The sequence below is a fragment of the Piliocolobus tephrosceles genome, chromosome 10, assembly GCF_002776525.5.
Source record: "Piliocolobus tephrosceles isolate RC106 chromosome 10, ASM277652v3, whole genome shotgun sequence".
Lineage (NCBI taxonomy): Eukaryota > Metazoa > Chordata > Mammalia > Primates > Cercopithecidae > Piliocolobus > Piliocolobus tephrosceles.
The window spans coordinates 51,252,007-51,394,601 of NC_045443.1; the positions used below are offsets into that span (position 1 = coordinate 51,252,007).

At 50.1% G+C, this 142,595-nt stretch overlaps 1 protein-coding gene and 1 long non-coding RNA gene across 9 annotated transcripts; one reads left to right on the forward strand and one right to left on the reverse strand.

The window, feature by feature from the left end:
* Window positions 1-10,788: 10,788 nt before the first annotated feature.
* Window positions 10,789-31,583, forward strand: LOC111541913. Its single transcript, XR_002731399.1, has 3 exons — window positions 10,789-10,922; window positions 14,362-14,561; window positions 31,353-31,583. It is a non-coding gene; the product is annotated as an uncharacterized LOC111541913 (long non-coding RNA).
* Window positions 31,584-65,550: 33,967 nt separating this feature from the next.
* SMUG1 (single-strand-selective monofunctional uracil-DNA glycosylase 1) lies at window positions 65,551-117,848 on the reverse strand. Of its 8 annotated transcripts, none has more exons than XM_023210905.2 (8): window positions 117,758-117,842; window positions 115,909-116,168; window positions 112,736-113,039; window positions 111,581-111,700; window positions 96,339-96,408; window positions 94,535-94,639; window positions 89,207-89,295; window positions 65,551-66,666 (listed from the first exon to the last, which is right to left on the reverse strand). In XM_023210905.2, the coding sequence occupies exons 3-8, from the start codon at window positions 113,018-113,020 to the stop codon at window positions 66,589-66,591; spliced, it is 747 nt and encodes a 248-aa protein (XP_023066673.1). In that variant the 5' UTR covers window positions 113,021-113,039; window positions 115,909-116,168; window positions 117,758-117,842; the 3' UTR covers window positions 65,551-66,588. The 8 variants fall into 8 exon arrangements, with proteins under 8 accessions (XP_023066673.1, XP_023066677.1, XP_023066669.1 ...); XM_023210909.1 differs by lacking the exon at window positions 65,551-66,666 and adding an exon at window positions 79,208-81,864; XM_023210901.1 differs by lacking the exons at window positions 65,551-66,666; window positions 89,207-89,295; window positions 94,535-94,639; window positions 96,339-96,408 and having other exon boundaries at window positions 109,437-111,700; window positions 115,916-116,168.
* Between the last annotated feature and the right edge of the window lie 24,747 nt (window positions 117,849-142,595).

The following is a 142,595-nucleotide window of genomic DNA, read 5'->3' on the forward strand; positions in this document are numbered from 1 at the left end:
GAGGAAATTTTTTTTTATTCAAGAGAGCCTCTTTCTCTCCTCATCTGAAGCTGGAGGTCGGGAATTTAGAGGCAAAAACTTCCCTTACCCCGTTGTTGTCCCTCCTGAGACCTTCAGCCCCTTCTCTGGGCCCTGGCCAGCTCTAGAAAATGGATTAAGGTGAGTTGATATGTAATGTGGTACAGAAACAGGGAGAGACCTTCTAATATCACAGAGATCACAGATGATTCCAGTGGGATTATGGGGCATGGTGTATGATGAGGCTTGTGCCAAAAAGTGGCCACAAACAGGAAGGGTCCATCTTCTTATGATGGTTGGTGATTCTCCCTGCCATGGAGAGCAAGCTTGGATTCTGGGGTTTGGAGGGAGCAACTCCAAAAATATCCAGCTGAAACACACAGAGTCAGAGTCAGCATGGTGCTGGGAAGAGTACTGGTTCAGGGATCAGAACACTTGGGTTCTGATCTCTGTCTGAGCCTCAGTTTCCTCCACAATGAAGTGGTTTGATTAGGTTATCACTAAGATCCTTCCAGCTCTGAGACTCTAAGCAAAAACCGAAGGATGCTGGGGGGCAGGGAGAAGGAACACTCTTTGTAGCAAATCAGATGATGGACTATGTGTCTCTGTGAACCAAACCAGGCACAGAAAACTCTCCATCTTCATTCCAGAGTTGGTGGGGGTGGGGGAGCAGGGGGTGTTAGCTGTGGTGTCTCCTTATTTGACAACTCAACCTTTTCCACAGAGCCCCTGCAGACACACCATGGGGAGCTGTTTCCCTTAAGGACCCTGCCCCTGAGGGAAGAGAGGCAGAAACAAGATGGGGCAGGAAGTTGGAAAGGGTGTCTGCATGATGCCAATAGCAAGGTGAAAACAGAGAAATCAGTCCACTATCTGCTTAGTTTCAAATAGAATAAAGGGATCCAATTTTGTAGCTTTCATCTGATGTAATGGATAATGAGATGCAGGATCAGCCTTTTGCAGTGATTCAGTTTAAAGCCCCTGGGAAGGATCTGTTTCCCCCTCCCCAATTATCCTGCCACAGAAATGCCTTAAGTTCCACCATTAAAGCACATGGTGTTAAGTACAGTCCTCTGCAGATCACATCCTTTAAAATACAAAAGCACCACTGGGATACTTCATCAAACAAGGAAAGAACCAGAAAGGTAGTGCTAAGGGGGGATGCTCAGGGAGATGAGGGGCCCTGAAGATTAATCTCTAGATACTTCTCAGTTTCACATTGCCTGACCCTTGTGGGAAAGCTAGATTCTGCCTGAGGAAGTGGAAACTCAAGGACTCCCCTAGAAACCAGATGCCTGCAATTAAATTTCTAGTCTTGGGAAATGGGTGGACTCTAAGTGGTGAGGGTAGTTATCACACTGAAAAATCACAGAGGCTGCCAGTAAAACTTAAATCAGGGGGATGGAAATTCTGATAATATACGTGCATTTGGGTCAGCCACTATAGAAACCAGTGTAGAAATACCTCACTGGGCCCCCTGTATGTCCAGAGGATATAAAACTATTCCAGAGGGGGAAAAATCTATACCATTTCTATGATTATCTACTGTATATCTAACCCATAAGGCATGATTTGAAAGTATTAAAACCTAGCAGATAGGGAAACACACAGCCAGGGTTCAAATCTAGTTATGTGACCTTGGGCAGGTGACTTAACATTTCTGAGAATAGATTTCCTCATCAAATTCAGTATAAAGCAACTGGCATGTAGTAATCTTCTACAAATGGCAACTATTATAGTTATGAGTACCGAGGGAGCTTCAGGACACCATTCATGAATTGGCACTAAGCCATGGAATGAATGGTCACCATGGTCAGAGCAAATCAGAGGTCCAGACCTTGATAAATTCATGAATAATCTTTTCCTTTTTTTCTTTCTTTCTTTCTTTTTTTTTTTTTTTTTTTTTTTTTTTTTGAGTTAGAGTCTTTTTCTGTCGCCCAGGCTGGAGTGCAGTGGCACAATCTTGGCTCACTGCAAGCTCCACCTTCCAGGTTCACACCATTCTCCTGCCTCAGCCTCCCAAGTACCTGGGACTACAGGCACCTGCCACTATGCCCGGTGAATTTTTTGTATTTTTAGTAGAGACACGGTTTCACGGTGTTAGCCAGGATGGTCTCATATCCTCAGTTCGTGATCTGCCCGCCTCGGCCTTCCAGAGTGCTGTGATGACAGGTGTGAGCCACTGCACCTGGCGCATAATCTTTTTCTTACCTGGGTGAATCTTGTTTCTTCCCAACTTAGTTTTTCAGGATCTGCCAATAAAAGAAGCAGAAAGAGTCTTGTACCCCTCCACGTAGCCTGGAAATTTTAGGTTTGGGCCAAGGTTGGCCTTACCCACAGACAGGATGGGTGGCTGACTTCATGACATTATTTAAGAAAAATCATAAACTACCCTCACGCAAATTTGTATTATGCCACCTGCTATACGGGTCTAAAATTCCATTATTATAGATATTTCCCTCCATCTGGGCAATGGCTTCTAAAGATCCCTACCAAAAACACACAGTTACCTGGGAGAATGTGCATGTCAACACATTAGTGAAAGTTTCCTAACCTGCAATCTAGCTTCTTCTTCAATAAAGAAGAATGGTCTGGAACTCAGGACAAGTAAGTTTTGATAGGACTGGGGTACTTAAAGGGCCAGAGCACAAGCATCTTTCTTTCAGGAGGCCTACAGTAGAATTTATGGGCAGCGGAAAGACACCAAATGGGCATGGGACCTACTAAGAATGTCAGCTGGGCCATCTGTGATTTAGGGAGCTGAGACATGGAATCAGTTCTAACTTTCAGTTCACTTTTATATTGACTCTACCTGGCTCTTGTACCTTCCAGCGCAGACTTGCTTCCTCCCAAGAGCAATGATGTACTTGGGCAAGAGGTAGAGAGGCAATACTAGTGTCTGGGTAGTCTGAGCAGCAACATCCAGGATCTCAGTGACTGAGACCAAGCAGCTCTGTCTCTGACCAACACTATCATGACAGCAGCTAAAGGTCTCCAGTTTGGGTTGGGGTCAAGGAAATGAGTAACTAAGAGTATGCTCTGCAGATCACTGGGACTCTAGAGGGTCTTTTAGTTGGCCCAAAAGTCCACCCAGAATCCATCATCCAAACACACATGACTGGTTTGTGTTTTGTTTTTTGTTTTGTTTTGTTTTTGAGATAGAGTCTTGCTCTGTCACCTAGGCTAGAGTGCAGTGGCGCGACCTCGGCTCACTGCAACCTCCACCTCCCAGGTTCAAGCAATTCTCCTACCTCAGCCTCCCAAGTAGCTGGGATTACAGGCACCCACAATCACACCCAGCTAATTTTTGTATTTTTAGTAGAGACAGGGTTTCACCATCTTGGCCAGGCTGGTCTCAAACTCCTGACCTCATGATCCACCTGCCTCGGCCTCCCAAAGTGCTGGGATTACAGGCGTGAGCCACCACACCCGGCCTCGTTTGTGTTTTAATTGTAATCTCTAGGAGGTAAAAATATATATTTGAAAGTGCAAAGAAATGAATATTTGAAAAAGTATAACTATTGTCATGGTTATTTACTAAGGAAAAATGTGTGTGTGAATATTGAATATGTATGTATGTGTGTACAGACTCACACACACAAACACACACACACGTATTCTTCCCTCGCTCCCTCCTTTCCTTCCTTCCTTTCCATTGCCAAAAGAGGCCAGTAAGATATGCAAGAACTGGCATCTCTGCAATCTGACCGGAACAGTCTGAAGGCCACCAGAGTGGGTGTTACATCTGCAGGACTGGCCGCTTTCCTACCAGTGTTTTTCAACTCAGATGTTTTGGCATCATGGCAGCACACATCCTCTCTCTAATCCGGTCTGCACCTAAACCCTGTGTAGGCAGTTTCTGCCGCAAAAAGAGCAGCCCAAGAAGTGAGGACTTGGTTCCTCCTACATTACCCTAAATTATATCAGGGAAATAATATTAATACCAACAACAACTACAACCAAGTTGTAGGACCTCAACTACTCCCCTCCCCAAACTTTCCTCCTCTGAATTATGAGGAAACTTCCTTAAGAAGGTTGGAAGAACTGGGAATGAGAGAGGAGAATTGGGAATTGGGGAGAATGTGTTAAGCAGGTGTAAAACATAGGAAGGGGCTCCATCTCTGAGAGGGGGCTTTGTGGATGGGAGGAGGAGAAGGAACTGAAGGGCGGTAATTAGCTTATTATTGTTTCCCCTGGGTGTTGTGAGAATTCCTTAGGAGACACTTGTAAAAAAGCAGAGGGAAGACAGTAAATACACATCTAATGATATGCTAAATAAATTATTATTGTTATTATTATGACTATAATAGCAATTGTAACTTGCTTCCTGCTCGAATTTCCACTAAAGATGGGAATTGACCCCCTCACTGCCAGGCCTCCACAGCTGTCAATAACCCCCAGCCTCCGCCTTCCCAGGAATCAGTCCCCAGGAGTAATTGGGCAATATAGACTAGGCTTCAGTTAACAGCCACTTTCCTGGTTTCTGCAGAAGGAGAACCAAACGGGAGCTCAACATAAGCACACGAGGCCTCTGCCAGGTACCTGCTCTAGCAAAGAAAAGAAGAAAAGGAACCTTGCCGAGAATCGTGGGGATTATACTTCGGGAATAACTTATTGATTTCCAAGCAAGAGAACTCAGGGAGGGCAAAACCTGAGGCAGGCAATTAGGGAGGGGGTGGGTCACAGAAATGAAGGGGAAATATACAAATCAGGGATATTCAGTCTAGAGATCATAGGTTTCTAGAACTCCTGCAACTGTCAAGGGCATTTCCAGAATTTTGCTAGGAAGCGAGCCAATTGCTTTTGTCAGCTTCTCAAAGGGGTCTGGGACCCAGAAACAGCTAAGAGTCATTCCAGCCCAGGTAAAAGGGACCCAGGACTCTTTGGGCTTAATAATAGTGGCCAGTGTCTATTGGTTTCCTGCCTTTTGGCTGAGGACAAACCAATAGACACTGGCCACTATTGTAATCTGCTGTTTACAGCAACTGTCAGCAACCCCCCCACCCCCACCTCCCTACTTCTAGCCAGAGCCCCGGCACCTGCCCTGAACCCTTCTTAGGCAAATATATGTAAATGTAGGACCCTCAGTTCTCCCTCCCTGCATTTCTTTAGGGAAAGCAACAACCATCCCAGTAAGCCACAGGTATTCATGGGGAGGAAGGAGAGGGCTAGTTGTCTGAGAGGGAAACTGCCAAAGGCTGCAGACTAGGAAATGAGCTCCTTTCTGGACCTCAGTCCTTCACCTAGTCACCTAGTCACAGGGTGGATTGCCTCTAAGGATTCTTACGGGAAAAGGAACCAAATTTGGGAGGGTCCTCCTTGCTTTAAGCCTTGATGGGAGAGGGGGAGGCCAACCCTTCTCTGCAGACCGGGATCCTCACTAGACAGAGGAGCTCCAAACCTGTCTATCTCATCCCATGCACTGACGGTGCCTGGCCTGCCTCCAAACTCCCGAAAGGAACTGTTTTATAGGGGACCAAAAAGGGGACACTGATGATAATAATAATAATGATGATGAAACAATATGATTAGGGGCATTACTGGATCAGAAAATTCATGATCTTTTTATAGTTAAATTGTTAAAATTTTTTAACTATTAAATTAAAAATTTAAGCCTGATCTGTTTGGTAGCCCTGTAGCAGGGCTGAGGCACAGAGAGAAAGCTTTCCTTCAGCCAGAGTGTCAGTCTCGCACTGATTTATTTTTGTTTTATTTGTGGATTTCTCAGTGGAGCCAGTTGTGGTTCCTCTTTGCACCCCTCGGGTTGACAGGCAATTCCTTCCTAGCCCAGGTCTCAGCTCTGGTTTAGTTTTCATAATTTGGGGTTCCAGGGAGCCAGGAGACTGGGGATAGAAAGCAGAAGTGCACTGGGGAGGTGGGTCTGCCTTGGCTTACCCCCAAATTTCCGGACTTCAGGTGCCTTGCTCCAGTCCCTGCCCCATCCTAGGCTCAGGATGCTCTACCACCCTACTAACCACTGACCCGGTCAAAGCCCAAGCTGCTGCAAGCCACCATGTTATCTCCCAGCCTGGCTAGGGTGCCTGCTAGCCAGCAGTGGCTATGGTGGTGTGCAGAGTGAGGGTGAGGTTTTGTATTGATTGCCATTCCGTTTACCTCAACAAGTATGTTTGGGCAACCATTCTGTGCCAGGCAGCAGACAGAGTCCCTGCACTGCAGGAATTCCTAGTCCTGTGGGCAGGGGTGTGTGGACGGTGGCACATGGTGGTTACCCTGGTCCAAGGGTCTACACTCCCTTCCTAGCATCCTAGAGATCCTGGAGGCCAGGTTGGCCACTGAGACTGCGTTCAGGACAACTCCTTCACACATTCAATGAAGTTATCTGTAACTCTCTGGCTTAAAAAAATAAATAAATAAATAAAAACTGGCAGTGGTGGGAGGTATTTCCCCACTGGGTTGGTTAGTAGCAGGGGAAGAATTGTGGAGCCCTGGCCCAGTGGCGCCTGGAAGGAGACTGACGTAACAGTGGTGTAGCTGTGAGTGGGAGAAGTGAAATCTAGTGGGGTAAGTCCATGTTCCCTGCTCCTTAAGTCAAATTCTCCCTGAAAAGACCCAGGGCAGCACTGTTAGGAAGCTGAAGGAGTCCCTCTGTGCCCAGAGGGAATTAGGCCACTCAGGCCTCAGAGAAGGAGGGCGGGTGGTGAGGACAACCTCCCCAAGCCCCCATCAGAGCAGGTCCAATTCTTGCAAATTCACTCCTCAGTCCACCAGGTTCTGGTCCCATCCTACATCCCCACCAGGGCACAGGAGGCCCAGATAAAAACAAGCTTTATTTGGCCAAATCAACTCACTTTCCTGGATTACCTCACTTATCAGAAAGTGAAAGTACACCCCACGCTCCCCACCCTGTCCCTGCCTAAACCTCTTTATCTCTGAAGCCCACTCTTTGAGACCTAAAAATTAGGGTTCAACAGAAACGCGCTAGGACTGCAGGAGGGACACGACAGTCCCTATCTTTCAGCGCACTAAAAGCCAAACTGAAGGCTGCTTCCTTGGTGGAGTGTCTCAGGGTGAGGTGGCAGGACTGTTCGCTGCTTCCCGTTTTACAAGCTCCTTGTCCACCTTCTGCGCCAGCCCCTCACAAAACCGGTTCTCACCTTCTGGTGGGTACTGGTGTTTACCCCTTTCCTCCCGCTATCTGTTCAAACGGAGCCCACCCACCCTCCATTCACTTCCCTCCTTGAGGGTCCCTGAGCTCTATTTACCCTTTTGTAACTCCATCCCTCCATAAGTACGCAACTCTGCTAGCTGGTTTCCTAGAGGGCAGATACAGCGTTTCCAGTTGGCCCTCTGCAGATATCTGTGAATAAGTCTTTCCCAGCTCCTACATATAAATATGTCTGTTCTGAGACAGACGGGCCTAAGTCCTAACGTACACACATCACAAGATAATTACACCTTATATACATACAGATCTCTCTATAGAGTTATATTTGAAAGTGTCTATAACTCTAGAGAGAGATTGCAGCATGCACATATAGGACTATAATTATTTATGTCTATTTTTATAACTATGTAGTTATAAACAGATATGCCTATATATAGCGATAATAATATAGAAACGTCTCCATAGCCATATATGGCTCTAAGTGAATGCTCTAACTACTCTATTTCACAATCAATAAGTATATATCTCTTGATACATAATTCTGACAATATACATTTTTATCTATATAGCTGTTCAGAGATATAAATCTGTCAGGATATCAAATGTACATAAAGCCGGATGGCTGTAAGAGAGTCGTATATTTTCCCATATATAAATCTGCTGTTATAACTACTGTATATGCACAAATACAATGGAAATAATTATATTTCCCTCAAACATAAATCTGTAAATACAACCACAGCACATTTAGGTACGGTTAGACATAGAGCAATATTTCCTAGACATCAGTCTGTCAATAGAGCCACCAGTGCCTCCAAACAGAGAGTTATAGAGGGAGTTATAAATAAACTCTCCAGATGTGAACGGATCAGTAGAACTAGATGTAAACATGACTCCAAGCCGTTCTTTCTTCTTCTTCTTTATAAGATATTCCTGAAACAAGCCCAGTCATGTAACAGGGTGCAGAGGTATCTGGGTACTGGTATTTTTCCCCCCAAGGAGGGTCGGAGGTCGCTGGACTTTGGGAAACAGAACAGGAGTGGGTGGGGGACAGTGCCCGCTCCTAACGCAGCCCAGAAGCCCCTTCCGTCAGTCTCCTGGTGGCTGAGAGCTTGGGCAAGTGGAGAGGCCTAAGGGAGAAAATGAAAAAGCAGAGTCTGGCTTGAGTCGTTTGGCCCTTCTCCGGCCTAAAACACTCTCAGGGAAGCCCCGAGCTGGCGTCGGAGCGGAGAGAGCCCACCCGGCGCAGAGGCTGGGGGAAAGGGGCTGCAGGTCGGGCTGCGGAGGCCGAGCGGAGTCGCCAGCCCGCGCCTGACCGCCCCGCGCCCCATCGCCCGGGGCCGGTGCCTTGCCGGCGGCCTGGAACACAAAACCTGGGCCCTAGCCCTGCGCTCAGCGCTTTCGCCCGTCTTATTTTATTGCTGTTTTGTCCGATTAGATATCGGAGCGTCCTCCACCCGTTGTTGTTCTCAAATGCGAAGGCACCCAGGGCTTTCAGTACCAGGGCTGGCTTTAAGTAAGTGACTCAGTGGATAGTGTATTTCTCTTTTCAGACCAAATGGGTCACCGGCTACTGAAAAAGAATCCAGATCTCTGAAAGGGTTTGTGACAAATCTTTTAGAAGTTCTCACGCTCACTTGTTACGATGATTTTCTTTTTTCTCTTTTAAAAAAGTTGGCTAATTTGTGTTTCTATATTCCTCTTTAATTTTATTTTTATTGGGGGTACAATTGTTTTGAAAGGAGGGATTTCGTTAGACCCGAAACTGTGGGGCGGCTCCCTCTCTAGCAAACTTACTATCTCTACGCCTGTGACTGCCATCTCCCCCAAGTAAACAAACTAATTAAATGACCGGAAAACTGTACCTGGAGAGAATGAGGTGGATGTTGCAGGATCCGGGACCGAAGTCTTTGCTTCCTTCATGAAAAATCGGCTAGTCTCCAAGCTCGCGAAGGAAAATTCAAGGCGCCTCAACTCCTCCTTTTAAATTTTTAAATAAAGAGCCTAGAAAGGGACCTGGGCCTGCCGGAGCCCCAGCCTGGCTCACCCCAATCCCCGGTGGCCATAAGTGTTTTTCTGCTTCCGTCCGGGGCCCCGTCCTCCCGGGCATCTCTGCGCTCCTGCCGGATCAAGGCTGTGGTCATCGCCTCATTCATCTCTGCCCCTTGGCCTGACCCTGCACATTTGGCCTCCTCCTTAAAACAGGGGCTCCTAGAGAGTCCCAAAAGCCATTAACCATCCCCATATGTGGGATCCCTTCCCTGATCGCACAAAGCAGAAGCTTGAGAAAAAAAAGCAATAAAGACTGGTCTCCCGGCTCTCCTTCCCCTCTTCTGTCCCTTGTCTGGGAAAGGGGTTCCCAACCCCAGCCCCCCAAGAGCATATTGAGAAGCTTTCTTCCTCCCTTCCTTTCCTATCTCCACCTCAGATGCTGTGATCCTGACTCCTTCCTGTCTCCACCTCAAAATATTTCCTCTTGCATTTTATTGTTATCCTGTTATGGCGGGACTGTTAACTACTGTTTTATTATTATTATTCATTATTTATTGTTATTATGATTGTTGTTAGAGATTTGTTCACCACGTTCAGGGGACAGCAGCCTGGCCCAGGGGGAAGCCTGCCTCTCTCTCTCTCTGTCTCTCTCTCTCTCACACACACACACACAAACAGTACACACACTCACGCATATATGCTCACAAATGCCTGCTGTGTTCAGGCCTCTGCACAGCAATCCAAAGAGGCAGGCATCCTACCCCAGCACGCAAACAACATACTGCCCACGCACGCCAGTATTCAGGCAGACCACCACCCCCAGACCAATGCCAAAACCCACACGCACCGAGCTTGCAAGGAAAGGAAAATACGTAAAGAATCCCTTCTCTCCCACAACCTGGAGGGGCGAGTCAGGCCTCTGTCTCTTCCCCCTAGTCGCTTTCGCTTTCTCTTTTTTTTTTTTTTTTTTCCCTCCTTGTTTACAGCTTCAGAGAGCTCAAGGCCCATAAATCTTGAGGGGCCTACAGAGCGCAGAGCACATTTGTATGCATCGTTAGGACTCGCTAATACCTAAGCCCATTAAGGAGCGTGTATGCGCGTGGTTTCCGGTGTGTATTAACTTATAGTTAAATTCTGGAGGAAAGAGCATTGTGAATTAACATATACCAAATCCATCATGGGCTTTTGTCATATCAGTCAGTCATGGGTTTGGGGGAGCAACGTGCCTGGATCGGGGTGTACCCACCCTCCAAACTTTGTGGAGCAAGCCTGCGGGTCTTGGGAAACAGGAAGGTATTCCTATCCAGCCCCAGTCATTCGGGTCCCCCAGGCCTAGCGGCTGCACACCTGCGAGATGGCGGAGGGACTGCAGACCCGGGTGCGGGAGGCCAGCGCCGGCGAAGGGAGGCAGGCGAGGGAGGCCCCTCCAGCGTCCTGCTGGGGTTGAGTTGGGGCGCCTCGGCCCGTGGCCGCTGGGTCGTCTGGTTTCCGCTTTCCCAAAGAAATGAGAGGAGAGGCAAGTGGAGTCGCTGAACTTTAATTAAACCGCAGAGAAGACAGTGAGGGGAGAGGAAAAAAAAAAAAAAAACACGATCGGAGAAGGAGGAGGAGGCGGCCGAGAGATCGAGGAAAGGAAGTCCCGGCGGCTCGGGGGAACTTGGAGATCTCTCCAAGGGGCTGAAAGCTGGAAGTTGTATGAAGGTGTTCCTTTCCCCCACCCCAGCTACTCCGCCCCAGTCGAAAAGGCTAATTCTAGACCTCTTATTTTTAAAAAAAGAAAGAAAAGGTAAAGAAAAAGAAAATCTAATTATGTGGAATGTTTCAGCCAGGTGTTCCTGGTTCCAATGACTCAGACCCTATTGAAGCCCCGAGGATCTGTATAATTGGGCCTGCATAGACAGAGATGAAGGATGCCAGTTCTAAAAGGAGGAAGGGGAGAGGAAAGTCCATCTCTTGGGGTCTTGTAGAAAATGCCAAAGACCAAACAAGCTAAATTATTGTGTCCGTGTAGATCTATTTGCTTATTTACATACAGCAGGCTGTGGGGGTTGGGAGTGAGGGGAGGCCGGGAAAAAAACGACCAGGATGGAGCAGGCTGGCAGGAGAGAAAATGCGCCCCCCGCCCTTTGCGGGAACAGCCAAGGGGCCTCCTCAGCTCGCAGCTCAGGCGGCCGCGCGGCGGGCCGGTCCGGGACCGGGGGCCGGGGCCGGGCTGGGGGAGGGGAAGCGGGGGCGGGAGGGGAGGCGGAGGCGGGCCCTCCCCGGGCGCTGTGAACTTTAGCTGGGCCGCCGCCTGTCAGCCCCAGAAAGCGTTAAAGGTGCAGCAGCCCGCGCCAGCCTCCGCAGCCGCCTTTGTACGCGTGATTTATGACTTCAATCTTGGTTCACCGAGAGTTCACACGGCTTTCGCTGCTGTTGAAGGTTAAAAGATGGTCTTCGCTTGACAAGTGGGACTATTGAAAATTCCTTCTTCTTCTTCTTCTTCTTTTTTTTTTTTTTTTTTTTTTTACGGAAAGAACAGACACTCAGGACAGAAAAAATTGGGGGGGGGGGGCGGGGGACAGGGGTTGCAGGTGGGCCAAAATGGTAGGTCAGGAAGGTTTGTCTTCCTATATTTAGGATATTTTGTTGCTAGGATTTGAGTGCGTGTTGGGGAGAGGGTAGAGACTAGGAGGGAGCTAGGGAAGAGATGTAAAGATCTCTCATATTTAGAGGCCAAAGGAGTGGGAAAAAAAACAAAACTCGTCCTTTCACAGTTAATTATCTGGGTAACTTGGGTCACACCCCCTAACTGATCCTCCTCTAGAGACCGGAAATGGGCCAGGTAAGGGAGAGAGTTTGGGTAAAGGGTGAGGTTTGTGTGCTTCTCACTGGGTATACTTGGTTGATCCACCTTACCTGGGTAACCACTTTTTTTTTTTTGGAAATGGGGTCCAGTTCTGTTGCCCAGGCCGGAGTGTCGTGGCACTGTCATAGTTCACTGAAGCCTCAAACTCCTGGGCTCAAGTAGTCCTCGCACCTTAACCTCCTAAGTATATGAGACTGCAGGCATGTGCCACACCGCCAGGCTGGGTAACTGCTTTTCAATGTGCTCCTGCACCCACAGATTTGGATTAGGGTATTTTTAGGCCCCAGTCTTTCAACTCTCTTCATTCTGTAGGTTTAGCCTGCCATTTACATTTGATGCACATGAAGAGGCTAACGGGAAGGAAATCTGTAGAATTGGAAGTCCTTTCTAATCCCAAATCCCTTGGTCCAGGAGCCAGTCTCTCTTCTTTCTAGCATTTTGAAAAAGGTCATGCCACAGCAGACATGGTGGTCAAAGATCTCCTAAAGACCAGGATATAAGGCCCCTTTGTGGTCTAAGGCTCTGAGTACTTGGAGAAACAAAACTCACTCCTTCTTTGTAGATTCAGAGAGAGAGAGAGAGAGAGAGAAAGGAGATACCTTGAAGCTGAGGGTCTGCTTGGCTCTTTGAGTTTTGTTTTGTTTTGTTTTTTTTTTTTAAGATACATGTTTTAAACATTTTCTGGAGTGGGAATTTGGGATTGTGTGCACTGGGAAGGGGAACAGCAGAGAGCTAGGTCTGGAGTTGGGTGTGCCTCCCTTGCCCTAAATAGGCCCCATCTCCATTATCAATGCTAGGTAAATATTTTCCTAAGAGATAGAGCCAGCCCCTCAAATCCAGATCTGGGAACCAAAGGCATCCACGCTAGAAGGGGCACTCCGTGCTTCTCTTTCCACATAGAGTTAGGGAGGTGTTTTCCCACAATGTGAGGACTTAGATAAGAGAGGGAGAAGAGCCAGAAAGATGTCCACATCTTGCCGGGACACCTAGCACCAGGCCCTCCTACAGGGGACCTCGTATGTAAATAGCAGAATGGGGAGCACAGAACAGAGAGACCCCAGAAATCCAGAGTCCAGGCTCTGAGGTCACTTTGGCAGGAATGGTCCTCTGGCCTTAGGAAGAACAGACGGGCAATATGGCACAGTTTAGAACTCAGGGAGTGGTAACTGTTAGGAGGAATTAGCCAAGGAAGCTAATGAATCTCTTCCAGGTTCTGGTTGCGAAGCAGAGGAATGAACTTAACAGCCTCTGGAAGTAATGTCTGTACTGAAGTCACCTTCCCACCCTTTCTGTGTTCCTCCCTGGGAAATAATTCCAGTGGGCTTGTGCTTATCTGCAAGTCTGGAGTAATTATGAATTATTAATTCATCATTAAGACTTGATTGTGACCGTTGCTTTCCAGTGGACCCATTTATCTACTTTGTAAGGCAGAGGGCAGCCTCTATTAGCCCTTGGCTTCTGTAACAGGCAAACTGAGGCCAGCCCCTCTTGAAGGCAGTCCTTGAACTCTGCCCTATGTGGGATGGTTGCCTCATTACCAGTCAAGTCATGTTGCACCTCAGAGTATTTGTGCAATACAGCCACCTCCCACTAACTTCAGATTTCAAAGTGCTTTGTAGGCTCCTGGAGAGATAGAGTAGGGGATTAGGAGTGAGACTCCAGTAGGGGAAGAAACTTGGCCAAGCTGTGTGTGGAGATAGGAATTAAGGCCAGGTGGGAGGACTCCCAGGCACAGTAGCTAAGCAATCTGGGATCAGGAATGGGCATTTTACCTTCCTTACCCTAAGGAGATGCTAGCCTCCCTCAACTCTCTGGGGACCCTGGAACACTCATCTGGCCCCTTTTCCTGACCTCTCTTTCCCCCACCAGCCTCTCAATTGAGAGGCACAGGTTTCAAGACACATCATCCCCTCGGATGGTTAGGGGTGGGAAAGTGGGATCTGCCAGTTGTTTCACATCTGTGAGAGGCCTGGAGAGGGAGAAAATTGCTCCTTTCCCATGAGGTAATTCCCATCTAAATCCCTGCTATAAGCTCACCTCCCCCAGCACTGAAACAATTCTCTTCATCCTTTTTTTCCCTCTTCTTCCCTCTGAAACTACAGGCAGGGAGATTGAGGGCAGGAAAGGCAGCTCCCAACAGCTGTACCTAGAGAAAGAGACAGAAGGAGGAAATGAGGGGAGAGTGGCTTAAACCTGTTACTTCCCATAAGTTTTATCTCCATTCTTCAAACCCAGGTCAACACCTTGAAACCAGGGCCATGGGAAGCCCTCTCTCCTTGTTCCCCTAACTCTCTCTCACAGAAAAGGAGCCCTGCGTCCCTCCCTGAGGCCAGGGCTGTTTTAAAAACTGCTCTAAGAACACTACCACTTTCTACAGGTCACCTGAAGTCCCAACCCCCATGTATCTCTCAGTGCCTGTCTGGTCCAGAGGGAGCCAGTGACTCTGCCAGCACATCACCATTTTGTGCCCCACCAGGGGGTGGTCCATGGAGTCATCTCAGCTTTCAGCCCAGACCTCGCTCACTCTTTCCCCAAGCCACGCCAACATTCCTTGGTCTCTCCCAAGCCAGGAGGCAGGTAAGAAGTCCAGCCAGGGGATTCCCTGGAACTGGCTAATATAGTTTACTCTACTGTTTGATGGTAAATAAAGAGAACTTGGGAAAAAAGGGAAGGAGCAACTGCGCCTGGTGTCCTCCTCAGCCACCCCTCCCCTGGACATTGGCTTTCTCCATGAAACAGTGCACTGTTGTTCTTGGACAACCATTCCCCGCCATCTTCGTTGAAGGGTTTGAGTTTCACCCTCCGCTCACCCCCATTAATCACCCCAGCAGCTAAACATCACCCAGCCCCCTCTGGCCCTTTTTCTTCTTCTTGCCCTTAGTATTCATGTGGGAGCATTCCTTACTGCTGCACGCTCACAAAGACCCCCTCCTCTGACACGAGGTCCCTCCCACTCCCCAACCACCCAGTCCATGATGGGTACTACTCACTGTTCTGGATGTTCCAACTGCTGGCACCCACTCCTGGACCCCGTTCCCCCACTCCGCAGCTGTCTCCATAGCCACTGCCCCCTTCCCATGCACGTGTCAGCTTACCACACCCTCTTTCAGGTAACTCCTTTTAGCCCCACAGACTCTCTTCAGTCTTTCCCAGCCACCATTCTGCCCTCCATGGCCTATGCATGTGTAAACCCTGCCTGCTTCCCTATACTTCTCCTCACTTCTCTCTTCTTTCCCTCCCCAAGACATTTCGTAGGCATTTCAGATGCTAGACCTGAAGCCCTTCCCTTCCGGCCTTGAGAAACTGAGAGGTGGTGTACCACAGTGGTCAAAAGCATGGGTTTGTGATTCAAGTCCCTGATCTGACACTTGCTAGTTGTACAAACTTGGGCAAATTACTTAACCTCTCTGAGCCATCCATAAAATAGACATACCCACTGACCTTATAGAGTTGTTCTGTAGATCAGATTAAATTTTATTTGCATAGATCTAAGCATTCAGCAGGGGCTTGATAAATGGTAGTTATTGTGTTACAAGCTTCTTGTGAAGAAAGAAAGAGATGTTCTTCAGATTCCAATATAAGTGAAGGAATTGCCTCCTCCAGCACCAGAGAGGGAGGGATAAAAATTACACGGTCTTACAGATAAGCAGGGCCCATTCACCGGGCAGTGATACTCTTCTATTAGCTCTAGAGGGTACCAACTTTCGCTGCACATGGGAACCCCCTGGCGAGTTTTTTTGATTGTTTGATTTTGTTTTTGAGATGGCATCTTGCTCTGTCGCCCAGGCTGGAGTACAGTGGCACATCTCAGCTCACTGCAACCTCTGTCTCCTGGGTTCAAGCAATTATCCCTGCCTCAGCCTCCCAAGTAGCTGGGATTACAGGTGCCTGCTGCCATGCCTGGCTCATTTTTGTATTTTAAATAGAGACAGGGTTTCACCATGTTGGCCAGGCTGGTTTCGAACTCCTGACCTCAGGTGATCCGCCTGCCTCAGCCTCCCAACGTGCTGGGATTACAGGTGTGAGCCACCATGCCCAGCCACAAGTTTTTAAAAATACTGATGCCTGGGTCCCACCTCCAGAGATTCCAATTTGGTTGACCTGTAGTAGGGCCTGGGCATCTGGATTTTTTAAACTCCGCAGGTTGCTAATGTGTAGCCAGAGGTTGAGATGCAGACCCTAGGAAATGATACAAGAGATAAGGGGAGGGCTGACACTTCTGCCAGAGCAAGGGAGGAGAGGAATACTCAGCTGAGAGCTGCTTCTCAACCTGGGACATCCCCTCACCAGTGGCACTGCTTCAGTCAGGGAGGTTTTCACTTAGAATTAGCTTCTTTTGAGATCCCAGAATTTCAGAGACTCTCACCCTTTTCATTTCCTATAGCTATTAGAATTTAGAAAGGGGCCACCCCAAGAGGAGACAGAGGAATCGACAAATTGACCTCTAAGAGGCTCATCTCTTATCAGAAAAGCATATGGTCCCCAGACCACCAGTGATAGAAGCAGAGGCAGATACCTCCAGTAGTGGGAAAATTTGTAGTTACATAGTAAATGGAGTTTCTACCTGGTTGCTACAATAATAGGCCAAGCAATTAGGATACACGTTTCCAGGATCTTTTCCTATATTTCCAAAAAGATAAATCACCCCTAGGAACAGAATCTGCATATTGTAATTAACTGATAAATATTTCATGCCTGGTTCAAACTTTCTCTTCTTCTATTTAATGGCCACAAACTTGAGCACAGAGGAAACAGGAGTGAGGAGAGTGGGGGTTGGCTGTAGCGGGGGGTTCTACCTTGGCTTCAGGGAGGGAGAAACTGTCTTAGTTAATTATTTACTGTCTTCCTGTTCTTTTAAGAAAACACTGCTCACCTGGAGAAAATCAGGTCCCAGGTGGTAAAGGGTGTGACTTGGGCTTGTTGGCCTCAGCCCTGACCTCCTCCAGGAGAGGCCAGTTTTTGGTGACCCTGGGGGTGCTGGGAGCCACAGGCTTTGGAGTCAGGGGCCCAGTGTTTGAACAAACACAAGCTCTGTTCTGTCACTTATTAACTGGATGGCTTTAGGTAATTTACCTAATTTATGTGAAACTCAGTTTCTTCATCTGTAAAACAGACATATTTTTTACCTTGTAGGGTGGCCTTTGCTCAGTTGGTTCTCAATGCATGATAACTATTATTATCAACAGTAACAATCAGTAATTAATAGCCAATTGGATTGTACCCCTTCCCTTCCTCAACCCTGTCCCAGTGTGTAGGGCGCCTAAACTACTGAATGCTTACTGTGAGTATGGTGAATGCCTTAGCTCAATTAATCAACATAATTCTTTGAAGGGAATATCTTATTATCCCTACTTATCTGTGTTTTGTAAATGAGGGAACAGGGTGTGTAGAAGTTAAATACCTTGCCAGGAGTTGCACAACTAAGTGGTTAAGGGCACAGGCTCTGCAGTCTGACTGTGTAGTTTCAAATTTGGGCTCTGCCATTTAATAATAGACTCTCCTTGACTTACGATGAGGCTGTGTCCCGATAAAGCTGTAGTAAGTTGAAAATATTGTAAGGTGGATATGCATTTCATACACCTAACCCACCAAATATCATAGCTCAGCCTTGCCTACCTTAAAGTGCTCAGAACACTTTCATCAGCCCACAGTTGGGCAAGATCATCTAGCACAAAGCCTATTTTATAATAAAGTGTTGAATATCTTATGTATTCAACATGAGATATTTATTCATCTCACGTATTCAACATGAGATTCAACATGTTATAATATACTGTACTGAAAGTGAAAAACAGAGTGGTTGTATGAGTATTAGAAGCACAGTATCTAATGAATGCATATCACGTCGGCACCATCATAAAGCTGAGAAATTGTAAGTCAAACTGTCATAAGTCGAGGACTGTCTGTAATCACTGCAAGATGGACCATAAATGACTTAACCTCGCTAAGCCTCAGTTTCTTCATCTGTAAATTAGGGATATGAATGGTACCTACCGGAAAGGTAGTTGTGAGAATTAAGTGAGAAATGCGTGCATAGCACCTGTCTCAGTCCTGGCATGTGGTAAGTGCCTAGTAAATGTGAGTTGTCAGTACCATCACCATACTCCCCAGCAACTCAGGGCCATGGCGTCTCCTGCCCTTTGGTGGTGTTTGGGAGGTGAGTGAGTGTGAGGGTTCTCCAAAGGTCACAGAGCTGCTCTTTTAACTCCCCCTGACAGACACACACACTTCAGTATCTAGGACTTGGGAAAAAGGACACTAAGCAGATTATGACTCCATTTCGGGAATTAAATCAAAACTCAAGACTAACTCAATTTGGCTTCTGACGAGAGGGAAAGGTTAGAAGGGAGTGAGGAGGCGGCTGGGTGTGCGTTCAGAATTGCAATTGGTTCTGGATCCCACCTCCCAGCCCCTCCACAGGTCCAGGCCCAAGGAGTATCCCATGGGGGTGGAGAAGTGAAGGAGCCTTAGAACCCTGTGTTATCTGAATGTGGGTGAGGTGGGGAGAACATGGGCAAGGAGTTTGGAAATTATCCAGAAACATTTCCCAAAGGGAGGTCTTCCTGCATACCACCTCAGCCTGGCCCTGGATTGCAGGGGAACCCCAGAACAGATGGGGTCTGGGGGCTTAGACAGGCAGGTGACCTCAGTAGAGGGGAGAAAAAGTCCTGCTGGAGACAGTCGCCTCCTTGGAGAAGTACCTGGGCTGGTGTTCTGTTTAAAGACGTCTAAACAGTACTGGTGTGCTAAAAACATTATGTATATGTGTATAAATATATATTCTGTGTGTGAGTAGCCACTCAGGTCTTACTCGGCTTCGCACATTTAGCCCAGATTATTCCAAGCATTGTAAACTAAAAGTGAAATTCGATTTCTACTTAAGAGAGAGCGTCATTTTCCTCAGTAGTATCTCCCATGCCCCCAACACTCCACCTGGCTTTAAAGGCCATTATACAGAAGGGAGAACTGAGCCTCCAGGAGATGGGTGGCTTGTTCAGAATCACAGAAGCAGCGTGGATCCAAGGAGGGTTCTGTTCCCAAACAGAAACCAGTGTCTTGGGAGAGAGAGAGCAGAGGAAGCCCCCACCTCTGCCCTAACCTGAGGCTTTGAGCCTCCCGCAAAGCCGAGTGAGTTGAGAGCGCCCGGCCCGGAAGGCAGATGCTGCGGAGGGAGGGACTCCCAGGCTCGCCAAACAGCGGGGCCTCGGGCGAGAGCGTCGCCAGCGCGTCCTCATTCTGCGATTACTGTCAGGGGACCATCCATCAGTGCCGCCCGGGACGCTGGGCCAGACTGCCCGCCGCCCGCCCGGGTCTCTCCAGATCGCATTAGCGTGGGGCGAGGGCGCAGTGCGGCACCGGCTGCTGAGGGAGAGGCGTGGCGGGGAGGGGGGCAGCGGTGGGGATGAGGACATCGCGGTGGGGCCACTGTAGGGGCAGGGGAGAGGCTGCTTTAGGACCGTCCTCCTTTTCTTCCAATCTCCCGCATCTGGGATCTAAGGTGGATGAAAGGGGCACTAGAATGGGCGGCTTTTGGGGGCCAGGGAGTGCAGAACACAGAAGGCATCAGGGAAGGGTAGTGATGTGGGGAGTTACCAGAAGCAGAGGAAGAAATACCTGTAAAAGGGAAAGCCAGAGAAATTGGGGAGGGGAGAGACTGAAAACGGGGGTGCAGAGATTGGGGGTTAGTGGAAGAAAAGGACTTAAAGGGAAAGGAAAAGAGAAGCTGTAAAGGGAAAGAGAATTGGAAAGGAATTGATGAGAGAGCAGGGAAATAGGAAACTGCAAATCGTCAGGGGCCGACAAAACCTTAGAGACAATCTACTGCAGCCCCTCATTCTACAAATGAAGAAATGGAGGCCCAGAGAGGGGAATCCCTTATCCAAAGACCCACTCCAGCTGCTGGCTGGGCGGGCTCTTGACGCCAGGCTCATTCATTCAACCCACCTGTTTTGAGCATCTGCTGTGTCCTGGGCACTGGGCTGCCCAGATGACTCGGGATCAGCTCCTGCCCTCCAGAAGCTAATCTTTCCTCAGGGGGTTGGAGGGGCTGAGCCTCCAGGAAGCTCCCTCACCCCCAGCCAGAAGGAACTCCCTGAGCCCCACCTCTCCTGGCCACTGAACCCTCCTTGCCCTCTGCTGTTCCGCTTATCTCCTCATGCAGGGTGGCAGTTCCCTGGAAGATTGTCCCTCTCCACTTTCCAGGGGACTCCCCAGGCGTGGAGACGGGTACTTGATAGTTTGGTCAACTTGTGCTATCTCCCACAGCCAACAGGGAAGGCCTAGAAGCAAAGCCCATATTCCTTGCTGGGTTTCTCCTCTGGGCATGGACAAATCCCACAGGTTGCACTGAGATCCAGTCGAGCTGTGGTAAGTAGGACTGAGGTTGGACATGAAGAAGTACTTCCAGGTCCCACAGTCTGGGACCATTTTCTTGCTGGGGCTTTAAAGTAACTGTCCTTCTGGGAGCACAGTGTTGGCACCATCTTCCAGGGAAGGACTTGTCCTTCTCAGTCTCCAGTTGGCCTTGTGGGAGGCATTGTGCTGGGAATGTTTGGGTTCCAGATACCTGGTCTCTGTCCATGGGGTTTCTGCTCTAGACATGGGTGAACTGATATCTCCCTGGTGTCCTCGCAGTCATTGCCAGCTCTGCAACATCGTGGAATCCCTGAGTCCTTCACAACTCCCAGATCATCTCATCCTTCCTCCCTGCTCTGGGAAGACCATGTCTGAGTAGTTCCAACTAACCTCTCACCTTAAACCCAGTCCCTGACAACCAGAAGTACCTCCTTAGTCTAGACTTGACCTTCCTTGCTGCCATGCTCCATCAGCAATGACCAGGGCTGAAGCAGCACATTTTTTCTACAAACACCCTTCTCTCCCAGTGATGCTCACCCAATCCTCGGTGGTCAGGCAGGGAGTGGGGACAGCCTCCTGCCAAGAGCTCTGGAAGGCAGCTCTGCCTCCTCTGTCTGAAGTAAGCTCCTGTATACTCTGAGATGGTGGTGTTCATTTTAAAGAAGGGACCATCTTTCCTACACAACCCAGCTTACATTTGGAGGGAGACAAATGTGAGTTTCCAATCCCAGAATCTTAGCCACTGTACCAATCTCCATGGATGCATGGGATTCAGGAAAGGAGAGAAATGAGCAGAGTGAGGACATGAATAGATTCCATTTCCTACCCCTTGTTCCAGCCCAATTCCCAGGAAAAGGCCCACAGAGGGCAAGAGAGGTGGACACTCCTAAAATTCCAGACTAAAGACCAACAGACAGATTTCAGCATTATTCCTTCTTGTAGGCAAAGTGGTACCTAAGGATCTAACCAAATGAAAAATCCTGGGAAATAGGCTATTTCTGCACCCCCTGACCCTTCATGTAGAGCAAGATATCGGCTTCAGCCCAGGAGCAATGCTAGAAGTTGAGAGGTTTGGAGTAGACTGTGAAGCAGTTCCTCCAAGGGCATGCCAGATAAGGGGGTTGGAGCACCCAGCCCAGAACAGCATCCAAGGAAGGAGGCCTTGGTGGTAACTCTCTGTGTCTCTGTATTAACTTCACATGCATTGTCTTGTGTGATCCTCAGTGCCAAGTTCAGCACCAGGCACAGAATACATGCTTGCTATACAAATGGATAAGTGAAGAGCCATGGGAGGAAGGTCAGGATCCTCAATTATAGATGAAGAAACAGACTCACAGGAAGGTTAAATAACTTGCTCAAGGTCACATATCTCATCAGAGACAGAGCCAAGTTTCAGTGGAGAGCCACTTTAGTGGTAGAGGGTGGTAGGGAGGAGGGAGGCAGGAAGGGAGGGAATGAACCATCAGACACCACACCAGGGGGAGAGGAGAGCTGTCATCTCTTTCCTTTTAAGAAAAGAGATTACTTCCTGGGAAAGATGGCATTTAAGACCATATGGTTTTAAAAATAACCCATTGGAGGTTGATTTGTAGCATATGCGCAGTTCTGCCAAAAACACGGAGAGGTCAATGAGTACATGGGGCCATTGGGGACCAGAAAAGAAAGACAACACTGAGAATCTGGACACCTAAGCCCCAGAATTTTGCTAGTCTTAGATGCTGAGTGACATCAGGCCAGCCACACCCCTCTCTGAGCCTCCAGAGAATGGAGATGCCAGATGAGGAGGAGGGTACACATGGGCAAGAAGAGGCAGGTCATTGCCTCCAGGGTAGCAATTGGAGGCATCAAGTTCCCGCTTCCCTAGACCTATTCTCTGTTGTTATTATTGTTGTTGCTTTCATCTGATTTTAATTGTTTTATGTTTTTTAAATAGGAAATACATGTACATGGTTCAAAACTCAAAAGGCACCAAAAGTTATACAGTGACAAGTAAGTCTCCCTGGAACCTCAGAACTCCCAGTACACCCATGTCCTCACTCAACTGCAGTAACCCCTGAATTGTATAACCTCCAAAGGTATTTTCTGCTTCTCCTGGCTTGTACCCTGAGGCCTCCACAAAACCGAGTTGAGCACTAATATTCTGAAGAGAGGTGGTACACATGTTTTGGCCCCTGCCCCTGGACTGGTGGGGCCTTGGAATACTAAGTACTCTCAGTTTCCACTCTGAGCAGATGTAGAAACTTGAGGTCAGGAAAGGGGACATATCTGCATGCTTACAAGCTCAGAAGCCTTGCAGGTGAGAGGATGGAGTTGGGAGCCAGGCAGAGGCAGGAACCCTCTCCGGGACTCTGGTACCACACTCCCACCCCAGAGCCTCACAGTGCCCTCTGGGTTAGCCTGGCTCAGGTGTGCACCCAGTTAGGTCCTGCTCAAGTTTTCCAGATAACAAGGCCTGGCGCCTCCCCTCCACCACCTGTCACATCGTTGAGAGGCCTTTCTTGATGTCTCACGCTAGTTCCTTCGACTTTAGGTGCAGCCCATGGCTTTTGATTCTGCCCTCAGTGGAGATGGAACCTGCTCTTGGAAATGATAGCTTCTGGTGACCCAGGCTCTTCCTCCTACTTTCACACACAATTGTCCTTCAGGCCCTCTAATTCCACATCAATCTTTTTTCCAGACTTAGAAGACACATGCCTGTTCTTTCAGCTACCCTCCCCCACCTGAATTCCCAGCCTGCCTCCAGTCCCAACCACCTCATTCTTGCCCTGCACATCCCTTTGGTATTATTATCCCCAAGTATGCTTTGGTCGTGAAGATGATAAGATCCCAACCTAAAGCCAAGTCATCCACCATATTCTGGAGGTAAATCCAGCCTAGTCTCTCTGTTAACTGAATCTCTCCATTTTGGGTGATGCCCTAGCCTGACTCTTGAACTTGTGCCCAACACTCTGACTCTCAGATCCTCACACATGGCCTGCTGTGAGATAAGGCACAAGTTCACCCCAAGCCTGGGATGGCCTCCCCTCTGTTCTCTTCTCCAAACCCTCCCCTGGTGAACCTCATCCTTTGCATTTACTCACTAAGCAATTATTATTGAGCACTATTCCAAGTTCTTAGAATACATTGGTGATCAAAACAGAGAAAGACCCCCGCCTGTGTGGAGTTTACATTCTAGGAGAGAGAGACAGATAATGAACAATATTCTTACTAAATGAGTAAATTATATCATATATTAGAAAGTGATAATTGTTACAGAAAAGGAATAGATCAAGTACAGAGGGATTAGCATGGAGGGGAAGTCTGAGGTTTTCAATATGGTAGTCAAGGAGATCTCACTGAGAATATGGTATTTGAACAAAGACTTAGAGGTGAGAGAGGAAGTAAGCCCCATAGACATCTTGGCAAGAGTATCCCAAGTAGAGGGAATGGCTGGTGCTAAGGCCCTGAGGCAGGAACATGCCTGGCAAGTCTGTGGGAGTGAGCAAGAGAGGCAGGAGATGGCATAAGAAAGGTAAGGAGGGAACATACGATGTTTGGCCTCATAAATCAATTTAAGGACTTTGCTTTTTACTCTGAGTGAAGTAGAGAGGAAAGATATGATTGGGCTTCAGGGTTTTTGTTTTGTTTTGTTTTGTTTTGAGACAGAGTCTCACTCTGTCACCCAGGCTGGAATGCAATGGCACAATTTCAACTCACTGCAACTTCTGCCACCCAGGTTCAAGTGATTCTTCTGCCTCAGCCTCCCAAGTAGCTGAGATTACAGGCACCTGCCACCGTGCCCAGCTAATTTTTGTAGTTTTAGTAGAGAGATGGGGTTTTACCATCTTGGCCAGGCTGGTCTCGAACTCCTGACCTCGTGATTCAGTCACCTTGGCCTCCCAAAGTGCTGGGATTAGTCGTGAGCCACCATACCCGGCCTGGACTTCAGTTTTTAAATAGTCCTTCTGTTTTTTATTTTGAGAATGGATTACAGGGGGCCAAGGGAAGATGCAGGGAGACTTGTTGAAAGGTCATTGCACTAATCCAAGTGAGAAATGAGTGGCTTGGACCAGGATGGCAGCAGTGCATGTGGTGAGAAAGGCCCAAATTCTGGATTTGGTGACAGTTTCCCCTTCCTTGGCTCCATCCTTTTGCTCTCATTACTTCCTCTCTTCTTTTCTAGGTTGTATGTTTTCTCTTTTCTTGAAGGCTGAGAGCTCTCGGAAGGTGGGGCTCAATCTCTGTTCCTGGGATCCGAGGCAGGACCCCAGGCAAGGGGCAGACAGGCCCCGTGCTGCCTGGGAACAGGCTGACAAGCCACGCAGCTTCACAGCCTTCCCCAGTTACAGGGTCCCTGAGCCAAGGGGAAGAGGCTGCTATTTCTAAAGAGGATGTGATGGACAGTTATTGAAGGTGCTCAGCTGGGGGCTGCACTCTAGTCTTCATCTGAGCCGCCCTCAAGGAAATCATAACCAGCTCTTAAAAACATGTTAAGACCAAAGCGGGTGCGTGTGTTTGAGCGGAGCTTCAGACAGCTACTTAACACTGGGGGCCTCTGGGCTTTTGATTCCTCCACTCCTAGCCTGCCGTCTCCCCGCAGCTGGCTGGTGCTCATCGGCCAAGACGTTTAAATCACACGCATTTCCTATAAACATTTCACTTGAAATGCCATCCTCTGCTCCAGAAATTCATCTATCACCAGCCTAGGGGTATAGTTGAGGAGCCTTAGGGTGATCGCTCCCCATCTCTACCCCTTCCCCAGTCACCCCTCCTCCCATGACCCTTCCTCAGGTTTCAGGCTGTAAGAACTACTTCCCCTCGGTGTAACAGGGCACTTAGTGCCAGAATTATTTATAACATTGAGATGGCAACGGGGCAATGGGGAGCAGCCCAGCCCATGGACACTTTCTCTTTGAAGGCTCGATCAATGGACCTAGATCACTGTTTACTACTTGGTGTCTCGGCCTCTGCCGTGTTTCCTGCTGGCTTTGGGGGATGGGAGAACAGGGATCTGGACCAGGTCAAGGCTGTCCTCAGAGTTTAAGATGCTTATAAACCAGGCCCCAAATAAAGTTATGCCTTCACTGTACCTCTATTCCTTGGCCAGGCACTTCCCTGCCTCGGGTGAGCTCTCTTCTTGGGAATGAACCATTCTTGGGGATTTTCTCAAACAGGAGCCCTCTGCCTGTTTGAGAAAACCTAGCATTATGCCCCTACCACAGTGGCAGAGCTAGGACTTGAGCTGAGGAAGTCATCTGATATGGATCAGAATGGGGATGTGGAAGATTCTGAGAGTTCTTCCGAGGAAGGGCTCGAATTGGCCCCACCCAGTCTGGAGTGGAGGTAGAGGGATGGATGAAGTCACTTCCTAAGGACTGAAAACCTTTTTACCATCCTCTTCCTCCCCAGCCACAGCCAGTTACTCGTTGTCCTAATTTGAAGGCTCTGTTGTCCGGACTGGAGGATTTTTACCCATTTTCCAGCCCCTCTCCCGGTCTCATTTATTTGGGCAGTGTCACATTAAAGGCATTGCCAGACTTCCTAGTCCTTCCCAAAGGCCTGACCCAACTCCTTCCCAGATGATGAAGCACCTCTGCCTCCTTCCCTCTACACCTGTGGACCCACCACACTGGGGAGCTCCTAGGTGAGTTCCAGAGAAAGCCCAGGTGAGAGACTATGAGCCAGTCGGAAGGGATCAGTGTAGAACCCAAGTTGGGGCAGGCAGGGGAGGCAGCCCCAGTCTTTAGGGGGGTCAAGTAATTCCCCTTTACAAGCCAAATGAAGAAAAAAAGTTCTAAGGGGAGCATATGACTCCATAAAATAAAGGGACATAATTGGGAGCGATATCTAATTTATCTATTGAATGCCTCCTACGTACTCTTTTATCACTTAGATGGACAGAATATAATTGGTGTGCTGAACGCCATCAATCTCAGGGCCTGGGCTTCCTGTGCTGGCTACACCTATTACTGTCAGATTATGACACTGTAATACCAAGATCAATGACATTTTAAATGTGCTCCAGTTATGGGCAATTGCTGACAATAAAAACAGTGACAAATTGATGAAACTTGGGCAGCGATGATCTGGTGTCAAAAATAAACCATAAATAATCTGATTTCCAAACAGAGAGGTGCCTGGCACACCAGCTTAGAGGGGAAAGGCCCAGTGAGAAGAGAACCTATCCTGCCCACATGATCTTGGCCACTCAGGAAGCCACCTGCTCTGGAAAACTCCCTCTAGGCTGACCTGCAAGGCCTCAGCAGGAAGATGGAGAGGTGGTCTTTGGATAAGGCTTGGGTTCCCATTAGAGAGAATCGTCATCACTGAGACTCTGGGAAGTGCCTGTGTGTGGCTGCCAAGGTGGGGGCCACATAAGTTCACTGAGATCCTGGTGGGTGGTCTTTCATATCCTGCCCACACGGAGGAATTAGAACAGACTGGTTGAGTCATAGAATCACACTTAGCCAATGTTAAAGCTAAAAGAGACCTTGAGAGTCTCTCTTCATGGAGGGTCAGGCTCTGTCCTTCAAACTGGCTCAGCGGAGGGACCTGCATCTTCCCAAACTCTGCTTCAACTTGCCCCAGGCATTATTTCCCCAGGCTAATCCCCTTCCCCACTCATTGCAGGGAACTCCAGGCCTTCAACCAGCAGAACTATTTTGGTGTACATTAAGGTGGGCCGTCTCCAGCTCCTTTTTTTTTTTCAGACTGAGTCTTGTCTGTTGCCCAGGCTGGAGTGCAGTGACACAATCTCGGCTCACTGCAAGCTCTGCCTCCCGGGTTCGCGCCATTCTCTTGCCTCAGCCTCCCGAGTAGCTGGGACTACAGGCGCCTGCCACCACACCCAGCTAATTTTTTGTGTTTTTAGTAGAGATGGGGTTTCTCCATGTTGGTCAGGCTGGTCTCGAACTCCTGACCTCAGGTGATCCACCCACCTTAGCCTCCCAAAGTGCTGGGATTGCAGACGTAAGCCACCGTGCCCAGCCTCTAGCTCCTTATTTTTAAGGGATTACCCTCATTTGTAGTATTTCTTTCATACATTTCTCTCACTTTAATAATCACAATTTTAAAATATGAATACTTTAGTAGCATTGCTAATACTACTTTATATAATAATACTTTAGTATTGCTAATACTGCTGTTATAAGGATAACTACTATTGGGAAGCATTTATTGAGCAACTACTACATGTAAACTCTGTTCCAGGTGTTTCATGTGTATTATTCTTCATCCACGGTAGCCCTGTGAGGTAGGTATTGTTCTTCACATTTTAGAAGTGAGGAAACAGACTTAGAATTGTAGTGATGTGCCTAAGATGACACAGGTGATAAGCAGTGGAGCAAGAAAGGAGCCTGGGATGTGGCTCAACATTCATCTTTTTTCCATTGTCCCCTTCACAGACCTTTTTAGTCCCATTTATAGATGGGGCTGAGGGCCTCCCTGAAGAACCTATAGCTAGTCAAAGGCAGAGCTAGACCTAAGCCTAGGTTTTCTGACATTTCTCATATTAGACCTGCATTGTATGTATTTTTTTTTTTTTAAAGACTAGTCAAGTGCAGTAGTGAGAAGGGGGAAAGAGCAAAACAAGGAGTCTGATCTGTAACTGACTGTGAACTATCAATTGAGATAAGGCACTACCTTCAGACCGCCCCCCCGCGCTCTTTCCAGATGCACCACAGCAGTCCTTTCCCCAGGTCCTACCACTCACTCAGCCAGGGGCTTCAGCCTTGGCCTCTAAGAGTCAGCAGGGGGCCACAGTTGGCTTTGGAACCAAGCAGACAGGTGTTTCAATCCTCACTCTGCCACCTTACAACTGTGTGGCCTTAGGCAGGTGGTTGTGAGAATGTAAATGGCATATGCATATAAAAGCATTTGGCATAGAGTCTGGTACATAGTAGTACTCAGTAAATGGTAGTCATTAAAGATATAACCTGGGACAGTGGCAGCTAGTTTAACAAACCAGCACACTCTATAGCACCTCTCACCTGGGTGCAAGTACCCCCGGCCACGCTGCAGTCACTGCACGCTGATGATGTCCCAGCATGTGTAAAAAGCCTCTCCAAGGGCCACAGATGGCAAATGATTTAAAGCATCATTTTTATATTAAGATGTATAAAATATACTATATTATAAAATGCACTTTGCATCATTTTAGAGCTGAAACTTAAGGCCACAAAAAAATCGGCTTTTATTTTGTTATTAATTAAAAAATCCTATATTTATATAATGCAAATAATGAATATGAAGTAACCTATTCTTTAATTTAAAATGTCTTTTTTTAAAAAAAGAAATAATTGCCCTTCAGGGCAAGCCCCCAGACTGCTGGGGTTCAAGTTTACTCTCCTGCCTCTAATATCAAAGGGACTTTGGCAGAAACGTTTGAGAAACCCTGTCAGGGACAGGGTTACACAAGGACCAGGAAGTCTGACTTCTTCATTCTTTAAAAGAACAAAACAAATAGCAACACTGTTTTTTCTTCCTTCCTACTGTTTTACCTTCAAGGTTAGCATTAAGAACATGAAATATTTTGTTTAAATTTATGATTCTTATTTCTGATTCCTTTCTGTTTAATAATTACTAGCTGAATCATTAATCATCAACCAAGTGGATGATCAGACTTTATAGAAGGCTACGAGGCGGAACACCAGATTAGTTGGATGCTTAAGAAAGAACCTAAAGGCTGCTTGTGACTTAGATGCTCTTAAGTTTTATGACTGTGGTGGGAATTTGAGCATCCAGGCCTTGCTTCTGATGGTCCTCTCATTCCAGTGCCCCAGTTCTAATCCTCTGTGGGTGCCCTCGGTAGGCACAGCCTTGAGGCTGCCCAGGGCTCAAGGTATCCATGTTTTAAAAGTGACCACCAATGGCCTTTGATTCATCAGAAACTCCACAGGACACCCACCTAACTGGGGCTCTGATACCTAATTCAGCAGCACCCACCACCAAGTCTTTCTAAGTTTTATTTTCTTTTTAATAGTACATGCAATATATGGTTTTTTTTGGTTTTTTTTTTTGTTTTTTTTTTTTGAGACGGAGTCTTGCTCTGTCGCCCGGGCTGGAGTGCAGTGGCCGGATCTCAGCTCACTGCAAGCTCTGCCTCCTGGGTTTATGCCATTCTCCTGCCTCAGCCTCCCGAGTAGCTGGGACTACAGGCCCCCGCCACCTCACCTGGCTAGTTTTTTGTATTTTTTAGTAGAGACGGGGTTTCACCGGGTTAGCCAGGATGGTCTCGATCTCCTGACCTTGTGATCCACCTGTCTCGGCCTCCCAAAGTGCTGGGATTACAGGCTTGAGCCACCACGCCCGGTCTATATGTTAATTATAAATAAATGGAATAGTTCAGGTAGGTGAAAAGGAGAAGAAAAAAAGGCCCCAGTAGTTTCCCCACTGAGGAAGAATGCTGGTTAGCTGGGCAAGTCATGTGACTTTGGGAATGGTGTTGAATCTACAGTCATTTAAGGTGGAAGTCTATACAGCCTGATTCTTTGATGGTTTAGAGCTCTGCTCAGTGCAGAGTTCAGGGAGGTGGTATCTAAAGGGTGTATTGCTCTGATAAAAATTAGCAGCCTGCCCAAGTTCAATGTTATGACTGATCACAGATTGGTTTGAGAATCATTATGTTGGCCCTTTGGTGACTCTAAGGATTGGATCAAGAGGACAAGGGGCCCACACTTCCAAGGGATCCCACCACACCTTCAAATAGCAGGTTTATGGAAAGGGGATTCCAAGATTCTCCCCCTCCCACTACGGCATTGCTTTACAATATTTAAAATTCCTTGACTAAAGAGCAAGTCTGAATTGCAAGTACTCCTAGGACAGGGACTGGCTTAGATCCATGACAGCTCCGTCTCTGAGAGAAGGGCATGCCTTACTCCACCAGATCAAACAAAACTAAAGTGACCTCTCTGCTCCCCCCAGAGAGGGGCACTGGGGATGGTAAAAGTGTTTCTGCCCCTGAACCGGGGGATGAAGTAGAGAAATGCCACTTAACCATAGCCAGGACCCAAAGAATTGTGAGACCAAGCTACCAAAGGCTCAGGTGAGGAGCTGGAAAGTGACAAAGAGAAGGACAACTGTGAGCCACCAGACACCTTCATTTAGGAAGTCAGTGCTAGGGTGACAGGAAGGATCACGTGGGCTTTCAAGGGAGTGGAACGTGTTAGAGAAAGAACAAAACTGAGTGGAGACACAAGGGCAGGAGACTGTTTATAGGTGAATTAGCAGCAGAGGGTGGCTGGTGGCTGTGCCTGGGGCAGGGGTGGTAGGGTGAGGAGGTGGGGGTGGCAGTGCCTTTGAGGGAGCTCTTGCAGAGGGCAGCCTTTTGAGGTGAGGAGCCAGAGCGCTGGGTCTTAAGAGTTGGAAAGCAGTTTATATTTCACATCTTTCCCTGAATAGAGAAATTAATTTGGTCAAGAATAAGTCCTAAGAAGCAATTGTGAGCACTCCACCTGTCCATCCTGTTGATGAATATGGAGTGGGAACAAAATTGAGTGTGGGCATCTGACAAGGTCTTTATGATCCTAGATGCACTTACTAAACCCTTTTCCTCCTCCTCTGCCATGGCTAATGGGCTGTGGGTACCCACCGCACAGAGGGCTACAAGACACTCGTGGCTGATGCGGAAGCTGAGCCCTGCCCTCCTGGCCTTCCGAGGAAAGTGATTACTGTTTTTGGCTTGTTTTTCACCTATCCCTTTGCCCCCAGCAGGACTGAACCTTTCCCCTCTTACCATCTCTGGGTCCCTTTCAGATCTTTTATAGCCTTCAACACCTACCTGCAACAAGATTTTTTTCTGTCCTAAGAATGGAAGTCCGGTCTGCTTCCTAACATCTATCCCTTCCACACGGCACAGCCTCGTTCCCTCTAGATCGGAGAGATGGCTTCTGGATTCATCTTTCCCCACAATCCAACTTCTCCTCCTGGGGCCCTCATACTGGAGACTGGGACCATCATCCAGGCTGTTGCACTGGGCCAGGAATTTGGGAGCCATCCTGGATCTCTCTGTCCCTGTCAACCTTTCTCTGTCGACAGATATTTATTGGGCATCTTCAACAACCAGGCTCTGTTCATGGTGCTGAAGAACAGCATGTATGAACAACCCTGCCCTCACATGGCGGCCACCGGTGACCTGTGGTGTGGATTCTCCTGTTACCTCTGTCTCCTCCTTCCTGCTGTCATCATCCTTGGTCCTCCTCTGTCACCTGGAATCCTCCACTTGGTAACCAGCAGGATCTTATAACCCTAGTTCTACCCTTGTCAGCACTTTGCCAAAAACCTCAAATAAAGACTTTTTTTAAAATGTGGGATGGAAAATTAAAGTTATAAATGATATCATAACCATTGGACCTCTTTTTAAAGTGCACTGAAACCTTATGTTATTCATGAATATATATCTATGGTAAAAATAGAAAAAAATAAATGATGGTGGTGCCTCTGAAAGGGAGGGGAATGGTACTGGGGAAGGGACAAAGGGAACTTCAACTTTATCTGTAATGACCTGTTTATTTTGAAAACCCAAGAGCAAAATTGACAAAAATTTAACAGTAACTTAACAAAACCTCAAGTCTGGATAGTGAGTTCAAGAGTGTTACATTATACGGACAGGCAGTGACTCATGCCTACAATCCCAGCACTTTGAGAAGCCAAGGCAGGAGGATCTCTTGAGCCCAGCCATCCTCCCGCCTTGGTCTCTTGAAGTTTGAGACTAACTTGGGCAACATAGTGAGACCTTGTCTCTACAAAACAGAAAAAAAATTAACAGCAACTCAGGAGGCTGAGGCAGGAGGATCGCTTGAGTTTGGGAGGTCAAGGCTGCAGTGAGCTATGATTGAGCCACTTCACTCCAACCTGGATGATAAAGTGAGACTCTGTCTCAAAAAAGAAAAAAAATTTTTTTTTAAAAAAGTGTCGCCTGTAATCCCAGCACTTTGGGAGGCTAAGGCAGGCGGATCACTTGAGCTCAGGAGTTCGAGACCAGCCTGGCCAACATGGCGAAACTCTGTCTCTATCAAAAATACAAAAAGTTAGCGAGGTGTGGTGGGATCAGTCTGTAGTCCCAGCCACTTGGGAGGCTGAGGCAGGAGAATCGCTTGAACCCAGGAAGCGCAGGTTGCAGTGAGCCCAGATCTTACCACTGCACTCTACCCTAGGTGACAGAGTGAGACTCCGTCTCAAAAAAAAAAAAAAAAAAAAAAAAGTCTATATTGTAGATACACTTGTCAAAATTTAAGCCATAAAACCCTCTGTGTCCCTCACTGTTCCCACCCCCGTAGCCTGGTGTACTGGGTCTTTCACAAGCTTGTGCCAACCTCCTCTACAGACTCATCTCTACGCTGAGGGACTTGCAGTTTCCAAGTGCTCTGGCCTTGGGGCCTTCGCCCATGCTGTTCTCTTCTGAATGCCCTTTCCTGCTTTGCTACTTTGTTCTTGACTTTCTGGATTCAGCTCCTGGGAGGCCCTGTGGATGGAAGTCAGATGGCTCAAGTAGGCAGCTGGTTAGGACCCAGGAGACAGAAACATGTCTGGGGAGGACAATACTTTCTTGTCCTGGTTTCTATTCAGCTGCAACTAGAGAAACAGATCACCTGTTTCTTGTTCAAAACTAGTGAGAGGAGGGTGGAAAGAGTAAGACCCTCCACAGTGCCCTCCTACCTCCCAGCCTCCCCACATAGCCTAGCTCTGAGGCAGAAACTTCCTAGCTGAAAAAGGAAAACTGATAACCTCATTCCTTGGTCTGGCTCTGTTAGGATTATCATCTGATTTCCCCTGTTGGTGCTGGAAGAGCTGTGTTGGTGCAGGCCAGTGCTATCCTGTGACTAGAGTAAAGAGCTCTGCCTGGGCCTGATTTGGCCACAAGCTCTTAGTAAGATGCTGAAAAGGAACACAAACTCTAGGCCCAGAACACTCTCCCCAGGCCATCCCACACCTGACTTCTGCGCACCTTGTGAGCAGATCAGTTTTGGTGTTGCTTCTTCCACATCATCCTCGCATCCCCTTTCACAGACTCGGATACATCCCCTCATGGGAACCTGTGGATCTATGACATATCTATGGATACGCCACCCCGTGGCAACTGTCCTTTCCCCTTCATAGCATACATCACCCTGAATTATAGCTGCCTGTTTATGTATGTGTCTTCTGCACCAGGCAGTACCCTCTGATGGGGCAGGTATTGGATCTGTCTTGTTCACAGTTGCATCTCCAGCACCTGCAAATCTGTCTGGCTCAGAGTAAGTGCTCCATACTTTCTGTTTTTGATTAAATGATAGAATGATGAATGAACTCTATTTCCTACTGGACTGTGAGCACCATGTTGACAGAGACCATGCCCTGATCATCTCCGGATCCTTAGGGCCTATATAGTGCTTGCCACATAGGAGGTGCTCAGTAGACATTTATCGATTTGAGTGAATGGACCTGTTTCTCCACTTACAATCTGAGTAAGAGGAAGATATTCTTCCCCCTCTCCCCGCTTCTGCAACCACATTGGGGCTTGGTGGTTGATGCTGTGAGGTCCTTCCTGCCTTATTCAACTTCACGTCCAAATCTTCTAATGGCAAAACACAACATGGTGGCCAAGTCTCAGAGTCCAGGCATCCTCCCATAGCCCATAGCCAAGTATGGGAGAAGGGTGCTTCAGGGTCTCTCACCATTCACTTTAGTCTCTAGCATTAGCCAAGATCTCACTGTCTACCCTGAATTCTTCCTGCTATTGCACAAGTCTTCTTTCACCTTACTGTATTGTCAGGGAAAACATAGCCAAGATTGTCTGCTCCTCAACCTGAAGTAAAATATAGATTCTGCCTAATTTTAGAACCGGTGTTAGCCAGGGGTGGTGGCTCATGCCTATAATCCAAGCACTTTAGGAGGCCAAGGCTGCAGGGGGTTCACCTGAGTCCAGGAGTTCAAGACCAGCCGGAGCAACATGGCAAAACCCCATCTCTACAAGAAATGCAAAAAATTAGCTGGGCATGGTGGCTCACACCTGTAGTCGCAGCTACTCAGGAGGCTGAGGCAGAGGATCATTTGAACCTGGGAAGTGGAGGTTGCAGTGAGCCAAGATCGTGCCACTGCACTCCAACCTGGGTGACAGAGTAAGATCTTGTCTCAAAATAAAAATAAAAAATAAAACTAGTGTTTCCACATCTGGAACTTTCTTTTCAAGTTTATATCACCTCTACTTCCAAATCGGGTCTCCCCTCCTCCAGGAAGTACTCCTTGATTAAGCCAAAAATGTTTTAATTTTCACCATTTGTCCTATTACTCTGCATCCCCACAGCACTTGTAGTTTGTACTTATTACCTATCCTGTTTAAGTGTGTGTTTATCATCCTCACCATACTGCATAAGCAGGCACTATTTTAAGTAGGCTTGATAGATTATCAGAAATTGACAAGAAAAAAATACACACCAAGAAGAAAGTAGAAGAGGATTTTTTCTTTTCTTTTCTTTTTGCTTTATCATAGAATTTCTTGTCTTGGTGCTTACAAGCTGTGTAGCACAATGAGAAGAGAATTTGATTTCTGCAAAACGTTTCAGGAAGCACAAAGTATCTGTAAATACCCAGGAATAATGATCATGTCTTTTATTTGTATTATTTTTCTAATTCCTCCACTCTATAGGGTTTGCCCAAAGTCCTGGATTTAAGCCCTTCAGTGTTGGTAGGCTGACTTAGCTTTGGATTGTGGTCCACTGAGATCACCCGATCTTTTTAAGCTTTAGAGTTATGCCCTGCCATGTGGATACAGGTGGAGGAAGGACTTCTCAGTGTGACCCATGAGAGGAGTGACTCTCCTGGGCCCCAGGCCTCAGGCTGCATATGTATGGGAGGGAGGAGGAGAAGCAAGGAAAAGAGGAGAGACAGAAGTATATACTGAGCTCGTAGTTGGGGGAAGGGTTGGCGGGTGGGAAGAAGGGAAGAGAGCAGTCTGGGCCAAGGCCAGAGGTGTCTCCCTGGGGAGTCCTCAGAGCAGGCAGCCGGACGTCGCTCCATCCTTCCCGCCTGACGGATGGGTCTGCTGCGCAGGCACAAGCTGTCGGGCCAGGCCCTGCCAAGGCAGAACAGTGGCGCTTCTGTGCGCGCTGCTCCGCTCGGCTCCGGAGGATGGGGCCCGCCTGGGAAGCCAGGGAGTGATGGAGAAAGCAGACATCCCAGAACAGGAGCCGCGGGGTCACAGAAGCATGCCTGCCTCCCGAAACAAGGGGCCACAGGATGAGGTGGGAGGGGACCGGGAATCAACGCGGGGGAGCTTCTGGGGGAACTGTTGGTCGAAAGAAGAGAGGCAGAAGGACGGGCGCTGAAGGAGCCTGGGGATGAAGAGATCGGTGATTTGACCACAAGCCCACTCACCTTTAAGAACATAGCTGTCTGCATTCAGTTGCACGAGTTTTGTTTCCTTGTCAGATGCTCAGAGACCTTCCAACCTGTCACCCACCCCTTAGCCTCACCCATCTCCACAGGCATCTTCCGCGCCCTCGCCCGGGACTCGGAGCCCACCACCCTCCGCCTCTGCCTGGCCCGGCCCGCGAGATCCCTGCCGCTCCAACTCGGAATCTGCGACCGCAGGCTCCTAGATCCGCCCCTGGCCCGGCTCCGACCGGCCCGTCAGCCGCCTCCCCCTCAGCGTTAATTAAAACTTGCGAGATGGAGAGGCTGGCGCGGGCGGCTCCGTTTTATTTGCAGCATCTTTCATGCTGCTGACGATCGTAAAGGGCTTTAATATTGAAATATGGGCCATTTTCCCAGCTCCAGCCCTCGCCGCGCACTCCCCACACCCCCACACCCAGCCACCCCGCGCTTGATGAAAAAGCCCCTGCAAATCCATTAAGGAGAGATAATTGAAAACTCCGGGGTAATATTTAAGACCGCGTGCCGGCGCGGGGTGGAGGGCCCGACTGCGCCCGCTTTGCCCGTCAGTGCCGGTGCGTGCCAGTCCCTAGCGCTCCAGGCCCACCAAGGCCCCGCCGACGCCCCAGCCAAGGCCCGCCGTCTTAGTGGTGCCTCCTCGCTCCCTGCACTCAAAGGGCTGGCTCTGCGCTAACCTGGCTCTGCCAAAGACTTGCCTGGAGACCCGAGTTCCAAAAGGAGCCACAGGGCACGCTGTGTGACAGATGGATTAGGGCCAGCCTGCACAGGGGCCGAAGCATCTTGTCCCACTCCTTCAGCTTCAGTTTGGTGCACCAGCATCAGGCACTGCTCAAGCTTCTGAGCATGGCATCCCCTCTGCCTGCAAGCTTTTCCCTCCAGCACTTTCTACTTGGGGAATTGCTGTTCCTCCTTGGAAACCAACCCAGTTCCACCCCAAGTAATGGTGCAGTGGGGTATGGGGCATGGGTGGGAGTATAGACACACCCAAACTGACCCTGGTGTGACCATCGCTGCAGCTGCATAATAAGGACACTATACTGCTCTGTTTTCGTATGTTTTTAATGTTCCACAACAAACATGTTTAGAAAGCAGCTGAAGCATCTTTTATGCCTCCCTCTCCCATAAATCCAGACTACCTGTTATCTTGTACATTGATGTTCCTTAGCACATCGTGTTGCCATTATCTGTTTAAAGTCTTTCTGCCTACTCAGCTGTAACATCTTCACGATAGGGATCAGGTCTAATTTCACTCCTTAGCCCTTGCTCCAGGCCCAGTGCCAGGCACATAACATGCGCTCAGCAAACGTCACTGAATAGACTGCTCTCTGGGTACCTAGAGGTCTCTAGGGCTTAAGGTTAGGATACAAGCACAGGGAAGGAGGGTAGGGCAAAGCATGGAAGAGGGGTGGGGTCTGTGAGGCTGGGTTGGGGGTCATGTCCGTCTCTCCCAGTGACTGCCTTCAGGATGTTCCCAGTACAGGAAAAGGGTGGAGGACCCTGTTCTGCACTGTGATTTAGGAATCCTTAGGTCTCTACCTAGGTCTTTTGGGGATGTTTCTCCACTCCACTCCATTTGGCTGACTCTCCCAATCAGGTCAGACACACACACACACCACCACCACCACCACTACCACCACACACCTTAAACAGGGGAAGAGTGGGAAAGAGGGAAGCAGAAAAGATTATTTGAAGACCTACTTGTGCAAAAGGCGTAAGTAGTTCAGGCATTTCCATGGATACCCAGCTAACTCCCTACCACAGGGCCTTTCCTACTTACCCCTGTTGCCCCAGTCTTCCCCAACACTGTGTCCAACACCCATACAGGGGTTGTATTCACAGGATGGCACTATCGAGGAAGAGGGGCTGTTCTGAGTCAGCCCTGCTAACCACACATTGGCCCTGAAGCCACAGTTGCAATGATGCCCTGTCTATGGCCAAAATGAGATACCAACCATTCCAAAGTTCCATTTCCAAACAAGGACTCCTTGTTAGAACCACAAAACATCAGAGCTGGAGGCAACCAGAAAAGCATTGTGTCCCCTCTTGGTATCTACGGGGCAACTGAGACCCAGAAAGGGTCTGTGATGTGCCCCAGGTCACAAAGCCATTGGTAACTGGCTGGGCGGGGTGGCTCATGCTTGAAATCCCAGCACTTTGGGAGGCCAAGGTGGGTGGATCATTTGAGGTCGGGAGTTCAAGACCAGCCTGGCCAACATGGCGAAACCCTGTCTCTACTAAAAATACAAAAATTAGTGGGCAGTAGTGGAGCGTGCCTGTAATCCCAGCTACTCAGGAGGCTGAGGCAGGGGAATTGCTTGAGCCTGGGAGGCAGAGGTTGCAGCAAACCAAGATCATGCCACTGTACTCCAGTCTGGGCGACAGAATGCGACCCTGTCTCAGGAAAAAAACAAACAAACAAAAAAAAGCCATTGGTAACAAAACCATTGCTAGAATCCCAGCAAGTTAGTGGTGGAGTTGGAATTAGAATCCCAATCTCTTGACCCACTTAAATATATACAATTGATATTCTAAGTGCTTTTCACAAATATTATCTCATTTAATTCTCTCTCCCTCTCAATAGGATCTTACTCTGTCACCCAGGCTGGAGTGCAGTGACATGATCATGGCTCACTGCAGTCTCAAGCTCCTGGGCTCAAGCAATGCTCCCACATCAGCCTCTTGAGTAGCTGGGACTGCAGACACATGCCACCATACCTGGCTAATTTTCGTATTTTTGTAGAGACAAGGTTTCACCATGTTGCCCAGGCTGGTCTTGAACTCCTGGGCTCAAGAAATCCTCCTACCTTGGCCTCCCAGAGTGCTAGGATTACACACATGAGCCACTGCACCTGGCCTCATTTAATTCTCACAAACCTATGAGATAGTGTCACGATTCCCATCTACAGATGAGAAAAATGAGGCTCAGGGAGAGCCATGATTTGTCCAGTGTCATACATGGGTAGAAAACAGATCCAGGATTTGAACCCCAGTTTGACCGGCTCCAATTCCAATGCCCTTTCCACTCACTTATCCAGTATCTCCCCCTACACCACACCCAGCCAAGTCAGGCCAGTTCCCCAGACACTCACCCTTCATCCCTGGACATCTCCAGCCAGAGGTCTTTTTTCTCCTCAGCCCACCTTCCCCCACCCGAGGCAATGTTCTTTGCCCCAGATTTGGAGGTGGGGGTGTGGTAGTCCCCGCCATGGTTCTGGGTACAGGCCTCCATGAACTGAAGCCACGCACAGCCTGGCCTCCTGTGCACAGCCCTACTCCTGTCCTCAGTCATAAATCCCCAGGTCTCAGCTCATAACCATTAGCAAGCGATTGGGCTCATCAGGATGCCTTTATGAGACTCAGGTCAAATAAATGGATTGCCGGAGGTCAGGAACAAGGGATCTCCTTGCCTTGCCTTGCTTCCGAGATGCTGCCACCACCCAGAGGTTGGCAGATTCTGTTTGACTCACAGCTGTAGGTGGAAGGGGGGCATTGTCACAGTGGGATAAAGATGTACAGTATCCACACCCATAGAAGGAAAAGCGCTTGGAGATGCACATCCTCAGAGAGCCCACAGTCATTGGGGCTGGAGGAACACACACACAGAGGCACATATACACACTCAGACCCCCATCTCTGATTCAAATCCACTCTTCAGCAACCAACCCCCCAACCCCACCCACCTCACATCCTCTGATGTCCTCACACTCTGTTCCCCCTTTGAGGTGTTTCCTGAAACACTGCTTCTCAAACACCACTGGGCATACAAATGACCTGGGACCTGGTTAAAATACAGTTTCTGACTCAGCAGATCTGGGGTGGAACCTGAGCTCTGTTTTCTAACCAGCTCCCAGGTAAGGCCAGGGCTGCTTCTCCAAAGATTTTAAGCAATGGTCCTCCCACATTGGAAGGGGAAGCGTTTTCAGTGTAAAAGAGATGGGAGCGTGCAGTTTGGGAAAGCTCCTCTCCCAGCGCCATACCCCAAATACTGCAGTGCACACCCAGGTAACTGAACTGTTTCTAGAATGCTGTTACCTCACTCTTTACACAGCCCCCTCTCAATCTTCAAACCTCAGCCCAGTGTCACTTCCTCAGAGAAACTTTCTCTGACCACCCAATTTCTTTTATTTTATTGAGACACAGTTTCTCTCTTGTTGCCCAGGCTGGAGTGCAATGGCACGATCTCGGCTCACAACAACCTCTGCCTCCTGGGTTCAAGCGATTCTCCTGCCTCAGCCTCCCAAGTAGCTGGGATTATAGACATGCGCCACCATGTCTGGCTAATTTTTCATTTTTAGTAGAGACAGAGTTTCTCCATGTTGGTCAGGCTGGTCTTGAACTCCTGACCTCAGGTGATCCACCCGCCCCAGCCTCCCAAAGTGCTGGGATTACAGGCATGAGCCACCATGCCTAGCTGATCACCCAATTTAAAGGGTCCCTGCTCCACCCTGTCTGTGATTACCTTCTTCACAACAGGTCTCACAATGGCATGTATGTATTTGCTAACTTGCTTACTTATTTTTTTGTCTGTTTCACTCTCTGAAATGTATGGGCCTTGAGTTCAGGGATTATGCCTGTCCTGTTTATTCATGAATTCTTAGCAACCGGTGCCTAGCACATAGTAGATACCCAGTAAATATTGCTGGATAGGCCAGTCACAGTGGCTCATGCCTGTAATCCCAGCACTTTGGGAGGCTGAGGCGGTCAGATCATTTGGGGTCAGGAGTTCAAGACCAGCCTGGCCAACATGGTGAAACATCTCTACTAAAAATACAAAAATTAGCTGAGCTGGGCATGGTGGTGCATGCCTGTAATCCCAGCTACTCTGGAGGCTGAGGCAGGAGAATCACTTGAACCTGGGAGACAGAGGTTGCAGTGAGCCAAGACTGTGCCACTGCACCCCTACCTGGGTGACAGAGGGAGCCTCTGTCTCAAGAAAAAAAACAAAAAAAGATTATCTGAAAGAGTATCTGAATCAGGGACAGAGGCAGTAGGTAATCTGAGAAAGTATCTTGAAGGAAGGAAAATGAGAGGAAAAGAACATTGTGTGAAGGACTTAAGAGAGGTGACTCAAGGAAAGTGGGGAGGCAAGGGTATCCAGATAAGATTGGCCCCACTTGTCCTGGGTTGGTATGACAGGGGTGAGGAAGGGTCCTGGAGGGAGAGATCCTGGGGGTAGCAGCAGATGCTGCGGGGTCTTGGAAACCATGGCAGGCACTAAGAAGACACGTGGGCTCCCCTCCACCTCATGGACAAGGACCTTCATTTATTCATTCTTTCCTACACTTGACAAATTCTTACTGAGATCTTATTAGGTGCCAGGCACTGTGGTGGGTGCTGAGTATTCAGGAATGAGCACAATGGATCTGATTCTTGCCCTCCTAGAGATTACAGTCCAGTGGGAGAGACTGACAGTAAACATATTAATACGTCACAGTTGGGCCAAGTCTACAAAGGATAGTGTATAACAGGCCTGATGGGTGGTTCCCTAGGGAGAAGTTTCCTTAGGGAGTGGCAGTCACCCAGAGTGCTGATGGGTGGAGGTCAGCCTTGCCAGCCCTCTGCCAAGCTTTCATCCTGGACATTCCTGCATTTCTCCGCACTGTCCCTTTAAGAGGAGCATCTCTTCCCTGAGCAAAGGCGGATCGGGCACACAGCCTGAGCCTACCAAGGTTGTGGGCTATAAATCAACGCTGGCACTCCCTTGGCAGTGGGCTCTCCTCTGAGTTGCCCAGATGGCGGGCAAGCCTGGGGCTCCAGGGACAGCCAGGCACTCAGGAGGGGGGAGGCAGGCAAGGTGGGGACACAGCTGGGCCCCAGGCCCCTGATGGCAGCTGCCCACCTCTGTCTAAGGGCCCTAGACCAGGGAAAATGCCCAAGTCCTTCTATTCTAGTCCCAGGGACCTTCTGACTCCCAAGTCAGTCTGGCCTGGCCTGTTGGGATTATTGTCCCCACCCCAGCCAGGGACCAGGGCCTCATAGGCATCCTCTGAAACCAAGGGTCTTGGATGACCTCTTGGGATCACAGTCTGCTCTAACACCCAACCTGAAAGTTCTGCCTGTGGTTTGACCTTCTTTCCTCTTGCTGTAGCCAAGGTGTCTTCTTTTACCCTGCAGGGAAGATGAAAGACAATAGCTCCCCATTTAGTGGGGGCTTTGGGGATGTGGTGATATCTCCCTCCGCCTTCGCTTTAAGCCTCCCAGAAAAGCAGGATAAAAAGATTCTTCAAGGTCAGCTGGAGAGATGGAACTCTGCCCTCTTGGGGGGGTGCCATCCCTCTGCCACCCACACAGGTGCTGTGACAGAGGGAACATATGTTGCTCCTACCCCAGAGGACAGAGACAACATCTTAGCAGCCACAGCCCCACAGAGCTGGGCTCAGCAGGCCTTAGCAGAACTGGAAAGGCAGCCTCTCTCCTGGGCCTGGGCCTGGGCCTGGGCCTGGCCTGCGCCTGGGTTGTGGGTGGAGGGGTGGAAGCAAAGCCTGTAGACCCCTCCCCAGAAAGGAATCGACAGGCTTGACTGCTCTCCCCACCCTCACTCCCAAACAGTAGAACAGAGGAAAATTCATGGGTTCCAGAACAAAAGAGATTTCCTGGGAGGTACTTGTCCCCAGATTTTCTGTGAGAAGTCAAAGCTTACAAGTCCTTAGAGATTCTTACCTCACACACTCATCATACAGATGAGGAAACTGAGATGCAGAGAAGTTCACCCAGGTCTTTTTCAGGTTGTTTTTACTACACCACGTTTGCCACCTGAACAGAAACACCCAGAGCTACCACTAAGCAGGACGTATTAGACTCTAAACGTAGTAGCATAGATGGAGGTTAGATAACAAGTAGAACTTTCTCAGAATAGTAGGTCACAGAAGAAGATGAGAAGCAAAGTAAAGAAAGTGCATTCTCTAAAACAGTGGGGTGGGAGTGGGGAGGGACGGAGCCAAAGAATCAGGTTAGAATTTTGCAAAAAGATAGAAGTAGAGAGAACACAGTAGAAAGAGGTGGCATAGAGCCCAGAGCAAGGGCAACTGGGGTGTGGCGCTTCTGGGGTTCTTCATTCAGGACCCCTACATTTCATCTGTCCCAGGCTTCTGGGTATCACCAGCAGTTTAAATTCAGGCCTTATCTGGGCTGATTCTCTTGGCTTTCTCCTTGTTCTCCCGGGATGGCTTATCTGGCTGCCAGAGTCATTTGCCGTCTCTAATTTGTGTTTAAATTAAAGTTCCCACAAACAGAGGTTTAATGTGCTGTTACCAAGAACTCCCGGGCCCCCTGCAGCTCTGGGAAGTTGAGGGGGCTGGGGAGAAGAGGCCAGTCTGCACGCATCCCATTGAAGCTGATCCCACTGGCATTGGACCTGGAGTGGATAGCCCAACTAAGCGTCTCTGTCCTGCCTGCTCCGTCCAGAATGGTGATGACAGGGGGCTGGGCAGGGCAAAGCATGCTCACAAAGGGCCTGGGACCAACATGCCTGTTCAGGGGCTCCTGTGTGGCTGTTCACCCTTTTTCAGGATGGTGAGGAGAAGGCAGGGGAGGTGGGCAATAAGAAGAGGGCAGGGGGTGGAAAATAAGGAGAGAGTAGGAGGCTCCATTCTTTAACACTTGTGTATGGCGCTCACTGTGTGCCAGCACTGTTCCTGGGCACCTCATAACTACAAATTCAACCTTCTCCACAACCTATAAGGCAGGTGCTATTATCATTAGTCCCATTTTTATAGATGGGGAAACAGAGGCACGCCCAGTATCACACAACTACTAAAGAGGCAGATCCAAGGAGTCAAGCCAGTGCTGTCTAACTCCAGATTCCCAGTGCTATGCTGACACTTAAGCCAAGATTTATCTGTCACCCTCCCAATCCCTTGATCACAAGGTTTCTCTCTGCCAGAGGCTTCTCTTTGCCCGAGAAACTGAGACAGAGTGAAGCTCCCATCCTGCTCCCCAGATCTTTACCTCTCTGGGCCACAGACTTCTCATTTGTAAAATGAGGATTAGATACTAGGAGGGGTTGAGGGTCCAGGAAGGTTTAATGAGACAGCTTGTCAGTGACCAGCACAGGGTAGGTCTCCAGCGGTGGCTGCTTCCTTCCCTGTGGTCTAACCATGAGCCTTCCTGCTGTGCCTTCCTGCACAGGCTCTTAATTCTGCTTTCAAAGGAGCTAGCGGCAGTGATCCTCGCCCCTTGATGAAAACCCTCAGGAGAGCGTTGTCCCTCATTCATTTGTCCAAATTCTCTCTCTTGCTCTGGGAAACCCTGAAAAAGAGGGATAATAAAGCTGAACTGGAACCCTGACCTGCTCTGTCCCCACCTCCTCTGCACCCAGGTAAGCCAGTCAGGGCGGCAAGAGAAAATAAATGACACATTCGAAAGAGTTTCACTGAAGGGTTTAGTGATGTGACAATTTCTAAAGGCACAGACTGGATGAAGAAAACTAACAAGGGCTAGTGTGGCACCAGGATAGAAATAGCTCTACCAAAGCCCGATGCCAACTGGGGTCACGGGACACAGGAGAGAGGCCACTCAGCAAAGCTGTGACCATGGAGGAACCACAACCACCACCAGAGCTTCAGACAGGCAAAAAGGGAGGCTGGCAGGGAATGGGGGCAACAAATACCCTAAATCCGCTGTCCCTCTTCCCAGCCAGGACCTCTCCTGGTAGAGAGATCAGGGGGCCCAGGTGACACAGTCTGCAGAGGTCAGCCTCCCCGGGCAGAGCAGCACAGAGAACACAGTGGGGCAAGCAGAAAACCATCCCTATCCCATCCCACCCACGAGTCCCTGCTCCGATACCAAAGCCTTCTCTCTGCTGCTTTATTGCCACTTCTGTCACCGCCTGCAGCCAAACAGTGACTGACAGGGAAGGAGAGTCAAGACTCCTTCTTCAACACAAATACTCCAGCTCACAAGGAAGGTGGGATCCAGGCAGAGGGCAGCTTGAGGGAAGAGGGTTGTGTCTGAAGAGCAGCTGGGCAGGGGCTGCTCGCTCCCAGCATGGAGAGACAAAGAGAAGGACTGCACTGGGGTGAGGATGTCAAACGGCGATAGCAAATGACTCTCTTGCCTCAGCATATGATACAAATCACTGTGGATCTTCCTTCCTCCTCCCCTCTCTAGATCGGGAGCCCCTGTAGGGCAGGGATTTTGTCTTGTTCATCCTCGACATCTAGCATAGTGCCTCTTAGGGGCATAATCAGAATTTATTGAATAAATAAGCAAATAGATATGTAAACGAATGAACAAACCCATTTGCAGCTCATACGCACAGCCCTGGGCCCTGGTCAGGGAGCATCGTTGAATGAATGACACGCAGCACTCCTACAGAAGTTTTATTTCAATCAGTTCAATCATCTACCACCTCAGGTTTCCCTTCAGCCCCTCAGTCATGGGCCACACACCCCACGTTTGTCTCCAGGCTGGCCAGAGGCTGTGCTTTGATGGCACCCACTCAAATGTGCAGTGACCTCATCTGGCTCCTCCTGATGGAGGAATGAGGGGAGTAGCAAGTGACTTCCTTTCTCACAGCAGCCTTCCTGTGAGCTCTTTCTTGGGAGAAATCTTGATCCATGGCAAACCGTCTGTGGTATTCCCGGCTGTAGCCCTTGGCAGGAGATGGGAGGAGAGAATGACAGTGCCAAGGAAGCAGCTGAAGGATCGTCACCCTGGGAGCCACAGCTCTGGCTTGCTTTTTCCAATGGGCCATAAAGACTGAGGGAGGCAGGCAGAAGTGGGGCACCAGACTAACAAACTAGAGTTTCAAGTGTAGTCCCCATGCGAAGCCCACCTGGCGAAGCGGTTAGACAGAGACGCTGGGGCTGGGTTCAAGATCCCTGTTCTACCACCTGCTGGCTGTACAACCTTGGGCAAGATACTTGATTACCATGCCTCAGTTTCCTCATCTTAAAAAAAATGTGAATAACAGTAACGCCTACTTCGTATGGTGGTAAAAAAGAGTAGATGAGTTAATAGTTATGAGATACAGCCAGGCCTGGTGGCATGGGTCCATAGTCCTAGCTACTCAGAAGGCTGAGGTGGAAGGATTGCTTGAACCCAAAAGTTCAAGACCAGCCTGGGTAACATAGCAAGACCGCCCCCCCCCCCCCCTTTTTTTTTGAAACAGAGTTTCACTCTTGTTGCCCAGGCTGGAGTGCAATGGCATGATCTCAGCTCACTGCAACCTCCGCCTCCTGGGTTCAAGTGATTCTCTTGCCTCAGCCTCCGGATTCCAGGGATACACCACCACACCTGGCTAATTTTTGTATTTTGTATTTTTAGTAGAGATGGGGTTTCACCATCTTGGTCAGGCTGGTCTTGAACTCCTGACCTCAGGTGATCTGTCTGCCTTGGCCTCCCAAAGTGCTGGGATTACAGGTGTGAGCCACCTCACCTGGCTGCAAGACTCCCATCTCTCTAAAAATGAAAGTTTTGAACTATTTAGGAGAGTACACGATCCACGGTAAGCTCTACATAAATTTTGTTACATAAAATTAAGGTTCTAGTCCCAAAAACTTTTTTTCTGTAATAACCTCAGCCTTGGATACCTCTCATATTTGCTGTAAGAAGCGAACAAATGCATGTGAAAATTGTCATGTGTTTATAATTTTTATTATTTGTCATCAAGATCATGTAAGAGACCTGATTTAGCAGAGGGTGAAGGGATGCCAAAGGGGCTGTCAGTCATCAACTTTGATTATCTGCCTTATTAAGGTCCCCTTCTTGTCAACATCATCAGCTCTTCGGCTTGTTCAAGTCTTTTGTTGACAATATCCAGGCCTCTCATGGTCTCTCCCACACACAACGGGCCGCACAGCAAGGGCTGGAAGGAAAAAGCCTTTGAAAACAAAACGGGTCCTTCCCTTCCTTAGCCTTGAAGCAGGAATAACCACTAGACAGCAGGCTGTGAGGGAGGATCCTGGCACCTCCACTGTGGCTGCTTTGCCTTTGGGCAGGAGGGGAAACTGATGAGCTTCCTCTGTGGTAGGGCCACAGGAAGAGATGTTGGCATTTGATATGAAGTGCTAGGAATAAAAACACATACATGGCCAGGCACGGTGGCTCACGCCTGTGGTCCCAGTACTTTGGGAGGCCGGAGCGGGTGGGTCACAAGGTCAAGAGTTTGGGACCAGCCTGGCCAACATGGCGAAACCCCGTCTCTACTAAAAATACAAAAATTACCTGGGCGTGCTGACAGGCGCCTGTAATTCCAGCTACTCAGGAGGCTGAGGCAGGAGAATCACATGAACCTGGGAGGCGAAGGTTGCAGTGAGCTGAGATCATGCCATTGCACTCCAGCCTGGGCAACAAGAGCAGAACTTCGTCCCAAAAACAAACAAACAAACAAAACACACACACACACACACACAGACTTATCCCAGTGTCCAGAGCAAATGTTCTGCCACTTACTGCTATGGATGTGATTTCAGATAGCTACTCAAACCCTGAGTCTCGGTTTTTCTCACCTTCAAAATGGAAATATTGATGCCTAATTCAAAGGGTGAAAATCAATGAGCTATAAAAACCCCTTGGTGTATGTCTGGTCCAATAAATGGTAGCTCTTATTAGCTAACATTTGGTAATATCTGCCCACTCTCTCCCCCAAGGGATGGAGAAGTAATGCTGACTTCCAGATAGGAAAGGTAGTGGTAGCAGAAAGTGATTTACAACTTTGACTTTTTTCACATTTTCTTTCCAGAGCACATAGTAAGTACTTGTTGGTTCATTCATTCATTGAACAGTGTTTACAGGCTTGAACAACTTGCCATCATTTTGTTCACTTGTATTCACCTTACTCTCACCACTAGAACTGCACAGTCCGTGAGGGCAGAGGCAATGTCTGTTGCTAGGTGAGTGACTGGATTGAGCTCAAAGCATGTCTGCAGACTGAAATGGGTTAGGCAAGGAGATGGAAACTGGAGGCCTGGATTCTGGGCTCAGTCATACCTTCAAGAACATAACTTTCCCTTGACTCTGGAGTCTTCACAGACCTTCCTTCCACTGTGAGGCACCAGAGAATCACTTGAGACCAGACTCAGGGAACTGTTCCCTGATGGGAAGACATTAATTCAACCACTCCATGTCTCTGAAGCCCCAAGAGAAGGGTCTGAATCCCCTAGTCTGAAGAGTCAGCAAGTGTCCAACACAGCAATCATAATAAAAAGTGAGAATTGATGAAGAAGGGAGCAGCCCCACCTCAGTAACAATAGAAGAAGGAAAATTCCAGCTAGTACATGTACTTAATATTAAAGAAGACATGTGCCAAGACCCTGCTTTCATGGATATTAGGTGTTCCCAAATATAAGAAACACCTATTCTTGCCCACAGGCCTCACTGGATACTATCCAAGATGTCTAGAGAGTAAGAGGAAAGGGAGAATCATAATATCCAAAAGGTGGAAACAACCCAAGTGTTCATCAATAGATGAATGGATAAACAAAATGTGGTATATCCATACAATGGAGTATTTCTCAGCCATGAAAAGGAATGAAGTACTGATAAATGTTACAACGTGGATGAACCTTGAAAACACTATGCTCAATCAAAGACGCTAGTCACAGAAGGCCTCTTATTATGTGATGCCATTTATATGGAAGTCCAGAATAGGGAAATCTACAGAGACAGAAAGTACATTAGTGTTGTTAAGGGCAAGAAGGAATATGGGTGGATAGGGAGGTGATAGCTAAAGGTTGCAAGATTTCTTTCTGAGGTGATGAAAATGTTCTAAAATTAACTATGGTGATGGTTTGACATACCTGTGAATATACTAAAACCATTGAATTGTACATTTCAAATGGTGAATTGTATGATACATGAATTATACCTCAAGAAAGTTGTTTTTTAAAAAGATACCGTAAGGGGTAGGGGGAGGTTGAGATGAAGCAGGAAAACTGTGATCAGAAACAAAGCTCACGGGCTGTCTGTCCTGGCTGCCCTCAAGTCAAAGCCTACATTTCATACAGGCAATGTTAGGGTGACCCCCAAGCCACGACTCAGAAAGATAAATTGACCCCAGAAGGTATAGGGCTGGGTCCCTTCTCCCCTGACAGATCCCTTTCTGTGTTTTTTCTGGCACAAGAAACTCTGTCTTCTTATATAAATAGGAGAAATTTATGGCAGTTTTCCCTCTTCTTCTCCCTGGTGGGCTACTAGGAAAGGTCTAGGGCAGGAGGGAGCCTGAAATTCCAAAAATAAAAATGTGGGAAGCCTGGAGGGGGTTGAGGAGCCTCTTTGCCTGCCTTGGCTCTGGCCGCAGCTCTCCTTTCCGTTTGCATGTTTGACCATCTGGGTGATGAGGACGGTAGAGAACTGGTGCAGCCCATTCTCTCTTCAAGCCCAAAAGAGATGGGTCCCAAGGCAGATATCCGACAGGAGGGGCACAAGGGAAATCAAGGAAATGGGCTTGGCTGTCCCATGGAATTATTAGAGGAGACACAGACCACTGCCCTCCTTCCCAGATTTGGTTATTTTTGTACCTCCCTGTTTGTTGAGGCAGCCTGATACAGTGGGAAGAGAACTCGTCCTGGATTTAGAAAGATTGACAGAGAAACCAAGTGTGTGACCTTAAGCAAGTCATATCTTCTCTCTGGGCCTCACCTGTAAAAAGAGGGAGGGGACTGAATTTAATCAGGGGTTTTCAAATCGATTTTGACTCTGGGGTCCTTCCTTCAAATAAAACCGTATGTAGTGACCCAACATAAACACGAGTAGCCTGCTGAGCTTCTTGAAGGTAGGAATGGGAGTCTCGGGACCCTGTGGTGACTGGCGAGAGGCTTGTCCAAGCACAAGATGATCTCCATGGCTTTTCCAGCCCTGTCCTCAGGAGGGATTTGCCCCCATGGTGAAGAGGCTCAGCTCTGCACACCCAGTGCACTTTAAATCCAGCTTCAGCCCCTCCTGCATGTCCCTCAGCATATAACTTACCTTCCTTAAACCCCAGTTTCCTTGTGTGTAAATTGGAATAATAGTAACACATATCTCAGAGGATTGTCACATAGATTACATTAAATAATGTGCATAGAATCCTTCGCATACTATCTGGCTCAATCAATATTATTACAGTTATTCCGTGATCTGATGTAATCCTTTTCTTTTCTTTCTTTCTTTCTTCTTTTCTTTTTTTTGAGACAGAATCTCATTTTGTAGCCCAGACTGGTGTACAGTGGCATGATCTTGGCTCACTGCAACCTCCGCCTCCTGGGTTCAAGTAATTCTCCTGTCTCGGTCTCCCAAGTAGCTGGGATTACAGGAGTGGGCCACCGTGTCCAGCTAATTTTTGTATTTTTTAGTAGAGATGGGGTTTTACCATGTTAGCCAGACTGGTCTCGAACTCCTGGCCTCAAGTGATCCGCTTGCCTCAGCACCCCCACAGTGCTGGGATTACAGGCGCGAGCCATTGCACCTGACCTGATATAATCTTTTTAATTTGAAATGTCTGGTGTGAGAAGGTGAATTAGAAAGGATGACAGCAAAACTGCTATAACATAAAGGCCCCAAAACACAGTAGCATATAGAAAACAGAAGTTTATTTCTCACTTAGTCTGGGAGGAAGTCGTTCCAGACAGCAGGCAGCTGGACAGTTCCACCTGGTCAGTCGGGGACGTGTGTTCCTTTCATACCTTTGCTGTGTCTTCACTTAGGGATGTCTTTTCAGTTGCCTGGTCAAACCTGTCTCAGGCACATCTGCCCAGCTCATGAAAGAGAGAATACAAAGGAGAATTTACCCAATGTCGTCAGGCTTTGAGGACATGCTTGCCTCACATTCCGCTATGTCTACACCTGGCAACAAGAGCAGCTGGGAAATGTGGGGTCCAGCTGGGTGTCTCTCTACCCTCGTGCAGCAAGGAAAGAAGAGATTTTAGTGGACATGGGCAGTCTTAATCCAGGGCTCATACCCACATCTGAGCTGTCCTCTTCCTCTTTTCTTCCCAAAGGAAGGGAAATAAAGTCTACAGCCCAGAAAACAATGTGACCACCCATCCCCTATCCAATCAGGTCCCTGCCGTCCATACCAAGATCAGCAGTCTCGGGAAAGTGGCTTGGAAGCCCCCCTCCAGAAAGACCACCCTTCTGTCCATCTTCTTCACATGGATGGATGTGAGAAAAGTTTCTGTCCCCACTGCCTGCCTGCCAGCCACTCCCTCTCTCAGTTTCAGCTCATGCTCTAACCTTTTGTTCCCAGTCACCAAGAGAGACTACAAATGCGGGGAAACAGGAGGACCTGAACCAGTCATGGAAGTTGAGACTGGGACACAGAAGACATGCTCAGGGCAGCCTAGGCATGGGTTCTGGTGCCAGGAAACCCAGCTACTGCTGTGTAACCTAAAGCAGGGATTAAGCTCTCAGAACTTCAATGAACTCTTTTGGAAAGAGGGATAAGAAACCCACTTGTCAGGGCTGTTGTGAGCATCAAATGTGATCACGTATGTACCTAGTACATAGTATGCCCTCAATAAACGGTACCAGCAAGGCAAACCTAAGGCAAATTGAATTCATATCCATTACTCTGACCCAACCTTTGCATAAACCCTTTTTTTTCTCCTTCCTTGCCAATGCATGGCTCCCTCCCTCTTCTTTACTTCCTATTCTCATTCCCCTACCATCTGAACCCTGGTCTGGAATCTCTTTTCTCAGGAAGTCTCCCATGGCTGAAAAATTCCTGCTCGGCCACTTCCCATTCCAACACTCTTCTTCGCCCATCTTCCATCTACCCCATGGTCCTGGCCCAAGTTTACATGTGTCCCATCCCTCCCTTCAAAAAGCATGCAGCAATGGAAGGGCTTTAAGTTTGTCATCAGGCAGATCAGAGTTCAGATGCCAACTCTGCCAAGTTCTAGCTTTAGGACTTTGTCAGATCACTTCCTCTCTTCAAATCTCTGTTTTCCCAAACCTCTGGTGAGGTCAAGTGTGTGTGGGCTGGTACACAGAGGATATTTAGTCTCCTTTGCTCTACCCAACCTCCCCCAACTCACATTCTCAGGACTAACTCTCTACCAATAGGAGTTATTACACCAAGAAAGTAATTCTACCATTACCAGCCCTACCCCAACCCCACCCAGGGAAAAAGAAGTGACTTCGAGTCTATGGGTCTTGGAGGGACCACCAACCCAAGAGCTAGAGCAGAGGAAGAATTTGGATATCCCAGCTTCCAGGGTTATAGGATCTCTCCCCAAGCCCTCATATGCAGCCCCAGTTGTAGGACTAGCTTCAGGAATAGGAGTGAAAGAGTTCAACTGATTCCAATCTTAGCCTTTAAGTAGTGACTCACCTGTGCATCTATTTGTGACCTTTCTAGATCAGAAGGGCAACAATACCAATGACAACTAATGCTTACATAGTGTTTCCTATGGGAAGGCATTGTTCCAGGCTCTTCGTACATATAACTCATTTAATCCTGACAGCAGCCTTTGAGCTAGGTACTATTAACCCCATTTTACAGACAAGGAAACTAAAGCACAAAGGGTTAAGTAACTTGCCTAGGTCATACAACTCACATAAGGCATGACCAAGATTCAAAACCAGGCCATCTAGCTCCAGAATCCATCCTGTTAACCACTCTGCCGTAAAATGAGCTAACATTTACTGGCAGTTTCTATGTGCCAAGCACTGTGGAAAACACATGACATGTATTTCTTCTAATTCAGAATAACCCCCTGAGATAAGTTCTATTATTATTATCCCTGTTTTACAGGTCAAGAAACTAAGGCAGAGAGAAAAGTTAAGCAATTTGCCCCGAGTCACACAGCTAGATATTAATAGTTTCAGAACTCCTAGCTGTTTTGCCTCAAATCCCACCTCCCCACCCCTGCCCGAAGCCCCTCCCCTTCTAGGTGGGTTGTTTAGTTCCTAGCACCAGTTCTTCACAAATCTACTTTACCCCCACAGCCTACAACCCTTGTTCTCCAAACCTCCTGTTGACCTCCGTTCCTTTCCCTTCCCACTTTCTCCCTAGTCCCTCCGCTCCCCACAAAGTCCCCCAAACCATTCTGTCCCTCTCCCTCTGCTCCCCCCCACCCTCCCCCACGACTCCTGCTGAAACAGATGAATTTCACCAAAAAAGACCATCAGACTTTCCCCAATCAGGCCCCCACTGAGCCTGATCGCACACCCCTAGGGAAGGCACCACAGTTGCTAAGCTGGAGAGCCAGAAATAAAATCCTCATTCTACTTCCCTGCCCCCTCTTCCCATCACTCATCTGGGAATCCAGGGCGAAGAAGGAAGCTAAAGTGCAGAGCATTCATTTAATATTAACAAATTGAAATGAATTCTTTTAATGCCAATTAACTTGGAGCGGCCCCTTATTAATAGTAATTTAGATTCATACTTGGGAGAAGCAGGGACGGGGGTTGGGCCAAATGTGCCCAGAATGTCAATGTGACTGGGGAACTGAGAGGGGAGGGGCGGCAGTTTTACTTCCGCCCAGTTGGGTTCTGTTTCCCTGAGAGAAAAGGACAGTCACTGGAGGTGGATCTTTGGGAAACACAATACTCTTGTAATTTTATTTTTGTTACTTCAAGAAATCTGAATCGTTTGAAACCATGTCACGCCATTTTAATAGTTTATTTTCATGGTAAGGCTAAAAAGAAGAATTTCCTCAGAGTTGGGATTTACTCCAAACTCTCTCCTAAGCCAAACCTTACTAACGAAAGGGACAAGTCTCCAGGTCAGCTCTCTACCCTTCTTTGTTCAGAGCTAGAGCCAGAGATCAGTATTGGCTTCCCCAATCCCTGGCCCTTCTACCTTAACCAAAACTAAAAGGAAGAATCAACACTGTGTGGTCTCTCTGAGAAGTCTCCCCTAGGAGGTAAAAGACCCAAAGGGCTGACCCCTAAGCTAACAGCTTACATTTAAGGAAGAAAAACAATCTGCTTGCACTTTTCTTAGAATATAGGGAAAAAATGAGAAGTTAAAATTCGATTTCATGTATCAGAGAGTTCTCCAGAACACAGCCGAGTGGAAAGAACTTAGTCCCAAATGAAAAAGTTGAACAGAAATTCTGCTCTCACTCGTTTTGCTGGCTTGGAGGTCAGACTGGAGGTATCCTGAGCTAGAATCAGAGCACAGGCTCTGACCCAAGAAGGACACTGTCTACTTCCCATGCATCCCTCCTTGGCTGGGAGGAGAGGGGAGGATGAGGCCGTTGGAAGCTGAGAATTGTGGAAGCTGGGGATGGAAGTTCTGTGATGGAGGAGGCAGGCGTATGAAGGAGGTCAGGGAAAGGCAAGTAAATCTACTAACCATTGAAGTTTATAACATAAAAACCTTAAAAATGGTTTAACATGCAAAATATTAATTTTTAAAAAGAGGTCAGGTTTTAAAGAAGGGAAAATACCTCAAATTTAAACATAATAAAAAGGAGGAAAATACACAAAACATTTCAAGCAAATTGTTCTTCAGAAGAGGAGAGGTTGGAATTAATCAAAAGACTTTTTTACACACACACACACACACACACACCCAGAGTTTCCCAAACAATAAATTCATTTACAAAACAAAAAGGAATCAACACAAAACCTCATCCACACACAGAGAAAAATAAATTGTGGTGATTCTGTAACAGTTGAAAAACTAGTGAGGGAGGAGAAAAATGAATAAACTCTAAATCTATTAGGTGATATTTATAAATAGTAAAATTGGAAGATGGAATGGAGAAAAGAGTTGAACTTATCATTAAAGAAATAACACATGTGAAAACATAAGGTATAACTCATCCCCAGAGAAAAGTAAACTCTCCATAAAGGAGCAAGTATACAAATTTATTGAAAAAGAGGAAAGTACTACTCACCCCCCCCCCAATAAAAGTGTATTAATTTGAATTAAAATTTTCTCCAAATCCGAGATAGGTTACACAAAAGAATACAAAACTATTTTTCTTTCAACTAAGAGGCAAAATAAAATCCGATTTAAGTTGACTAATAGGATAGGAAGGGAGGCTGCGGTTTGCAGGTGCCAGTAAACGGGATGGGGGTAGTGAAGAGTCTGAGGGGTAGAGGACAAGCTTACCTCGTTTTGGAGCCGCAGCGGCCAACAGGAGTGGGCAAAGAACCCTGCCAGTGCCTGCGTGATAGGGGAAATAAGGAATGGGGTATTCGGGTGCCCCTAGAAGAATGAGGAGGATGGAAAGACTGGGGGTGCCCATCTCCCCTCCTCTGCCCGCCTCCCTCCCTCCGGTACTCAGGCCTAGAGAGCTACTGAAAGTTACAAATTGCTTCCATTATTAGCTCATCCCGGGCAGCCTGGTCATTGGCCAGCCCCCGGCCACGTGGTCCCTCGTACCAATCGATCGAATTTCTAGTCGCAATTCTCTGTCTGTCCCTCGGCTCTGGGGAGAAAGGGGGGGCTGTGGCGTGGGGGCTGAGGAGGGGCTAAGGCGGGAGGGGCTCCTCATCACTTCACCCTCCCTTTTCGCCATGTGGGGGCCCTGAGCGCCGCCCCAGAAGAGGTCGAGGGAATGTTGTGGGCTGGGGCACACCGGCAGGGCGGAAACTGGAGGAAGCGAGAGACGTCGCCAGGGACCCAGGGACCTCTCCCTCCAGTTCCCGGGGCCCGCCCGGCCCTGCTCGCCACTCCTGCTATAGCGCCCACTCTGTCCCGGGCCGTCCCGCGCCAGCAGTGTAGCCCCCAGCCCGGGCGCCTGAACGCTCTCCCTCCAGATCACTGCTCGGGTCCCCACTTTGGCGACCGTGCCCCCGAGTCCCGCTTCCCCGGGGCCTGCTCTGGATCAGGCGCCTGCGCCTTCAAGGGTACCCGGCCCGCCTGCCCTCCCCAAGGGCCGAGTTTGCTCTCCTCCTGGAATCGTTTGAGAGAAGGACAAACTTTTGAGAGGATGGAAATCTAGAGGAGCCGGTCTGCAGTAGGTAAGCTGGGTCCGGGACTGGTGCGATTCGGCCCGAGAACAATCTGTCTCTCCCCGTCCCGGTCTCTCCCTCCCCTTACCCCTGTTTCCCCCGCAGGCTGACACTAATCTGCCTTCCCCCCGGAGAAATTCGGGCTGGGGTTGGGCTTCTGTCAGATGCATGGGATCAGACCAGCTTTCCTCCCCGAGCTTAGGGACTAAGGTGGTAGCTGGCAGAGGAGGGGGAGGGTTGCTTCCGAAACTGGGGATTGAGGGGAGGGTTAGGGGCCGAGAAACCCAGAGTCTGAGGGAGACGACTTCTTTCCTCAAATGCAACTTGGGGGAACTTCGGAAAAGTTTTTTGAGGGAAGATGGAGAAGGGAGCGGAGTTGGGGTTTCCAGGGCTAAAGTGGGAGAGAGGGTGCTCCGCTTCCCATACTGAAGGATGTGCGTGCTTGTTCCCCAGCCGGCATCCATTACCAGCCTAGAAAAACCCAGCCGCGTCCCAAACCCGCTCACCCCAGCAGGCCCTTAGAGACGCTTGGAGATCCCCAGACACGCCCCGCGGAAAGGGAAGGAAGCGCCAGCCGGAGTTTCCGACTCTGCCGGGACAGGGCGGGGGATCCGCCCAGCGCCTTAGTCCAGGACTGCCCAGGTCTCTGCTGTCCTGGGACCTTACGTTGATTCTAAGTTAGGAGTGATCCGAGAGAAGGAACAACTCCCCAAAATCTTCTCTTTTTTTTTTTTTTCTGAAGCCAGTTTGAATTAGAGACCCATCTCCCTAAGATGGAGCCAAGCGCGTGCCCCCTCCCGCCTCCAGCACAACCTCCCGCTCTTCCAGTTCCCAAAGCAGGGCAAGGAAAAGGCCCCTACTCCCCTCCCAGGGCTGAGATTTCCTCCCCCACCCAAGAGATGCCCCAGGAGGAACGTATGGGGAGGCTCTTCCAAGGGCAGTTTAAGGCAGAGAGTGGGTTCAGAGGGCACAGCTGAACTTGGGGCCCAGGACAAGGGGGAAGGGCAGGCCCAGGCGGGTGTAGAAGCTGCCGGGTGGCCTGGGGAAGTGGACTAGGGCAGAGGCCGCTGCAGGTGTTTGAGGGATACCCTGGAGCCCCGGGTGTTCCCGGGCGGAGAGGTCTGGCCAGGCGGCAAGGGTCTATGTTGTGCCTTTAATTTTTAAGTTGGGCCCCTCCTGGGGAGCCCCCGGCTGGAGGAGCCAGGCAGGTGGCAGAGGCCACTTTCGGACTCCTTGGAAAAGGCCAGGAAGGGATGTGGATCCCAGGAGAGAAAATTCCCACGTGGAACACGTGGTGCTCTGGCCCTTCCTGGGTAGACACCTCCAGAGGCCACTTGGCCCTGCTGGGTCAGAAGCGGCAAATCTGCCCAGGCCTTTGTTTTCGCTATTCCTTAAGTTTTTCTGCTTAAGGCAGAAAAAAATCTGCCCTGGCACCTGCTGGGCATCTGCTCATTGGCAAGCCCCGGACAGAGTTGGACTGGCCTAGCTGAGAGGTTTAGGAGGGCTTCCACTGGCACTGCCTACAGGGAGTTTGGCTTGGTCCCCTAAGAAAGGGGCCTTTGAGAGGGACGTGTCCAGGGACAGACACAAAACCCACTGATATTCAAAATGAATGTAAACCCTTTTCTTTCCTTATATACCGGGGCCCTTCACACCTCTGCAGTCCAGAGGATTTGGATGGAAGGCCTCATCCATCCCCAGTCCCAAAGCAAAGGCGGGAGGGGGCACGCGCTTGGCTTGGGCGTCTTCTTGCAGGCTGCTGGGGCTTTGTGTGCTCTGAGAGAAGGTGTCTGGTCCTCGGCCTACCCCACTCCCCCTTTGATGAATGTGGTCCTTTTTGCTCCTGCCTCTCCAATACTACCCCCCGCCCCAACCCCCAACCCAATCCCACAGATCTATGGGACTCTCTCTCTTTTTCTCTTTCCTTGCTCCTCTTCCCTTTTCTTCTTAGGATTGATGGAGTGACAGCAGTTTGGCAAGGCTTCCCTAAGCCTGTCATGGGGAGCTGTGGACCCAACCCTGACTTCTCAAGTTGGGCTAAACAGCTCTATTCCTGGGCCCTTGTTGAGACTGAGTCTCAAGTTGAGAGGAGTTGAGAAAGAAATGCATGAAGGATGGCTGGGCTGACACAGGACAAAAACCTCGACTGGGGAGGGGCCAGTTTTATGCCTTGTGCCTACTGCGAATGAGAGGGAATTTAGAAACAAAGGAAGATAAGAGGGCGGCCTAGGGAAACAGCATAAAGGACTGGAAAAATTCAGAACAACAAAGAGAAAAGACTGGGAGAGAGGAAAAGATATGAAAAAGTCCTAATGCTGGAGACAGAAAGGTATTCTGGAAGGGTGGCTGGGATAGAGATAATATGAAAGGAATATTGATAAAAGGCAGAAGGAAGAAGCAAGACTAGGTTTGTTTGGGTTTTTAAGATTAGAGATAGTCTGGGGCCTGTTAAAATAGAAAAAAGAAGAAAAAAGATTAGAGATAAAGGCAGAAAGGAAGAGAAAAGAGAAAAATAGGGAAAGAAACAGAAAGCAAATGAAAGAGAGAGCTAGACAGTATAAGAAAAAGGAAGAGAAAGAAAGGGAGGTAAAAGTGAGAAAAAAGAAAGGGAAGGGAGACAGAAAGGTAGAAAAGGAGGAAAGACAGGGACAAGGGAAAGAAGCAAGGACAGGGGAAGGAATGGAAGAAAAAGAGAAAGTGAAGGTAGGGAAGAAATGAAGCAAAAGAAGGAAGGAAAAAATGAGAAATGAAGATACAGTGAGATAAAGAAGGAAGAAGGGGAGTGAGGGGAAGGGGGGTAGAGAGAGAAAGAGAAACATGAACTCAGCTAGGGTTAACAGTTAACGGAAAGGGGATCCCGGTTCCTGAGGAGCACAGGGAGGGAAGAGGAGACGGAGGGTGAGCAGAAAGCCCAGTTGGGGCCCCTCCCTGCTTCACCTTGGGCTGCGGAGGCCCTGACCACCACCACTCTGCCTCTCCAGGACCCAGCCCTATGAACCGGGGGAGGTACAGGCAGGGGCCAGCTGCCTGCGTACGGGCTTCTCCAAGAAGCTGAGCGAGCTGGAGTTCTTCCTGCAGCCCTACCTGCCCCCGGCACAGCCTGCCAAGCTGGATGTGTGGCCTTGAGGCTGTATGACATGCAGGTCCAGATCTGGTTCCAAAAGCCGCACATGAAGTAGAAGAGGCCAGTGAGGCAGGGACTGGTCGTGGATTCCCACCCTGGCGGCCCCTTCTCCTGGGCTCAATCCTCTCACCCGCAGCCCCAAGCACCTCCATTCCCACCCTGCTGCAAGAGGCTGTCTGAAGACTGGGCAGCTTTGTTCTGGGCTTGGAGGTACTCTGGTTCTGTGACCTTGGGCCTGTTTGATCATTTGTTGTTGTTTTGTTTTTTGTTTTTTTAGACGGAGTCTCGCTCTGTCGCCCAGGCTGGAATGCAGTGGCATAATCTCAGCTCACTGCAACCTTCACCTCGCGGTTCAAGTGATTCTCCTGCCTCAGCCTCCTGACTAGCTGGGATTACAGGCATGCACCACCACGCCCAGCCAATTTTTGTATTTTAAGTAGAGATGGGGTTTCGCCATATTGGCCAGGCTGGTCTCGAACTCCTGACCTCAAGTGATCCGCCCACCTCAGCCTCCCAAAGTGCTGGGGTTACAGGTTAAGCCACTGTGCCCAGTGATCATTTGTTAAATGAGCCCTTTGCACTGGAGGGTTTTTCTGTAGTTTTGGTTAGCCTGCCTGAGTATGTGCAAATGAGACAGGGATGAAGATAAGACCTAGTTCACTTTTCGAGGATGGAAGGGGGGTGTGGGGGTGTAGGGGGTGGGAGGATGGGGGGCTGGGAGTGAGATCTTCATTTTCTTCCATTGGTGAGAAGAAAAATCTTCCTCCTTTGCTATCCTTATCTCCACCCCTGCCCCAGAAAACCACCTTTCAGGTCAAGGAGTTTCTCCATGCCAGGAGGGGTTGGATTCATCTGCAAAGAGCTTGGGAGGAGGTTTGCAAATCCTGGAAGAGCCAGAGAAAGGAACTCATACATGAAAGGGAAGGAAGACATTCCCTACCAGGGCAAGTGGACCTTAGGTCTGCAGTAGATTTCACTGAATTCACACACAAAGAGATTAATTGGTAAGGTGACTTTAGATTCAGCTATAGAGAGGATCAACTTGAGGTTTCTGGGTATCTTCAGCCTGTTGGGCCTGCACTCCCCATGCCCTGCTCATGTGCTCTGGTTGATTCACAAGGTTTCTTACAGCCAATTCCTTTGTCTCCCAAAAGTGGGATGGGGCAGGTCACTGAGGTCAGCCAGTTCCTCCAAGGGCAGTGTATGCCTTGAGGATGGGCTGGGACACCCCCAAACCACTGGCTAGAAAGGCATGTTCACCGTAAACCTTGCCGTGCTCTCAGGGAGGCCTCTGACCAGCACTGTCTAGCATTGCTCTTTAAGCTTTTCCTCCCCTCTTTTGTCTAGCTTCTCCCTTCCTTTATTTCTCTTTCTCTCTCTCTTCCTTCCAACCTTTCTGATTTCTCTGTCTCCCTTTTCATCCAGTCCAAGTTGGGGATCTTGTACCATCTTTATACTTCAGATCGCTCTGCTCTAAGCCCTTTAGGCTGGTTAACATGCACCCTGCCCTCAAGAGTTCATTATGTGGATGCAAATAGCAGGATTAGAAGAAGGGGAGGGAGCAGATGGGCTCGGTGGCTCACTCCTGTAATCCCAGCACTTTGGGAGGCCAGGGCAGAAGGAATGCTTGAGCCCGGGAGTTCAAGACCAGCCTGGGCAACATGGCAAAACCATCTCTATGAAAAATACAAAAATTAGCCAGGCATGATGGTGTGCACCTGTAGTACCAGCTACTCGGGAGGCTGAGGCGGGAGGATGGCTTGAGCCCAGGAGACGTAGGTTGTAATGAGCTGAGATCATGCCATTGCACTCCAGCCTGGGTGACAGAGCAAAACCCTGTTTCAAAAAAAGAAAAAAAAAAAAAAGATGAGGCGGGAAATGGGGAGTAAGCTTTGCTAACCAGATGTGGGATGAATAAATTAGTTTTATGTATTAATCATGATTATGACCTTCACATCCCCTTGGCTCACCCCTAGACAATTCTTCCCCACTCCCAGCCATCTGCAAGCCACAGTCAGCCTGTCCCTGCTCCCGAAAATGGAATTGCTGATGCCCCCAAGGCTGTTACTCTCCCAGGGTGAGTGAGAGTGAGGTCAATGACGCCAGGTCGGAGCCTCAAACTCTTAAATAAGCAAAGCATATTTCCCTATTCTGGATGCATTTAGGGGTCATCTATCCCTTGGAATGGAGAGGCTGGCGATTCTGGCTGGTGGCTATCTTTCCACAGAACACCCCTGATTAGCCAGGCCCACCGCCATCCACATCTGCTCGGCAAAGAAGGAAGGTAGCTTATTCCAGACCTTGGTGAGTGGCTGCAGACTGCCTGCCTAGAACAGCCTCCTTACTCCAGCCTGGCAGGGAAGGAAGGAACCTGACTTGCTTTGCAGGATCTGGAATCTCAGCGCGCAGAGCTGAGAGCCGCAGTTGCATCCTGGAGCCTGATGTTAGAAGCAGCTTCTGTCTCTGGGTTCTTGCTGCCGTGGCCTCTGCTCTGTTCAGTTTGCTGTTGTGTTTTTCTCCCCCATGTTGGGGTGGTGGGGTACAGGGAAATAAAATGTTTTCTCCCAGGCCCTTAATCCTTCCCCATGCCTCCATCAGCCTCAGAGCTGCTGACAGTCATGAACTGCAGCTTCCAGCTCTGCCCATAAGCTACTCAAAGCAAATTCAAATTCTCTTCTGACCACGAGGAAGGGCAGATGCTCCCTCCTTCCTCAAGCCTCCCTGGCTCGTTGATCCATTTTGAGGGCATCTGGGGGTCAAAATTGAGACCAGATTGCTTCGGTTTGTATAAAATTAGCATTTCTTATCACACCAAAGGCCACACCTGTTCTCTGCCCTCACAAACCAGTGAGGATGTAAAGGTTTGTTGAGGTGGAGGAACAGAAGTGAAATGAACAATCTGCTCCATTTAGAAGTCAGTCGCTTCAGCTGTTCATTCCACTAATCTAGTACCTACTCTGTGCCAAGCATTGCCTCTACCTCAGTTTGCCACAAATATGAAAAAAAAACATTTCGCACCTGTGAGACTTCAGTGTGTTGTGGACTAATATACAAATAAAACAATGGAAAAGAAAGTGTGGTTCGGAGTCAGCTGATTCTCATTGCAGCTTTCCATGTGCTGGGTGTCAGAGCTCCTGACTTCCCAGGTCCAGCTACCCAGCCCCAGCTGGTTGACAAGCAGGACTTCCCTGGGGCCCATTTGTTTTCCCCACTGGAAAAATGGGAGCAAGAGGCCTGTGCTGGGATCAGCCACCAAGAAAGTCCCAAAATAAAGGGTTTGGGATGGGCGGCGGTAGGGCCCTCCAAAATATTGCTTCGTCAGAGGTGAGAAGGGTAGGGGTGATGTGATATGTTTCTCCAGGTTGCAGAGCAGGTCTGTGAGTTTGCCTTGGTGTAATCACGTGCCTCAAGGTGATAACAAGGGTGTGCATGTGTGAGCGAGCTGAAGGGGGGCAGATAAGTGTGCCTGTGCCAGGCCCAGACACCTGCACAGTTGCCGGTGTGTGTGTGTGTGTGAAGGGGGATAGAGGTGCCTGCAAATCTGAACATATCTCTCCATACACGACCCTCAGTGTATGTGAGAGTGTGTGTACCTGCTAAATTATTATAAAATTACACCGACCCTTACAGAAAATCCATACCAGCCTCGGCCTTTCTCCCCGACCTCTCGACCTCTGGGGTGCCTGAGGAAAGAGTTGACCCAGTCACTGCCTCCCCCTAGTCAATGAGTCCCCCTCCATTAGCATAAAACATGAATCTGCTGGCAGCTTGACAAATTATAACCAGCAGCCAGAGTTTTGCCAACTGGCTGGCTTGGGCGCTGTCTATTTATCATTGAAAATGGTAAATCATAAGAATCCAGATGACTTAATTATTCAAATCCACCCAGGACCCAGAGAAGCTGCAGGCCCGTCAATCTCAGCCCTGGGCTCACAGAGAAGAGCGGGGGAAATGCTGTGAGCTTGTGAGCTGGAAGAAGCAGGTTCAATTGCCGCCTCTCCCCTGCCCAGAGAGCAGCCCCTTCCCCTCCCTGCCATCCTGCCCCTTCTCCTCCCTGCCATCCTGCCCACCTTTCCAGCCATAAGCCTGGCCAATTGTTTTGGTTGCCGGCCTCCGGAGGCTGTCCCTCGCCTGCCCCCCGCTGCCCACTACCCGCTCCTCAAGCTCAGCCGGTGTTTCCCGGCCTCTCTTTGTGTGGATGTTAGCTCTTTCTGTTTCAGTGCCCTCAGTTTTATTTCTTCTCTTTCTCTGATTCCTTTCACCATTTCTCTTCATCTTTCCTCTGCCTGTCACAGATGGACACTGAGCCCCACACATGGCCTTTCTGGTGGAGTTTTGCCTGCTCTCCTGGCCCCTTTGTCCTCACTGTCCCAGAGGTGCCAGCTCAGGATCCCCATCCATACACGCCCCACCCTTAGCCCACTGCCCCAAGTGCTAGGAGGCCTGAATTCACGTCTCTCCGCTGTGGGGCCATATGGAAACACACATGTCAGTCGATAATACTGGGCCTGACCCCACACCCCACACACACAACCTTTCTGTCCCTTTCTTTTTTTGAGACAGATTTTTGCTCTTGCTGCCCAGGCTGGAGTGCAATGGCATGATCTCAGCTCACCACAACCTCCGCCTCCCGGGTTCAAGCAATTCTCCTGCCTCAGCCTCCCGAGTAGCTGGGATTACAGGCATGTGCCACCATGCCTGGCTAATTTTTGTATTTTTAGTAGAGATGGGGTTTCTCCATGTTGGTCAGGCTGGTCTCAAGCTCCTGACCTCAGGTGATCTGCCCCGCTCCGCCTCCCAAAGTGCTGGGATTACAAGCGTGAGCCACTGCGCCCGGCCTTTCTGTCCCTTTCTTCAGTGGATTTCTAAATACCATTATGCACAACTTGGGAGGCAGTGGCCAGGCTGTCAGAGATGTGCCCCGACCACTGAGGCAGGGCTTCGTCTCAAGAAGGCCCATCCCTCACTCCCAGCATGGAACCACCTGAAGCCCCAGCAGGGGGATTGAGCTTTCCCAGAAGGAGAAGAAACCCTGTTTACAGAACAAGTCCTAGATCCAAGGTCTGCATACTGAGCTTCTGGGGGGCCCTTTGATGTTTGGGTCCTTTTACCTTTGTGTCCCTCACAGTCCAGTATAAATACGTCCTACTTTTTCTTGCAGTCCTGGACCCCATGAGAAATGTATGCCCTCGCAGACTCACAATGGCAGGTGGAAGGCACATATTCACCAATGCTGATATTGCTTTGACCCCAGAGGGGAATGTGAGGAGCAAGGAGGTCGCCAGAGCCCCTCTGCTTGAATGGCATCCCGGCCTATTCTTTTGGATGGCTTGCTTTACCTGCAAGCACCCTGGAGGCTCCTCAGAGCTACTTCTGTATCTGCAGATACTTGTCAGCTTGGCTCTGGGATTGAGTCTGGCTTTGTCGGGGTGTGTGTGTGCGAGCACGTGCACACCTTTCTGCAGATAACCTGGAGTCCTGGCATGCTGACGGGTCGTGCCTGGTGGTGTGCATGCCTGCACAGGCGTGCCAGTGCCCCTGAGGTGTATGTGGGTGTGTGTATGTGTGCATGATACACTTCCAGAAAAAGCCCCTGTGCTTAAACGACGACTGACAATGTCCCCACCAACAGGACACTGAGGAAACAGCCCTCTCGATTCCATTTTAAGGCCTCTGCGCAATGTTGCTCTCAGTGAAATATTGGACTTGGCATATCATAAAACTTTAAAGAAGGAGCTACCTGTTTCTGCTACCGAAAGTAAGTTCTTCCTAGAGTCTAGCCGTCTCCTCTTCTTTCAGGGTGGAATATGAGCATAGTCAGAAATTTTGAGGGGGGCTCCCTACTCCTCCAAGAGAACACACGTGACATATAGGGGGCCCTTCCACAGCCAGGCTCGTGCCTGCTGCTTAAACACTGCATCCCCTCCCTCTTCCCTTCCTCCCCACCTTTCCAAGCCAGGGTGATATTTGACAAGGGCAGTGGTGAGGGGTGAAACTTGGGGCGGGTGGTGGGGGGAAGGATCAAGATTCAAAAGGAGGCCAAGCTGCTGGAAGGCAGATCAATAAGGGGAGACAGATTGGAGACAGGTTTCTCTCACTACTTCCCCACCCCTCGCTGGCTCACCGCCCCCACCCCAGCGCCTGAAAGCAGGTGGAGCACAGAGCCAAGCACTGGCCTCTCCCTGCCCTTCTAACTCAAACAGGTTCCTAATCCCTGGGTAGAGGGTAAACAGCCTCTAAGCATGGCCAGGATTAACCACAGAAATGCCGCTAATGTATTTCGGGGCACTGCTCCCTGCCCCTACCCCCACCCTGTGTTACTAATTAGCCCAGCAGCAGGGAGAAGCTTGGGAGGAGCAGCTCAGAATGCCTTTGTGCAGGCTCTGAAAGCCCAGGTCTGGGCTCTGGACAGTGTCTCTGGTGCTAGACAAGCTGGGGTGGCAGAGGATTCCCGCCCCTCCCCGCCACTCCTAAATCAGCTCAAAGGCAGACAGGGTTTTTTTTCTCTGCGCCCTCCCTGAATCCCCCTGTCTCTCCTTTCCTGTTCACAGCTGGGAGGCAGGTGGGGGACAAGAGGGAGAGTGGAACTGGCTCTGGAAATCAAACGATGCAATAAAAAATTAATTGTCTAATTAAAACCATGAGGAAGCCCCTTGCCAGAGTTTGGCTCTGAGTCGTCAGGGCTATAAAGGGTGGGAAAATGAGTCTCAGCTCCTAATAAATTCCTGATTTGCAGCTTGGTCTATCAGCAAAGGAGCACTGAGTGTTCTACTGGCTAGGCCTCCTGGAGGTCATTCCACCCTCTCTGTGCCTCAACCCGGCCATCACACCCAAAATCCCACACAAGCCCATAGTGGGAAAACCCTTTTGTGTTTCCCCAAAAGGAGAGAAAGGGGGGACCCTCGGTCTCCCTGATCTGATGCTTACCCATTCCTTCCTGGTCTTTCCTCAGGAAAGGAAAGTTCTGGAAACTTCCTCAACCAAAGAGTTCTTCATTTAGGTTAACTAATAACTGTGTGAACAAGTTTGCTGTGTAGGTTCATTTTGACCTCACCTTTTCCACTTTTGTGAAAAGTATAATTTATGAACTGATTTATGATTCCCTCTCTTAGATCTTCGTGCTGATTTTTGCAGGTGAATGACAGAGAACCAAGCTAAGAAATTAATCTCCCCTCTAAAAGAGGGCTGAGCACCCTGCCCAGTTGACCAAATCCTCTGGAAGAATGAACACAGAGCTAGTCCAGAAAGGAGTGCATGGTTAGGCAACTCTCACGGGCAGAGGGATGCCCAAACCTTCTCCCTGAATCACCGAACCATTTCTTCACTTGGGTCTGCCTGTGTAGACACAGCCTCCATGCCTCTATTCCCTCCCTTTCTTGGCAAAAGCAAATGCATTATACATCATCAGAGGTATTAATTCATAACAGCAGCAGGAAGAGGTAGTTAGCATACTGCCTTCAACATCATATTACATTATTTTATTATACAGAATACAATACAGACTCTACATCTGTGATTAGCTTCTTTAAACAAACATGGCAGAACAAACAAGGGTTGCCCTTCAAAACAGTCACCTGCAGAGAACATACACTCATTCCTTATGTGCCTCTATTGATTAAAACATATGTGCAGTCTCCTTTCAAAACTGACTTCAGAGCCAGTTTACAAAGAATTCAAGGCAACCATTATTAACTGATATTTTTTAGCGGGGGGCGGGGGGTGGCAGGGGCTGACTGATTCCAAAAAAGCAAAGCATAAAGATTTACCACCAACAAGGACGATCAAAAAACTGAGTCACACACCCTGAAGACAATTCCAAAAGAAGGCTGCAAAAAATTATGTCACCGCAACCTTGTTGAAATAAGGGGGTCTCCCCACAAGGTGACTACTCGCAGGCAGCGGTGCCCGTCAGAACCAGTTCTCCATAGCCACATCTGGAGCGCATTACTCATCACTCCTGATGATCCTTCTTTCGTTCATCTGGTTGTTATTTTTCATCCTAAACAATGGACTAAGCTTTCCCTAAGAAGGAGAAAAAAGAAGAAAACAAATTCCTGACCTCTATCTAGGTCAGGTTCCCATTTCTGATTTCAGTGAGTTCCCATGCACAAGTGTAGCCATCGTGGCTAGGCCATTCTGCCTCTAAGATCCGCAAACCTAGAGACTGGAATGTAGACTCTGGTTCTGATTCACCTCATTTTTGTTATCGTTGTTTGTTTGTTTGTTTGTTTGGGGGAGTTTTCTTTGAGGCAGGGTCTTGCTCTGCCACCCAGGCTGGAGTGCAGTGGCGTGATCATGGCTCACTTCAGACTTGACCTCCAGGTTTCAAGTAATCCTCCACCTCAGCCTCCCAAGTAGCTGGGAATACGGGCACACACCACCATGCCTGGCTAATTTATTTTTTATTTTTTGTAGAGATGAGGTCTCCCTATGTTGTCCAGGCTGGTCTCAAACTCCTGGCCTCGAGCAATCCTCCCACCTCAGCCTCCCAAAGTATTGGGATTACAGGCATGAGTTACTGCCTCACCTCGTATTAACTGCCTACCTATTAAATGCCAGGCCCCACTAGGTGCTTCCATATGAGTTATCCTTTCCAATTCAGGGATTTTGAGACTGTTTTCCTTCCCTGATGATGGACTTTTGTCATTTCTAATCTAGCCCAAGACCACGCACTGCTCCACGGTCCTGTTGTTCTGGGAGACAGCTCCCATTCCTGTGCCACTTTCATGAGGACTTAACTTCGGAAATCGTTCTATCCATCTCTCTCTGTCTCTGGGAAAAGTCTTACTTGAATATTGCTAGTTCTCATGTTGACCAGCTTGGGCTTCTAAACAGAACTCTGACCCAAAAAGGGCATCAAGGTGACCCATAGTTGCACAACTCCCCTGGGGAGAAGGGGGCATCTTACACATTGAATTCTATGTGAATGGCATCACCTAGAGTTGTGCTCCGGGAATGCAGTGAATGGCGCTCCCTGGAGCTCAGCAATGCTGCCACACCCTACTACCCAGAGATGCCTGGTGATCAAGTCAGCCTCACGCAGCATTCAAGGATGAAAAACCTAGGTTTTGACAACTTAAGTGTCAATATCTCAGCCCCTCAAAAAAGGGAGTGGAGATCCTCTCCACCTCATTGACGGCTGAGAGATCCCTGCTTAGCACACAGCTCACCAATCTTCTCTCCATCAACTTCAAAGTCCCCTCCAGCCTCAAGGAGGCCCCCAAGGGTATGAAGCAAAGCTGGTTTGATCTGAGCTTGGTGTTGGGTGGTGTCACCCCAGCACAGTTCAGGCTAGGCCTAGAAATCACAGTGAGACCAAAGACCCCATCTTGGGAAGGGATGGGAGTGGGGACTGGAGGGGTGGGTACAATCTTCAGAGCACAGTATATTGTTTACAATCGCCCAGATCCCTCCTAGACACAAGGCCTGCTAGGCTCACACTTGGGTCTTCCCTAGCAAGCAAAGATGTTTTGCCTGCTCACCCTCTGTCAAGTTCATCCCATATGGACATCCTCCTTCATCCTCTGCCTAACCTTTCCTTCCCCTTCTCTCAGCTCCTTTCCTATTTTCCTCTCCCACAGACTCTGAATGAAATCCTCTGACCGCTGTAATCTCCACAACATTCCCCTTGAGCACAGATTCTCTCAGCTGACAGAGTCCTTCAGGCCCTGTGTCACCAGGACAGGAGCTTCTAATGTATCCTATTCACCCCCTTATGTCAGAACATCTCTGACTCAACAGCTCATGGAACTCAGCCCTCAGAGCCCCAGACAAAGCTACCACATGGAAGACTGAGGGCACCAGCACTCACAGAGCGGGTCAGCTGGTCCACAGCCAACCTATCTTGACTGAAGTCTTCCTTCATGCTAGGCATTGTGGGCCATAGAAACAGTAGGGGTAGTCTGGCCCCAAAGAGTATTTGGTCTCATATGACAAAAAAGAGACACGTCCATCCCAGATTTAAAAATAAGAATAGGGGCCTTGCCTGGTGGCTCATACCTGCAATCCCAGTACGCTGGGAGGCCAAAGTAGGAGGATCTCTTGAGGCCAGAAGTTTGAGACTAACCTTGGCAACACAGTGAGACCCCGTTTATACAAAATAATTTTAAAAATTAGTGGGTGCGGTAGCTCATGCTTGTAATCCCAGCATTTTGGGAGGGCGAGGTGGGTGGATCACTTGAGGTCAGGAATTTGAGGCCAGCCTGACCAACATGGTGAAACTCCATCTCTACTAAAAATACAAAAATTAGCCGGGCATGGTGGTGGGCACCTGTAATCCTAGTCCTAGCTACTCGGGAGACTGAGGCAGGAGAATCGCTTGAACCCGGGAGGCAGAGTTTGCAGTGAGCCGAGACCATGCCACTGCACCCCAGCCTGAGCGAAGAGCAAGAGTCAGTCTCAACAAAAAGAAAAAAAAATTAGCTGGGTGTGATGGTGAGTGCCTGTAGTCCTAGCTATGGGAGGCTGAGGCAGGAGGATCACTTGAGCCCACTAGAGGCTGCAGTGAGCTGTGATTGTACCACTGCACTCCAGCCTGAGTGACAGAGCAAGACCTTGTCTCTAATAAATAAATATCTGACCATGAAGGTGAGCCTTATGGACAATAAGTTTCAGGGGTAGAAGAAAGTGCTGTCACTGAGGGTCCTCCCAGGAGACTCCCAGAGGCGGTCAGATAGGAGCTATCTTTGCAGGTTTAGAAAGATTGAGAGCCCATCAGAGGCCTCCAGGCTGCTAAAGAACCATCCTGTGGGTTGTCCTTTGTTTCCCCCAGAACACTGGTCATGGGAGGAATGGGCTCCAGCAGCAGCAGGGTAGCATCACCGAGCACCTGCTCTCTGCCAGGCACTGTGCTGGCCACTAGGAACACAGAGAAGAGCAAGGAGGTCCATGCCATCAAGGCACTGACAGTCCAGATGGGGAAAGAAACCAGGGATCTTTACAAAGCAAGGTGAAAAGAACTAAGACTATAGGTATGCCCAGGGCACCAGGGGAGCACCATGCACACACCTAAACCTCCCCGGGAAGGGAAAGGAAAGGGTCATGAAAGTCTCCCTGAAGGGGAGGAGGATGGAAACTAGAAGCAAAATTATATGCAAATGGTGCCCCTTTTTTCTCCCCACACTCTTCCCAACTGAAGGTGACCTTCCACCCCAAAAATAAATCCTTAGCTTCTTCAACTAAGGTTTAAGGGGTGTCAACACCCCAACCAACTCTCACTCATCCTCAAATGATCCAAATCTGAACTGGGATTCCAGCCAGATATGGGGTGCCTCCCTAACCCATGTGCCCCACAGTCGATCCCACCCTGCCAGCATCATGACCAGACACTCTCTGATTCCTGAGACAGGACAGAGCCTGGGGAACAGGGAGGGGAGCGCCTACTGTCTCCTGGAATTCACATACCCTACAGCCTTCCTATTTCACGCCCCTGTGTGTGTAAGATGCCCCTGTTCCCCACCGTTCTCCATCTGTGATCCGACTCCTACCCTCCTCCTGCTACAGCTTCTCCTTCTCCCCCCTTGGAAGAATGCACCCTCCCCTCAGCTTTCCCTCCACAGAGGCCAGAGCAGGAGGGATGTTGCATATGGCCCCATTTTCCTTGGCCTGGGTAGCCTATTTTGGAAGCGAGAACCCCCCTTGCCCTTTCGTCCCCTCTGGGAAGCACCGTCCCTCCCCTCTCCACATTCCCCAGAAGTTCTCAGACTGAGATCTGCCCTACGTGCAGTTATGTGGTGAAATCACTGCTTTCCTCCCCGCCAGAGGCGCCAAAGCTGGGAAGGGAGGGTACTCAAACCTTTGATGTAGGCACGTTTCAGAAGGCCCACCTGTCCCCTCTCTCCCCAGCCCCCAGCCTGAAAGGCTGGAGCCCATCATCACAGCTTTCCTGCCTGGATCAGCTGGGGGTAAGATCAGGTCATACACACTCTCTCCCGCTGGGGGCAATCAGGCCCAACCACACTCGGGGACATCTGTCTCCAGCAAATAGGGGGTAATTCCAAATTTGAGGGGTTCTGTGACACTTAAAAGCTTCAAGTAGGAAGGTCTGCAATTTCTCTTGGACGGGGGCCTGTGGGGAGGGTCGCTCAGAAACCCTCGTTTGATGTTGCGCTTTCATGGCTATGGTTTGATCCAGATGTTCCCCAATTGTGGGATTTTCTCTTTGGGAGGGAGGGGCCCTTGGCTGTGAACACATTTCCATCATGTGCACATTTGGATCTGGGCCTGCTGGGCGGGGGTGCTCTTCCAGCTCTCACTAACCCCACCCTTCCCCCTAGGATCACATCATTTCCCTTCACATCCAGAGAAGAGAAGAGGATCCATAAGGGGGCATTCCCAGCTCCTTGATGGTTTGCTATGTGACTGTCCAAAAATGTCTCCACATCTCTGTTCTTCTGGCACCACGAGCTGAAGTTGGTTTCCAAAAAAGGTACCCAGGTCAAGGGAAGAATAGGAGAGGGAATTCTGGAACCAAATTTCTGTCTAAGAAAGAAACAATTATCTAAGAAATTGTGAGTGGAACTGGACTGAAAGCGGATGAGTCAGGGCTCTTGAAAAAAAAAGTGGCCATCCCTCTTTTGAGTCAGTTCTGCAAGAGTGGACAGAAACTTTTCCAGACTCCCAGGCCTCTCTGCTCCCTCAGAACTTGAAAGGATTAAAGTCATTCCTCCTCAAGGTCTTCACTGAAACCCTGGAAATCTTTCCTTCAGTTTTAAGAGATTCCAGTTCTTCCCATTGTCCAGCCTCAGTCACTACTTGCTGTGTAGCATGAGGTGGCTTCCCTGGGGAAAAGTGGACCAGTCCTGCTCATGGGTCCTCTAAGACCCCCTGGCATTCCTCAAGACACTTCTGCCTCATGTTGTCAGAAGAAGGGCTGTCAAACAGATTTTAAAAACCCCAGGCTCGGCCAGGCGTGGTGGCTCACACCTGTAATCCCAGCACTTTGCAGGGCCAAGGCGGGTGGATCACGAGGGCAAGAGATCGAGACCATCCTGGCTAACACGATGAAACTCTGTCTCTAATAAAAATACAAAAAATTAACTGGGTGTGGTGGCAGACGCCTGTAGTCCCAGCTTCTTGGGAGGCTGAGGCAGGAGAATGGCGTGAACCTGGGAGGCAGAGCTTACGGGGAGCAGAGATAGCGCCACTGCCCTCCAGCCTGGGCAACAGAGCGAGACTCCGTCAAAAAAAAAGAAAAAAAAAAAAGACTTGGCTCCTCACCTGTATTGTGGGAATCCCAGCCTAAACTGGACATGTGGACGTTGAGCAATAGAGGACAGACAAACAAAGGAATCTCCAAACCTTGCAGGACCCAAGGCAGCAGCCCACGAGTGGATCCTAAAGGATTTTCATCAGCCGCAAGTCTGGGTAAGTGAGCTTTTTTTAGGGGGAGGGGAGAAGCAGCCTGGGATGCTTCTTGCAGGAAGAGTTTCAGAGGAGACAAGAGAGGTTAGGAGCCACTGAGTGGGTGAGGAGGGCCCAGCCTAAGAGGCTGGGGACAACCATGAGAGGCGGGCCAATGGGAGAAGAGGGCACTGTTCCTCAGTGGACTAGGTAGAAGGAGGGGTTGTAGAGAGGTGGGCGCAAGGAAGGAAGGAGGAGGATGGGGAGCTCCCCGTGGCTATCCCACCTAAAGAATCTGAGCAGCTGTTCCCAGCTCCCCCTTGCTCTGTGTAACATCAAGCAAATGCACATTGTGGGATCAGCTTTTCCTCTGAAGACCTCAGGGCCAGTTCTCAGGCCTCCCCCTCCCTGTGGACTTTAATCCAGTCCAGCACAGATGGGTCAGGTCACGATGGTGGTGGGGGTAGTAGCACTGGGTCTCCCTGGCTTGAATGTTTTCTTATTCCCCCATGTCCTCTCCTTCTTAGGCAATAATTTATCCTTCTGCATGGTCTTACATACCCCACATGTCTATAGCTCAGAGAACTAAGAAGCACTCCATCATTCTTAAGTTGGGCCTTGCCACCTGCAGGCCCCTCCCCTCCCACACTTACCTTCACACGACTGGGACAAGTGGTTAGTTTCCCCATGGCCCCTCCAGCCCCTCTCCACTACACGACACCCTTCTTATCTTTCTGACTACAATTAGAGCCTCCTCTCCCTGTAGGGAAGTAAGAGGGACAAGGTCAAGGATCCTCACAACTCAGTAACAACTGTAGAGAGCCTCACCTATCCTGTGCACTCACAGTGACTCCATGCAGGGGACCCGCAACGAGGGGAAAGGGAGTGGGAATCAGTTTGGGGACGGGGAGAATCCTGCAACGGGATTCCCTGCCTGGTCTAGTCTGGTCTGGGAGCAGGGCAGACGCTCAACAAGGCATCCCAGGTCTTGGGGGAGCCACTGGCAGTGGTGAGGCACCAGCTCTCTCAGGGCACGTGAAAGTTCGTGTTTTCTCTCCCTCCCACTCTCCATGACTGTGGATCCTGAGGACACACCTGACACAGGTACTGCCCTCATCTTTCCCTGTAACTCCACCTCCACCCCCATACCCACTTTACCCCTCTGCAGGGTTACTAGAGCCTGACCCAAATTCTCTATTCCAGAGACAGACAGACGTGTTCCCCAACTCCCAGTGGTGCTACGCATTGAGACGCTGAGGTGGGACCCAAAGATCTGCTCCCGTCTTCTCTCCTGAGGGGCTTGCAGAAGCCCCTTTCTCAGAGTCACCCCTCCCAGGCTAAGGTGAAGAAGCTGAGAAGGGAAGGGCCATGATAAGGCTGGGGCAGGGGACAGCGGCACCCTCCGTGCCCTCTCCCGATTAATGCAGGTAAACATATAAGGGTTTCTCCCAAATGTGGGGGTTCTGCTTCGGGACCAAGGAAGGCCCCACCAGCACCTGCTGCCCCTCCTGTTCGACCTCCCTCTCTTCAGCCCCACAATTACCAAGAGCGAGTTGTTGAGGCAAGCTCTACCCCAGGCCTGCATTAAGAAATCTGGGTGGGAGAATAGATGTAAGAGACATCTCCTTAGTGTTTACTGCAAACCCTGCCAGGCTAGAGGTGCCATAATCTGCCCTGTATCAGATCCACAGAGTTATACCACCAAAACCCCCCCAGGATGTATGTGAGACCACTGGGCTCATTGGCACTGGCAAATAAGATGGCCAGGAAGCAATCAACACTGAGTGCCCACTGTGTGCTCGGCACTGGGCCAGACTCTGCTGGGGGAGACTAGGGGAGAGGCTCATTTCACTGGTCTTGTGCTCCACATACCATGTTAAGCCAGAGAGGTACATATTACAAATACTGGAGACTCTCATGCTTGACCATAATCCTATAATCTTATACCCACTCCCATTCAGACGTGTGGTCATATGTGAATGTCAAACACACAAGCTAGACAGAAGAAGGAACTTCCCTAGGTTGTCAGTGCTGTAGAGTAAAATCATCAGACTCAAAGGCCTCATTCTTGGAAGGTGATGAACCGGGAGGGCCCCCGTCTTGCTGGGCCAGGGGTAAAGTAAGGCTCCTGTCTGAAGGCAGGGGGATGGTTGAGATGACCCGTCAAGATGCTACCCAGGACAAGACACAGAGGTAAAGGTTCCAGTAGAGGGGCATGAGGAGGAGGGACAGATGGATGGAGGGATGGAGGAGTGCAGGGAGTAGTGCTGGAGAGATGAATGGTCTTGGCTGGACTGATGGGCGAGGCCAGGATAGATGGATGGCGGCTGAGGTTTGTTTACTGGCAGCCCCCAGCCCGCCATCGCCCCGGGGAGAGGAATGGTGGCTGGCACATCAGAGGGCTCTTAGGGAAGCTCATGGAGATGATTTAGATGGGAATGAATCAGCTCCATATGGATTAAGTGTCCCCGCAAATCCCAGGATCTTACAGATGAGGGGACGGGGCAAGGGCACTGAGGGGAGGGGAGAGAGTGAGGAAGCAGCGTGGAGCTGGTGCAGAGAAACACGGTCCTGGAGCCAGGGAAAGGGTACCTCAGAGGGCACGGGGCAGGTCAGCCTGGCACAGATGCAGCCCCTGCCTTGGTCTATTGATACCACTGTTCCTCTTGCTTGGTACCAAGCTTTAGGAAAAGGCCTCCTTCTCCACACCAAACCATCTGTTGGAGTGTCCTTTCTGAGTCAGTTTTGGTCTGTCTCCTCTTGCCTCTGTCTCTTGTTCTCTCTGCATCTTCATGTGTCTTTCATCTTCATTTTTCTGTCCCTGTCACTCTCTAGCCTTCTCTGTGTTTCTGTCTCTCTCCTTCCACTCTCCCCTACCACATCTCTCCGTCTCTTTCTCTAGAGGTATAAATGGTACAGGGATGCTGCCAGTTTCTCTGAACTTCAGCCTTAGCTCTGCCCTCCTCTCCAGGGGTCAGGTCTAATGCCTCCCTCCCTCTGTGCTGTTCTCTCACGCAGACCTCAAGTTTGGAGGTAGTCAACGTAACAGGGAAGGTGGTCAGAAAAGTGACTTTTTGGCTACAGAAAGTTATTTATGTTCCTCTTTGCCACCCTGCCCTTGTGCCTTCAGCTGTCCCTTCTCCCAGTGCCAGAGGAGACTTGGATTGAGCACCCATGCTCCATGGACAACAGCGAGTTGAGCAGACCTTAACATCATTCCCGGGGAGGCAATGGGTCATCTGCTGGCTGGGGTTATCAAAGGTCCCGTCTCCCACTCCTCTCCCATGCCCCAAAGTGAAGAGCCCCAGAATGAAGCCCCAGTTATGAAGCCCCAGTTATGAAGCCGGCTGCCATGTGGGCGACCTGGAGTCGGAGCACAGGGCAGTCACATATGACAATTGGTTGAAATATCACAGCCACTCTCCCCCTACCCCCACTAGTGATCTATGGGCTGCGTGCCCTGTAAAAATTATTTATCGGGGCCTCAGAGTGTCCTGATTTAGTGCCGCTGCCTCTGGGGCCTTGGGGCCTGCCTGTCCGCCAGAGTCTAAGCGTTAAACGACGCTAAAAAGTTAAACAGCCAACGTTGGGGGCTCACTCGAGGAGGCGCCATAAAGCTGTCGGAGCTGCTTAAATCAGGAGCGAGGATTCCCTGGGACATCTTCTCTCCATACGCCGCAAGCCAAGAAGGCTCTCCTTACCCCTCTGCCACTCACCCATACCCAGGAGCCCACAGAGGGCAGAGGACACGTGGGCCGGGGGCCTGGGACAGAGCCTGAAAGGAGGCCACGGATGACCTCCTCTGCAGGGCTTTCTCCCGCAGAACAGGGGCCACGGCTCAAGAGTGTAGGGGTCATGTTGTCCAGCTTACCAGCTCTGGGCAGGGGTCTCCTTGTTCAGATCCAGTTTTTAAAGACTTCCAGCAAAAGGCAATGTCAAAGTCTCTCCCAGGGGCCCCTGGGGAGAAGCTGGTTCCCAAGTCTGTCTGTCTTCAATCCATGCTTCTGGGTTTTGAATCCACTGGAACTCAGTGTCTTCCCACCCAGGTTTGGAGAGGGTGTTCTGTCCACACCAGCCTGTGACTTCTGGCCTCCTTTCACCCCTCCACACCCCCTTGCATGGCTCTCTGAGGAACAGAGCCCCACCCTTCATCACCACCCTCCGCCAACGCACGCCGGGTGCTGGCATAACACACAAGCTTCACAGATGGCTTTTCTCAGCTGAAGCCCAGTCCCTGCTGCCACCACCCGGCCGCCGAGCAAGAGGGAAGGTGGGTCTCCGCATGCTGCCTATCACACCTTCTTTCAGCAGCAATAAAATTCACTCTTAAAACCTCCGTTTGGGTCCCTAATATTTGCCTGGCTATATATCTCCCATGATATATGGACAGAAATTGCTCATAAATGGCTATAAAATCTCTTAGTCAAGCTGGGGAGGAGGCGCATGAAGGTGGGCATGGCCCGGGCTGCAGGAGGACTGGAAGCGGAGCCACTCCGCTGAGCACCCCAAACTCAACTCTAGATTCCAGGGACCAAGGGCTGGGTGTGGGGCCTTGGCAAGGGTGGAGGAAGAAGACCCAGAGGAAGATCTTCAAGCCTCTCATGTGGTATTATGGGCCTGTGTCACCCGGCTGCTCCAGGCATGCGCTGTGTGGCCCTGGGCAAGTCACTCAGCCACTCTGTACCATGGTTTCCATCACTAACATGAGGATAATGACACCTACCCAGGCTCCCTCATTAAGTTGTCATGACAATCAAATGAGAAAACATACAAATAATTCATCAATGCTTTGTAAAGCAGAGAGGTTGCATAGATCAGGTGCTACCGCCAGTTGGGTACAGTGCATCTTGAAGGCGTACTATGTGCTGGATACTTTACTTAATTATCTCTAATCCTGACAACACCTGCCACATAGGTATTACTGTCATCATGTTGCAGACAAAAACCCTGAGGTTCAGAGAGGTGTTCTCAGGTAGCCAGTGCCAGAGATAGAATTCAAACCCAGGCCTGACTCCAAAGCAGCAGAATGAAATCCTAGCCACAGGAGGGATAACAGGTAAGACACTGGGGGGACTTCCAAACAGGGCAGGAAGATGGCTGAAGGAGGCCTTCTGTCCCTGGTCTCCCCTCCCGGGAGTGCAGACCTGTCTCTCTAAGACAGTCAAGTGGTTCCCCTCAGCTTGTTCCCAGTCACTACACCTGATCACCGGAGGAAACGGCTCCCAAGGTGGAAGGCAAAAACCTGGGCTTTCTGGGAGGCGAGAGCCCTGCAATCAGGACACCAGGAGACACAGGTGGGCCAGATGAGGAGAGGCCTTTGTGGGAGCAGGCCATATAGATCAAGATAGTCCCAGAGTTCCTGGTCCAACCCCCGACCAGCCCCAGTCCCTGACTCTCCCATCTGGTTACCCTCCCTCTCCCTCTGCCAGCCCCTGATGCCTCTTCACTCCACGAGGCCCTACCCTCTTCTTCCCCCATTCTGCATCCCCTCTGCTTACCCCCCATTCTCCCTCCCCAACAGTATCCCCTGAGAGCCTGGCTGCCCCTCTGGCTGTTCCACACCCCTTTGCCCACCCATAGTCCCTCTAGCACCTGGCTGCTCCGTCCCTCCACCTTGGCTGCTGGTTCTCTTCTCTCCCCAGGTACCTTCAACCCCCAGCTGTCCCCTCTGCCTGCCCACCCTTTCCTTCCCTCCGAGCATCCCCCAGCTCCTGGGTGCCCCTTCCTTTCATGACTCTGCAGCCCCCAACCTCCCCCTAGCATTCCTCTGGTCTCTTCTCACCTGCCCTCCAGGACCCCAGCCCCTGCCCTGCCCTTTGTCCCCTTCTTGTGACAAATCAAAGAGTAGGAAGGCCATCCTTGTGCCCCACACTTCCCCTTCCCCAGTGGCTCCCACTCCCAACCTGACTTTTCTTTAAGTTTCCAAATCAACCTTCCTCCAATAATAATGATAAAGCAGGAAGCCGGGCCGGAGGACAGTGCAGATTTTTCTTCTTGACATGGAGTTTCCGATTAAAGGCAAAGGGACATAAATCCTCCCGTGTAATTGCTGTGCTCCAGCTCGGAGCCACTTGGAAGGGAGGCTCCCACCCTCTCTGCCCCTGCCCCTGGGAGCCCCACCCCCAATTTGAGCAGGGCTTGGTCCCCAGAGCCTGGGAGTTGACTGGGAAGGGGGAGCAGAATGTGGCTGGTGTGGGCACAGTTCTGGGAAGCAGGTGGGATAAACTTGAGCAGGGCTCCCTGCATTTTCCTTCCAGAGGTCCAAGCCTAAGATAGACTGTGGGGAGCCCTTCAGTCCCTCACATCGAAAGCACACTTTACACTTGAACAAAGCTTGTTGGCATTTATTATCTCCTTTGTAAGAACCTTGAAAATTATTAAACAGATACCAGATGGGGGAGGGGCCCCAAGAAATGAACAAGTGCAACTCCCCTTGTTTTACAGACGGGGAAACTGAGGCCTGAAAAAAGGACTATCTGGTAGCAGAGCTGGGAACTTAGAACTTGACATCTCATGCACCACAGAGGGGCTGGCACCGTTTACATCTACTAAATTGTGGGCCAAACAGCCTTCTCATCTGCTAGCGAAGCTTTCTAAAAAATCAAGAATGCTGGATGTTGTTATTCCCTCTCTACAGACTGGAGAAAGATGACACTAGAAGTGTGCGGGAATTACCCAAGGTCAAGGGGCAAGGGTGGAGCCTGCGGTCCCTAGGCCTCCTGACTCCACATTCATCCTCTTCCCTTCTCAGAGTTTTACACCCAGAGATGTCAATGTCTGGTGACTCCACAGGTTGAACTCAGCCTGGCCTGGAACCAGCTCTCAACCCTTCGAAAGCTACAGAGACCCCTCCCCGCCAGGGACCTTCCCAGCTCTGTTCCTCTCTTCTTTTTTTAAAATTATTATTAATAGTATTATTATTGTTGAGATGGAGTGGCACTCTTGTTGCCCAGGCTGGAGTGCAATGGCACGATCTCGGCTAACTGCAACCTCTGCCTCCAGGGTTCAAGTGATTCTCCTGCCTCAGTCTCCCAAGTAGCGGGGATTACAGGTGTGCACCACCACGCCCCGCCAATTTTGTATTTTTAGTAGATGTAACCCACCTTCCCAACCCATCCCCAGGCTCTGGGGACCAAGCCCTGCTGAAATTGGGGGTAGGGTTGCCAGGGGCAGGGGCAGAGAGGGTAGGAGCCTCCCTTCCAAGTATTTTAGGGTTTCTCCATGTTGGTCAGGCTGGTCTCGAGCTCCCGACCTCAGGGTATCCACCCACCTCAGCCTCCCAAAGTGCTGGGATTACAGGCATGAGCCACGACACCCGGCCCCTTCTTTTCCAACCTCCTGCCCATTCTTCTCCTCCCTGAAGCCCTCTTGATTTGAAACCCTTGGCTCCCCTTTTCTTGGTTTCTCCCTGCACTCAACAAGCCCCTCCAGCAATTCCTAAATCAGGTCCCAGTGTGACTCTCTTCTCTCTCATGGACTAGGGGAATGGGCCTGTGTCTCCTCCCTCTGAACTGACAATTACTAACCCCCACCATACCCATTGTCTCCACACCACCTCCCATGCCCCTGAGACTCAGACCCAAAACAGATCTGTAAAGCATGTGCGTGTGACCATGGGAACCCGGGAGTCCTGTCTCCTCTTCATCCACAGAAATTTCCACAGAAGCCCCATGGATTCCCATTTCAGGTATTAAACTACCATGGCCTCTGGGTTCCCCTGGCCCTCCAGGGGCAATCTGGCTTGTCCTCCAAGACCTCTTCCCTCAGCACCTCAGGTGAGGGGAAACCTTCACGCCCATGCCCTGGGCACCCACCCGTCCCTCTACCACAGCAAAGCTTAGTGGGGAGCAAGGTCCAATGGGGGCTTTGGACAGGAAGACCCCCCTGTTCGGGTCAGCTAGAAGATCAGCTTAGGCTTAGCTGTTCCTGAAGGGCCCGTGTTGAGCTTCCTGTGCCATGTTTGGGGTGGCTCTATGGCACTGCCTGGGCTGGGTAGTTCTGGATGTTACTATAGGGATTTGGGGTGTTACTGTAGATTGTGGATGCTGTTGTAGAGTTTGGAGTACAACTGTGGAGTTGCTCTGGAGATTACGGTGGGGTTTTCTGGGCTTCACACTAGGTTTGCTCAGGGGTTTTTACAGGGTGACTCCAAAAGGTCACAGGCCTGTGCTACTACCTGGCCCAGAGGAAGGGAGGGAGCTAAGGCTGTAAAAGAAAGCTAGGGAGTTTGGAGGGGGAAGGACAGAGGTGAACCAGCTTCCTAGAGGAGGGGGTAATTTGAAGTTGTAGGGCAGCAAGGCTCTGCTCTACCCCATCTTGGTATTCAAGTCCCGAAGCCTGGCCAACAGCCTCCTTTGTTGGCAGTGAGGGGCTGGGAATGAAGAAGGCTACTTGCTCCCCGGGAGGGACGGCAGGCCAGATGCTGTGCATGCTCCCAGCTTTCTGCAGGGAGGAAGGACCAGGCTTGGTCCTGGGCAGCAGTATGGTCCTCCTGGGTGTATGTCCCCAGCAATAACTGAGCCTCAGTCTTGGAGCCACTGCTCCAAGTGTTGGAGGTCCAAGCTCAGTCTTGGAGCCACCCACCTCGGTCTTGGAGCCCTGCCCTGGGTGTTGCTGAGGCAGGGCAGAATCTGGAGGAAAATGACATAGACCCTAGGGACCCTGAACTTACAGGGATGACAGACCCTAATCTTGGACCCGAGTGAATAGAGAACTCTTCTTGCAGTTTAATCATGAAAAACTCTCCAAGAGACAGAAGTGTAGAGCCAGGATTGGGCACAGTCTGAGAAGGGAGAGGGTTCCAAGTAGTAACAGCTGAGGGAAGGTGTAGAGGTGAGCAAGGATGAGGGTAGTTTAGCCCCAGAGACTTGGCGTAGGGAAAGAAGAGTCATTCACTCTTGTATCCATCATTTACTTAGCAAACAGTCGCAAGAGCAGCTCTACATCGGCATGGTACCAGGAAACACAGAGATGAATTACACAGGCAGGGACAGCAACTGGAGAGGCTCCCAGAAACTCAGTCCTCCTCCAGAAGACTAGCACCAGCTTCAGAGTTCTCTGGGTAGCTGAGTTCTCATGCTAGCTGAGCTTCTACCTCCCTGCCTCTCCAGTCTAAAAGAAATCCATTCTCCAGCATTTTACTTATTCCTCAGAGTCCCACCCCTGCCTCAGTCCTTGCCCCAGACCCACCACTCAAATATGCCATGCTCCTCCCCTCTGGGCAGAACCTGGAGCACCTTCTGGACCACAGCTACAGCAGGGGGGATTGGGGCTAGACATTCTGAGCACCTTCCCAGTGGCAGAGAGGAGTGGTGCTGAGGAGCTGAGCAGGGGGCCAAGGAAGGGATGCCAGCTTGAGTCCAGGCCCGAGATCCTCAGCCTGACTTTGCATCTTGCTGGGAGAGGCATCATTCATCCACCCAGGGGTGGAGATGGGGCAGGAGGAGGGGAATGAAAAATACCCACAGCCCATTAACCTACTTTTGCAACTTCATTAAAACAGAGTCTTCGACATGTTGCCATAAATTGTCTTCTGAGGAGGAAGCCAGATCCAACATCAAGTTCTAGCAGTGAAGCTTCAGAGAAGAGGCTGGGATAGCCAGGTTAGAAGGGACACTGCATGCGTGTGTGTGTGTGTGTGTCTGTGTGAGGGGGTTGTCACTGAAAGATTTTGCAGACTGGGCCAGTCTGGCCGCCTGTTGCAGGGTTTCCTAGGTGGGCAGGCCATTGAGTGAGGGGCAGGGAGGAAATTTTTTACACTATTGTATCATTGCTGCCCTGATCAAGAACCTTCACAGCTTCCTGGAGTCCCACAGAAGCTCTTCTCAGCCTTTGAGGCCTCCTTCAAGAAGCCCTGTTCTTTGAAGCTCAGGAAACTCACTGAAAAAAAAAAAAAAAGAAATCCTCTTCTGCCCCAAAGCCCCTTCTGCAAGGTGTGCACTGAGCATTACGCTTCCCAGCACTGAGTACAGCAGACCCCAGCGGCCTCCAGAGAGCCTGAGGCCAGCACCACCCTAGCTAGGCAGGTGGCCTGGTACAGTGGAAGGAGCACTGGCCCACAGGTCAGCAGGACTGAGTCCCAGTCCCCTTACATGAGTAGTGACTGAGGGCCCAAGCCCTGGAGAGAGACTGCCAGGGTTCAAATTCTGCCTTTGCCATTTAAGGACCTCAGCCAAGTTATTTAACCTCTCTGTGCCTTAGTTTCCTCATGGGAATAACGATATTTCATAAAGTTATTGAGCCTTAAAAGGGATGGCCCATGGAAAATGCATAGCGGCCAGGCACAGTGGCTCATGCCCGTAATCCCAACACTTTGGGAGGACAAGGCGGGTGGATCACTTGAGGCCAGGAGTTCAAGACCAGTCTGGTCAACATGATGAAATCCTGTCTCTACCAAAAATACAAAAATTAGCCCGGCATGGTGGGACATGCCTGTGATCCCTGTTACTTGGGAGGCTGAGGCATGAGAATCACTTGAATCCAGGAGGCGGAGGTTGCAGTGAGCTGAGATCACACCACTGCATTCCAGTCTGGGAGACAGAGTGAGACTCCATCTTAAAAAAAAAAAAGGGGGGCCGGGCGCGGTGGCTCAAGCCTGTAATCCCAGCACTTTGGGAGGCCGAGACAGGCGAATCACGAGGTCAGGAGATCGAGACCATCCTGGCTAACACGGTGAAATCCTGTCTCTACTAAAAAATACAAAAAACTAGCCGGGCGAGGTGGCGGACGCCTGTAGTCCCAGCTACTGGGGTGGCTGAGGCAGGAGAATGGCGTAAACCCGGGAGGCGGAGCTTGCAGTGAGCTGAGATCCGACCACTGCACTCCAGCCTGGGCGACAGAGCGAGACTCCGTCTCAAAAAAAAAAGAAAATGCATAGCACTTAGGACCTGGCACATCCCTGGGGTCAAAAAACATGGGCTATTGTTGTCATTATTACATACTTATTTACTTAGGGTTCACAGACCTGAAAAGGACCTTTGAAGTTCAGGAAATCTGTTTTACTCAAGAGGAAACTGAGGCCCAGAGAAGGGAAGTGACTTGGGTCAGAATCAGAGCTGCTTTTCCCAGACTTCCTTCCATCCAACCAAGGGTCCTCCCCCAAGAGGTCCTCTCTGGGCCTTAATTTCTTCAATTGCGCAGTGAAGGGATTAGAGTAGATCAGGAGTTTCCTTTTGTCATCATCATCATTTTTATTACTATTATTATTATTGTATTATTATTGTTGCCTTAGAACCTCTTTTCAAACAATCCTCACTTAGAATCCCACTATGCAAAAGTGGACTAGATCTGGGGAAAACCGCAAGAGCAAGGGGTGGGGTGGTCTAGAGCCCCTCTACCCCAGCAACAACCTCAGAGGCCTGTCAGAGAAACCCTGGGAGGTCACAGACCCCAGGTCAAGACCTTGACCGGGGTGATGTCACGGCTTCCACCAGTGGCACTCTAGGACGTTGGTGCCCCCAGAAGACCAAGAACTTTCCAAAGCCACACTGGGAGAAGAGGAGAGGCCTTAAGAAGGGCTTCTTGGGGACAGGATTATCTTGACACCCTCTCTATATAGAAAAGGGGTGGAAGAGGCAGGAATGCAGAAGAACGGTCTGGAGGGCCTCTGCGGAGCAGCTTGTTCTACCTGTCCAGGGATCCCACACCTGACATGCCTCCACCTTCTCTCTGCTTCCCATTTCTGAACTGCCTGCACTCTCCCCATAGTTGCAGCCCAAGAAAACATGGCCATAAAACAGACATTTGCTTTAATTTTCACTTGAAGGGGCAATTTAGCACAGGCTATTTGCAAGCTGTTGGAGTTTTTTATGAGGCTTTATCATGTTTTCCCAAAGTGCTCCCCTCAAAGCGAATTCCCAGGTCAAAGTTCACACATAACTATTTAGGGGGAAGAGGGAGCATAGGAGATTGTACAGACTGGAGAATACATGTATTTTTTAGGTCAAGAGTGGCTGAGAAAATAAGAGCAAGAGAAAGCCAGGCTGGCCTCTGATTGAGGCAAGTGCTGTGTGACCTCGCCCAAATATTTTCCCTCTCTGAGCCCCTGCAAGCAAAGGCCAGTCCCTAGGGTAAAAATGAAACATGTGACTCAGCCCCAGCCTCTAGGGCCCTTACCCTTGCAATGACCCAGATGCTGTGTATTTGCAGCCAAATCACATGCAATAAGTCTTGACTTGTACTCTCTGGTTTGGATCTCTCCAGCTCTTCCCTCCCACCAACTACAGCCCCCAGCAAACTGCTGATCCTTCCCTGCCCTCAATTTCCCCCACTTGGTTTCTTCACTTGTTTTCTAGGGTCCTTCTTCCCTAGGATAAAGGGCTAAATTTTGCTAGACCTCCCAGCTGCTCCAAGGAGGGGAAAAGTCACCAACTCCACCTCCTTCCAAAGTTCACGTAGTTTCTCCCCTCAATGTTCCCACAGTCCTTCCCCTCTTCCCTCCAGAGCTCTAGACTGAGCAGCATCAGTGGGAACAAACCTCCCACACTGTAAACAGAGCGGCTTTCCTGAGGCTGGATGTACCCAAGGTCCTTGGAGATCACAGAGTGGGCAGGGCTGGGAAGCTGGGACCCCGGGGCACCTTGAACACACACCAGTTCCCCTTCGGCTCCCTGCAAAGAAAGTTTCCCGCCTCTAAGGCCTTATGGAGACAGGGACATGGGTTTGGGGGTGCACTCTGGGGCCTCCATCCGATGCTATCCCAAGGGTGACTTGGGAAGTGGGGGTGAGCCAGAGGTCATAATGTAGAATAGGAGTCTCCCCTCACTCAAGACCCCACCCCCTTCCTCAAATTTCTGAGGAACTTTCCTGGCCTCCACAGACAATTCCAGCCTCAGTATTCCCAGGGAAGGGTAACGAGGCAAGGGGGACATTTCTCAGGCTGGGAGAGACCCCCGAGGTCAGGGTCAGATAGAAGGCAGGATGTGTGGGAGGCAGAGGAGTCGGAATATGGGAATCTGGGGTGGTGGGAAATCCTGTGGTTCCTGCAGCAGCAACAGCATTTGCAAAGGAGACTCCACCAGAGGAGCTGCCTGGAGGCTCACTGAAGCATTCTTCAGCCCAGACCCCACCGTAGGCTGCCAGTCAGGGACTGCACTCAGGCCTGATACCAAGCCACTGGGGCTGATATGAAGGGAGGTGAGTACAGGTTCTCCCAGGCAATTATCAAGAGGAAAAGAAACAGAACAGAGACCATGAGGGAAGACATGAAAAGGGAGAGGGGCCCCAGATACAATTCTCCAAATAAGTCCTTCTGTGTACTGTGTGTGAACTAAGCTTCTGCCTACCTAAAGTCCAAAGGAATCCTGTAACGTCAATCCCATTTTTCATATAAATAAATAGAGGGTGCAAGAGGCAAAGGAAGTAGCCCAGATCACACGGATCTGCCTAGCCATTTGTCTAGTTACTACCCCCCAGCCTCCTCACCTGCTGTGTTGTAACAGGCTACCTATGCATCTATTTATATCTGGCTGTTTGTCTCCATTCTCACCACCACAGAAACAGAATCTCAGTGTAAGGAGGTCCAACCTCCCCACAGTGCAACTAGGGAGCTGATGTCCAGAGAAGGGAAGCTGCTTGCTTAGGGTCACAGAGCCAGAAGAACCAGGGCAGGGACTTAATCCAGTTCAGAAGGCTGCTCTTTCCTGGGGCCAGGTTCTCAGCTATTTACATACACAGATGCCAGACACCATATTAGGCACCAGGGAAATAATGATGAATGAGTACAGGCCCTGCCTTGAGAGGCTCAGAAGTGAGGAGACAGGGCTCCTCCGACCCAACCTGTAGAAAGACATCCTCCAAATGCCAAGGACCACAAAGAAGTTACTCTAAGCTGGGGAAGTCAAAAAGGCCACCTGGAGGGGGTGGGCCTAAAAAATGATTAGAGGTGTGAGTGGGAGGAGGGCACTCACTCTGGTGATCCAGGAGGGAGGAAATGTAAGTGCACAGGAATAGTCCTCTTGGGGAAGACACTCCTGTTGGAGGATTATGGGAGACAAAGCTGGAAAGGCAGGCTGGGAATAGACCAGAGAAGAACCTGGGTACTGGCTAGAGGGTCTGAGCTTCGCTCCATGGGCACTGGGGAGTTATGGAAGGTTTCTGTCTGGGGTGACATGGGGGATCCATGCAAAGGGACTTATTAGGAAATTTACTCTAATAAATTAGGGTAATAAATTAGAGAGCAGCTTACAGGGCAGACTTCCCGGGAAAAAACCTGAGGCATCAAGCATGTCGGTGAGTCTGTGTGTTGTCTCTTGGGGTGACTGTGGTGTGAGTGTGTGTGTGCACGCACCCTCATAAGTGTCATACTAAGACCAGGAAAGCCTGGTTTCACAAAACTGCTCCAGTCTGCCCTGGTGAGGAGATGATGGATCACCAGATACCCACCCCTTCTGTCTCCCTTTCATTCTCCCCTAATGGGCAAAAGCAGAGCCGCCTCCCCAGACCGCAGCACACACATGAAGAAACTGTACTAGAAGTAGAGACACGCGAACACACACTGGGGAGCACAGTAAGCAACCTCCTACCTAACCTTTCCCCTCAAGACTCATGCCAATAGAGGAGGGCACCCAAGGCACTATAAAGGACAAGGGCGAGGGAGGGTCCACCCCCCAGCCTGATGAGCTTAGGACAGTGAGGAGTCAGGTGGCGGGGAATGAGGGGGGCACGCTGCTGAGGACAGCCCAAACATTTGCAACCCACGTAAACCCAGAGGTGGGGTTGATTGGGAAAAATGCCCCGGGGAGACAAATACAGATTGGCAGGGGACTACTCAGAAAAGGACTCACTGGGCTGGGTGCAGTGGTTCATGCCTGTAATCCCAGTACTTTGGGAGGCCGAGGTGAATGGATCACCTGAGGTCAGGAGTCTGAGACCATCCTGCCCAACATGGTGAAATCCTGTCTCTACTAAAAATACAAAAATTAGCCGGGCGTGGTGGCGGGCACCTGTAACCTCAACTACTCAGGAAGCTGAGGCAGGAGAATTACGTGAACCCAGGAGGCAGAAGTTGCAGTGAGCTGAGATTGGGTAACTGCACTCCAGCCTGGGCAACAGAGTAAGAGTCCATCTCAAAAAAATAAAGGACTCACTGGAACAGGAGGAGCCTACCTGCTGCCTTCGCCCCAACTCCCTTCCTCGCTATCCACACTGACCTCAAGGTCTGCTTACCTGGACAACTGGTTTATTTTGTCCTCCTTTTGGGACCAGGGGTACAAAGGGACTCAAGGTCCTCTTCCATGTCTTCCTCAGCCAAGAGATCCCCCAAAATGGGAGGACTATGAGCAATAAATCCTGGTGGAGTTGTCATTACTGTGAGTTGAAGTATCATTTAATAAGGATAGCAATTATCATAGGCATATCACCATAGCCATTGCCACCAGGAGAAGGGGACTGGCAGCCAAGATGCCTGGTACTACTCACCAGCTCTGTGCCCAACCCTTCCCCACTTTCCCTTCTTGAAACCTGAAGAATTGTAATTTTGGGATTCCTAGGATCTCAGAATCAGAAGAAATCTTGTAGTGGTCCCATTCCCAAACCACTTGTTTGCCTGCCTCTAGCCAGGGGCGCTCACACCCACCAGGCATCCCATTGCACTGGGGTATTGTTGAATACATGCCTCTGCCCCCTAAGACCTCGGTGCCCCCAGGGAGAAGTCTGGAGGAGTTCCACCATCTTTACAATCCTGGGGTCTTCCTCATCCCTCCCCAAGCCAGGCCAGACCTACAGCCTCCCACACTGATGTGTCACAACCTCCTCAAGCGTCCAGTTCAGTGTCACCCAACCCACTGGTCCAACAAATCATTCCGAGTTCTACCTCCAGCCGTCCTACTCTAACTCCAGCCTACTTCTGCAGCTATTTGTACATGCTCACACGTGTACACAGGTTGCTAGGCCTGGCCATGCACACTGACACAATGGGCTTTCACCTTGGCTATTTCTGACCCAGCCACCCATCAGACAGGAAAACGATGATCTGATTCGTCTTCTAAAAGTCTTTCCAAACCTCTGTCTCCACCTTTCTGTCTTTTGCTCAAGCACATTTATCCCTGATTGCCAGGAAGTTTGCCTTGATATTTAACTGAATCTTGCCCTCGGTGGGATGGCCTTGGAGAAAGGTCATTCATTTAGTATCCTATCCCAGCTTCCCAAGTCACTTATGGTGCACTTTCTCCCCTCTGTCAACCTTCCGGAAGCACTCTCCACACTCCACACCCCAGGTTAGTGCTCCCACACCCCCTCACCCTAGCGCAGTTCAGGGAATGCCTGCCTGCCTCCAGGCCTGGCTCTAGTTCAGGTTGTCAGCCCCAGCCCCAGCCCCAGCGGAGGAGAGGGGGTCTCATACAGCCCGGCATCGAGCCCCCAGCCCTCAGCCCTCACTGAAGAAGGAGGTAATTAGGAGCTGTGCAGTCCCTGTCCCCCAACAGGTACAGCTGAGCAGCTGCATCCATCATCCAGACAGATGCCACAGAGCGGGAGGGTCATGTGGCTCGGCAGGACCAACAGGAGAGTCGGGGGAGGCCTCGGGCCGGGGATTGGCTGGTCTGCAGCAGGAAAGTCAGGGCTGTGGGGATAACCTGAGAATGACCTTGTGGGGACTTCAGCACCCCTGGCGCTGCTCCTCCCCAGAAATCTCTCCACCTCCCTGCAGTTCCCAACCTGAGGTCCTACCTGCCACCCTGGCCCTGGCATTTTCTCTTCCCCTTCAATGTCATTTATCTAGGTGTAAGGGCCTCTCATATTCTTTTTTTAAAAAGGAAAATGGTCTCTTGCGTACTTCATAGGTCTAAATGGGATGGGGGAGGCAGTTTTCTGGCCTGAATAAGAGCTGATGACTCCATGAGGCAGAAAGGAAAGGAGGGAGGGAGGGGGCCTTGTGTGGATGGAGGAAGTGTCGGTGCAGGTGCATTTTTCTCTAATTGTCTGCACTAGTGCCAGGATGTGAGTGTGAAGGAGCATGTGCCGGCAGCCGTGTGCACTGCGCATCGGAGCATCAGCCAGGGTGCAGCCTGGGATGTGTTTTGCATACTTGCACTGACCAGGGTACATTACCACGCTGCAGTGCACTTGGGCACAGATGGGCGTGTTGACCTTGTACCTTCTTTGTTTGTGCACAGGCTCATGTTCACACGTGTACACAGGTTGCTGGGCCTGTCCACGCACAGTGACACAATGGGCTTTCACCTTGACTGTGTCTGACCCAGACAGGGGAGTCCCTGAAACTCACCTGTGCCTGGGGTCCTTCAGCACAGCACATCTCCCAGCTGAATGGGCAGGGACTCCCACACCCCAAGAGCCACAGGTCAAAGATGGCAGCTGGCAGGAAAGAAGAAAGGGAAAAGAGGAGTGGTGGCTCAGCCAACACCTGTGAAGGTTCTTCGTTATATATGCAAATGCCCTCATTAGAGATGCACAGCACTTCCCAGAGCTAATCGCTGCTGCTGCAGCAGCGGGTTCTGTGTGGTGGGCTAAGGGACAGAACGGAGGCAGGACCACAGCCCTGTGGCTGGGCCATGCCAGGGTTTCCATTCCTCAAGACCTGCCTCCCCTGGGCAGTCCTGAGGAGGGGTAGGGAAGAGCCCTGGCCAGGGGAAGGCCTGCTATAGGCAGGCATGGTGCAATCTGCTGGCCACAGCACCAGGCCCTTGGCTCTGCCTAGGCAGGCTGGCCTGTACGGAGCCCCTCCTCCCACTCTGGGTCAGGACTTGCCAGGAGGGTCCTAGGAGGAGTGCTGGCTGCCACCAACCACACACCCCACCCCTCTCTCCATCCACCACCTCTCCTTCCATGAAGCCCAAAAGTGAAGGTCTCTCTGGATCCTGGAGCAGGTGGCCCTGGCCCCTGCCCCCTCAGGCCTCATTTCTTCCTTTTATCACCTCTGCCATCGAACACCCAGAAAAGCAGTCTCACTGTGACCTCTTCTGTTACCCCAACCTTAGAGAAAGAATCCCGACTCTAGTCAAGCCCCACCCCCAACCCTTGTCTCTCAGCCCTGCTGGACATCCGTTTCGAGACCAGCCGTTGCTGAAGGCTACCTTGTGCTTTTTCAACCTCACCGCCACCAATGTGGCACCGAAGACAAACACAAACAGTAACACATAGTCAACTCATGCATGCCCTCAGAAACATGCAAACACTCCCTCTCCCCTCACAGGGCACACACTGTCCTGTCATATTAATGTGTCCTTAGACACACACCCACGCTGAAAGAGTCTGGCCAGCCTCCACTGTCCTTGTGCACATCATCACCCCATTTTGGGGACAGAGTCCACAGAGTCCTCCCCTGCCCTACCCCCAACCTCGCCTTTCTTCGCTTCTCCCTCCCCCTCCCGCCCTCCTCCCTGGGCACCCGTTTGCCAGGGTTATTTATAGAAGCAAGCGATAAATTCAGTGTGTTTCTCGGCGCGCAAAGCTATAAATAATGGCACAGATCATTAAACCCCGAGAGCAGGCCCAGCCGCCCCGCAAACAAGATGAAGTACAAACCACCACGTGAGGAGGAGAGAGGGAGGTGCAAGGCAGAGCCCCAGACCCAGGGCCAGCGGGCCCCAGCCTGCACCCCTCAGCTGGGTCCCAGTGAACTTGGGCCTCCAAGGGGCCTTCCCCAGGCACCAGGGGAGGGGAGAGGGCAGGGCTGGGCCTGGGCAGGCTGCCGAACAGAGCTTGCCCCACCTAGTTCCCATACCCCTCCTCTTGTATTCTTTCCCATCTCCCCAGCCTCTGCTTCTCTCTCCACTTCTCCCACTGTTCTTCCATCTTTGTCTATATTTTCTTCTAATTCTGTTCATCTCTCCCTTTCTGTCTCCGTATTCCCGCCTCTCTCCTTTACCTTTTGCCTTCATCTGTCCCTCTGCATCCACCTGTTCTTCTTTCCAGCCCTTCTTTTCCCTTACCCCAAATCCCTGGGCCTCAGGAGGGACCCTGATCCCACCAAGGAGCCCTCGGAGGCAGAAAGTCCCCTGTCAGCAGAACTCTGGAGCTGGCTGCTGATTCAGTGACTGTAATCTCCCAGGCGGAGGCGGCAGTGGTGGGGGAGGGGACAGGAAAGATAAATGAGCCTAAGAACAAAATGGCACAGACACTGGGGATAGACTCCAGACTGAGCAAGGTTCTGGGGTGCAGAACCAGAGCCCAGAGCTTCTTTCAGCCCAATCGTACCACGGCAGGCTGGTCAGTTGAGTGCAGGAAGAGTTTTCTGGCTACCAGCAAGCGAGAGCACCATAGGGGAGAACACGGCAAAGAGAAGGGAGCAGCGAACAGGCAGGGAGTGGTGGGGAGAAGCCACTGAAGGAGTCAGAGAAAGAGGGGAGGAAGTCAGAGAAGCAAGGAGCACTGATAGAACAATGACCCCTCCAGTCCCACTGCACCCCCAGGTCCAGTGTGGACCCCTGCAGTCATATCATGTTCCTGAGCCAGGGCCACACATGGAAGGTCTGAGGGTTCCAACCACAGCTTCCACACGTCTCACTTTTAGGGAGTACCTTTATCCTTCCGGGTTCTTCCACCCTGACTTTGGCCTACTTTTTGGAGGTTTCTCTCAGCCTCCACTCTAGCTCACTTACATTCTAGGTCTTTCATTCCTTCCCACTGAGAAGTTCTGAATTCCTGCTTCAGTCTGAGCCTCTCTCAGGAGGACAGAACCTACCTACATCCCACATGTGTGGGATGGGTTCCCAGAAAACCACCCAATGCTCAGCTCTTGGAAGGGTGATACAATCCAGTATGGTAGCCAGTTCTCTCCTTCTCTAGTGATGTCAGACAAAGAGACTTCAAATGGAGTAGCAGGGATAAGACTCAACATCAACCAGAACCTGCCGGCGCTCAGTGTAGGGAGATGCCAGGATGGGGCCATCAAATCCTCTGAAAGTTGAGGGGGAACCCCATGGGCATGAACAAGGTGCAGCCTGGCTCTGTGGACAGGGGTGGACAAGAAAGCCCTGGAGCCACTGCCCCGTCCTCCGCACCCCACAGCCAAAGCGACCATCTGCTCCTGCTCACTCCCCTGTTGGCAGCTTTGATGCAGAGCTCAGTTATTTGCCCAGGGATTTATAGTAGGAGCCAGGCTAGCAGCTAAATCCCCCAGCCATAGAGGTAAATCAGCTGCTGCGATGGGCCGGAACGAGGGAGCTGTCGGGCTAGGAGGCTGCACAGCAGAGCTGGAGAGGAGAACACTTGTCCCCGCTCCCTGGGGGCAGCCACCAATAAATCCCCTCAGGCACCGATTAGGGCAAGTGGCCTGACCAGATCTTGAGGGCTGTCAGTGCTGGTGGCAGACTTTACACCACAGCAGGCAGTACCCACAGAAATGGGCTTGAGGATGGACCACAAGAACTGCTCAAAGCACCTGGACTAGTAGCAAGAGGTGAGGGACCAAAACCTGTTTTCCCAGGAACTGTGTGAAGCGGTGTGGCTGTTAGGCCAGGTTCCCTGAAGCCAAAGTGCCTGGGCTCAATCCTGGCTCTGCCACTTATTAACTTATTAACTCTGTGACCACTGACACTTATTAACTCTGTCACCACTGACAAGTTATTTGACTTCCCTGTGCCTCAGTTTCTTCATCTGTAAAATGGGGATGAGAATAGTAGCTACTTTCCATAGTTACTAAGATGATTAAATAAAATAATATGCATAAAGTGCTTAGATCAGTGCCAGGCAATGTATGGTTAGTAGCACTGTCATATAAAATAAGGTCTTGAGGCTAGGTTGAATCTGGACTTGTGCAGAGAAAAGAGAAGGAACCAAATGACCTTTGGAGGAAGCTGGGGGCGCCAAGATGATGTTTAAAGAAAGGAGGAGGGCTATGTTAGTCTCACTGGGAGAGAAAGTGATTCCAGGGCTGGAATCAACCCCTGTGGTTAGGAGCACAGCCTCCTTAGGCAAGCAGGCCTGCATTCAAGCCCCAATTCTGATTAACTGTGAGACCTTCGGCAAGTTATTTAATCTCTCAACTTTCCTCATCTGTAAAATGAGGATAATAATATTCACCTCATAGCATTATTGAGAGAATTACGTGAGATCATACACAGATAAGGCATTTAGTAAGTGCTCATTAAATTTTAGTCTTGTTACTGCAATTATTTCATCAAGTGAACAAAGCAGGGCTTCACAGTGGGCCCTGAATCTAGGTGCTAAGTGCCCTGAATCCAAGCAGTATAATTGACAGGAAAGCGCTATTGCCAGAGAGGGAAGGCAAGAGAAGGGGAGGAAGGCAGGAGGTGAAGCCTGACCCGGGAGGCAGAAGGGGTCAGTCAGAAGAAGGAGACCCAGGAATACAACAGCAAGATAGAAGCAGGCAGGAAGAGAAAAGATGGGGGACTTCCAGCCAGAAAGAGAGTAAAGGGGATGGCACAGAGATGGAGAAGGGAGAACTAGGGAGAGACAGAGGGGAACTCACTGGGGCAGAAATAGATGGCAGAGAAGGCGGGCACACGAGGGAGATGGGGATCGGGGAAACAAGGGTATAAATGAGCAGAGCCTCAGAGCAGAAGCCAGGGAAATGGAAGGGGAAGACTGGAGTCCAGGTGGCTGCAGGGAGTACTAAGGGGCAAAGGAAATGAGGGGCAGTGGCCAGGAGACAAAAAAGAAGGAAAGAGACTGGAGCACCGGCTGAGAGACAAAGGAGGGAAAGCCCTGTCTGGAAAAACAGCAAGCCAGAGCCAGCACAGCTCGTTATGCAAACATGATTCCAGGCGCTTCACTGCCCCCTCCCCAGCTTTCATTTTCAGCTTGGCTTCCCCTGGCCTCCCTCCTGCGCCCCTCCTGCCAGCCTCTACTTTCTCTCCACTGAGCCTGAGGGCATACAAGCCAGCGGGGAGGGTGAGGGGCTTGGACTCTGTTCACCAGGGGGTGAGGAGGGAAGGAAGGAAACAGTCCCCAAAGCAGAACAGAACCCAGGGGTCCACACCTCCTTCTGGCAGCTCCCTCTTCATCCGCATGAAGACAGGACAGTGGCTGAAAGAAGTGCAAGAGTGGAATAATAATAGTAGCAGAGAAAACATGAGCATTTTGCAGCCTGCCAAGTGCTTTACATGCCCCGGTCTCATAACAACCCTGGTGACGGAGGCAGTATTACCCTATTTATGATCATCAAACAATTATATAATGCTTACTACCTGCTAAGAATGTCACATGTATTAACTGTCTTACCCCTGACAACAACCCCATTATTCCCATCTTACAGATGACAAGCTGAGGCCTAGAATGGTAAGTACCTTCCATTCTACGCCCCTCCCTCTTTGCTCCTCTGATCTCTCCTCCTGTCTTCCCTTGTCAAGCTCTTTCTATTCTCTCATCTTCTCATGTCCTCCCTTAATTCCCCTTCCAATCATGCTGCCTCACTAAACTTCAGGTTGGCTTTCTGTTCACTCTCAAGCCAACCCTCCAACCACCAGCAGGACCTGGTGTGACTGCACATGATCAGCAGCCCCTTCGTTTTGGGGTCAGTTGTCAGGTAGCAACCCCCGAAAAAATCATACCGCAGCTGAAGTGAAATACCACAATGTCTTCAGAGCTGCTTTTACCCACATTCCTTCCAAAAAGGTCTGAGATGACCTACCATATAAGACACAGATCGCCAGGTGTAGTGGCCCATGCCTGTAATTCCAGCATTCTGGGAGGCCAAGGCAAGAGGATAGCTTCAGCCCAGGAGTTCCAGACCAGCCTAGGGAATATAGTGAGACATCATCGTTACAAAAAATTTAAAAACTAGCCAGGCATGCTGGCGCGTGACTGTAGTCACAGCTACCAGGGAAACTAAAGTGGGAAGACCCCTTGAGCCCAGGAGTTTGAGGCTGCAGTGAGTTATGATCATGCCACTACTTACTCTGGGTAACAGAGTGAGACACTGTCTGTAAATAAATAAATAAATAAAATTAAAAAGACAGATATAACAGAACCATTGAAACACCCATAAAAGAACAAGAACAGATAAAGAAGTGAGGATTTTAAAATGTCCTAGGAAAAGAAACCTAAGAATGGACAGTTACTGCAGAGGAACCCAAAACTTCTCCCTCGACTTCCTAGATGAAGCCAGGTAGCAACTTAAAAGCCTCCTCACCCACACCAGAAATAAACTGAGCACCTACTAGGTGTCATGCATCAAAGATGTGATCAACACTGAGGACCTGGAATTTTCTGTTCACTCTGCAAGTGTGAGAAGATTTTGCCGGAAATGTCCTGGTCACATTTGCCACAGAACACTTGAAAGGACTCTGGGCTAAAAGAGCTTAAGAGCAGTGAGGAATATAAAAGTTGGAGCCCGGCGGAGCGCAGTGGCTCACGCCTGTAATCCCAGCCCTTTGGGAGGCTGAGGTGGGCAGATCATGAGGTCAGGAGTTCGAGACCAGCCTGGCCAACATGGTGAAACCTCATCTCTACTAAAAATACAAAAATTAGCTGGATGTGGTGGCGGGAGCCTGTGATCCCAGCCACTTAGGAGGCTAAGGCAGGAAAATTGCTTGAACCTGGGAGGCAGAGGTCGCAGTGAGCCTAGATCGCACCATTGCACCCCAGCCTGTGCAACAGGCGAGACTGTCTCATAAATAAATAAATAAATAAATGTCAGAGGCCATAGGACCCAGGAGTAAGAACGGCCCACACAAAGTTGTCCCAATGCCAGTTCCCCTCCCAGAACTGAGAAACTGAGTCTGAGGTGTCAGTGATAGCCCTGCCCCCAAGCCCCCTTCCCACTCCTAAATTGCTATTTGGGACTAAGTCCCTGCCAGCCAGTCGGTCTAGCCCTCCATGTGATGCTGTGAGGGCTGCTACTGGCTTCTCCTGCTCGTTAGCACATCAGCATGAGGATCATCAGGCACTGTAATAAATCAAATGAAAATAATCTCCCACACTCTCGCACAGAAACAAAATCTGCCCTCTCCGTTGGCACAATTTTTGGCCTGCTAGAGGAATGAGTACAAGAGAGTGACCTCAGGCACAGGGGACAGGAGACACACAGGGAGGAAAGAGATGGATCCTTGTCAGGGAAAACAGCAGACTTGCAAGCCAGGCTCCTCCCACAAATAATCACAAAATGCTGCCCCTTCCCAGCAGCCAGCAAAGAAACAGTCTCCACCCTCACACGCCTGCGTGTGAAATGCATAGGTATTAAACTTAAGTTAGTTCTTAGGAAGGCTGACACCCAGCCTGGCAAGCGCTGGAGATATCTAAGCAGGAAAAGCCTCTGAGCATCTGGCATTGGCAATATGTCCTAGGGCCCCCACTCCAAGGTCAGGAGACACTTGAATTGGCTGGAGGGTGGCGGATTGAGTGGTTGGTAGAAATCAGACTGAAGGGCATTCCGGGGCAGATGGGTCCCAGTGTTCACCAGCATGGACCAGTGACGGTGTTACCAGCTCACCTACCATGAAAAATGACCTCCTTGTTTTCCCCTTCCTCTCCCTTGCCTGAGGCATAGTTTGTTATCAGGGGCTTCTAGGCTAAAACAAAACAAAAGAAAACCCTGGAGTTAGGGCAGAACGTCATAAAATTTTCCACTAAACAAAATTACTCTAGCTCTTTCCCAGAGGGAAAACAAAAAACAAGCAAACAGAAAAACCTCACTCTAGCTCCCCCACAACCCAGGGACCATCTTTCACTTTCAAAGCCTGACCAAGCCTCCAGGGAGTACAGACAGACTGACAAGAAGGGTCCCACCCGAAAAGCAGGTAAACCAGTAGATGGCAAAGCCTTCCCCAGAAACACCTCTCCCAGATACATGTCTCTCCTCATGGAACTCCCGTCCACAGCACCCTAATGCATTCAGAACAAACTGCATTCACACCAAACTACTGATTCCTCAAATTGGCATGCAAAGCCCTCCTTAATGCAGAACCACACTGAGCTCCTACAGTTTTTCCCTCCTACATCCTTCCTCCTCACCCCAGCTACTGGTCCCTTTATCATCCCTGAACCATCCTGCTTCTAGCCCATTTTGCGTGGAATGACCTCTCCACCACTTTCCAAGGCCCCCACATGCTCATCAAAGCTCTCTCCATCTTCCTCCAAAGCCAGATTTAAATCCCAACTTCTTTTATTCATGCAAGATGTCTGCCTCCACTAAACAGGCCTCCTGTTCACCTGTGTGCTGACAGGTAGTCTGGATAATGTTCACGGAAATGCATGGAAACTCCAAACCTGTTCTCTGCCAAGTTTTCTTTTCTGTGACCCATGGGGTTCATCAGGAGTAAGGAGACCAATCAGGGACATGGAGATGGCAGACATCTCCAGAGCCCCACCTCCCCAAGTCAGGGGTGAGGTCTTTGAGTGAGACGCTGTTGTGAGAGATGCTGCAGGTGCTTCTAGGCTTCCGGAGACCACTGACCTGGGTATCTCTCAGGGGCTTTAAAGGCCTTTAAACTAGTGACCTTGGACCTCCTCTTTCTTTGGTTCCTCTCTCCCCATCTCTCAGTCTCCCTCAATCTTCATCATTCTCTTTTACAGATTTAGGCTGAGGATAGCATCTGCCTGAGAGCCCCCTCCTCTTGGAGTCTTGCTCCTCAAAATGTGACTTAAGAACCAGCAGCATCAGCATCCCTGGAAGCGTGCTACCAATGCATTCTTGGGCCTCAACTCAGACCTATTCAATCCAACTCTCCAGTTTAGCAAGGTCCCAAGGTGATTTTTATGCACATTAAAGTTTGAAAGCAATAGTCTAAAGAACCAGAAATGCCAGACCAGGGGTCCAACAGGGAAACTGAATGCCTAAGACATTCATTCATTCATTTACCCATTCAATAAATACTTAATAAGCATCTACTGGGTGCAAAGAGTTGTGCTAGGCCTTGGGGATAAAATGGTGAATGACTCAGATTAGGTGTACAGATGCAGAGGATGAGATGAATGTTCCCCACCTGGCCTGTTTCAGCCCACCTCCCAGAGTTGGGGGAGGCTTGAGTTGGGAACAGGGGTACATTTGACTGAAGAATCTCTCAAGACCCTGAAGCTGATGAGGGATCCTTTCCCCTCTCCAATCAAAAGACGGAGAATCAGTTAGTGAGAGACAGAAGGGGAGGAACAGTGAGAGCAAGTAAGAATGCTGAACAGAAGGAACCAGGGATGATGGAAATGAGAAACAGTGAGTCTAAGACAGTCCCTGCAAATACTCCCCGCCATTTCAGAAGCATACTCAATCATGCTCAGCTCACTGACCTCCTCTAGGCTAGCACAATGGCCTCCACCCCACTCCCAGTCAGATTGCCTCCCATGAGAGGGGAGCACCCTCCACGCCAGGGTCTGAGAAGGGAGAAGACAGGTCACATCTCGGGGGAAATGACCAAAAGGCAGGGAGATTGGTTTGAAGGACACAGGAATAGCAAAAAAACATACAGGCCCAAGAGAGTGCTGAGGGCTTCAGGGGAACATGACTGCTGTGTGGAGAATGGACTGTAGGGGGACACGCAGGGGAGACCAGTTAGGGGGCTGTCATGGTCAGCAGCAGAGGCAAGATAAACAGTGCATGGCTAGGACTGTACCAGTGGAGACTGTGAGATGATGTGGTCAGAGTTGGGATATATTTGGATGATAAGGCCTACAGAACTTGCATATGAATCGGGGATGGGGAGGAGAGGAAAAGAGGATTCTCACTCTTGGGTTTGGGGCCTGAGCCACTTGGTAGGTTAGGGCAATAAAAGGTGATCTGTCTGTCAGCAGTGAGTCAGGCTTTAAAAAAAAAAAAAAAAAAAGTGATCTGGGGAGGGGTTGTGGAAGAATGAGTCAGGTTAAGGAAAAACCTAGGGCAGAGAATGGAAAAGAGGGGAGTCCATGTTGGAAGTCATAAGAAAGGAAAGCAGAGATAGAGGAAAATGATGAGAAAATCATTCAAGAATCCTTAGTTGAAGTTTTTTTGAGGGCAAAAGTTGCATCTTCTGTTTCTACTGGGCACCTTGGAGTCCTCCACTGCTATTCTGCATGCAGTGAGTAAAATCAGGTACTAGTATATCTGTGGCTTGTTGAGAAGTGATTCAAAAGGCAGGGTGGGCTGGTATAAACAGCACTCAGCTATGTTTAGGAGCCCTGGCCACCTAATGGCAGGGGGATGTTAGAGAAGCTCACTGTTGGGCTGGGCGCAGTGACTCATGCCTGTAATCCCAGCACTTTGGGAGGCCAAGGTGGGCAGATAACCTGAGGTCCGGAGTTCAAGACCAGCCTGACCAACATGGAGAAACCTCATCTCTACTAAAAATACAAAATTAGCCGGGCATGGTGGTGTACGCCTGTAATCCCAGCTACTTGGGAGGCTGGGGCAGGAGAATCACTTGAACCCAGGAGGCGGAGGTTGCGGTCTGCCGATATCGTGCCATTGCACTTCAGTCTGGGCAACAAGAGCGAAACTCTGTCTAAAAAAACAAAACAAAACAAAAAAACAAAAAAAAAAAGCTCACTGTTTCTCAGTTTCCCTAGTGGCAAAGCAGTAAAGATGAACTAAGAGCTTCAGGTCCCATCTAGCCCCAGCTCTCTTTCCCTGGCTCTAGGACCATAATGCTGAGCTTCAGGAGTCCCTGCAGGTTCTTGAGCAAGCGTGGCATGAGGTGGTCAGTGTGGCTGTTGTGTGGTGTTTGGAGGGGAATGAAGCAGTGGCCCAGAGAGTGGACTGGGACCATCTAGATATGGGCCAATGAGGGCCTGGCCACAAGGGCAGCTGGGAATGAAAAAGAATGATCAAGCCAAGAGCCCCCACACCTCTTTCCTAAATCCTCCTCCCTGAGATGTCTTAGCATTTTTTTTTTTGTACCTCCACAACTTTTTTATTTTGTGTGTGAGACAGGGTCTCATTCTGTCACTCAGGCTGGTGTGCAGTGACACAATCATGGTTCACTGCAGCCTCAACCTCCCAGGCACAAGCAATCCTCCCACCTCAGCCTCCTGAGTAGCTGGGACTACAGGTGCATGCCACCACACTCGGCTAACTTTTTATTTTTTGTAGAGACAGGGGTCTCACTATGTTGCACAGGCTGGTCTCGAAGTCCTGGGCTCAAGTGATCCTCCCACTTCAGCCTCCCAAAGTGCTGGGATTACAGGTGTGAGCCACTGTACCTGGCCCCTTTTGTTTCTTAATCCCATGACAGATAAATGCACCTCTACTACTTCTAAATATTGTGGCGCCTAGACTCTGTCACTAGATGCCCTTCACTTTCTTCTTTTTTTTTTTTTGAGACGAAGTGTCATTCTGTCGTCCATGCTGGAGTGCAGCGTCGTGATCTTGGCTCACTGCTGCAGCCTTCGCCTCCCAGGTTCAAATACTTCTCCCTGCCTCAACCTCCCAAGTAGCTGGGATCACAGGCGCCTGCCACATCTGGCTAATTTTTGTATTTTTTAGTAGAGATGGGGTTTCTCATGTTGGCCAGGATGGTTTTGAACTCCTGACCTCAGGTGATCGACCCACCTCGGCCTCCCAAAGTGCTGGGATTACAGGTGTGAGCCCCCGCGCCTGGCCACCTTCACTTCCTATCAGCATTCACTCCTTAGGGGATCTCATCCAGCGTCACTGATTACTCCCAGATTTCTATCTCCAGCCTGGACTTCACCATCAAACAACAGACTTATGGTTGGGCACGGTGGCTCACACCCGTAATCCCAGCACTTTGGGAGGGCAAGGTGGGCAGATCACGAGGTCAGGAGATTGAGACTATCCTGGCCAAGGTGGTGAAACCCCATCTCCTCTAAAAATACAAAAATTAGCTGGACGTGGCAGCACGTGCCTGTAATCCCAGGTACTCGGGAGGCTAAGGCAGAATTGGTTGAACCTGGGAAGTGGAGGTTGCAGTGAGCCGAGATCATGCCACTGCACTCCAGCCTGGCAACAGAGCTAGACACTGTCTCAAAAAAAAAAAACAAAAAAACAAAAAAAAAGCTATAGACTTGTGTATCTATTTACCTGCTAGCCTCCTCTAATTGGATGCTTAACAGGCATCTCAAAGCTAACATGTCCACAACTGATACTACTCCCCAAACCAGCTCCTCCTGTGGTATCACCCCATATCAGTTAACGGCAAATCCATTGCTCTGATCACTCGGGCCAAAAAATCTTGGTCTTATCCTCTATTCCTCTTTCTTTCATACCCTATGTCTAATCCCTTGGCTCTCCCTGCAAAATGTATCAAAAATTTGACCACTTCTCATCACCTCTGCTCCCATCTCCCTGGTCCTGGCCCTCATTCCCTCTTACCTGATACTGCAATTAGCTCCTGACTGGTCTCCCTGCTTCTGCCCTTGTTTTCTCAATCTATTCTCAATACAGCAGCAAGAATTTTCTGTAAAGACAAGGCAAATCATGTCACTCCCTTGCTTGAAACCCTGCAGTGACTTCTCACGTTACTCGGAGTGTGAGTTTTACTGTAACTTTATTAGTCTCTACATGATGTGGCTCCCCATCACCTCTCAGATCTCATCACTTATTCTCTTCCCTGATTTTCTCTGCTCCAGCCATATCAGCCTCATTGCTGTTCTTCCAACACACCAGACATGCTCACATGAGGGCTTTTGCCCTTGCTGTTCTTTAGCCAGGAAACTCTTCCTCGAAATCTGCATGCCATGTAGCATCTGCTAAACAGGAGCTCCATATGTTGGGGCGCCTGAGCAGGGATAAGAAAGGGAGTGAAATGAAGAGGAAACAATGGAGTCAGGTCCAGCACAAGAAACAAAATGCCCGCTTTGCTTCCTCTGTCTTCCTCAGGTACCTGGCTTCAGGAGCTGGCGGGGAGGTTCCTGTGGGGCGGGGGGGACTTGCCCCACTGAAGTTCTTCAGAAAATACCCATCTCCATGCTAACCTCAGAAGAGCCTGAAGCTCTGAAGGAATCACATCTCTCTGGTGCTCCTGCAGACCTCCCAAAAAGGAACCACTCCCCTGACCCTGAATGTGGTGGTCCTCCCTACTCTGCTCCTAAAGGATGTAGGGAAGACTGGGTCTCCTCCAGTTGTCCACTCACCACATATGTATTCCTCCCGTCTCCCGCTGGGCCTAGGCCCAGGCAGGGTAAGCCCACCACCCCCTCCCACTCTTCTTAACCTAGCTTCCCTTCCTTTCCTCCCCGGCCCTTTCTAGCAGTTCCCAATCTGCAGGCCTTCCCCACAGGCACAAAGATGGAGAAAGGCTGAGGACTCTGCGGAGAGCCTGGTGTGGTAGGGTCTCTGAGTCATGGTGAGAAGGCAAGGCAGCTTGAAGGAAAGGGTTTGAGAGTGGAAGGATGCAGAAGGCCAGAGACAAGAAGACCGGAGGAAAGACAGCCAGAAGCTGTGATGATATGGTGATCCAGAGAGAAGTGGAGGCGGCATCCGCCAGAACAGGGGGTCAAAGTCAGAGGCAGAAACAGCGGCGAGAAAAGCAAAAGCTGACAGATGGCAGGAGCCACAGACAGGCAGCGCAAGAGAGGCAGACACCCAGAGACAGACCAAACGGGAGAGGCATCGGGAGACGCGGGAGCAGCCGGAGAGGGCGGTTAGGGCGACGTGCATGCACCCCAAGAGATGGAGACAGAGACCAGAGCAAGAGACACGCACGCGGACAGACCAGAAGGCTGCAGAGAGGGCGAGGGAGAAAAAAGCGTCGAGGCGGGGAGTGGCGGGAAGCGGCTGGGAGCGGGGCGGGCGCAGCAGAGCGGGCGCGGCGCCGGGAGCGGGCTCGTAAAAGCCGCGTCGAGCGGGGAAATTGCCGCCAGAATCGCTGAGCTCCACAAAACGCCGCCCGCGCGGCCCGCCGCCGAGCCCGCTCCAATCTCCAGCCTCATCGCCGCGCGGGCTGGTTATGCATTTAAATGTTATTTAATTGGATTGCGGAGGAGCTGGGGGCCAGAGCGGCCCCCCGCCCCCGCCCCGCACGCTCCGCACGCCCGGGCTGCTCGCCTCCTCTGCAAATCTGTTTTCCAAGTCACAGATTGCAGCACGCCCCCTCCCAACACGCTCTCCCCACCCAGACAGCTCCCCTTAGAGTCTGGGCTCCTTCTTCTGTTCCCCCGCCCAAACAGAGCCAGAGGACACTCAGAAAGACTCCACAAGCCCCCCGGAAGATGCCCCAAACACAGAGGTTACACAAAAATACCAGACACACAAAGACACAACAGCAGCAAAAACGGGTCACACTCAATTACACTAGTGTCCATCTGGAAGACTGAAAACTGCAGACAAAAAAGATCCCATGATCACAGGAGGACACAAATGCATGTAACACAGTGGACTCCCACTCTAAGGGAACACACTACCCTACCCCTTAAAACGGTACTTGCGGGCGGGCGCGGTGGCTCAAGCCTGTAATCCCAGCACTTTGGGAGGCCGAGACGGGCAGATCACGAGGTCAGGAGATCAACACCATCCTAGCTAACACGGTGAAACCCCATCTCTACTAAAAAATGCAAAAAAAATAACCAGCCGGGCGAGGTGGCGGGCGCCTGTAGTCCCAGCTACTCGGGAGGCTGAGGCAGGAGAATGGCGTAAACCCGGAAGGCAGAGTTTGCAGTGAGCTGAGATCCGGCCACTGCGCTCCAGCCTGGGCGACAGAGCGAGATTCCGTCTCAAAAAAAAAAAAAAACAAAACGGTACTTGCAAACCGGCACTACCAAACACAAAAACAAAATGATGCTAACTCAGTGATTCACAGGGGACACACAGACCTCCCTTACAGCCAGGCAATGAGCAAAACACATCCACACTGATGCTCAGAGCAAAGCCATCACACCCCACTCAGCTGTGTGGCCTTCCAGGGTTGAAGGCAAACCCCTTCCTTCAAGGACATTTTGTTCTTCTCCCAGGCCACAGAAGAAAGTATCATCACATGAAGTTCTGAGAGGGAGCTATCAGTTAGCAGGTCTCTAAAAACTGAAAAAAAAAAAAAAAAAACAAAAAAAAAAACAACCAAAATTACAGCAGGTGGGCTGGAGGGTAGACACCAGAAAGCCCTTCTAAAGAAGACAAAGTGTGAGATCCCAAGAGGAGAGGCTGGGCATTTGTGTGAGGTTGGGCTTCTCCCAGTTAACTGTGACAGGAGACCGTTTTTTGCTGCCTGAATGAGGTGTTAGCACCATCCAGGTAGATGCAAGGACAGAATGACCTGCAAAGACATGTCCTCCACACACTCCTAACCAGCAGACAGGAAATTGCTAGCCTGAAATGATCAGGGTCAAGCTGCTTCAATTAATGAAAATGGAAATGGCAACCTGGCTTGGCACAGGCCGCCATGGAGGACTGTTCTGGGCTCTCAGCCATCCCTCCTACAAGCCAGGACTAGAGACAGACATCAGGCTGAGGGTCCTTGAATGAGATGTAGGGGCAGAAGAATGGACAAGATGTACAGGAAAATTCTTTTGCAGGTGTTTTGTTTGTTCTGTTTTGTACTTGAGAGAGTGAGGGCCAAAATAAGGAGGGAGAGAAAGAAAGTTTCCCCAAATACATTATAATTCAACCTTGACTGGTAAGCATTGGCTCGAGCCAGGCTGGCATTAAGGTCTGTGAAGAAGAAGCAATTCATCTTCCTCCAAAGTAATTTATTTCTATATCACCTGATGGTCATAGCTGGGAAGTTTATCCATGTGTCTAACCTCAATGTCTCAAGCTTCAGTTGAAGTTCTTTACTTCTTTGGAGCACTAGGGAAGAAGAGGAAACAGCTGCCCTATATCCTCCTAAACAAGAATATTCAGAATCAAGACTTAGCCTGGGATAGGCCGCAATCTCTATTCCCTTCTTCCATTCCATCACTAGCTTCTCTACCCCAGCTGCGGCCAGGCTGCATTTCCAATCTTTTTTGATCTGCTACCTTGACATCGCCTGCCACCATCTGCTACAGTTTTCCATCCCCAAAGTTAACAGATGTGTTCTGAAAGGAACCTTCACTTCTCATCTTCCACAGGGCCACGCCCAACTCTTGGCTCTTGCCTAATTCCTGGCATCTGAGCCTCTCCCCTCATCCTGTTTCCTAGCCCCTTGCAGTTGGGACTGAGAAATTCTTGGACATATCTGACACAGTGGTCCCCTTTTGCAAATATCCACTCCATGGAGGTGGTAAGATTTAGCAAGTGATGAGATAAGAAATCTCCAGTCACTGCCCTTTCTCACAGGCACACACACCTCCTCCCCAGACTCTGAGAGCTAATCACTTCCTCATTCAGTGTGCCCAGAGCGCTGTGTTTATAACTTGTTCACAACATGCTTTCAGCTTGATTTATACTATAATTATATGCCTGTATCTCCCAGCACTAGACAGTGAACAACGTGAGGGCAAAGAATCATCTAATTCACCTCTGTCACTCCCTACAGTGCCTAGCACAAGGAATGACACACACACAGCAGACATCAATAAATGTTTATTGAATTGAAAAAGGAAAGTGAGACCACACAGTGGCCAAATTCAAGACCCAATTTTCCTTTAAGCTATCCTGTATCAGGAAGGGAGAAAAAAAGAGAGAGAGAGAGAGATAAAAGGCTGGGGCCAGGCGCAGTGGCTCATGCCTGTAATCCCAGCACTTTGGGAGGCCAAGGCAGGCAGATCACCTGAGGTCGGGAGTTCGAGACCAGCATGACCAACATGGAAAAACCCCATCTCTACTAAAAATACAAAATTAGGCAGGCATGTTGGCACATGCCTGTAATCCCAGCTACTCAAGATGCTGAGGCAGGAGAATCGCTTGAACCCGGGAGGCAGAAGTTGTGGTGAGCCAAGATCACATCATTACACTCCAACCTGGGCAACAAGAGCAAAACTCCGTCTCAAAAGAAAAAAAAAAAAAAAAAAAGCTGGGCATGGTGCCTTATGCCCGTAGAAAGTTTTTTCTACAAAAACTTAGCCGGGTGTGGTGGTGCATGCCTATAGTCCCAGCTACTTGGGAGGCTGAGGTGGGAGGACACCTGAGCCCAGGAAGTCAAGGCTGCAGTGAGCCATGATCGTGCCACTGCACTCCAGCCTGGGAAACAGAAGGCCACCCTGTCTCAAAAAGAAAAAAAAAAAAAAACCAGAGGTAAGAAAATTCTGTTTATTCACCAACACAATCCACCCCTCAGAATCTCAGAAGCATCCCAACCCAAGCACAGCCTTGGTCTCTACCAAGTTGAGTTTGTGTGTTTTGGGGTGGGACCTCCATCATTCCTCTGAATCAGAACTTGAATCACCATCACCAGGCAAAAACAACAAACTCTAGAGGAACTAGTGTTTCTGGATGGCACACAGCCAGCTCTCCCAGACCAGATTCATGCATTACTTCCATGTCTGCTCTGAATACCTACTTTGTGCCAGGTGTGGGATTACATACTGCGGAAAGAAAAAGGAGACCCTGGCCTTTGCCTTCAAGACACTCAGGACACTCCTGCCTGAACCTTGGCTGCATATTGGTAGCATGGAGAGATTCTGTTGTAGACAGATAGCAGGATGCCCCTCGCACCTCACAAATCAAAATATCTTGAAGTGCAGCTGAGACCCTTGTGTTTTTTTAAACCTCCATAGGTTAATTCTGATTCATAGGTAAGGTTGTAAGACACTGATCTCCAGATCAGTGCTGTCCAACAGAACTTTCTGTGATAATGGAAATGTTCAATTTCTGTGTCATCCAATCAGCAGTCACTAGCCATGTGTGGCTATTGAGCACTTGAAATATGAACTGAAGAACTGCATTTTTTTCCTTAATTTTAATCACTTTGAACTAAAACAGCCACACATGGCTAGTGGCTACTGTATTGGTCTACAGAAGTCTAGATGACACCAAATTATTTCAGTTTGGCTTTAGAATAATTCTCACAATGCTGTTTTGTAGCAGCCAAAGGCTCCATTCTCTTCCACTCAGAAAAAAACAATGAACTTCCTTTCCCTGAGGACACTCTCATTTGCACTGAAGAAACTGCTCTAGAATGAATTGAAGGGTAAAAGCCAGTCTGGTGAGAGTAAGTCTGATCAGCTACCTAAGCCCCTAGACCAACTTCCAATCCTCAGACTGGAAAAAAGGCACTCCTAAGTACCCTATTTGTTTACTGTTGACATTGGTTGGGGACAAAAAAAAGCAGTGACATGACTTTGTGTGCCTGTTATAGACAGAATTATGCCCCTCGCCCCACCTGATCTGTATGTTGAAGCCCCAGTACGACTATATTTGGATATAGGGCCTTTAAAGAGGCACCTAAGGTTAAATTGGGTAATAAGGAGGGGGCTAATCCAGTATGACTGGTGTCCTTCTAAGAAGAGAAACACCAGGGAGGTGCATGCTCAGAAAAGGCTATGGGAGGACACAGCAAGAAGGCAGCGATCTGCAAGCTAAGGAGAGGCCTCAGGAAAGATCAAACCATCTTGATCCTGGACTTACAAGCTCCAGAACTGTGAGAAAAGAAATTTCTGTTGTTTTAAGCCACCCAGTCTGTGGTCATTTTGTTATGGCAGCCCTAGCAGCATACTATAGTGCCCTCAGGAAAAGGCAGGCCCAGGACCTTCATCAACCTCTCCCACAAGATGCACCCCAGGAATTGACAGCAACAGCCCCACAAGGACCCAGACCCAGCAGTGACTCTGCCATACCCAGGCCTTCAAGTCATTCTGGTCACTACTGTTCAAGTGCCTCTGTGTACTACCCAATCCTATCCCACTATCTCATCACCTAGAGACCCCAACTCTAGGCTTTCAACCAGACCTGCTATGCCCCAGATGTCCTCCCTATGGACTCATCCCCTCCCTTCCCATCCGTTTCCCCACTGCACTCGCACTGCCTCCTACATGGTTTGCCTCTTCATCTCCTTCTATGGGTTTCCACCTATCGTTGGGTATTTTCAGTGTGTGTGTGCTGTGTATCTCACTTCCCCCACTACACTTTAAATTCTCAAAGATTATTCTAGCACCCAAGGCCCTTCACAAGCTAGCTTCAATCTACCTCTTCATCTTTTTCTCCCAACTGGACCAAGCCAATAGGAATCTACTTGTATGTTGGTTAATATTAAGTGTCAACTTGATTAAAGGATCCAAAGTATTGTTTCTGGGTGTTGCCAGAAGAGATTAACATTTGAGTTAGTAGACTGGGAGAGGAAGACCCACCCACAGAAAAACCCACCCAGAATGTGGGTGGACACCATCCAATTGGCTGCTAAGGCGGCTAGAAAAAGCGGGCAGAAAAAAGGTGAAAGAAGCTGACTTGCTGAGTCCTCCAGCCCTCATCTTTCTCCCATGCTGGATGCTTCCTGCCCTCACACATTAGATCTAAGTTCTTCAACTTTTGGACTCTTGGACTTACACCAGTAGTTTGCCAGGGGCTCTTGGGCCTTAGGCCACAGACAGAAGGCTGCACTGTTGGCTTCTCTCCTTTTGAGGATTTGGGACTTGGACTGAGCCACTACTGACTTCCTTGCTCCTCAACTTGCAGACGGCCTATTGTGGGACTTCACCCTGGGTGAGTCAATCATTAATAAACTCCTTTTCATACATACATGTATCATTAGTTCTGTCTCTCTAGACCCTAATACAACTTGCCACCCCTTGAACATAACAATGCTGTTCTCTCAGTTATCCAAAACTTTCCCAGTCTTAAGGCTACCTGAAATGCCACCTCCTCCAGAGAGCTTTCCTTGATTATCTCAGCTAAATATATAACGAAATGATGACTTCTATCTCTGTGCAGTTATTCCACAGTACCTAATCCAGTGCTCTGCAACATGGGGCACTCACTACATAGCACTGACAGCAAAAAGAGAAGGAAAGGAGTCTACGGCATGTGGAGGTTCAATACTGCAATGCAACTCTGATGCTAACTACAGGGAGTTAGTGCATACCCTATGGGTTTAAGGGCATAGTCCCCAACAAGACTGCTCTCACTTCAGATGTCAGCTACAAGTTCAAGGATCCCCAGACCACCTGCACTTCTGACCAACTGGCTATAAATTCAGGAGTTTCCACAACCCGTCCCCCACCACCCTGAGGTTGCAGAATTTCCTAGAATGACTCACAGAACTCAGGAAAACGCTATACTTATGATTATAATTCTATTACAAAAGATACAAATCAGAACCAGCCAAATGAAGACAAATACATGGTAGAGTCCAGGAGTGTCCAGGCACAGATGTGTGCCCTCTGCTCATAGAAACAGGACACCCCTGCACATCCCTCAGCACAGCCATGTGTTCACCAGTCAGGAAGCTGACCAAAACCTCAGTGTCAGAAGTTTTTATATAGAGAGTTTTACCATAGGTATAATGTGGTTAAAATCATGGGCATGTGGCTGAACTCAATCTCTAGCCCTTCTCCCCTCCCTGGGGATCAAGCTGATCTCATCCAGCTCAAAGTCCCAGCCCTGTAACTATATGGTTGGTCATTCTGGCATGGTCAGCCTCTATCCTCAGTCAGATCTTACCATAAACTCAGGTGTGGTCTGAGATCAAATTTCAATATAAAATTAGGTGTGGCCTAAGGTCAAATCTCAACATAAATTCAGGTGTAGTTTCAGGGACCCGCCACGAAAAACAAAGATACTCCTATCACTTGGGAAATTCTAGGAATTTAGAGTCTTCTTCTCAGGAACTGAAGACAAAGGCCAAATTATTTATTATACAATGAAGAGGGGGGATTTATATGAAAAATCTTATGAATTTTGGAAGCTGGAAATTACCTGTGTCCCAGGAGATGGGAAGTAGACCATGTGTTCCTCATTAAGGTGGTCTCAAGACCTGCTCTGCTTCCAACTTGGTTCACTTTCCCAGCCCTTACCAAAGGGGCACCCAATCAACCATTCAGCAGACATAAAAAATGAGCTGGATCCCAGGTTCCCATCTGCCCCATCATGTTCCTCGCAGTGTCCACGGTATCATATGAGACCCCAACAGACACTTAACAGAGACCCTGCAGGTTTGGTAAGGCAATTAGAGATCTACCAAATCCAGCCAGGCACCAGCCCTTTAGGAGGCCAAGGCAGGTGGATCACTTGAAGTCAGGAGTTTGAGACCAGCCTAGCCAACATGGTAAAACCCTGTCTTTACTAAAAATACAAAAATTAGCCAGGCGTGGTGGCGCATGCCTGTAATTCCAGCTACTCAGGAGGCTGAGGCAAGAGAATCACTTGAACCTGGAAGGCAGATGTTACAGTGAGCTGACATCACACCACTGCACTCCAGCCTGGACAACAGAATGAGATTCCATCTCAAAAAAAAAAAAAAAAGAGAGAGAGATCTACTACCTCCTTCTCCCAGCTACCCAAGACAACCCCTTGCCAACAATGAAGAGGTAAGAGGGGGGAAATCTAAATGACTATCTTCCCCCTCTAGCATGCAAGAGGGGGAAGAAAGTAACAAGACAAAAGGCTTTAGGAGCTTTTAATGCTTAGTGTGAAAAAAAAATCACAGGCTAGGTTTTTCATAGTCATTGATCTGTCTCTGACAAGGCAAGAATTCTCCCCTCACCCTGGCCACAGGTGGAAGCCCAGACTCTCCCCTAGCAAGGTATCCAGAATGGAGAGGGGCTACCCTTGTAGTGCAGTGCTGTGAATCCCCAACCCAGAGGCAAGAAAGCAAGAAGACTATGTAATGAGCACCCACATGCCAGGCCCATGCAAGGCACTTTCAAGTGTTATCTCAGTTAATCCTCATACCAACCCCATAAGGTAGGCATCCCCATTTTACAGAGGAGGAGCCTGAGGCTTAAAGAGGTTTATCAATTTGTCCATCAAAAAGTTCCAAGTCTCAAAGCTGGGATGAAAAGCCAGGTCTTCTGACTTTCACTCTGCCACACTGCATTTTTCCTCTAATTCAGCTGCAGCCTCCCCTAAGAAGTTCACTCTTAATTTCATGTCCCATGCTTTGTCTTGGTCCCTGTGAGGAAAGGGGTCAGCTGAAGGTAGCTGTTCTATAAGGATGGGTAGGTATCCTGGCAAGGTACTTCCATGGAAATAGTAAATGTGACCTTGGAAGTTACTGTCTAGGGCACTCTCAGCTGAACAGTGTCCCGAGGAAACACGAAGGTAGAGCAGTCTGCAAGTGCAAAAGCACACCTTCTGCGGATTCCCTACAAAGTGGGGTCCCCTGAAAGGGGCAATGTTCAAAGGTAAAGAAAGCAGGAATCAGGAGGGCAAACACGAGTAGTGTCAAAACTGCCACGGCAAGTTGGAAAACAGTTCAACAGATCAAAGAATGCATTTCCCAGTGACCAGGGAGCACAGAAGGACCTTTTGCTCCAGTCCAGGAGATGTGTTGTCATCTGTTTGGCCAAGAATGACTTCGAGGTCTTGAATGTGTCCCATACAAGGCCCCATGGGCACTCATTTCAACAGCAGTGGCAGCAGCCCCAGCTCATTCAATCTTTCCTTGGCCACTGCCTCCCAGCCCTTGTTGGCCTGTGGGTTACGGGGAGAGGGATGCAGGAGCCCTTCCACCTGGACCTCCGGCATCAGGCCTGCCAGAGCCCGTCGTGCCCGCTGCTCTGCCAGTCGCCCAACTCCCACCACCAGCCGCACCCCCAGCAGCTGCACCTGCCGGCAGAGGGCCGCCTCGCAGATCCGAAGCAGCTGTTCTCGCTGCTTGGTAGGCAGCTCAGCAGGGGTGAGGTTGCGCCCGCTGGGAGCCAGGAAAAGCAGAGGGCATAGATTGTGGACAAAACAGTGATGGAAGAAGACCTCAGGCTGTCCACAGAGGGTCCGGAAAAAGCCCCAGAATCGGGCACCACTCACTTCTGACTGTGGACACTCCAGTCCCAGCACTGGTCGTTTAGGATGCTCTTGGGAAGGGGTCAGCACAGGACCCCCAATGCCCAACCAGTCCCGGACCATGCTTACTTCCCCAAAGGGCACCTGTGAGGAAGGAGAAAGACATGAAAGGCTTCAAACTGGAGACCTGAGGCCCGGGCTCTGGACCAACTGACTTCTTTGTACCTTCCATGAGAATCCAGCCTGCACCCCCCACCCCCACCTTCACCCAAAGGCCTGAGACAAAGATTCTTGGCCCTATGGTTTGAACCTGTCCATCTTTTTCCATTTCTTCATTGTGAACTGTGGCCCAGAAGAATCTGTTTGCCTCTAGCCCAAGTAGCCTTTGGGACCAAGTACAGGGACTACACTGAGATATCTAGCCCTACACAGGATTTGATGGTTAGTACTGGGGACAGACAGATGGTCTGAGACAGAAAGGCAGCCAGGGTTAAAGGAGGCGCAAGGACAGGCTGACCACTGTTCTCTGGGTGCCCTCCCAGCCCCAAGCCTCAGGCTGTCATTTCCATCAATCATCATTGATCACCTTTCATCACCCAGTTGGGGTCAATAAAAGCGATTGAGCCTTCTGCCCTGAAGCCTCTTGCCCTCCCCCAACTGCCAAGCACCCCCACTGAGGGGCAGTCACTCATCCCAAGCTCCGAAAGAAAAGCGGGCAGGCACTGGAGCCAGGCTCCATTTTGAACCTCGCCTTAGCTAGGAAACAGAACCCAGGTTCCCAGAACGCCCTGCATCTCTTACATACCCACCCCTGTCAACCAGTCTCTACTGAGGACCCAGCAGTCCTAGTCCCTCTTCTGACCCCAACCACACTCCAGGGACAGGGGAGATCCAGTAAAGGAAGGATGGGGCTGGTGGAAGGAAGGGCTCTCAGAGATAATTAGTGGCCAGCTCACAGGGAAAACGAAACTACCATTAATGTGCTTGGTTAATTACGGGCAGAGATGCTGGGAGAGGGCCTCAGACCACAGGAGCCAGTATGTGTGTTGAGAGGGAATGGGGCGAGGGGACCTACACATGTCTACAGCCATGCACATGCTCCTTTCCTTCACAGCACACCCAGCCAAGCATCCACCTAGAGCCCCCCACTCCACCCACTGAGGAAGCCAAACCCTTTACCCCAGTCTGGGCCATGCCAAAAGGTCCAGGGTTCATGCCCAGGAAGAGCACTTCCTTGGGGCCCTGGCAGTAGCGAGTCACGTAGTTGCGATGTGGCTCCCATGCATACTCCAAGGGATTGTAGATGACGCCCACAGACTCCGAAAACTGCAGCTGGCTCAGCTCAGCACTGAGCCGAAGCTCCTCCTCCAGGAAGCTCTCAGCCAAGCTTCCAGGGTAGGGCTGGGGCTCCATCAGGGCACCTGCAGGCTCATGGATGGACCCCAGCAGGAAAGCCTGGGGCATATGGCCATGCCGCTGTCACCTGGGAAAACAGATGGACAGAGGCCCCATCATCCCTCAGCCACAGAGTAGGAGGGATCCATGGTTGCCAGGGCCCCCACTACCATTTCCTGGGCTCAGAAGGGACCCCTAAGAGACCATGTCAGTCATCTACCAACCACCAAGTAGGACTGAACTCATCTCAATTCACGGTAATGAAGGGCCCATTCCCTCCCCACTTCCAATATCGGTCCTCTTCACATGGCACCTGGTGAGGATAAGCCATAGCCACCAAACATCTCCCACTCCAAATCTCCTTTCCATCAGGCATAGGTCTGAGTCACTAGCTCCTGGGCTATGCCAAGCACATAGTAGGTTTTCAACAAACATTTACTGGTGGCATCCTTTCAGCACCTTTAATGTCATCCTAAAAAAGAAAAGCCCAGCCAGAATGAACTGTGCTCTGGAAAGCACGGTGCTGAAGAATGAAATGCAAGTGCACAGCCATAGCCCAGAGACCTGGGAAGGCTAATTACAATAGCTTCCAGGTGGTGAGCGACTGCTCCGCGCCAGGTACACCTCATTGATCCTCACAACAATCCCATGAGGTGGGCATTACTGCTCCCCTGTTATAAGTGAGGACACTGAGGCTTAGCAAGATTAAGCAACTTGCCCAAGGTCTTGCAGTTAGTAAGAAATAAAGCTGGGATATGAATGAGCCCAATCTCTCTGGCTCAAGGCTATGCTTTAACCACCCACACCATCTTGCCTTAGATGGTTTGATCAGCCACCCTGCCAATTCTACAACCCCCTAACCCCAGCCTGGCTTCTTTCCCACACTCAGGAACACCTAGTAGGATGATTACAGACTCCTCATAGAATCTTACAAGCTACGCAACCATGGCCAGAGCTTCAGGTTTCCGCCTTCAAATACAAAGAATAATAATATCCACTTAATAATGTTGACATAAGGAAGGCCAGGCACAGTGGCTCATGGCTGTAATCCCAGCACTTTGGGAGGCCAAGGCAGGTGGATCACCTTAGGTCAAGAGTTCAAAAACTGGCCTGTCCAACATGGAGAAACCCTGTCTCTACTAAAAAATACAAAAATTAGCTGGGCGTGCTGGGCAAGGTGGCTCACACCTGTAATCCCAGTACTTTGGGAGGCCGAGGTGGGTGGATCACCTGAGGTCGGGAGTTGGAGACCAGCCTGACCAAAATGGAGAAACCCCACCTCTACTAAAAATACAAATTAGTCGGGCTTGGTCATGCACGCTTGTAATCCCAGCTGCTCGGGAGGCTGAGGCAGAATCATTCGAACGCGAAAGGTGGAGGTTGCCGTGAGCCGAGATCGCGCCACTGCACTCAAGCCTGGGCAAAAGAGCAAGACTCCGTCTCAAAAAAAAAAAAAAATGTGCCAGGTGCAGCAGCTCACGCCTGTAATCCCAACACTTTGGGAGGCTGAGGTAGGTGGATCATGAGGTCAGGAGTTCAAGATCAACCTGGCCAACATGGTGAAACCCCGTCTCTACTAAAAATACAAAAATTAGCTGGGCATGGTGGCACATGCCTGTAATTCCAGCTACTCGGGAGGCTGAGGCAGGAGAATTGCTTGAACCAAAACCTGGGAGGCAGAAGTTGCAGTGAGCCGAGATCATGCCACTGCACTCCAGCCTGGGCTACAGAGGGAGACTCTGTCTCAGAACAAACAGACACAAGGATGGAATGAGATGTTATGTTTAGGTGAAGGGAGAAAAGGAAGAAATGGGAGAGGAAGAAGAAAGGGAAGAGAGAAGGGGGGTGGGAGGAAGGAGAAGGGAGGGGCAGGAGTAGAAGGAGAGGAGACAGCAAGCTCTGTAAACTGCAAAGGCCATTCCTTTGCTCCTCTCCCATTCAAACCCAGTGTTCCAACCTGACCATTCTACTTACATTTTCAAAATGCCTTTCCTACCTCAACTCCCAAAACTTTGCACATACCATTTCCACAATCCAACCAAATACACTCCTGAAGTCAACGAGGACATCATCCAACAGTCATCCAGTCAACTAGGACTGTGATTCCCCAACCTGCCCACATATCCAAATCACTCCCATCCTTCAAAATGCAGCTCAAACCATCCCTTTGATAAAGTCTTCCCTCCTCAGAACAGTGCAGTATTTGCCATAGTGTCCCACCCCCACCCCCAACACAAGTAGGTCCCGTGTGAGGCCTGGGAATCTGTGTTTTGTTTTGTTTTGAGACAGAGTCTCACTCTGTCGCCCAGGCTGGAGTGCAGTGGCGTGACCTCAGCTCACTGCAGCCTCTGCCTCCCAGGATCAAGTGATTCTCCCACCTCAGCCTCCTGGGTACTGGGATTACAGGCGCGCGCCACCACGCCCAGCTAATTTTCATATTTGAAGTAGAGACTGGGTTTCACCATGTTGGTCAGGTTGGTCTCGAACTCCTGACCTCGTAATCTGCCCACCTCGGCCTCCCAAAGTGCTGGGATTACAAACGTGAGTTTACCGTGCCCAGCCTGGGAATCTGTATTTTAGACAAGCTTCCCAGGGTGATTCTGATGGTTGGTGAAGGCTGAGAACCACTGTGTATCACCATGGTTACCATCGTCTTAATGAATTCCTTTTGCCTCCCCAGCTAAACTTGGGCAGATCAAGAGCCAGGCCCTGTTCAATCTCCCTCCATAAGCCCAAGGTCCTGGCCCTTATTAGGCACTCAACAAACACCTGCTCAGCAATATCCATCTTCTTTTTCACTTTTGTTTAAAACTACCTTCTGTGCCAGGCACAGTGGCCCATGCCTGTAATCCCAGCACCTTGGGAGGCCAAGGCAGAAGAATTGCTTGAGGCCAGGAGTTCAAGACCAGCCTGGCTGACATAGTGAGACCCCATCTCTAAAAAATAAAAATAAACACCTTTTACCAAGGAGGCACTCCTGATGGATCCCTCTCCACTTCTATATCCTGAGTTCACTCAAGGCTCAGCTGCCCACTCTGCACTCTGCTTGTTTTCCAGGCTCTGGATCTGTGGCCATCATATCTGCGTCTCCCATGCGACAAGAACCATTGTCATTCCTTCCTCTCAACTTTCTGCCTGGGTCATCTGTGACCTCTTCTCCAAGATGAGAACTCAAGGTTGACACAACAGCTTGATAAACCTATTTTCTCATCCTAGCCTAGAGGAGGTGGGAAAGAAAAAAAAATCAGAGGCCCAACTTAAGAAGTCCTTCCCTGACTGATCTCAGTAGTTTTTAACTGATCGGTTGTCCAGGTGGCTACCCACGACAAACTGGGCTCATACAAAAGCCGAGAAGGGTGCTGTGGAGAACGCCAGTGTTTCAGAGGACCTTGCTTTGCATTTCCCCATGCAACACCAACATTAGCAGATTAGCTGCTCTAGCTCTAGAATCTCAAGAGAAGTCTTGAGCCTACCTTTGACATTTAGACACCTGTGTTGGAAACAGCAAGGCTGGGGAAAAGAGTGACAAGACACTACTTTCATTGTTCCATAACTTCAAAGCCTGATCTCATAGCAAGAGCCACAGGCTGGAAGGCAATTGATTTGAATTCTACTCCTGTTTCATCTCTAAGAAAGTTCTCTTGAGCAACTCATTTAATTATCTTCTCTATGAAAATCACATATCCCATCCAACCTACCACCTGTTAACTCATTTATTTTTTTTCAATACCTATGAGTCTCTTACATGACAGGCACTACGGGAGTCTCTTGGTGAGGAAGAAATCCAAAGTAAGTAAAATGTAGCCAGTCTTTCCGTAAGCTCATAAACTGCTGTGAGGGCAGATAAACAACTAACTGTAATTCAGAGTGATGTGAGCTTTAATACCCAGAACAAAACACTAGAAGAATTCAAAGGAGGAACTTTTAAGTTCTACCCAAAGTCGCCCCAAGAGCCAGAGGCTTAAGAAATGTAGATATTTTATAAAATACAGTGTCATATTACATTAAGCACAAAGGCAGTGGAGTTGGACCCAGCGACAAGGCTGACCACCAAGGCCAGACTTCAGACTGATGTCAGACTTCTCTGACATCAAATCCGGGAAGTGAGGAAGGAATCGAAGACACATATGCACTCCCCTGTCCCTTGGAGTGGAGTCCAAGGGACAATAAGAAATACCCCTAAACTAAATAATAATAATAAAGCATAGGTTGGGTGCGGTGGCTCACGCCTGTAATCCCAGCACTTTGGGAGGCCCAGGCGGGCGGATCACGAGGTCAACAGTTCGAGACCAGCCTGACCAACATGGTGAAACCCCATCTCTACTAAAAATACAAAAATTAGCTGGGCATGGTGGCGCGCGCCTGTAATTCCAGCTACTCAGGAGGCTGAGGCAGGAGAATCGCTTGAACCCGGGAGCCGGAGGTTGCAGTGTGAGCCGAGATCGCGCCATTGCACTTCAGCCTCGAAGACAGAGCAAGGCTCCGTCTCGGAAAAATAAATAAATAATAATAAAGCATAAATTCAAAAAGACCATTTCATCTGGTTCCGAAGGGGCCGACTACTAAGGCACCATACAAAACCTCCGAGGGCGCCCGCTGGCTCTGGACGACTGGAAAGCCTTGATCCTGCAGACCTCCAAGGCGGTTTCATAGACTGGGCTCTCCCTGCACTGAGTCTAACCCCATACGGAGAGACGGACCCCAAAACATAGAAATCCTGACTACCCTCTCAGCTCAGCCCCGACGACCCTGGGAGCCCTCAACTTTCCCCCACAGCCCGAGGTTCCCACCCTCCTACTTCCTCACCTGGTCCAGCTCCCCGTCCCGTTTCCGGTTCCTTTCCCCCGCAAACCCAACCCCGGCGCTAAGGACAGTGGGAGTCGTAGTCTACATTGTTTAGGGAACGAGATTGGCGTGCCCGCGGCCACTTCCGCCGGAAATGCTCAATCCCGGAAGGCGCGCTAAATTAGCTCTAAACATCGCTGGGAATTGTAGTTTAATCTTTCCATCAGAGTTAAATCAGGAAGTCTTGAGAAGCGAAAGGCCAGAGCCTGCAAGTACCTAGGAAATCCTGAGTTCTATCCCTAAAGGGCATCGCCCTTCCAAAAGTTCATTCATATTTTTCCCAAAGGGATTACAAATCAGGAAGCTTCAACCATCCCCAATCCCTCATCCACCTGAGGTATTAACAATACCTAAAGACCATTTCTAGGCCCCCCGCCACCCTGGGTATAAGAGACCTCTCCTTTGCAGCCTGCCATTACTGTATATAGAACATCCACGAAGACATTTCTGGTAACTCCTAACAACTCTTTAGCAAGGAGCATCCCCCATTACTGTCCAAACCCATCTCCAGAGTGTCACCATTTTGACTTCTTTCTCTGCCTTGCTATCTGCCCAACCCTATAACCTCAGTATTAGTCAAGAGTTTTCCAGAGAAACAGAACTAACAGGATATCTATCTATACGAGGAGATTTATTCCAAGAATCGGCTCACAGGATTGTGGAAGCCAAGAAGTCCCACAGTCTCCTGCTCTGCTGTCTATAAACTGAAGAACCAGAAAAACCGGTGGTATAATTCAGGAAAGTCCAAAGCAGGGGAGGGGGCTCACTGCTAAGTCCCAGAGCCTGAAGGACGAAGAACCAGGAACTCCAATGATGTCCAAAGGCAGGTAAAATACATGTCCCAGCTCACCAAGAAAGAGAATTTGCCTTCCTCCACCCTTTTGTTCTACTGGGCCTCCAAGGGATTGAATGGTTCCCACCCACATTAATGAGGGTGATCTTCTTAAGTCAGTCTACCAATTCAAATGCGAATCTCTTCCAGAAACACTCCACAGACATATCCAGAAATAATGTTTTTCTGGCTATCTGGGTGTCCCTTAGGCCACTCAAGTAGACACATAAAGTTAGCTACCACTCTTCCTTCCAAATCTTCTCCCTCAAATGCTTTGTCCAGGAAAGTCCAAAGTATTTGGACTTTCTAGGAAGAGTGATCAATCTTAATCCCATGGCTGCACCTAACAGTCCATTCCCCCCCCCATTCCCCTCCCATTCCCCCATCCCAATATCTATATCCAAATCTGTCCTATTCCTAGTTTTGTTCTTATGCTCTATCTGGGTCTGGTTCTGTGTCCTGACTCTAAAATTTTCATTAGACTGGGAACCCCCTAAGGTTAGTTATCTTCTATATTCCTTCCACCCCACACTCTCCACACACCTTAGCACAGCCAAGGCTCTAATCACAGAAGCAAGGTCTCCCTGTGAGTGGTAGAGAAGGAGAACTATAAACCCCAGAACAGGAAGAAGTGAGAGAAAAAGGATGCTACCCCCTTCCCAGGACTTGTCTGATCTCCTATCAACAAAAACTTAATGGGTGCAGTAGGAGCTTCAGGGAGCTGTGAGCAGTGACCTTCTGACATCAAGGGTGAGAAACTACCCTGACCCTTGCAAGACTTTGGAAATCGAATTAATCATCCACCTCATGAAGCCCATAATTTTCTGAGCTTTAATTTTTACCAGATCCTCCCCCTGTCTATGTCTCTCTCTGCCTTAATTTGCCCCTATGTTATTTGCTCCTCTCTACTTATGTAAATTTGTCTCTAGATCTAGTCTCTTGTGTAGCTTTCTCTCTGTATCTGTGTGTCTCTCTCTCCCTCTGTGAACATCTCCCTATTTCTGCTTCTTACCCTAGAATGACTGGAATAAGAGGATCTGAGCTTCTAGAAAAAGTTCCACCATCTCTGTGTATCTATGTATTTCTGTATTTCTGACCAAAAATAAGGTGGTGGGACCTCATTGTGGTGTCATCTCGTTGCTTAAAAATTCCAGGATCTCCACCATCCCTTGGACAACCCTCCTGCCCACCCCTGACCCCTCTGTCATTTGCTTGCCCAGCACTTCTGTTCTAGTTTGTCATCTTGGCAACCTCTCCACATTCAAAGTCAGCTTCTGGCAGAACAGTAATGAGTGAAATGAGTAACAGGCAAGCAGAAATCCCCCAGGACCTCCACCTCCCCATCCGATTTCAACTTCCTAGAAGACTTGAATAACTGTTTCTTTCCCAATAAGCCCATCCACCCCAGGGAACCCAGAGATAGGAAGTCCAGATATAAGGAGAAACTGAGGCTTAGGCAGCCCACAGTGAGTCCCTATAGCTAATGCCAGAGGGGCCTGGGGCTTTCTCTGTCTGTAGTCCATGCGTGCTATTCCTCCCCACCCAGTGAGTCACTCCCAGGAAAGATGGAGGTGAGGCACTCTCCTGAAGTAGGGGTGCTTAGAAACAGAGACCCTGAGGCTTTCAAGAGATAGAGCCCAAGAGATGAAACATGGGCTTGGGTGCAGCTCTCCCAACCAGTGTCTTCCATTTATTAGTCTTCATGTCTTCTGGGAAGTCTTCAGGAGGCTGCTGACCATGATTTATGGGTAGAGCCTTGTTGGGCAGGAACAGAAGATGACCCAGATTATCGCCTGGGTAAGAGCCTAGAGAGTTGAGTCACCGGGCCTGGAGCAGGGCTCCCTGCATACCCACCAGCCAGCAACTCTGTCCTGAGCCCAGGAGGGAAGGGGTTAACCTGCTCACTTGTTTTCCTTTGGTTTCCTCGGGCTGCTGGAGCTGTGTTGGGCCATGAGCGCCATCTATCGGCCTCTTCGGGTCCTAGCTCCGACTCTGCTCACTTGGGCTTCTAGGCGGATCTTTCAGCCTTTCCCTTGCCTCCCCTCTTCTCAACGGGGAAGGGCTGTCTAGCTGAAGGGCCTCCCACTGCAGAAAACAGAGGTCGGGAATTGGAGAAGGTGAAGGCCATGTTTCCCCCTTCCTAGATACGGAGTGTCACCCTGCTCAACTCCCACTCACTGTCTCTGACCTGGGGAGCCCCAAAGGGGGATCTGGTGTTTAACTTTCAGTGTAGCCACCTTTCCCACTTCCACTACACTGGGCCCTGTCTTGATTAGCCCAACAAACATCACAAGAGCATAGGAGAGTGAAGGCAGCATAGCAGAGGCCTCAGGACTGTGGGCTCTGGAATCAGACTGCTGGATTTGAATCCAAGCTGTGCCACTTAACTCATGGTGACCTTAGGCATGCTACTTAATTTCTCTGTGCCTCAGTTATCTCAGTTGTAAAATGGGATAATCATTGTAATCTCTATCTTCTTTTGTGATGATTAAATAACTTAATTACATAAAGTGCTTACGGAATTTGGGCTCCACAAAGGGTAGTTATTGCTGTTGCGCTGCCAGGGTCTCAGGCAGATGCTAGTCTGAGTAGCCAAGATCCAGGCCATGAAGCCCTATGAGACACACAAGCATAGTGGACAAGACTGGGGAGCTCACCCTGTAGATTTCCACGAAGACAGTGACCTGCATGCAGGGTTAGGTTTGGAGTTGGAAGTTCAGGATTGCAAGGAAAGTAACTCTTCAGGTCTCCAAGGTCAGCAGGAGTTGGGATAAGGAGGTCACAGCAAGAAAGAGCCTGAAATAAAGATGTGGGAAGGAAATGCATTATGGAAGAAGCATTAACAGGCCTTTTAAAGTGCCTTGATTTGGGGAAGGGAAAAGGGCTCCTTGATGTGTGAGTTAAGCAAGGGCCACTGCATCCCAAGGACATGTCCTTGGCACACGCAGGGAAGTCTCCAGACTTGATCAGATTCCCTAAACGTCCCCATTCCATCTGTGGGGACTTAACACTCCATGTCTTTTCCTCAGCCTAGTGAGGAGGGGGACTCACAAGGGGAGAAAACTATCTGCAGGGTCCACAGCCAGATGTGAGTTAATCCATTTGTGTCTTTTTTTTTTTTTTTTTTTTTTTTTGGAAACAGGGTTTCACTCTGGAGTGCAGTGGCATGATCATGGCTCACTGCACTCTTGACCTCCCCGGCTCAAGCAATCTTCCCGCCTCAGCCTCTCCAGTAGCTGGGACTACAGGTGCGTACCACCACACCCAGCTAATTTTTAATTTTTTTTTTTTTTAGAGACAGGATCTTGCTATGTTGCTCAGGCTGGTCTTGAACTGCTGGGCTCAAGTGATCCTCCCACCTCAGCCTCCCAAAATGTTGGGATTAAAGGTGCAAGCCACTGCACCTGCCTGATTTGTTTCTCAACAGGTTCAGCCACCTCACTGTCTCTATCTTCTATATCTCCGCCTTCATCTACCTTACAAGGAAATGGGATTATTCTCCAAGGGGTGAGAATAAGGTGACAATGTGATGCCCTCTCAGTTAAGACAGAAATGCAGAGACAGTGGGGTCCCTGGCTTAGCCTCGCCACCCTGATACCCACACCTCAGCCCCAAGGCACCACAACCTAGCTTTATGGATTATGCCCACTTAACTGGAGGCAGATGACAGCATCTAGGTCTCCTCAACTCTGGTGTCCCCCATCTCTTGGGGCCTGGACTCCTGGGTCCCCAAAAGAGGAGCAGGAATAGGCTGGATGGGCTGATTTGCATCACTTACTTGGGAAGCAATTATTGGAGGAGCTGTCAGCTCAGTGCAGCTCTCTCCTCGCTAATCGGATTTCACCAGAGCCCGGGGCTTGGGGGGGCTGAGTAATTTGGCTTGATGCAGTGGTGGGAGATGTCGGGGCCAAGAGGCTGGACAATCTATCTGAGTGGTGTTAGAGTTGTCCAGAGCAATTATCCTGAGGGACCACACAGACGTCAGACAGACAGCCAGCCAAGGGAACGGGACTTATCCCCAAGTCCTTTAGCAGGAAGGATGGAAGTGAGACTTGGAGAATGGGAGGAGCATTTCCCACAGGTTGAGCCAAATTAAGCAACAAGGAAGAGGAGTCAAGATGAGTCTGAGAGAGTGGCTGTGGGACTAAGTGGGAGGACGACCCAAATCCTAGCTTCCAGCCTACTCAACACCAAGGCCCAGCCCTGCCTTGCCCTGCACTCCCAGGGAACCAGTCACAGAGCAGGAACTTGAACCTAGGGTGATTCTTCTGAGCCCTGCGCCTTCCCCTGCAGTGTTCCCAAAAGACACTTTTCTTGCCTCTGGCCCTGGCTCGGTCATTTGCCTTCTCTTGCTCCTGCAGCCCTCTTGAACCTGTCCTTTCCTTCCAACCCATACTGCCCCTCTCATCTCTCTGGTGACCCCTCTCCCTGTCTCTGCCCTCCATTCCACATCTTTCAGAATAGTGATAAGGGTGATAACAACAATAATTAACCATTACTGAGTGCTTTGTCCACACCAGACACCACCCTGAGTGCTTTATGTGGATCGTTTCCTTTAATCCTCACAGCAACACTTTGAGGGGCATACTCTTTTTTTTTTTGGGGGGGTTTTTTTTTTTTTTTGTTGTGTGTTTTTTTTTTTTTTTTTTTTTTTTGAGACGGAGTTTTGCTCTGTTGCCCAGGCTGGAGTGCAGTGGCGCAATGTCGGCTCACTGCAACCTCCACTTCCCGGGTTCAAGGGATTCTCCTGCCTCAGCCTCCTGAGTAGCTGGGATGACAGGCACCTGCTACTGTGCCCAGCTAATTTTTGTATTTTTAGAAGAGACAGGGTTTCACTATGTTGGCCCGTCTAGTCTTGAACTCCTGACCTCAGGTGATCCACTTGCCTTGGCCTCCCAAAGTGCTGGGATTATAGGCGTAAGCCACCGTGCCTAGCCTTTTTTTTTGAGACGAGATCTCACTGTGTTGCCCAGGCTGGAGGGTAGTGGCGCAATCTTAGCTCACTGCAACCTTCACCTCCCAGACTCAAGCAATCCTCCTACCTCAACCTCCCAAGTAGCTGGGACTACAGATGTGCACCACCACACCCTGCTAATTTTTAAATTTTTCTGTAGAGACGGGGGTCTCACTATATTGCCCAGGCTGGTCTCGAACTCCTGAGCTCAAGTGATCCTCCCACCTCAGCTTCCCAAAGTGCTGAAGTCACAGGCATGAGCCACTGTGCACAGCTCAAGGATGCTCTTATGGTAGGTTGAAAAGAGCACTGAACTTTCGAGGAAATTTGGAGCTGGGAGTCTGCCACTTGCCAGCAGTGTGACCTTAGGAAGCTCATGACCTCTGTGAACCTTGGGCTAATCATTTCGTTCTTCACCTGGAAGAGAGGATGACAATGCCTACTTCACAAGACACATGATGCATTCTTGTCTTATCTGCTCTGAGTCTATCAGATAAGCTGTGGGGATATGTCTGTTCTCTCCACCTTTCTACCTTACTGTTAAGTCTCTGCCTCTTTGACCCCCATTAATTCAGGCATGTAGCCCAGGAGTCCTACCACTCAGCTCCCTCACTGTCACTCACTGTCACTCAAGCATGTTGATTTTCCTGATGTTTTACCCTTTTCCAGGAAGTCCAGAGGACCAGCCCACATTGGCCCCACCACTCCCTTAACAAGTGAGATTTGAGTTCTCCCTCTGAAGATATGAATAATAAAGAAACAAGGCACTGGGCCCAGAACTGAATGCAAATTGGCCCCAATGCTCAATCCAAGAAAGAGAATGCTTGAGCTGTGGACCCAGAGAAATCCTATGCTCATTTGCATGTCATTTGCATTATATTTACATGTGATCAATTTCATGTTCAAATGCACAATCCTCCCTCCCCAGTTTTCCTCCCCTAGAGTACTCTTAGCCCCTGCCCCCATCATTCCCCACAGCCCCTGACCCTCCTCTCCTAGCCCCTGCCACAACCCTCCTCATCCTTCTCGTTCTCCCTGCCAGAGTCCCCAGCTCCTGGCTCCCCGCCTCTTCAGGCAAGGACCCACTTGCTCAACACCCAGAATAGTGTCCTGGGGTCTCACCCCTTAGTTCAGGAGGGGTATCCCTGCCTGCCCCCTCCCACCCTGAGCCGAGCAGGCGCAGCAGACAGCAAGCGCGCCTCTCGGCAAATCCCAGCCCCATTCAGCCTGGTGATTAATGGCGCTGCCCTCCCCATGAACCTGCCTTTAATACTGAGGAAGTTATGAAACCGCTATACATCAGCAGCTCCGGCCCCACTGCCCCCGCCCGCCTCCTCCTCCCCTCTACCCCCCACCCTCCAGCTCCCTCTTCAAAATCTCATTTGAGCTCCTGCCTCCTGGGCCCACCCCTCCTCTGGCCTTTGCTGGGGGGAGGAGGGTGTCTGTCCCTGCTGCCATCCCTGGTAAGGACCACATCTCATTTTCCCTTCCTCTCTCCCCCCTGCTCCGCCCTCTCTCCCTCCCCCCGCACCCACGGCTGCATCTCCGGACCCATTTAGAATTGCTGACATTTTATCTGCATTACATACATCACTCCGTCCCCAGCAGCCATCTCTCATGGATTGTTGGGGGGCGAGGGCGGGGTGGTCCTCAGCTTGGGAAGGTGACAGGGAAACAGGGTGGAGGTGCAGAGATAGATAGCACTTCCTCCACACTCTTTTTCTCTCAGGGCCCAATCCCCAGCCACCTGAGAGGCAGTGCAGGTGGAAGCCTAGGAGAACTGATGGCAAGGGTTGGACCCTAGCCTCCTCCTGCAAGTCTCTGCTGCCTCATAACATCAAAAGCCTTTTTCTCAGACCACACAGACTAAGGAAGGTCTTGTTGCGTATCTTCCTGCCATGGGACTCCTCCTCAGGAGATTATGAAAGGGGTTGTTTAACCTCTTAGCAGGCCTACTCTAATATTTTCCACACTGCCCTTTTAGTAAGTCCCTCTGAATGTCTAACCACTGTGCTCCATGCTGCAGCCATTATTGTCTTCTTGCTTTGTCCTTAGAAGGTTGAAGAGCAATATTGTTCCTCAAAGGCATTAAACCCTTTGTTAGGATGCCTGAGGAACCATAAATACAGTCACTCTTCCACACTCCTGAGGCTCATAAACGTGACAGGAGGCAGAAAGTAAGGCCACCTTAGAAAGGAGGAAATTGAGACCCAAAATCAGGAGAAGGAACAGCAGGAACCTGTCCAAGATCAGGAGGCGAGGACACAGGCCCCGCGACCCCAGTGGACAGTGTGCTCTCCACAGACAGTGGACAGGCAGAGGGCAATGACAGACAGAGAAGTCTGGACCGACAGATAGCAGAGGGGAAAGAAAGGGAACCAGGAGGGAGACAGGCAAACAAAGAGACACAAACAAACAAAGAGCTAGACAGACAAAGGGACCGTCAGCCAGGGACAGGCAGACAGGCGAGAGAAAGCTGACAGAGGCGCTGGTACAGCATGTCCCAGGCTGGACACATGAGAAGGGCTCTCTCCGTCTGTCTCTGTCACTCAGGGTCTCTGCTGGAATGTGTCTCTCAGGGTCTCTGGGGCGCTTTTTGCTCACTGAGTTTGCATCTATCCACTTCCCTGGAAATCTCTGTTTTTCTCGGCCCTCTCAACGCACTCCCTTACCTTCTGGTCTCCCCTGTCTGAGACCCCATCCCAGTCACTTCCTCTGTCTCAGGTCATCTTTCTGACCTGCTCTTCACTCTCCTTGTCAGAGAAATGCAGACACTTCCTGCAGGCTTTGGGAAGCTTCCACAGGAACTGAGCCAGTCCGCCAGGGATGAACGGGAGGGGCAAGGGCTCTATCAGGGGAGGGGTGGGAAAGGAATAGCTCTTGGGCCTGGGGAAGGGAAAGAGCTGATAGGCCTGGGTCCCCAAAATCTAGCAGGCTTAGCCAGTAAGGCAAGAGGAGCCCGGGCAGGGAAGGTAAAGGGTACAGGACCCCCTGTCCTGTGGCTCAAACCCACACAAAACAGGCTTCAGGCAGTGGGTGCAGGGGTGTGAGTCACCTGCTGTTTGCATCTCATTTGCATGTTTCTGGCTCCCAGTTCAGTCTGGTTCCAAGAGACCTGGGGGTGGGGAGGGGATTGTGCACCAGAGCCTTGACTCTTACATACCTCCTGACAGCCCAAGGCGTGTTCCTGTCGTCTCCTACCTTAGAGCCAGCCTCAACCCCAAAAGCCAGCTGGACACACCGTCCTCCAGACGTGCCCTGTACTGTCCTGTCTCTAACCTTTGTCATGGTCCCCCAGTCTTCCCCACTCCTCTCGATTTCGCTCAATATTAGCCTTTTTTTTTTTTTTTTTTTTTTTTTTTTTTGAGATGAAGTTCCACTCTTATCACCCAGGCTGGAGTGCATGGTGTGATCTTGGCTTACTGTAACCTCCACCTCCCAGTTTCAAGCAATTATCTGTCTCAGCCTCCCAAATAGCTGGGATTACAGGCATCCACTACCACGCCCCGCTAATTTTTTTGTATTTTTAGTAGAAACAGGGTTTCACCATCTTGGCCAGGCTGATCTTGAACTCTTGACGTCGTGATCCACTTGCCTCGGCCTCCCAAAGTGCTGGGATTACAGGCGTGAGCCACCACGCCCGACCTAGCCATCTTTTAAAGCCAGATACCAAGTCCTCCACTTCCATGAAGCTTTCCCTGGTAAACAAACTCCAAGTAATCATAATCCTACAGCTCTCAATGCTGAAAGGCACCCGAAGAAACCAGGTCTGTCTTACCCATCTTCAGGAGATAAGGCTTCACTATCCTCTTTTTATAGATGAGGCAACCAAGGCCCAGGATCAGTTAATGTAGGTTTCCCAGAGCACAATAGCCAGCAAGTAGGGAGGAGATGAGAGCCCAGGGCACACCCCTCAACACCCCCAGCTCCCACCGCCCCTTGCCATTCATTTAGCAGGGAGCAATGCCCTGTTCCGGACCACTCTCGCATGGCTAGTGAGCTGACCATTGGGCATCGTGGCTCCCCTTCTGGATTGGGATTTCAGTCTCCCATGAGCTTCCTAGGCTTCAGCCATACAGACCTACTGCCAGTTCCCTAAATTCTCCTTGCCTTTTCTTAGCAACATGTCTTTGCCTGTGGTGATGCCTCTGACAGGACTGCCTTTATCTCTACGAACTCCTGAACCTGGCAAACTCCAGCTCATCCCTCAAAACCCATCTCAACTATTACCTCCTCTGTGAAATCTTTTCTGATGTTCTTCAGATCCCAGCAATGTATTCAAACATCTGAGGCAGCACTTGTCACACTGCTGCTGGTAGCCCAGCCTCCCTCTCTAGCCACAAGACCTTCAAGGGCAGGGACCACCATGTGCTGTGCAGCTCTCTCCCCAGGATACACACAAATACAGGCACACATTTAATTGGACCAGATTTTATTACCACCTCCCTTCCCATCCCAGGCCCACAGAACAGAAGCATCAGCCTAGCGGGGAGGTGAGAAAGAAAGACTGAGAAGAAAATGCCTCAGGAGATGATCGGGGATGCAGCACGTGTGTTACTTAGTACTCTTGATCATCTCTCACCTAACTTAATGCTTAGTAAAGGAGGGAGGGAGGGAAGGAAGGAAGGGAGGGAGTAAAGGAACAGAGGAAATAGGAAATAGAACTGAAGGGAAAAGGGGAGAAAAGAAGGAAGGGAGAATCATAAAAAAGGAAGAAAAGAGGTGGATGCAGGGTAGAAAGAAGAGCCAGGGAAAGGTCTTGTGGGAAGAGGGAGGGGGAGGAAACAGGAGGAGCCAGGGGAGGAGGAGGCCAAACTTTTGACTCTGGAGCACGTCCAGCAGAGATCCTGGCCTTGCGGCTTAGTATCATTCCCACCACCATGTTCTGATCCGGGAAATGGACACATCTCCCCTTCTCCAGGAACACAGGAGTCTGGGCAGGGAGCACCTGCTGTGCTGTGCCGCGCTCCCCCCCCCCTCCCCCCCCGGCCTCCGCACATCCGTGGTCTCCCGAAGCTCTCCACAGCCCTGGGAAGTAGGAGTTCTTATTCCACCCTCCCCTTCTGATGCAGGGACTGAGACAGAGTGGTCCGCCATGCGGCTCCATCAGGTAGGGTCTGACTCCAAAAGCCTGCTCTTCCCTTGACCCCAGGGTCCCCTTAGCATTGAAGGCAGACAGGAAAAAGAGGCAGATGACATTTCATGTCCACTTGGAAAATCAAGGTGCAGAAAACGGAGGGGACCAGACTCCTTCATATCCTGCGCAGCGTCATCTCCTGCCGCAAGAATCACCCCACGCGCATGACTCAGTCTTTGCCCAGTAGGTTGATGATAACCTAAGAATCTGAAGACCTCACAGGGACTCTGAAAGCCCATTGAAGTAGATGCGGAAAACTGTTCCATCACGTCATCCTTTCCTCTGCCTTGGGTCACCAGCCAAGGGAGGGAGTGGCTCAGGTGTTTTCCTTTCCACCCCTTTGAAAGCCCCCACGCAGATCTTCTCCCCATCCCAGAAGCCCAAGGAGTCAGCAATATCTGTGGTTCCCTGAGGTTCAGAGAGACACAGTAGCAAATGACTGCACCCAGGCCCCACTACCCACCTCTAGGGATGTATAGCTATGGGGTGTGGAGCGCAGAGGACTTTTCCCAGAGCCTCACCCCAGATGAACAGCCAACTTCCCTTTGTTCAGCCTCCCTCAGATACCCAAACCCAGCAGCCCATGGCCTTCTCTGTCAGGAAGTCCTTCCTGATGTCTAACTTACAGCTTTCCTGCTGCTGTCTATCCAGCCCTTAGCAGTGACAGGAGACCAGTCTGAGCTCTAAAGGTCAGGGAATGGGGACGAAAACAAGTACTTCCCTTCAAGCCTTGGGTAGGGGAGTAGTAATGCAAAGAAAGAAGAGTGACTCACTCAGCCTCATTTCTCCCTGCCTGTAGCAGTAGAAATGGAGGGTAGACAACTGGAAGGACTTCCTAGCTGAGAGAAGGGAGGTACTTCTGGAATAGGATTATAAAGCGCAAAGGCTGCGCGCTTTCTGGTGGCCTCCCAGCCTGGCAGAGACCCTTCAGTGAGGGCTTCAGAAGGATAACCTGCACTTCCAGAAAAGCTCAGGGTGCTGGGATTGCTGGGAACCCTTGCAGCTCCAGCAAAAGGAAAAACCTGGTCCTGGAGCCCCCTTGTGGCCACGCAGAGGCAGGACAGGCAGTTCCGCCTCCCACCACCACACCCGTGGTTAGAGCTGGGCCCAGGGTTGCTGATGCAGAAGACAGGGAAACCAGGGCCCCACTTCTGTGAGAGGCCAAATCGGCACCTGGTCAGGAAGGAGCAGGGCCCAGAAGGAGCACTGGAAGAGGAGACAGGCTAACCCCATTCAGTTCCTAATCTGCCGCTCTCCAGCTAGTGACCCTGGGCACACCTCCCCGCAGAGCCTCAGTGACCTCATTCATTAAAAGGAAGAAAAGGCCGGGCACGGTGGCTCATACCTGTAATCTCAGCACTTTGGGAGTCCGAGGCGGGCGGATCACGAGGTCAGGAGATCGAGACCATCCTGGCTAACACAGTGAAACCCCGTCTCTACTAAAAATACAAAAATTAGCTGGGCTTGGTGGCACGTGCCTGTCCCAGCTACTCAGAAGCTGAGGCAGGAGAATTGCTTGAACCAGGGAGGCAGAGGTTGCAGTGAGCTGAGATCGCGCCACCGCACTCCAGCCTAGGAAACAGAGAGAGACTCCGTCTCAAAAAAAAAAAAAGGAAGTTAAACTCCCCCTGGCCCACCATTTTACCTTAAAGAAGTGTGGAAATAACCAAATGTCATGATAATGTTCTGTACATGAACTTGAATCGTTTTTAAAACTCCTCTTCAGGCCGGTCGCCACAGCTCACACCTGTAATCCCAGCACTTTAGAAGGCCAAGACGGGCAGATCACTTGAAGTCAGGAGTTTGAGACCAGCCTGGCCAACATGGTGAAACCTCGTCTCTACTAAAAATACAAAAATTAGCCATGCATACTGGTGCACACCTGTAATCCCAGCTACTTGGGAGGTTAAGGCAGGAGAATTGCCTGAACCCAGGAGGAAGAGGTTGCAGTGAGCCAAGACCACGCCACTACACTCCAGCCTGGGCAATAGAGCGAGACTCCGTCTCAAAAAAAAAAAAAAAAAAGAAAAGCAAAAAACCCTTCTTCAAATATATGGGAAGAGTTGGGCACAGTGACTCACACCTATAATCTTAGCATTTTGGGAGACTGAAGCTGGAAGATCACTTGAGGCCAGGAGTTCAATAAAGGCTAGGCGCAGTGGCTAACTCCTGTAATCCCAACACTTTGAGTGGCCAGGGTGGGAGGATTGCTTGAGCCCAAGAGTTCAAGACCAGCTTGAGCAACAACGTGAGACCTCATCTCTACAAAAAAAAAAAAAAAAAGCTAGGCATGGTGGGTGCACCTGTGATCCTAGCTACATGGGAGGTCAAGGCAGAAGGATCACTTGAGTCTGGGAGATCGAGGCTGCAGTGAGTCTTAATCAAGCCACTACACTCCAGTCTGATTGACAGAGCGCAAAACCCTGTCTCAAAAAAAATAATTAAAATAAAAACAAAGGTGTGGGCCGGGCGCAGTGGCTCACGCCTGTAATCCCAGCACTTTGGGAGGCCGAGGCAGGCAGATCACGAGGTCAGGAAATCGAGACCATCCTGGCTAACTAACATGGTGAAACCCCGTCTCTATTAAAAATACAAAAAATTAGCCAGGCGTGGTGGCGGGCGCCTGTAGTCCCAGCTACTCAAGAGGCTGAGGCAGGAGAATGGCGTGAACCTGAGAGGCGGAGCTTGTAGTGTGAGCTGAGACTGTGCCACTGCACTCCAGCCTGGGTGACAGAGCAAGACTCCATCTCAAAAAACAAAAACAAAAAACAAAAACAAAGGTGTGGAGAGAGGGGTCAGGGACTGACCCACTACAGAATAATTCTGGACCTGGAGGGTGCAGTTGGGACTGATGGGTTCTACCTGTCTCAAAACCCACCACTCCAGAGCTCCTGGAGGGAGGCACACTAGGAGCCCTTAGAAGGAAGAGCCAAAATGTCCCCAACGCAGCCCTTCAATCCTCCACCAGTTCCTACTTTCAGAAGGGTGGGCCTGGCTGGTAAGGGACCATTTAGCCAGATAGTGGGCAGCAGAGCTGGCCTGGGACCTGAGGGCATTCAGTGCAACATCAGGGAAGCCTCAGGTGTCAGTGTGCCCACCTCATAGTGTCAGTGGCTCTCCCAAGTTTGTGCACTCACCAACTCATCACACCTACCAGCTGACCCCGGGGCCAGAGGCAGGATGGAGACCAGAGGGGCCTTCTGGAGCTCTGGGGCAAGGGCTGAGGCAAAGGCACACCAGGACCCCCAGGCATGCCTTCACTCCATGCACAGCCACACACACGGCTGGCTCCACAGATATACCCGGCACACCCTCAGATCTCCCACAGGCAGACCCTCCATGAGTCCCATCCTGAGAAGATGGGGGATGGTTGGAGTGGATGGTGAGGCCACAGGACCCAGAGCAGGGACAATGGGCAAGGCCAGGCTGGTTGGGTGCCCCAGCCCATCCTTCAGCATCAGTGTGGCCCTGAGGAGCCCATGACCTCTGACCCCCTGGCAGCACTCACAAAGAGGTCAGGGGATGGGCACAAAGTCACCCTAGCAGGGGTTTGTGGGCATGTGAAAAGGGGGGAACCAGGAAGAACAAGAGGATTATAAACCTGGAGAGAGACCAGTCTTTCCCCTTGGATCCACACTCTTCTGCAGAACTACTCACTGTGGCTATTTGAAAGTTTTTCCAGGCATCTAGACTAAATACTTCCTGCTGGAATTGGAGAGAATTTCTCTCTGGGAATTAATTACTCTGGATTTTTGCCTCTGTTAGAAACCAAACAAAGAAGGCCGGGCGTGGTGGCTCAAGCCTGTAATCCCAGCAGTTTGGGAGGCCGAGACGGGCGGATCACGAAGTCAGGAGATTGAAACCATCCTGGCTAACACAGTGAAACCCCGTCTCTACTAAAAAAGTACCAAAAAAACTAGCCAGGTGTGGTGGTGGGCGCCTGTAGTCCCAGCTACTCCGGAGGCTGAGGCAGGAGAATGGCGTAAACCCGGGAGGTGGAGCTTGCAGTGAGCTGAGATCCGGCCACTGCACTCCAGCCTGGGCGACAGAGCCAGACTCCGTCTCAAAAAAAAAAAAAAAAAAGAAAGAAACCAAACAAAGAATTCTGAAGAGGAAGGAAGGGTAAGAACTAGAAGGGAGCAGGAGGCCGGGGAGCCAGGAACAGCAGTGAGTCAGAGGCAATATCTGTGGCGCTCTCTCCTCCCCACTGACAAGGGGAGACCAGGGAATATGGACTCTCCTTGGAGAAGAAACTTGGGACAGACAACAGGGAGGACTTCTCAGAATAGAGTTGATAAGCATCTTCTCTGGAGATTAGAGAGGAAGAGGTAGGTAAGAGGGCAGGAGATGGAAAAAGAAAGTGTCTTGTCCGTCAAGAGAAGAGAAACCAATGCAGAGAAAGTGGAGAAAAAAGCTACACACCTGCAGTGGTGGGGACCTAAGATTTTAGAAGCTTAGGATTGGCCGGGCGCGGTGGCTCACGCCTGTAATCCCAGCACTTTGGGAGGCCGAGGCGGGTGGATCACCTGAGGTCAGAAGTTTGAGACCAGCCTGGCCAACATGAGGACTCCCCATCTCTACTGAAAATACAAAAATTAGCTGGGCATGGTGGCAGGCACCTCTAATCCCCGCGACTCAGGAGGCTGAGGCAGGAGAATTGCTTGAATCCAGGAGGCAGAAGTTGCAGTGAGCTGAGATCGCACCATTGTACTCCAGGTTAGGTGACAAGCGCGAAACTCCCTCTCAAAAAATAAAAATAAATAAATAAATGAAAAATAAAAATAAATAAATAAAAAGCTCAGGGTTGTTCCACTTACCTTTCTGGGCTTCAGCTTCCTTCCCACGATGGGGATAATAAGTGCCTGTCTGGGGTCTAAGTGAACGCCACTCAGTGCCTAGCACTATAAAAACTCAAGCACAGTGGCTTCCCCCAGTCTGCAGCCTGGCAGAGCAGGAAGGACCCTGGGTGCCCCTTAGCCTTCAGGAGGGGTTGTAAGAGGTCCTCCAGCCTTCTGCCTCCACTACCCATCACCTGGCTGCCCATTAGAATTAGGCAGGGCTTAGAGGAACGAATGCTAGGTACTGACCCCAGGACCTCAGAGCACTTAGATCAGAGGGGCCAAGGAATCAGAAGTGTAACGTTCCCAGGTGCTTCTAAGTCATCTCCTGAGAACTCCTGGCTTAGCCTCATGCTGTCATATTTCAAAGAAGATAAATGAGGCCAGGAGAGGCAGAGAGAGCAACCTGCCCAGCTCACCATCTACAGACCGGACCCCCATACCCCATGTGCAGGAGGGGGTTAGTTAGAGAGGGCAGGGAGGCATCTCACTCCTCCTCCATGTCTCCTCAGCTCCTGACTCCAGAAAACGGTCTGTCTGGCCTTTCCTCTCTGTCTGGTACTGCTGGGACCTCCCTCCCACTCTCTGGCCCATGGACAGAGCCCTCCGCTTTCAGTCACCAAGACCTGAGGTGGGCTCAAGCTCTGATGGCCATCAGAGCACCTCACACATGGGCAGGGCTCAGTAGGCATTTGTGGTATGAACAACTATTGGGCCTCCACCCAGCGGGGGCAGGAACTTTCCTAGAGTACCCAGGAAAAGGCCAGGAAGAGAGCTGCTTGCTCCTATTTTCTCCAGTCTGAGTCCCAGCTGAGAGCTGGGACACCTTCATTCCCAGTTCTTTTTTTTTTTTTTTTTTTTTTTGAGGCAGAGTCTCGCTCTGTCGCCCGGACTGGAGTGCAGTGGCCGGATCTCAGCTCACTGCAAGCTCCGCCTCCCGGGTTCCCACCATTCTCCTGCCTCAGCCTCCCGAGTAGCTGGGACTACAGGCGCCTGCCACCTCGCCCGGCTAGTTTTTGTATTTTTAGTAGAGACGGGGTTTCACCGTGTTAGCCAGGATGGTCTCGATCTCCTGACCTCGTGATCCGCCCGTCTCGGCCTCCCAAAGTGCTGGGATTACAGGCTTGAGCCACCGCGCCCGGCATTCCCAGTTCTTCCTCAGCCAGCTGAGCCCCACCCGGGGCCAGTAGAGCCGCAGGACTCGGCTCTGCATGCCTGCTCTGTGCTGTGGTTGCCCTGGTGAGCAAATTGACGAGCAGCTCATTCTCCAGGTAAATGTGAGGCCAGCAGACCTCCCAGAAGGACAGACGGTGTCATTGGCATGAAAAGACCAAGGGTTGTGAGCACTCCACTGCACTCCCAGCTGAAAGCCAGGAGAGAGGTTAATCTGAATGCTGCCACTGAATGCAGGGATGAGGTTCTAGAGGCCCCCATCCAGTCTGGCTCCTGCAGAAGGTCCATCCCCACAGCCTGGATGAGACCCACTTTCCTGCTCTAGGACCTCTCAGACAGGGAGGTCCCCTCTGTCAGCCTCTGGGTATTGTCTGCCTTAAAGGTCTGCTGAAGAAAGCCAGGCACAGGTCATGGGAAGGTTGGACCGAGCTGGAGAAAAGGAGAGTGGAGCTGGCCATGCAAGCTGGTCAATGACTATTCAAAATCACACCCGTGACTCTGAGTCCTGGAGGGCTGGGAACAGAGTCAACCAGAGAACAGAGATGAGAGGAAATGCCAGGGCTGGGAGAGTAGAGACAGCAAGAAGCAGAGGAGGTGGGGAAGAAGGAGGGAGAACCCCAGACAAACAGGATGAGGCCAAGAAAAGGAGGGCAGCCTTCTCCTAGGTGCCTCAATTTCCCCTTTGAAATTGAGGGCAATTTCCCCTATTGCCCATAACAATGGTTTGTCGTCCAGCCTCTCATGGGAGCCCTTAAGTCTCCCACTTCCCAGCATCCGGACCTCCCTGTGGATACCTGGAGCACCCAAGGCCCTTTCAGGAGGAGTGCAGAGCTTGACTGGGAGTAAGCAATCTGGGTTTCAGTTCTGTACCTACTAATGAGCTTTGTGACTTTGAAAAAGGACCCACTCCCACCAGGGCCTTGTGTTTTCCTTCTGTTAGAAATTGGGAGCACACTTCAAAGCCTTTAAAGTCATGTCCGCCCGCTGCCCTCTAAGAGAACATAATGCCAAGTGCTTAGAGCCGGTCTAAGGTTGTGAGGGAGGGAACAGAGGGGATGGAACAAGGCTAAACTGAGAATCTGAGCTCCTAGGATCCTCTTGTTTTGCAGATGGGGACACTGAAGTCCAGAAAAGCCCATTGTATGAGAACTAGAAGAAGCTATAGACCCTTAGTGCTCAAAGCACCATCCATGCACCAGCAGCGTCCACACCTCCTGGAGGAGCTTACAGAAATGCAGCGTCTCCCGTGGCTCACACCTGTAATTCCAGCACTTTGAGAGGCCAAGAAGGGCGGATCATGATGTCAGGAGTTCGAGCGAGACCAGCCTGGCCAAGATGGTGAGACCTCATCTCTACTGAAAATACAAAAATTAGCTGGGCGTGGTGGCGCACCCCTGTAATCCCAGCTACTCGGGAATCTGAGGCAGGAGAATCACTTGAACCTGGGAGGCGGAGGATGCAGTGAGCCGAGATCACGCCACTGCACTCCAGCCTGGGTGACAAGAGCGAGACTCCATCTCAAAAAAAAAAAAAAAAAGGAGGCCGAGCACGGTGGCTCAAGCTTGTAATCCCAGCACTTTGGGAGACCAAGGCAGGTGGATCACGAGGTCAGGAGATCGAGACCATCCTGGCTAACACGGTAAAACCCCGTCTCTACTAAAAATACAAAAAGTTAGCTGGGCGAGGTGGCGGGCGCCTGTAGTCCCAGCTACTCGGGAGGTTGAGGCAGGAGAATGGCATGAACCCAGGAGGCGGAGGTTGCAGTGAGCCAAGATCACACCACTGCACTCCAGCCTGGGCGACAGAGCAAGACTCAGTCTCAAAAAAAAAGGTAAGGAGAAAGGAAATGCAGCATCTCAGGCCCTGCCCCCAGACCTACTGAGTTAGAATCTGCATTTTGACAAGTCCTAAGGTGATGTAAAGTTTGAGAGCACCAGACCAGTGGATGATTAAGTGCATGGGTTTACCATAGAGCCCCCCAGAGCTCTGATACAGACTTGGCCCTTCTGCTTACTAGCTGAGCTTCTGTTCATTTGTCTTCAAAGTGAAGATAAAACATATGCCACGGGGTTATTGTGAGCAGCCAAGATCAGATGAGAAGTGCTGGGCACATGCTGAGCATTCTACAAGCAGCCAGAGGTGGTTACTGGGGATATGGCTAGCACCATCACATGGGATCCATCCTGCTTAGTACTTGTCGCTGGGTTGGGACAGCCTGGTTGCCTGCTGGCTGTGCAGTCTTGGGCAAGGTCCTCGACCTTTCTGTGCCTCAATTTCCTCATGGATACAATGAGAATAGCCAGAGTGCCTCCCTTGAATGATTGATGCGGGATTAAGTAATTAAATGATCTGATGCATGGCAATGACTACTCTACAAAGGTTGACCATGGTAGTAATCACAGCAGCTTTCACTATCATTACAAGAGCCCCCGTCTCCAGACACCTAGATTCTAGGGAAGGAGGTGAATATCCTTCATTCAGCTGGTCAGTTGGGCCATGAAGAAGAGGCTGGTGCAGAGACAAGGAAGCCAGAGAAGGGGAGGACAAGGCCTCTTCCAGGAGTTAGCCTCAGCAGTGGGGGTTGGAGGAAGCAGGCACTTGTTCTGAGACCTGGGTTTCTGTACGGCACAGCAGACACACCCACTTCTCATGGACTCACAGACACACACCAGTAAGAGCGGTGCAGTAAGTGTCTGAAAGCTCAGCCACAAGCTCACCGTGCAAGCCTGAACAAGCATGTTGCCCTCCCTGGGCCTTGGCCTCCCCAGCTGAAGATAAGGGAATTGGCCCATTAGACAATCTCTAAGTCCTTTTGGGCCACAGGACGCTGATTTGGTGGTCCTGGTACAGTCTAAAACACACAACTGCCCCAGTACATGTCACAACATGGGTAACAAGGCAAGACACCCCTTCCCCACCTCATCCTCACACATGGAAGCGCAGGGTCAGGAGCGAGGCACCTGGAAATTAACCTAGACACACAACCACTGGGCCCTTCCCATGGCTGTCTTCGGCCTTCAGTAGGGCCACGTGAGCACACACCCCTTCCTGGAGGTCACAGTCCGGGCATCTGCTGCCCCCTGCTGGCCACAGAAGGGATGGCAGCCTGATTCTGCAAAGCTAGCCTTGTGGGCCTGGCCTGGTGGGAGGTGGATGTCCAGCATTCATCCTGTCCTTGGAGTCGCACCACCAGCCGCCTCCTGGACCCAAGTGAAGGTCGTGAGAAGGAATAAGTAGAGAAAAGCCCACCAGCTGACCCAGATCCCTCTGCAGGGAAGAGAAACTGGAATAAACAGACACACTGATATTTATTACATTAACAGACAATTAGATCGTATTTAATATGAGTCAGGCACTGTCCTAAGTGCTTTACAGATCTTACCTCATCTAGCCTCTGAGATAAGTGCTTCATTATTCCCCATTTTACAGATGAGGGGGAATAAGGCAGAGGAGCCCCAAAGTTACACAGCGAACAGATTCAAGTGGGTGCTGTAACACCTGCCAGAGAGGAAGGGGCCAAGAGAGACCAAGCAGGGGTGGAGACACTTAGACACAGCCCCAGAAACATGACAGAAGTCTCTAGAAGAGAGAAGGAAGATGGGGGGAGAAGTGGGAGCAAAGGAGGTGGGGGAAGGGGAAAGGAGAGGGCAGCAGGATGGCTGGGAAGAGGGAGGGAAGGGAGGTGGGCTCCCTTTTGACCCCAGGCCCCAAAGATGCTATCAGGCCAGACCCACCGGAAAATCCTTCCTAGATCCCTCCACATTCCAGCTCTGTTGGGCTGGTTTTACAGCCTCATGGTGCAGCCGGACACTGTTTATGGCAGCCCTATTCTCTGCCCCTTGTCTCCAGGCCCCAAAGGCATCTGGCCAGGCTGGGGGAGGCTTGTGGAGGCAGGGGTCCCCCGCCCAGCTTCCCAGCCCCTCCTTTGAAGCCTGCTGGGTGCCGGAAGGAGAGGGCTGCCTGGGCGCCACAAGGGCCCCTTCCAGGCTCCTTACATAGAGACTGGGAGGGAGGGGGCCAACTCCCTCAGGCAAGGGCCACCTCGAAAGGACCACTGAATCCCACCTCTGCCAGTTCCTGGTTGTGTGATCTTGGGCACATGATTTAGCAAGATTTGACCTTCCTCGGCCTCAGTTTACCCTTCTGTAAAATGGACATAATAGTTCCTCATGGTTATTTTGATAATTTGATATATATATATATATATACACACACACACATATATATATACACATACACACACATGTATATATAATTTTGTTTTCAGATGGCATCTCGCTTTTTTGCCCAGGCTGGAGTGCAGTGGCCCAATCTTGGCTCACTGCAACCTCCGCTTCCCGGGTTCAAGCAATTCTTCTGCCTCAGCCTCCCGAGTAGCTGGGATTATAGGCGCGCACCACCATGCCCAGCTAATTTTTGTATTTTTAGGAGTTTCATCATGTTGGCCAGGCTGGTCTCAATCGCCTGACCTCGTGATCTACCTGCCTTGGCCTCCCAAAGTCCTGGGATTACAGGCATGAGCCACCGTGCCCGGCTGAGAATTTGACATGTTATATAAAGTGCCCACCTCAAATTGTAGCTGATATTGTGCCAGGCATGGTGGCTCACGCCTGTAATTGCAGCACTTTGGGAGGCCAAGGCAGGTGGATCACCTAAGGTCAGGAGTTCGAGACCAGCCAGGCCAACATGGTGAAACCCCATCTCTTCTAAAAATACAAAAATTAGCCAGGCGTGTTGGTGGGCGCCTATAGTCCCAGCTACTCGGGAGGCTAAGGCAGGAGAATTGCTTGAACCCAGGAGGCGGAGGTTGCAGTGAGCTAAGATCACACCGCTGCACTCCAGCCCAGGCAACCGAACGAGACTCCATTTCACAAAAAAATAAAAAAGTAGCTGATACTATTAGCTATTACAGAGTTTGTAAATAAGGCTAAAAACTAGAGATTCCCACCCCACTTATTGGTCCTAGAAATTTTTTGCTTATCCTGCTCCTAAGGCAGTCCCTAGGCTGCAAGTGTCGTCTGTCCCACCTCTCAATAGGGTGGTCCCACTCCAGGCCTCTCGACCTCCCAACCCTTCTGCATGGTTTTGTGTGCGTGTTGCTCTCTGCTGGCAATGGGAGGAACTACACACTCTTCTCCCCTCTGCAGACTGGAAAGCTGAGGCCTTGGACCAAGTGGAGAAGAGGTACCACTGTGAAATCCATAAAAGAACCATAGACAATAGGCCCCAGAGAGGTTTTGGAGTAGGAGTCAGGAACTAGAGTGCCTGGGTTTTGTGTGTGTGTGTGTGTGTGCATTTTGTTTTTGTTGTTGTTGTTGTTGTTGTTGTTGTTGTTGCTGTTTTGGAGACGGAGTTTCACTTTGTCGCTCAGGCTGAAGTACAGCAGCACGATCTCGGCTCGCTGCAACCTCCGCCTCCCGGGTTCAAGTCATTCTCCTGCCTCAGCCTCCTGAGTAGCTGGGATTACAGGCATGTGCCACCACGCCAGGCTAATTATTGTATTTTTAGTAGAGACAGATTTCGCCATGTTGGCCAGCCTAGTCTCGAACTCCTGACCTCAAGTGATCTACCAGCCTCGGCCTACAAAAGTGCTGGAATTGATTATAGGAGTGAGCCACTGTGCCTGGCCATAGACTGCCTGTGTTCTAAGGAAAGGATGAATGGAAGAGGAGAGATGAAGGGAAGATCCTAAGAAGGGCTTAGTAGGAATGCAGGGTAGCGTTAGCTCAGGGGAAAGGAGCAAGAGAACATAGAAGACATCTCCTTTCCAGAGGTGTCCTAGCCTGAGAAATACTGGGGAGGGGGTGGACATGGAGATGGAGAAATATCTGGGATGCTCCTAGAGACATACAGAAAGGAGGGCCAGGCAGGGCACAGTGGCTCACGCCTGTAATCCCAGCACTTTGGGAGGCCAATGCAGGTGGATCACGAGCTCAGGAGATCGAGACCATCTTGGCTAACACGGTGAAACCCCGTCTCTACTAAAAAATACAAAAAATTAGCCAGGCATGGTGGTGGGTGCCTGCAGTCCCAACTATTCGGGAGGCCGAGGCAGGAGAATGACGTGAACCCGGGAGGCAGAGCTTGCAGTGAGCCGAGATCGCGCCACTGCAATCCAGCCTGGGTGACAGTACGAGACTCTCCGTCTCACAAAAAAAAGAAAGAAAGAAAAAGAAAGCAGGGCCACCAGGGATGGGAGGAAGATGCCCTCCACACATGCACTGAGGGCGAGAAGAGGTTAATTGAGTCTGTCTGCAGGCAAGATAAGGCTCCAACAGAGCTGGAGCTGGTTCCCTGGAGTGTCTCCTAGATAATGCTCAGAACCTGGCTGAAGATCAACAACTCCCAGGGAGACTCTGGAGGGAAGAGCAAGAAATTTGAGCCACTCTCACTCCACCTTCTCTACTCCCCCATCCCTTACAGAGGGAGGTGGAAGTCAGAGAGGAAGAACTTGTGAGCACAGCTGTGCTACCCTAAGGTGCTGAGAATCCACAGCTCTTTCCATCCTCCATTCTTCCCTCCCCGGTGCCCATCAGGTGCTCACTCAGAGTTGGTGCTGGGTGATTTCATAAGAGGGTAAGTCAATTTCAAGGGACTTTGGATGCTAGCCCTTTCCCCAGAGCCATTAGCAACACGTCCCTGAGTGACGTCAAGGGCGCCAGGCTTTGGTCTCCTCTTTCAGCACCCACGGACCCTCCATGAGGTCTGCTCTCCCCGTTCCACTCATTTTCCCACCAACCGCTCCCTCCCCATACCACCACCCTCCCCAGCCACCAAGAATTCCAAACAAGAGGCTGGGTTCCAGGCCCCATGTTTATTTCATGGCAGGCTCTGTCATGTCAGGAGCTGCCCCTGAGTCTGACCCCCTGCCCTGCCCCCAGAGCTCTGCTGAGAGGATACACTGAACAGGGATGCCCAGTGGACAGGCCCTGCAAGGACTGGGGCCTGAGGAGCGTGGAGATTTCATATTCTCACAGCAGCCTGAGCCCCAAACAGGTGAGACCGGGCATGTGAGGGCCTCTTCCCTGGCCAATTTATGCAAGTGCTTCTCAGGACCTAGGGGCCACCTCCAGTTCCTTCCTCTTCCTAGGTATCTTTCTATTTCTCCACAGCCTCAATTTGACTGGTCATTTGATGTAAGACCCAGGAGATGGAGCTACCACGGCCACCCCTCTGCCCCCTCCTTAGCCCAACCATCTCCTGGAGTTGCAGGACCCAGGTTCTCAGATCCAGGCCTTCCCCTGCGCCCTCTCAGAGTGGGGTCTTGGTGAAGAGCCTGCAAAGGGGGCACCAAGAGGAGGCATAAACAAACAGTGCATGGGAGAGGAACTGGAGATACAAAAATAAAACTGACCTCAAGCAGGTCATAAACAAAGCAGGACACACTGTAAATAAAGGGTGAAATTTACCATAAACAGAAAGTAAAAGGGGCTATGAGCAGAGGGCCTCAGGGGGCTTAAAAGCATGATCAGTGACCCTCCCCAAGTGAGCAGTGGAAGGAAGGGAACCTGGGAGCACCTGGCCCAGGGAAAAGGAGGTCTGGGGGAAGGGGCACCTTGAGAGACAGGAGCTTACTGTTATCCAAAGGGATACCACACAGGGATATGAGTTGATGGGATCTCCAAACAGCAGGAGGCATGGAGATGGGACTTGCAGAATGATTTCCTGGTGTCAAGGGCAAGTGTAACCTGCCATCACTTCACCATCTCTTTTTATCCTCACTCCCCTTCTTCCGACCCTACAGGGCATAGACAGAGTCTTGGGAAATAGCTCAAGGAGAAAGATTCTGAAGGTGGAGTCCACTCCAAATCTCCGAAGAGAGAAGGTCCTGAGTAGGATGGGGAGTGTGGAAAAGAAAGCCTGGA

Coding starts and splice junctions, on each gene's coding strand:
- SMUG1 (XM_023210903.1), bottom strand. CDS start 113,020: ATGCCCCAGGCTTTCCTGCTGGGGTCCATCCATGAGCCTGCAGGTGCC. Junction 111,701..112,735: donor TTGGCATGGCCCAGACTGGG/GTAAAGGGTTTG, acceptor CCTTCCTCACAG/GTGCCCTTTGGGGAAGTAAG.